This window comes from Dendrobates tinctorius, unplaced genomic scaffold (assembly GCF_039654945.1).
Source record: "Dendrobates tinctorius isolate UK_male_01 unplaced genomic scaffold, ASM3965494v1 ptg000022l, whole genome shotgun sequence".
Taxonomy (NCBI): domain Eukaryota; kingdom Metazoa; phylum Chordata; class Amphibia; order Anura; family Dendrobatidae; genus Dendrobates; species Dendrobates tinctorius.
The window spans coordinates 10,669,862-10,814,040 of record NW_027361690.1 but is presented as its reverse complement, the minus strand read 5'-3'; the positions used below and the strand labels follow the sequence as shown (position 1 = coordinate 10,814,040).

Sequence of the window (144,179 nt, the reverse complement as noted above, 5' to 3'; positions counted from 1 at the left end):
GTATCACTTTTGGGGAGCTTACAATATATAGACCCCTAAAATCCATTTAAATCCACACAAAAAAAACAAACAAAATGACCCTGACCTGCTCTGCTCTTATTCACATTGAGGTCGTTTGATACAAGTTAAGTCTCGATGGGTACACCTTGTCATGGTGGATTGGTTTTATAATCAAAATAGCATTAACTAAGTACACTATATTATTTACATGTAATATTACTATTTATTTATTTACTTGCTGTAGGGTATATGCTGATTCTTTCTTGGGGTTTGTCTGTCAAATAGCAAAAAAATTGAAAAGAGTTAGCGCACCCATATAATAAATCCAATGCACGGAGGCCAGCACTGCCGCAGGGGTGATTAACGAAGAATGAGGATTTCAGGGTCAGGATCTTCATTAAAATCTCAATTTATTAAGTAAGTATAAAAGCATGAATATGAAGAGGAAAGTTAGACATAAAACTGTCACAAATTCCAAAGGGAGGCCATGGGCAAACGGGTTTCAGACGGCAGTCCTTAATCATTGCATTGATGACATTGCACATCTGATCATTGCAGTGTGCCTCTCTGAAGCTGGGACGCATTGTTCACCCAGCTTCAGAGAATGAATGCATTGAGAGAAAGAATCTGCACGCATGCGCGACGTAAGTTTAGTGCTAGTGATGACACTGCTGCTTGTAAGGTATGTTATGGCGATAACATCTAAGTGGGCCGACTAGTCTGGGGACACTAATGGCCCATTAACTAGTCAAAGCCCTCATTTAGATATCATATCTGAACTTTAGAAATACTTTTCCTATAGGTCTGCTTATGGGTGTAATGTGATGCAGGGACTGTTAGGCAGGGTATTTACATATAAATAACCAAAAAGAAATAGACACCAGAGTAGTACTCAAAAAATCTATATAACTTTATTTCAAATTTTTAAACACAAAGATTAAAATCATAGAAATGAGAGCAATTAAATAAATGTAATTATAAAATGCTATACAAAGGGTGGCGACACCTAGGTACCACGTCAGAACAAGTTGGTGATATATAAAGGTCTATATATTGGCCTGGAGAAAGTCAGAAGGTAATGGCTCTATATGTATACTAGCTGAAGAGCCCGGCGCTGCCCGGGCATAGTACCTAACTGTGGATCCCACTCTCTTCCTTAATAGCCCCACTCTCCACCCGCCATCACGCTCTCTCCTTCCACAGCCCTGTTCTCCACCCGCCATCACGCTCTCTCCTTCCACAGCCCCGCCCTCCACCCGCCATCACACTCTCTCCTTCCACAGCCCCGCTCTCCACCCGCCGTCCTGTTCTATCCCGCTCTCTTCCTTCACAGTCCCGCCCTCCAACTCTCTCCTTCCACAGCCCCGCTCTCTTGCTCCACAGCCCTGCTCTCCCGCTCTCTCCCTACACAGCCCCGCTCTCTCCCTCCAGAGCCCCGCTGTCTTTCTCCACAGCCCTGCAGTCTTCCTCCACAACCCTGCTCTCCTGCTCTCTCCCTCCACAGCCCTGCTCTCTTCCTTCACAGCCCCACTCTCCTGCTCTCTCCCTCCACAGCCCCACTCTCTTCCTTCACAGCCCTGCTCTCCCACTCTCTACCTCCACAACCCCGCTGTCTTCCACCACAGCCCTGCTCTCCCGCTCTCTCCCTCCACAGCCCCACTGTCTTCCTCCACAGCATCAGCCCCACTCTCAATGCACCACGTGCAATGACGCTGGGACCAGGAGAGAGCTGCGCAGATTGTTCGGCCGGAGTGGGCAGAGCTAGAGCGGAGCTGCAGCGAGTGTGATTGGGCAGCCTGCGGGGGGCGTAGCCTAGCACTGTAGTAGGCCGCAGTAGAAGCCGGGGACTAAATTTAGGCCAGGAAGCTGCAGGGGAGAGGGGGGATAGTGCGGTTGGTGACAGAGAGCGCCGACTGAGCCGGGACAGGGCTGGGAGGCCCCTGTCCTCAAGACTGTCTTCCTCCACAGCCCCGCTCTCCATGCACTGCCCTGCTGTAGCTGTATCCGTCCTCAGCCTAGCTCTCCATCCGCGTCCCACTCTGCTGCTTCGTGATTGGTTGGTGATACACACATACATACATTCATTTTTATATATATAGATAATCTTATGATAAAACAGCAGAAATTGTGCTATAATTATGAATGATTCTAAAAAGTGTTACATAAAGTGCATATTGCAATGGCAAGAGTAGGGAATCCTATAACACGTTAATCAGGGATAGAGATGAGCGAGCCTTTTTTCGGGTCGAGTCGTGATTCATGAAACCCGACTTTCGCAAAAGTCGGGTCGAACGAAATCGGCCAACTATAGGGAAAAGTCGGAGGCCTACTGAAACACAAAACCCAATGCAAGTCAACAGGGAAGCAAAGTCGGCAGGGAGTGGAAGACAGTAAACACACCTACAGTGCCCATTTCAATGCCAAAAACATCAATTCTTATAACTGAAGCTTGTCAACCTTAATTTGCTTCCTAATAATAGTTACGCATTGAAAACTGGGGGTTATTTGGCTAAAGTTGTGGGGGGGTTGGGCTGGCTCCAGGTTTTCGTGTGCCCTGGGCCAAAGAGTGTCAGTACGCCCCTTTAACACATACCACAACTCATGATGCTCTGATACGCCACAGAAATATAGGTATAGTACAATGACACATACTTCACTGCTTACATGACATGACTGATCTATTTTAAATTGTACAATAGCTCAAAAACAGGACAGTATATTACTCCATACAGTGTTATGGCCACCACATTGTGCGCCATACAGAATAATGAGCCCCATATATTTCTCCATACCAAATAATTAGTCACATATAATGTTCCATACAGTATCTGATGAGCTCCACATAATGCTCCATATATAATGGGCCCCATTTGTAATGTCCCAGTGTATAATTTGCCCCTTAGATGCTGCTCCAGTGTCTGATCTGCCCCATTGACATTGCTCCAGTACATGATGGGCCTCATGGATTCATGGATGATGCTCCAGTGTATGATGGGCTCCAATAATGCTCCATATAATGGGCCCCATTTGTAATGCTCCAGTGTATAATGTGCCCCATTTACATTGCTCCAGTACATGATGGGCTTCATGGATGATGCTCCAGTGTATGTTGGGCTCCAGTAATGCTCCATATATAATAGGCCCCATTTGTAATGCTCCACTGTATAATGGGCCCCTTAGATGCTGCTTCAGTGCCTGATCTGGCCTATTTACATTGCTACAATCCCTAAAAATTAACTTTTAATTAAATCACTAAAAAGCATAATACAGTAAAATTACCTCAATACATAGGGAGGTAGATAAATAGATAGAGGGTCAGGTAACCAAATGGTTCAATAATTCACAGACATTAAGGGCCAAAAACTACTTCGCCCTAGTATGCCCTACCAAGACCCTTCCTGACCGCAGAGGTTGGCACCCTAATTGTTGACGATGTGGCGCCCCCGCTCAACGTCGGCGTCCCTAGTAACGCCCTAGACCTCCCTACATATACAAAAATAGGGGACACAAAAAATACCCACACTCACACCCACAATACCGAGAATAGTGGAGAGACAATAATTGTCTCGTGCTAAAAAAAAGTGCTAGGTGCTGTAAACTTATCTCGTAGTATAGGACTGTAAACTTATCTCGTAATACAGGACTGTAAACTTATCTCGTAGTCTAAAAATTCTTAATAATTCACAGAATGGGTATCAGCAGAAAAAATAGAACTTATCTCGTAGTCAAAAAAATATACTACCCTGCTGAAATAAATCAAACCCATAATAGAAAATCTTAGAAAAAAATGTATACAATAAAAGTACACATATTTGTTCAAAATTGAAAACCAGCAAAAAACACTGTAAACACTGCACACTTAAATAATGAAAAAATAGTATCTGTTAGACAGCTGTTGCACATGCACATAAATTTAATCAGCCCAATATGTCCTGAGGCTCAGTCAACCTCAAAAGATGCACACAATGTCAAAATGAGCAACAGTATTGATATAAGGCGGTACTTCATGAGGTTTAAAGTTGAATCACCTCCATACGTCTAAATTCCTCATAGGGCACAATAAAATATAACACCGTGCAGTAACCCTTCATATATGCAAGCAAAATAGATGAACTATATCAGACATCCTCCCCATGGCAGTGTGGGGGACAATGAGAATTCATATAAAACATCGCATTGCACTCTTCAGCTTTTCACATTTCTTATATAGTGCAAGGAAATCTCAGTCTTGCAGGGTTAATACTGCTCTTTAAAGAAAAAAAAAAAAAAAAACCCTGCAAGCTTCACACTGCATGGTCACTTTGGCCAGGGAGATTGAGCCCCTAGTAACTGACCCCTGATGAACCCTCATGAATATTGAGGGGGAAACGCGGCGGGTTTCTGCCTACATCTATGGCTAAGTATATAAGTATATGCTGCACATTTTCTTTATGACAGACTTCATGTGGCATTGTTTTGTTTTTTTCTTTAAAGAGCAGTATTAACCCTGACTGACTGACTGTTGATGCGGTCACGGGGGGGGGGTGGCCCGGAGGACTGTAGCTGCAGACGAAGACGCCCTGGGGCTATCATACGGACGGTGTGCTCAGACTGGTGCAGCGCTGTGGTGGTTGGGCCTAGGCCAGCCACAGTGGAAGAGCCACAGAGGACACCATGGTTATAGTTACAAAGGAAGTGAAGGTACCGGGGCCTGTGTACAGAGAAATGTGAAACGGCTGTGGTGAATTGCTGTTGTCGACAGAAGGATGGGCATTAAAAACGGACCTTTTCAATACCAACTCTGTTTCAGTCTCGTGTTTGTTTGCAGCAAGAAGAGGGTCCCCCTCCACAGTTGGTTATCCTACAGATGATACCTTAATACAAATTTTTGAAACAAGGTACTGTATCAGCACATACCAGGTGTGTCCAGTCTAGGGTTAAATTTCCATCTATACTTCAGGAGTCAGACACAGACACTCACAGGCTCACTATGTATTACACCAGAATTAAAAAAGTAGAAAAAGGGAAAGGTATTCATAGCGTACACCAGTATACAGTGTTGTGGTACTTTTAAATCTTCGTATATATTTTAATCTCAGTAAGCCAGTCAAGACTCTCCGCTACTGGAAACTACATGGATACAAGTATAGATGCAAAGTCGAGTGTTAGCAGAAATTTTGGAATTACTCATCGCGGGAAAACCTCCCGGTAGATGTTGCAGAGGCGATGCAGACCCTCAATTACTTTGTTTGTGGAGAAAGCGAAAAAGGTTCTTTGTGAAGAAAGGATTGCTTTATCGCAGTAGCGTGGATCACATCACCGTTACTCGTCTCCATCAAATTGTGATCACAGGGAGAGATGTACCCATGGTCCTCACTGCCTATCATGAGGTGTCTGGTCATTTTGGAGTGCAAAAGACAGAAGCCACAGGCCGTAGGTGATTCTATTGGATTGGCATGAGAGGAGACATTGAAAAATGGTGGCAGGAATGTCACACGTCTGTGACTATCACAACCGTGAAGGGTGATCATAAACCACCACTGCATCCGATTGTAAGTTGACGTCCATTTCAAATGGTAGCCATTGATCATCTGAAGGTAGAGGCCAGCAGGACAGGCAATAGCTACATCTTAACTATCATTGATCAATACACCAAATTTCTAGTGGCCGTCCCTGTGAAGGATTTAACTGCCCAGACTACACAGCGGTGGAGCAGGGAGAGGTAAGTATTTCAACTTGCAAGCGCTGTGGCCATGACCAAGCAGGGGGGGTACAATCGTGGTCAACGGTACTGGCAGAGGGCGCCTCACAGTACGCTGGTGTGTCTAACGGCGAGTGGGCCCTCCCACCATCTGAGACACTGTATTGTACTATGAGGGACCCTGTGCCATGGCCGTTGGCCATCAGTGGGCCAATCCACCTGTTCAGAGCAACGGCACTTGCCCGGAGGTGCCAGGTCTTGACCCCAGCCGTTGGGGGAGGGGTGCCCAGCCCAGTTAGGGAGGTTTAAAAATTGGCATATGTAGATGTGTTGGCTGGACATTCAGCTGCTGCAAAGGGCGTAATTGGGTAAGTCCGAAGAAGAGGAGGAAAAAATCGAGGCACTTTTCTGGTAACCTATGTGTCATCAGGGGAAGGTGGGACAAAATCCTTTGAAACCCATGCATGGTTCTTTTAAGGAAGGTTAGATCATCAACATTTTGGGTCGACAGACGGGTCCTTTTTTCTGACAGGATTGATCCAGCAGCACTGAAGACTCTTTCAGATAACACACACCAGCAGCAGGGCAAGCGAGCTCCTGTAAGGCATATTGTGCCAATTCAGGCCAGGCGTCCAGTTTAGAGGCCCAATAGTCAAAAGGGAATGACCTGTGAGGGAGAACATCGATATGGGAGGAAAAGTAGTTTGTAACCATAGTTGACAACTGCTGCCTCCTGTCACTTTTAATCGATACAGTATTAGCAGTCGTGTGACCCCTGTCTCCAACGCCACTTCTGCTGTGTGCACCATGAACAACTCTTCCATTGTGCCCACTACGGCTCATGGGAGAACCAGCACCGCTGCTGTGTGCTGGGAATGCCTCAAACAAACGGTTTACCAGAGTTGCTTGTTTGTTTGCCAATATTATGTCTAGGTTCTCCTGTGGCATGATGTTGTGAAATTTGCCTTTGTAGCGTGGATCGAGGATGCTGGCCAGCCAGTAGTCATCATCCCTCATCATTTTGGCAATGCGGGGGTCCCTTTTTAGGATCCGCAAAGCATAATCGCACATGTGGGCCAATGTTCCAGGTGTCAATGATGCACTGCCCGTGGTGGGTGGAGGAGCAGTTTCTGGCAAATCCACATCCCTACAGTCACGCACAAACACTGTCCCTGACCTTGGAATGCCGACATTTTCTCTTGCCCCCTGAGAAACATCCTCCTGCCCAAAATAATCATCCCCCTCATCCTCATCCTCCTCCTCTTCCTCTTCTTCCTCCACCTCATCCAGTACAGTTCCCTGACCAGACAATGGCTGACTGTCATCAAGGCTTCCCTCCTCCTCCTCCGCTGCAGATGCCTGATCCTTAATGTGTGTCAAACTTTGCATGAGCAGATGCTTAAATGGGATGCTCATGCTTATGATGGCGTCGTCTGTCCGGCTCGGGGGAGGAAGCGAGGTGTGAAACGCGCGTTGGGGTGTTCCTGTGTGACGTGGTAACAGTCTCTTAATATGGGTGAGGAAACTCCTGTGGTTCACTTATGTATATGACCGCCATTGTTAATGCTGCTTGTAGGATTATATTGGGACTGTCCCTCTTTACATAATGAATCGCTACTTGCATTTTTACTGCTACTTATGTTTACCTAAATGCTTTAGAGATGATATTTATTGGCGATTACAATGTGGCCATTGTTATAGGTATGGGAGTTTCTAGCACCCAGGCATTTACCTATGTTTCCTTGTCATAGCTACGGTTGCATCACTAACTGTCTTTTATATGTGTAATTTTTGTAATTACGTGTTTTGTCTTTTAAGAAATTTGTTTGTACTTAATAAATTAAAATCTTCTATATAGGTGACAAAACGTTGTATATTCTTTTCTTAAAACAATTCCTTTCTTCGGGGAAAAAAAACTCTCATCTTTTCCTGATGTTTAGCTATTAGTCATCATCAGTGACTCGGCACACATCAGTGCAAGTGCTCCACACTCCATAGCCAGCGTCTATAGCGGCGTTCATGGTAGCGACGCCGCGTGCTCAGTGGGCCTAGAGGGACTCTAACCCGTGCCCTTGGGGTAGAGTTCTGTGGCCGTTCGCTGTGCGCTCTTTGGCGGGGCTCTGTAAGCTAAACAGGCTCCGGCATCCACGTTCAGTGGTTGTGTGGCTCTGTGAATTAACAGAGTTCGCTCCTGCGCACACTGGGTGACATAACCCACGTGTGACTGCTTTCACGCCGCTCTATTCTTCTGCCATTGTCTAGTAGCAGTGTACCACCTCTGCACGCTGGACCCCAGGCTGCGAACGCACCTAATACTACTTTATAATTTTGTGCGTTCCGCCAGCCCTAACACAGGTTCCCTTTAACTTTTTAGTACAGCATGACTAACTGGGCTAAGAATAGAAAAATTTAAAGTATGAAAATTGCTAATTTTTCTACATTTTTGCCAACATTTCCATGCTTTCAGAAATAAACACAAAACATATTGACCTAATCTCAGAATCACTGGAATATTTTGAAGCGTTCCAGAGTTATTACCACATAGTGATATTGTGCAGATTTCAAATATTGGGCTTGGCCATTAAGGTAAAATAAGAGGTTAAATATCAGCTTAAATTATAATTGACTGCAATGATATTAAATATTTTTTAATAAATATAATTTTTAAATGTCAATTTGATAGCACCACTAAAAATGAGTGAAAATTCAGAAAACGCAATAGCGAATTTCCCATATTCTCAGTTCGTTTTCTCCTATTTGAGGTCTATAAAGAACCATTCGTAGAACCATCTTGACTTAAGAACTTTCTCTGTGTTTGATCTGACCCTCGAGAAGTAGAATACAATAGACCTTGTTGCTAGGTGAATGATGACCTGGATTTTAGGAGGCTTGTAATTCAGGAATTATAGAGAGAGCATGGACAACGCTTTTGTTCGTGTCTGCTGCTGTTTCTCATCTATAAAAGCTGTTGGATGTAGCAGCTGATTGCTGTCTTGAAATTAGAAGCTAAGCTAATAGAACAGAACTTAGAAGCGTGATAGGCAGATAGCTAAAAATATAACTAATATCCAGTTGTCAATCTCAAACTGCAAATTATTTCAATTATGTCAAAGACGCCTAGAATAAAAAGGGGTGTCTATTTTCATAAATTACTGTCTCAGAGGCTGGATCAGCTTGATAATAGCAAATCAAGCAGTACTTACCTACTTAAGACCCTGCAGCTCCTCTGCTTCATCCATGCTAGTCTTCGCCAGTCTGTGGACAGTGAGCCAGCAGTGATGTCATGTCTACAGCATGTGACTGGGCTCAGTGGTCATGTGTTATAAATGGGATGTCACCTTTGCTACCATGTCATCAAAGACCAACATAAAGGGCGATGCTGAAGCTGAAGGGGCTTCAGTAAGTAAAAACTGATTGTTTGTTATTTTAGAGAAGATCTGGCTTTGAAATGCCCAGGAATAGTTTCAGGGGTGTGCAACCCATACGGTCACATGGGCTGCCATGCCGGTCACTACTGATTGGAACAGTAGCCATGATGGCCTCTGCACCCAGGGCTTGCACATAGCTTCTACATTTGCTTTAAAACTTATGCTAAAAGACAGCAGCATAAAATACTAAAGCTAAATTTCTCCATGGTTTACTAAACAGTGTCTTTGGCCACTTCGCGGTAATGTCTTTTGGAAACTGTGTGACACATCTTAGGGTAGAGCCTCCAAAAACAGAGCCTCAAAAAAAAGTACTGCACCAAGCACTAACCAAACCAAAGCTCACTCTGAACAATTTTATTATGTAAATGGTACTTTCATTCTTGAGAAACGTAACTTCAAATGATTTTAATTATTACATTCTTTTAAGTTAAAGAGCTATTCCCATCTCCAATATCCTATTCCAATATGTAGTAGGTGTAATAATAATAATATTAGCAAATACCTCCTATTTGAAAGCTAATATAGTTCTTTTGATAATCTAAGCCGCTTACCCTATGAGCAGTGCATTGCAGTAGCTTAGGTATCATGGTTACGACCATAGTGACAGCTAGTGGTCTTAACTATGGATATGTAAGGTCCTACAATGCCCTGCGCATGAGGAAAGAGACATAGAGAATCAGAAGAACCATACTGTATTTCTAATTGGAGGCATTTGCTAATAATATTATTATTATTATTACACCTACTACATATTGGGATAGAATCTTGGAGATGAAAATACCTCTGAAATATAATATCTAAAACTAGTACTAGGCTATTAGGAGTATTATTGTAATGTATGGTAAAAAATTGAATATTACATAAATATAGGTAGAGAGAGGTAGGGAGCTGCAGACGCTATCCAACTGAATCGAAATGAGGTAGAGTCCAATAGAAAAAAATGGGTGGTTGCTCGTTCCGCTGGTGAGGACTAGTGATGAGCGAGTATACCCGTTGCTCGGGTGGTCTCCAAGTATTTTGGCGTGCTCGGAGATTTAGTTTTCATCGTCTCAGCTGCATGATTTGCGACTGCTAGACAGGTTGAATACATGTGGGGAATGCCTGTTTGTTAGGGAATTACCACACGTATTCAGCCTGTCTACAAGTCGCAAATCAGGAGGCTGAGGAAAACTAAATCTCCAAGCATGCCAAAATACTAGGAGGTCACCCGAGCAACGAAGCTACTCGACCATCACTAGTGAGCACAGCGATAGCAAAAAAACCCACGAGGAATGGATCCCGGCACACCAACACCATGTAAAATGTACAAAAACCATTTACATGGTGTTGGTGTGCCGGGATCCATTCCTCGTGTTTTTTTTATTACAGAAACATACTCTACCCTGAAAAAAATCTGGAAGATTTTTTTGAAAACCTTTATATTTCCAAATGCAGTTAATCCATTGCTCTAATTTTACTGCCTAATGATATTGGAAAATTCAGTTTACATAAAATCTTATTGAGAAGACTTAGAAATATCCCACAGAGAGAAATCATCTCCTCTCCTATCATCTGGAAGTTCAAGTGGCTGCCGTGCGTCTGTTTTTCGGGTTGTTTGTGCCGCTCTGTTTTTCACTAGAGCACAACGTGTTCCCTTGGCTGCCAGAATCACATGTGCCACAGACAAAGGAAGACAGCAAGATCATAATGAAAAGCAACGGTACAATGAAACATTGCAGCCATCGGACGAGCTTTTATTGACATAGATCAGACCGAGCTGCTCCTGTAGAGAAACCAGAACAAATTTCCATCCATTTTAATAGTATAAAAAAGCAGACAATGTAATGACTCATCACGAAGGGGAATGCTATTAAAATAAATGTGGGTTGTTTTTTTATGATGCTCTACTGCAAAATATAAATAAAAAATGATAAATATGTCTTCTTAGATATAGAGATTATTATCTGTATCATATGAAGTATTTTATTTCTCTAAAAATAGGCTAAATTGGAGCAAGTATAATCAATACAAAGAAAACATGAACAAAATGATAATCCAAATAGTTTTGTTTGGAAAAAGAAAAAAGTTATAGTAATATTAGACTTTATAGAAATACTGTATTAAAAATAAATGCATTAAAATAATTGAATTAATGTATTACTCTTCATATGTATATTTTAATTTAAGAAAATATTGTACACTGGGGGTGTCTGCTGTGATTTCTTTTCCTCTATTAACATATAAAAATAGCATTTGAAAAATAAAAAAATAGATATATATGTTTCCCCCATGTAGTTTACCATAGAACAAGAGATCAAAATATTTCCCTTGCTGTAAAGAAAATACATAAATGTGGGTGCTACTTCTATTGCAGGTGTCAAACCAATGGCAACCAGACATATTGAATAATATCGGTGTAATTCAATACTATTATACACTACAATACTATCAATACTAATATTATACTATAACGTGCATAATGTACATAAGAAGCACAAACAGCACAGCATTGATGTCCCAAAATACACCTTGGGTTTCTGCTGTATGTATAATAAGTGACTATAAGTTAGTAAGGGGATTGGTACCACAGCTTGCTGCTCCAAATTTGTTTTGAGGATTGTAAAAGACGGCCTGTTATTGTTAGTTTACAATCTAGAAACTGGGTCAGTTGTGCGGCTGGGGAGAACCCTAAGGCAGAGTGGGCTTTAGCCATAATCCAATAATTGTTCATTCCTATTAGACATCTGTCAAGTGCAATCTTTTAATGTGTCCATATAGAAACATTCATTGGCAGCGTCACATAAAGCCAAACTCCACATAGGGACATGTAATAACAAATTACAATGCTGCTGAAATATATCGTGATTATTACGTTTATTGGTTTCATTAACTATAGCATCTCCCACAGCGACGAACAGAAGAGCAAGTAGGATAGGACAGTTAAACAACACGTATAGGATAGCTACTGGATTGACCATAGACACATAGCTGATGGACATGTGCTCTTTACAGTAGCATTAGATATACTGTATATTTTGCATCTAATTTTTATAAAAATTTTTTATAAATATGTGGTGATTTTAATTACAGCAGGTTCCTACCGACCCATAAATGCAGGCTTTACTGAGAGAGGTGTCCACATTGACCCAGGAATTCAGACATCAGCCTAAAAGAGGTATTCACATGGACAGGGATCCATCAATTTTTTTGAGACCACCTTGACGTTGGTTGATGGGCAGGCATAACTTGGCCAAATTGTGTGCAAAGCATCTATTTTTTTTTTCTAGTATTCAGAAGCCGTATTGCTATTCATATTTCATATATTTCACATTGACATGCTTTAACACGATAGAGTGCAACTTTTTTGTATATTGTATATGGAGGTAGCTGCTCCTAAGTTAGCACCTATTCACACTAGCTTGGATGTGCCAGTCAGTTTTTTGTTATTTCTATGTTAGCTCTCTGACTGAGCACTCTGCCCTTCACCATGTGGTGATTTTAATTACAGGAGGTTCCTACCTACCCATAAATGCAGGCATTGCTGAGAGAGGTATCCACATTCACCCTGGAAATCAGACATCAGCCTAAAAGAGGTATTCACATGGATACGGACCCGTCAGTTTTTTTGAGACCACCTTGATGTGGGTTGATGGGCAGGCATAACTTGGTCAATTTGTGTGCAAAGTGTCTCATTTTTTTCTAGTATTCAGAAGCCGTACAAATATTCAGATTTCATATATTTCACATTGCAGATGATACAAAACTATGTAAAGCAGTCAATACAAGAGAAGATAGTATTCTGCTACAGATGGATCTGGAGTAAGTTGGAAACTTGGGCCAAAAGGTGGCAGATGCAGTTTAACAATGATAAAGGTGTAGTACCCGCAGGTACGCAGGATGCAGTGTCGAGTCACGAGACAACTACGGTGCTTTTTAAGAATACGTTTATGGGACTTGAGGGGTCTTTCCTCAGTCACGGCCTGATCACCGAAACAGGGGTAACACAGGTTGCCCACGCAGGAGCTCTAAACCAGCAAACACAGTAACGCAGCACACGACTACTCCCGGCAACGGCCGGTCACTATGGGGCCGCGGTTTGGCCGGCTACGGGTCCTTAAGTCTAGAGTCTACTTAGCCGTCCAGATGTCCCTTGCCGTTTGGGCTGGTGATCTTTCGGCAAAATAGTTGCTGGGCCCAGTTGCTGAGGTGTTGACACAGTCTTCGCGCTCTCTGGCGCACTGAGGACACTGGAGCCCCACAGGCCCCGGCGGAGTCCTTGGACGGGTGGGCCGTAGCACCAGGACCTGGGCAGGCGGCAGCGATGTATAGTGGCGAGTGACAGGCCACCTGCGCAGCTAACGGCTGTGACGGGGAGTCCGCGATCAAGAGAGGCCCGGCTCCTGCTGCGGACCGGGGCGGGACAGTTGTGGCCACCGACAGCGCGGTGCTGGCCGTGGCCAATGGTGAAAGCAGGGCGGCCGCGGATGGCAGGGAGCAGGCTGCGGTCACGAGCTCAGGGGAGGCGGTAGACCGCAGCCACGGGCAGAGGGGAGGCGACAGCGGCCGCAAGCTGTGCTGGGCCTGCAGTGGCCACAGTCTGGAGAGGGGCAACAAGTCTCGGACGGCTCCCTGGATTCCGTCCCTCTGGAGTCCTCAGTCGGCGGCCTCCCTGGCGTAGTGCTCTGGCTGGCTGTCGCTCCCACACTCTCCTGCTGTGTCTCCTCCTGTCTGCTGACTCATTGTCTACTTAGCCGTCCAGATGTCCCTCGCCGTTTGGGCTGGTGATCTTTCGGCAAAATAGTTGCTGGGCCCAGTTGCTGAGGTGTTGATGCAATCATAGAATCATAGAATCATAGAATCATAGAATCGTAGAGTTGGAAGGGACCTCCTGGGCCATCTGGTCCAACCCCCTGCTCAAAGCAGGATTCGCTAAATCATCCCAGTTAGATGTCTGTCCAGCCTCTGTTTGAAGACTTCCATTGAAGGAGAACTCACCACTTCTCGTGGCAGCCTGTTCCACTCATTGATCACTCTAACTGTCAAAAAGTTTTTTCTAATATCTAATCTGTGTCTCCTCCCATTCAGCTTCATCCCATTGCTTCTAGTCTTTCCTTGTGCAAATGAGAATAAAGTTGATCCTTCTACAATGTGACAGCCCTTTAGATATTTGTAGACAGCTATTAAGTCTCCTCTCAGTCTTCTCTTTTGCAAACTAAACATTCCCAAATCCTGCAACCTTTCCTCATAAGACAGGGTTTGCAGACCGGTCACCATTCTGGTCGCTCTTTTCTGAACTTGCTCCAGTTTGTTGATGTCTTTTTTAAAATGTGGTGCCCAAAATTGGACACAATATTCCAGATGAGGTCTGACCAAAGAGGAGTAGAGGGAAATAATTACTTCACGTGATCTAGACTGTATGCTTCTGTTAATACATCCTAGAATTGCATTTGCCTTTTTTGCTGCTGCATCACACTGTTGACTCATATTCAGTCTCTGATCTATTAGTATACCCAAGTCTTTTTCACATGTGCTGTCACTTAGCCCTATTCCTCCCATTCTATATATGCTTTTTTCATTTTTATTGCCCAGATGTAGTACTTTGCATTTCTCCCTGTTAAAAACCATTCTGTTAGTTGCTGCCCACTTCTCCAGTTTATTTAAATCTTTTTGAATCCTCTCTCTCTCTTCTCTAGTATTAGCTATCCCTCCTAGCTTTGTGTCATCAGCAAATTTAATCAGTTTACCCTCAATTCCTTCATCTAAATCGTTGATAAAGATGTTGAACAATACAGGGCCCAGGACAGAGCCCTGTGGTACCCCACTTGAGACATTCTTCCAACTGGATGTGCAGCCATTTACGACCACTCTTTGGGTCCGATCACTAAGCCAGTTATGAATCCACCTAACAGTTGCCTTGTCCATTCCATACTTAGTCATTTTTTCAATAAGGATTGTATGAGAGACTTTGTCAAATGCTTTGCTGAAGTCAAGATATACTATATCTACAGCATTTCCTTGATCCACCCAATCAGTAATACCATCATAGAAGGAAATTAAATTAGTCTGACATGACTTATTAGTTACAAACCCATGCTGACTCTGTTTAATCACTTCATTCTTATCCAGGTCTTGACATACATGTTGTTTAATAATTTGTTCAAAGATCTTTCCTGGTATAGAAGTCAGACTCACCGGCCTATAGTTGCCTGGGTCCACCTTCTTCCCCTTTTTGAAGATAGGAACAACATTTGCTCTTCTCCAGTCTTCTGGCACTTCTCCTGTTCTCCAAGAATTTTCAAAGATTATGGAGAGGGGTTCAAAAATTTCTTCTGCTATCTCCTTCAGTACTCTGGGGTGTAATTCATCTGGACCTGGAGACTTGGCCAATCTTCGCGCTCTCCAGCACGCTGAGGACACTGGCGCCCCACAGGCCCTGGTGTAGTCCTTGGATGGGTGGGCCACAGCGCCCGGACCTGGGCAGGCGGCAGCAATGTATAGTGGCGAGTGACAGGCCACCTGTGCAGCTAACGGCTGCGACGGGGAGTCCGCGATCAAGAGAGGCCCGGCTCCTGCTGCGGACCAGGGTGGGACAGTCGTGGCCGCCGACAGCGCAGTGCTGGCCGCGGCCACTGGTAAAAGCAGGGTGGCCATGGATGGCAGGGAACAGGCTGCGGTCATGAGCTCAGGGGAGGCAGCCGCGGGTGGCCGCGGGTAGGCCGCAGCCGCGAGCAGAGGGGAGGCGACAGCGGTCGCGAGCTGTGCTGGGCCTGCAGTGGCCGCGGTCTGGAGAAGGGCAACAAGTCTCAGACGGCTCCCTGGATTCCGTCCCTCTGGAGTCCTCAGTCGGCGGCCTCCCTGGCGCTGGTGAGTCGCTCTGGCTGGCAGTCGCTCCCACGCTCTTCTGCTGTGTCTCCTCCGGTGTGTTGAATCATCGTCTGGGGAATTCCCCGCCTCCTTTATACCGGTCCCTCCCCCAGCCCACCTGTCAGTCACAACGGTCCGTCCTCGAATCCTGTCCCCCGGGAACAGTTTCATGACGGCTCCTCCTGTTCCGGCCCGGACACTCGACGGGGGCTGTTCCTCCCACACTTCCCCGCCCTGTATGCTCACCAGTTCTCGGGTGAGGGTCTCTGTAGACTTGTGTTAGTTCCATGGGATGACAGTCCTTGGCGCCATACGAACTGTCCTGTTCGTAATGTTCAGGGGGTTTGCCAGCTGTTGACCGCTCGGAGCGTCGAAGCTCCGGTGTAGTGGAGTCTTCTGGGGTGGTGGAGGGTGGTCGAATCGTTGGTTCTGGTGGGACGTCCGGGTCTGTTGTAGTGCCACTACTGGGACGCCCCGTAGATGTGAGAGGGAAGTCCTCTTCGTCATCCAGGTCCCAGACCGTGGGCTGAGGGTCGGGGACCTGGAGGGTCGGTTCGGGCTGCGGGGGATCAGCAGACGTACAAGGTCGTAACATGTTACGGTGCACTACCCGTGTGAGAGGCGTGTTATCTCCTTCAGACTGTATTTCGTATACAGGCCCATCGGGGCTTACCCGATGCAACACTCGGTACGTGTTTGCCTCCCACCGTGGCTCTAACTTGTTTTGGGGACGTTGATCAAGTACGAGTACCCGATCCCCAGCCTGAAAGTCAATAGGTGGGGGTAGTGTTCCCCCCTGGTGTTCTAGTTCTTGGAGTTTCGTATGTACGATCTGGTGGAGGGTCTGCAGCCAATGCTGATGATTTCGGACCCATGAGGATACCCAGGACCAGGGTTGTGGCTCTTCCGGGTTTAATTCCACCTCCGTAATTCCTTTGCCTTCTTGCCCGAACAGCAATGAATAGAGGGTGTAACCCATGACTCGATGCACTCGGTTGTTATACACCCACATCAGCTCGGGGACATATTCAGGCCAGCGGGCCTTGCGGTCGCTCTCCAGGGTGCGCAGCATTTGGATCAATGTACGATTGAATCGCTCGCAGGCTCCGTTTCCCTGCGGGTGGTATGGCGTAGTCCGCGATTTATCGATTCTGTACGGATGGTGAAGCTCTTCCATGACTTTTCCTAGGAAGCACACTCATTGATCTGAATGTATTCATTGTGGACAGCCGTACACTTGAATAAAGTTCTTACAAATCGCGTAAGCAGCCGACTCCGCTGTTTGGTCTCGGGTGGGGGTGACTACGGCGAACTTGGTGAAATGGTCCACCATCACGAGACAATGTTCATACCCCTGATAGGCAGGACCGATGGTCAGGTAATCCACCGTAAGAAGCTCCAGGGGGGCCACTGTTACAATAGTCTGTACCGGGGCTCGTTGCGCAGAAGGTTTAGCAAGCGCGCACGAGCGGCAGTTCCGACAAACTTCTTCTACAGCAGTGTGCAAGCGTGGGTGGTTCACTATCTGCTGTAACCACTGTAACATCTTTTGAGCACCAAAATGAGCCCCTTTTTCATGGGCTTCCCGGGCCAGTTGGTTGAGATGGTCTCCGGGCACGATCACCTGCCATATCGTAGCTGACGTGACTCGTGACATGGCCTTTCGAGTCCCTTTTTGATGACCAGTTTTTCCCATTGGCGCAGCATCTTTAACATATCTTGGGTCAAAGTCTGCCTCTGTGAGCCTGTGGGCAATTTACCGGTGGCCACTAGAGTTGAGCGATACCGTCCGATACTTCAAAGTATCGGATCGGAATGGATCGGCCGATCTTAAAAAAAAGTATCGGTATCGCCGATTCCGATACCGGAAGTCCCATTCAAGTCTATGGGACTTCCGGTATCGGAATAAGAAAAATCCTGTTTTTCCCTTGTACAGCCTCTCTGGGGTCTGTACGGGCCTTTCGGGGGGCTGTGCCGGCCTGCCAGGGGGTCTGTGCAGGCTCCGGTGGTCTGTGCCGGCCTGCCGGGGGGCTGTGCCGGCCTGCCGGGGGGGCTGTGCAGGCTACGGGGGGCTGTGCCGGCCTGCCGGGGGGCTGTGCAGGCTCCGGGGGGCTGTGCCGGTCTGCCGGGGGGCTGTGCAGGCTTCGGGGGTCTGTGCAGGCATCGTCCGATGGGACTACAAGTCCCATCGGGCGATGCCTGCTACCATGACAGTGATTGACACATTAGCCAATGATGGGACAGTAGTAGTCCCATCATCCGGCTAATGTGTTGAATGTAAAAAAAAAAAAAAAAAAAAAAAATTTACATGCTACATACATGCTACATACATACAACATGCATACTACATACTACATACATGCTACATTCATACTACATATATACTACATGCAACATACATACTACATATATACTACATGCATGCAACATGCATACTACATATATACTACATGCAACATACATACTACATATATGGAATTTCCCACACAGCAATGGCATAAAGTGAGACTAGGGACTTTTTTTTTTTTTAAGTGGCGGAGGAATACAGTGCGGAAGGATACCTACCTTCCGTCATTGGATTCCTGCAGCCCGTAGAGAACGGCAGCAACAGCTGATGCTGCAGTTCTCTACCCAAGATCGTCGTGGGACACACTCATGGACTGCTTCGGATCGTGGGTGAGTATTTTTGTGGTTTGTTATGTTAATATTTATTCCGTAAAAGACAATGGCTTCGGGGAACAATGTGACAAGTATTGGTAAGTATGTTACTCTATGTTATATGTACTGTATGTCTATGTATGTATTGTATGAATGTATTGTATGTAGTATGTATGTAGTATATATGTGGTATGTATGTAGCATGTAGTATGTATGTAGTATGTATGTAGCATGCAGTATGTATGTAGCATGCATGTAGTATATATGTAGTATGTATGTGGTATGTATGTGGTATGTATGTGGTATGTATGTAGTGTGTATGTAGTATGTATGTGGTATGCATGTAGTATGTATGTAGCATGTAGTATGTATGTAGCATGCATGTAGTATGTATGCAGTATTTTTTTTTTTTTTTTTTAACATTTAACACATTAGCCGGATGATGGGACTACTACTGTCCCATCATTGGCTAATGTGTCAATCACTGTCATGGTAGCAGGCATCGCCAGATGGGACTTGTAGTCCCATCGGACGATGCTTGCACAGACCCCCGGACATCAGCACAGACCCCCACAGGGTGCACAGACCACCGGCAGGCCGGCACAGCCCCCCGGCAGGCCGGTACAGACCCCCACAGGGTGCACAGACCACCGGCAGGCCGGCACAGCCCCCCGGCAGGCCGGTACAGACCCCGGGCAGTCCACACAGCCCCCCGGCAGGCCGGCAGAGACCCCCGGAAGGCCCGAAATGACGGCGCATCATGATGCGCACACACCGCGCATCATGATGACGTCAGGCTGTCAATCAACTTTGAACTTCCGATTCCGATGCCGACTTCCGATATTGAAAAAATATCGGAAGTCGGTATCGGAATTCCGATACAGCAAGTATCGGCCGATACCCGATACTTGCGGTATCGGAATGCTCAACACTAGTGGCCACCCATCTGCGCAGGAGTCCAATTTCTGCATCTTCTTGTTGCTGCTGGATCCAGTGGTCGGAGGGCTGCCTCAGCATCCCCCCTAGGGGTCCTGGACTAGGTACTTCCTGCATGCTGACTGCAAGCTCGGCGGTGGCGAGGGCGAACGGCATCTCATCTGCTTCTAATTCATCGTCTCGGTTTATCCCTGGGGTGGTGTGTCGGATTCTGGAGAGCGCGTCAGCGTGCACGTTTTCAGCTCCCCATTTATAGATGATCTTATAATTGAATTTGGCCATCCGAGCTACCACCGCTGCTCAAGGGCCCCCAGTTTGGCATTTTCCAAATGGGCTAACGGATTGTTATCGGTCCGCACTACTACTTTGGAGCCCACCAGATACTCTGCGAATCGCTCCGTCATTGCCCACACTACTGCGAGGAGCTCGAGCTTAAAGGAGCTGTAATTGTCCGGGTTGCGTTCTGAGTCGTGCTGCGACTGGCTACCATAGGCGATCAATTTCTCCTGACCATCCTGCTCCTGTGACAACACAGCTCCTAGTCCCTGGAGGCTCCCGTCGGTATGCAGGATGAACGGTTGTAAAAAATCCGCATATGCCAAAACCGGGGTGTCTGAGAGAGCAGCTTTGAGGTCTTGAAATGCATCCTCCTGCGGTTGCTGCCACTGGATCATCCGTCCATTCGCCCTGGCGGGAGCCCCCTTCAGCAGGTCTTGCAGGGCTCGAGCTCTGTGTGCAAAATTCTTCACGACCCGACGGTAGTAGCCAGCCAACCCCAGGAAGGCCCGCACGCCCTTCACCGTCTCGGGGGTAGGCCACCCCTGGATGGCAGCGACCTTTTCTAGGGAAGGTCGAACGCCCTCTGCCAAGACTGTTATGCCCCAGGTACTCGATCTGGGTGCGGAATAGATGGCATTTCTGGGGCTTCACCTTCAACCCGTACTTCTGCAGCCGGCCGAGCACCTGCCCCAACCGCCTCAGGTGGTCCTCGAAGGTGGCGGAATAGATTTTAATATCGTCTAGGTATATCAACGTGGCTTCGAAGTTGAGGTCTCCCAGACACCGCTCCATCAACCGCTGAAAAGTTCCGGGAGCGTTGGCCAGCCCAAACGGCATCCAATTGAACTCGAACAGTCCCATGGGAAGGATGAATGCCATCTTGGCTCTGTCCTCCTCCGACATCGGTACCTGCCAGTACCCAGGAAAAGTACGTTGCGCTCCTCAGGGCAGACAGAGACTCTTCTATACGGGCCAGCGGAGACGAATCCTTGATGGTGCAGGTGTTCAACTTCCGATAATCCATGCAAAAACGTAGAGTGCCATCTTTCTTCTGAACCAGGACAATAGGGGCCGCCCAAGGGCTTTGACTTTCTCGTATGACCCCCTTTCAGAGCATTTGGGCTAACAGAATTTTTACTTCCTGATATAGCTGCGGTGGCATTTGTCGATATCGCTCCCGGATGGGGGCGGCTCCCGCTGTGGGGATTCCATGGGTGATGGCCGTGGTACATCCAAAGTCGTCCTCGTGGCTGGCGAAAACACTGTAAAATTGTCCAAGAAGTGTCTCCACTTGGAGAAGCTGGGCCGGCGCTAAACCAGAGAGTTCAGCCCGCATTTTCTCCAAGATGACTCAACCCTTTTCTTGGGCCGCAGGTGCGGCGGCCTGTTGGGTTCGCACAGTGACTGCCCAGGGATCTTCGGGTTGCACCCGCAACTGGACTGCGGGGTCCAGCAACATCTCCTCCAATGGCCGGACTAACTTGGCCGCTTCGGCCCGGGGCTTCAGGGCGATGTTTTGATCTTCCAGGTTGACGCACCGTACCAAGACGGTCCCTCCCCGCACAGTGGCCAGGGAGCGGGCCACCAGGATGCCAGGGTGCAGGCGTTCCGAGTAACTAGGTTCCACCTGCACCTCCACGCCCTCCAATGGTATTGGGGCGCGGATTGGCAGAGCCACCACCGTCTGCCCCGGAGGAAGCACAAGCGGGGGGCCCGCCGGCGCGATGACCTTGCCCAGCGCCTCACCCTCTTGACACTCCTGGAGTACTCGCGCCTCCCGCACCAACCGCTGGAAGACCTGCCCCTGGGCCGTGCGAGAACCCCACTGACTCAGGGTCTCCTGTGTGGAATCGTTAAGGAGTAGATTGCCGAACTCCCGCAGTATATTCATGCCCAAGATGACCGGGTGGCGGTCGTTAGTCTCTCCTTGGGTCAGGACCACTCCCCCGGTGGCCGAGGGCTTTTCCACACAATGTCATCTGAAGCCACACCACTCTGACGACAGGTACCGGCAGTTGGTTTGCGGCCACTAGTCGTATTATGGGCCCCCACTGGGGCCTTGCCGCCTCCAGGAAATGTTGCTGGAAGTATGTTGCTGGCATTGTCATCACCTGCAACCCTGTATCTATGAGGCACCGTACTGCATAACCCTCGACTTCAGCCCATACTATTGGGCACTCAGTGACCAGTTCTTTGGGACTTCCACCACCCCTCGTTGTGGCTTCCGGCTCCGAGCGGCATCCCCCATGCCCGGAGCCCTCTAGTGCCTCATGCCCGGAGCCGCGGACACTCCCGGGCGAAGTGGCCCAGTTCTCCACACTCATAACACCGGGGCGGCGAGGCTCGGCCACCCCGGGCATTGCGAGGCCCCCAGGGCCTGGAACTGTAGCTAGGCCGGCCAGGCGCGGGCTCCGTTCTCTTCTTTACTTCGGCCAGCTCGCCCCAGATACTTTTCAGTTCTTGTCTCATCTCCGCAATCCATTGAGGTTCTTCGACGACACTTATGGAAGATTCCATGCTCCGGGCCTTCACCACAGGAGCCATCATCCCCTGCTCCTGCTTTCGCACCCGGGCCTGACTCCCCACTTCGGAGAAGGCTAAATGTGGGTTCATTCGGATCTGCTCCCGCAATGCCAGTTTGATTAACGGGTCCCATAGTCCAGTCAAGAGCAGGTCAGGCAGAGTAATGTCAACCCCCATTCCGTCCTTCCTCTCTATGGCGGTGTGTAACTCCTGGAGGGCATTCATATACTGGGTGATGGTCTCCCCCTCCCCCTGCATCCGACTAAACAACCAGGTTCTTAGCTCCCCCATGTCTGTTGGATCCCCGTGGGTCTCTTCCAGGATCTGCAAGACCCTGGCGAAGGTGTTATGGCACCCCAGGGGTCTCAACATTACCGACTTCCGAGCTTCTCCATCTAGCGCCATAAGGGCTACCTCGGCCTCTAAATCGGGGGTCATGGGGTGCATACGGAAAAGGCCCCACATCCGTTCTGTCCAGCTCCACAACAGCGTATCGGAGCCATAGAACCAGGGCAAGTTACTTAGCATAGCCCCTAGGGAGATGCTGGAGCCGGGACCCCGGTCATCAGCAGTGCCCGCAATCCCACTCTGATCAGGCGCACCGTCATCTGCGCTCGGAGACTGCATCCTGCCGACTACACCAAAATGTAGTACCCGCAGGTAAGCAGGATACAGTGTCGAGACAACTACGGTGCTTTTTAAGAATATGTTTATGGGACTTGAGGGGACTTTCCTCAGTCACGGCCTGATCACCGAAACAGGGGTAACACAGGTTGCCCACGTAGGGGCTCTAAACAAGCAAACACAGTAATGCAGCACACGACTACTCCCGGCAATGGCCGGTCACTATAGGGCCGCGGTTTGGCCGGCTACGGGTCCTTAAGTCTAGAATCTACTTAGCCGTCCAGATGTCCCTCGCCATTTGGGCTGGTGGTCTTTCAGCGAAATAGTTGCTGGGCCCAGTTGCTGAGGTGTTGACGCAATCTTCGCGCTCTCCGGCACGCTGAGGACACTGGCGCCCCACAGGCCCCGGTGTAGTCCTTGGACGGGTGGGCCACAGCGCCCGGACCTGGGCAGGCAGCAGCGATGTATAGTGGCGAGTGACAGGCCACCTGTGCAGCTAACGGCTGTGACGGGGAGTCCGCAATCAAGAGAGGCCCGGCTCCTGCTGCGGACCGGGGCGGGACAGTCGTGGCCGCCGACAGCGCAGTGCTGGCCGTGGCCACTGGTAAAAGCAGGGCGGACATGGATGGCAGGGAACAGGCTGCGGTCACGAGCTCAGGGGAGGCAGCCGCGGGTGGCCGCGGGTAGGCCGCAGCCGCGGGCAGAGGGGAGGCGACAGCGGCCGCGAGCTGTGCTGGGCCTGCAGTGGCCGCGGTCTGGAGAAGGGCAACAAGTCTCAGATGGCTCCCTGGATTCCGTCCCTCTGGAGTCCTCAGTCGGTGGCCTCCCTGGCGCTGGTGAGTCGCTCTGGCTGGCAGTCACTCCCACGCTCTTCTGCTGTGTCTCCTCCGGTGTGTTGACTCATGGTCTGGAGAATTCCCCGCCTCCTTTATACCAGTCCCTCCCCCAGCCCACCTGTCAGTCACAACGGTCCGTCCTCGAATCCTGTCCCCCGGGAACAGTTTCCCCCGGAACCCAGATGACGGCTCCTCCTGGACACTCGACGGGGGCCGTTCCTCCCACAAATGTAAGGTTGTACACGTGGGAAGAAGGAATCAATATCACTATTACAAACTGAATGGGATACCACTGGGTAAATCTGACATGGAGAAGGACTTGGGGATCCTAGTTAATGTTAAACTTACCAACCAGTGCTAGGCAGCGGCTGCCAAAACAAACAGGATCATGGGGTGCTTTAAAAGAGGTCTGGATACACATGATGAGAGCATTATACTGCCTCTGTACAAATCCCTGGTTAGACCGCACATGGAGTACTGTGTACAGTTTTGGGCACTGGTGCTCAGGAAGGATATAATGGAACTAGAGCGAGTGCAAAGGAGGGCAACAAAATTAAGAAAGGGGATGGGGGAACTACAATACCCAGAGAGATTAGCAAAACTAGGATTATTTAGTCTAGAAAAAAGACGACTGAGGGGCGATCTAATAACCATGTATAAGTATATAAGGGGACAATACAAATATCTCTCCAAGGATCTGATTGTACCAAGGAAGGTGACGGTCACAAGGGGGCATTCTCTGCGTCTCGAGGAGAGAAGGTTTTTCCACCAACATAGAAGAGGATTCTTTACTGTTAGGGCAGTGAGAATCTGGAATTCCTTGCCTGAGAAGGTGGTGATGGTGAACTCAGTCGAGAGGTTCAAGAGAGACCTGGATGTCTTCCTGGAGCATAACAATATTGTATCTTCCAGTTATTAGGTTCTTTAGAAGGATGAAAATCTGGGGATTTATACTGATGGAATATAGGCTGAACTGCATGGACAATTGTCTTTTTTCAGCCATGCTAACTATGTTACTATGACATGCTTTATGACAGTTGAGGGCTGTAAATCAGCTAACAATATAATACATCGGGGGGAGCTGACTGACTTTAAAGAGCTTAAAAGGGGCCTCAATCAAAAAAAGCCCATAATGCAGCAAATTTTCACAATGCAAACACAGTTTGGTATTACCCTAACCACTTCCAATCTCAATCATTGGAATGTCAAAACAGTATAATATTGTGTTCTGTGATTGTTTAAAGGAGTAGTCACATTTCCAAGATCCTATCCCAATATGAAGTAGGTGCATTAATAATAATATGAGCAAATATCTCTAATTAGAAGTGTAGTATAGTTTTCCTAATTCACTATGTCTTCTTCCTCATGGGCAGGCATTGCAGGACCTTAGGTATCCATAGTTACGACCACTGATATAGTGCCCGTTAGTTAGCTAGTTGCTAGTGGTTGTAACCATGGATACTTAAGGTCTTGCAGTTCCTGAACATGAGGAAAGAGACATAGATACTGTACATAGAAACTATACTACATTTCTCACTGGGACATATTTGTTCATATTATTATTATTATTATTATACCTGCTACATACTGGGATAGGATCTTGGAGATGGGAATACCCCTTTAATCTTAGTAACAGCATATACACTGTTACATTGCACCAATTGTTCTGAGTGAGGCCAAAATAAAGTTTCATTAGTGATGTGAGTTTGTAAATATTCCATTGTATGACACAGTGATGACACAACACTACCACCCATATTTAAATGCCCAAACCATTACATTTTCATAAAGAATTACCTATAAAATTCATAGAAGTGCTTATAAAGTAGGAGTGGAACTAAGACAGCTGTGCCCAATGAAAGATGGAAAAATAGTGCCCATTTGAAGGGAACCTGTCACACTGAACTTGGTGTCTAAATTGCAGGCAACATGTTACAGAGCAGAAAGAGAAGAGTAAATTGATAACCAATTTTGTGGGAAAATTATTTATGTTTGTATTTTATTCCCTTAAACACCAGCTCTTTCTATGCTTCGGATTCCAGAAGGTGGTCCTACTTATAGGATGACATTCTGTCTAGTGTAATAGTACATGCAGACCAGACAATCACTAAGTCAATGTCACAAGATCGATGGGGGACACAGTGCTTGAAGAAAGCAAGCAATGTTGGTCCAGGAGGAAAGTAGGCTTTTTTCTTATTTCATTCAGCACACTGGAGTCATTTAATAGGGGTTGTCCAGTAATTGACAACCCTTTGTGACAAAGTCACTGGTAAAGTGCTGGAGGTGCTGCTATACACTGCTGCTATACACTACTGACAATCAGATCCTGTCTACCTGTCAATCTAACACCGGATGCCTTTCTTAAAAAATATGTTACATGTTATGGATACTAGATTCTTTGATATGATGTTGATCCAGCGACTAAGGGTACCGTTACACTTAGCGATGCACCAGCGATCCCGACAACGATATGGATCGCTGGTGCATCGCTAAGTGGTCGCTAGTGAGCTGCCACACAGGCAGATCTCACCAGCAACATAGCAGGGGTCGGGGATTGCTACTTTCCTGTCAGACATGGCGATCCTGATGTCCTCCCGCCCGCGTCCACGCGTCGCTCGTCGGCGCCACAGGAAGCCCAGCAGGAAGCGCCCGACGATAAATGGTCCAGGACCTTCTCGCGCGATCAGGGATAACCAACGGGGGAGCCGGTCGGAGGTAAGTATCACATGTAGCGATATCGCTAGCAATATCGCTGCTACGTCACAAAATCGGTGACGTTACAGCGATATTGCTAGCGATATCGCTATGTGTAACGGGCGCTTTAGTCTGAATACCGTATGTGGAGCTACTAGCATCTTTCCCATGGGGTTTTTGCCTTCCTCTAGATCAATATGTTAGGCTATTGGTTGAACTCGATGGTCTTAAGTCTACCTTCAACCTTAAAAACTGTGAAAGTAGGATAGCGTAACACACTTTGTTACATAAGTAGAGCAGTGTATTACTCATATGATCATGCTCACGTTCCCTTGGGGGACTAATAAGTATTGTAAAAAAAGGTTTTTTAAATAATTTAAAAAAGTAAAAAATTCACTTTCTAAAATTCCAGCTTTTCCAATAAAAAGTTGCTTAATTTGGAAAAACATATTACATTAAGAAAATCACATATTTGGAATCGCCATATCTATAATGATGCGTAATGTAACACTCTATAATGATTTATTCCACGTAGTAAATGTTGAAAAAAAATAGAAAAGTAATACCAGAATTGCTGTTTTTGCTATTCGCACCGCTCAAAAAATGGAATAAAAAGTAATAAAAAAGTTGTGTGGATTTAGAAATGGTACCAAAAAAGCAGTAACTTGTTTTGCAAAACACAAGCTCTCATAGAGCTCTGTAAACGAAAAAATGAAATGTCTCTCAAAATATGTCTGTCTCTCAGAATATGTTGCAATATATATATATTTTTTTTTTATTAAAAAGTGGTTTTGTGCAAAAGTAGCAAAAGAAAAGAACCCACAAATTAGATATCACGGTAATTGCATGACCCATACTATAAAACTATACCTTTATTTATTCTACATGATGTTCTCTGCGGCACCTGCTTCCCTCCCCATCTCCACACTCCCTCTGCCACAGAGTTGGTTTTAAGGAAGATTTCTTTTTCACTGGACACACTAATGCCTCTTTACCATGAGGAACTGGTTAGGTGAGTACCTCCAGAAGTGTATGGAGGTACTGGAGCCTGCAGTGTAGGGCTTTGGATGTCAGACCAAGTTAAAACAGGAGTTTCCCAATTAAATTATATGACAGTGCCGAAGTAATTCCTTTTTTGTGTCACATTCGAAAACTACATCTTGTCACACAAAAAAATAAGCTGCACGTGAATAGCTTAAAATTTAAAATATAAAAAAAACTGCTGATGAATTTCTTTTTTTTTATTTCCCATAAACAGGTAGTAAATGTTTGCTAATAAGTTAAACAGTTAGGGCCGAAAGTGTTGGCACCCTTGGAATTGTTCCAGAAAATGAAGTATTTCTCCAATAAAATTATTTCAAATACACGTTTTGCTATACCCATGTTTATTTAATTTATGTGTATTGTGGAAAAAAAATGATTTTTAATTTTTACGGCTCTGCGTTATAAACTTCTGTGAAGCACTTGGGGGTTCAAAGTCCTCACCACACATCTAGATAAGTTCCTTGGGTGGTTTAGATTCCAAAATGGGGTCACTTGTGGGGGGTTTCCACTATTTAGGAACATCAGGGGCTCTGCAAACGTAACATGACGCCCGCAGACCATTACATCATGTCGGCATTTCAAAATGTAACTACTTCCCTTCCGAGCCCTGACGTGTGCCCATACAGGGGTTCCCCCCACATATGGGGTACCAGCATACTCAGGACAAACTGGACAACAACTTTAGGGGTGCAATTTCTCCTGTTACTATTGTAGAAATAAAGATAGTGGGCTAAAAAATCATTTTTTGAGGAAAATTTTTTTTTTATTTTCACGGCTATGCGTTATAAACTTCTTTGAAGTATCTGGGGGTTCAAAGTGCTCACTATGCATCTAGATAAGTTCCTTAGGGGGTCTAGTTTCCAAAATGGGGTCATTTGTGCGGGAGCTCCAAAGTTTAGGCACACAGGGGCTCTCCAAACACGACATGGTGTCTGCTAACGATTGGAGCTAATTTTCCATTCAAAAAGTCAAATGGCGCTCCTTCCCTTCTGAGCCCTGCCGTGCACTCAAACAGTGGTTTATGACCATATATGGGGTACCAGCGTATTCAGGACAAACTGGAAAACAACTTTTGGGGTCCAATTTATCCTGTTACCCTGGGGAAAATAAAAAATAGCGAGCTAAAATACCATTTTTGAGGAAAAAAAAAGATTTTTTATTTTCATGGCTCTGCGTTTATAAACTTCTGTGAAGCACTTGGGGGTTAAAAGTGCTCACTACACATCTAGATAAGTTCCATAAGGGGTCTAGTTTCCAAAATGGGGTCATTTGTGGGGGGTTTCCACTGTTTAGGAACATCAGGGGCTCTGCAAATGTAACATGATGCCCACAGACCATTCCATCAAGTCGGCATTCCAAAATGGCGCTCCTTCCCTTCTGAGCTCTCCCATGCACCCAAACAGTGGTTACCCCCACATATGGGGTATCTGTGTACTCAAGACAAATTGCACAACAACTTTTGTGGTCCAATTTCTTCTGTTAGCCTTGTGAAAATAAAAAATAGCGGGCTAAAAAATCATTTTTGAGGAAAAAAAATGATTATTTATTTTCACTGCTCTGCGCTATAAATTTCTGTGAAGCACCTGGGGGTTCAAAGTGCGCACTACACATCTAGATAAGTTCCTTGGGTGGTCTAGTTTCAAAAATGGGGTCACTTGTGGGGGAGCTCCAATGTTTAGGCAAACAGGGACTCTCCAAACGCAACATGGCAACTGCTAAATATTCCAGCATATTTTCAATTCAAAACGTCAAATGGCGCTCCTTCCCTTCTGAGCCCTGCCGTGCACCCAAACAGTGGTTTATGACCACATCTGAGGTATCGTTGTACTCAGGAGAAATTGCCCAACAAATTTTAGGATCTATTTTATCCTGTTACCCATGTGAAAATGAAAAAATTGATGCTAAAATAAAATTTTTGTTGGAAAAATTAAAATGTCCATTTTTTACTTCCACGTTGCTTTAGTTCCTGAGAAGCACCTGAAGGGTTAATAAACTTCTTGAATGTGGTTTTGAGTACCTTGAGGGGTGCAGTTTTTAGAACGGTGTCACTTTTGGGTATTTTCTGCCATATAGACCCCTCAAAATGACTTCTAATGTGAGGTGGTCCCTAAAAAAAATGGTTTTGTAAATTTTGTTGTAAAAGTGAGAATTCGCTGGCCAATTTTAACCCTTATAACTTCCTAACAAAAAAATTTTGTTTCCAAAATTGTGCTGATGTAAAGTAGACATGTGGGAAATGTTATTTATTAACTATTTTGTGTGACATAACTCTCTGGTTTAACAGAATAACAATTCAAAATTTGAAAATTGTGACATTTTCAAAATTTTCACCAAATTTCCATTTTTTTCCACAAATAAACGCAAAAATTATCGACCTAAATTTGCCACTAACATGAAGCCCAATATGTCACGAAACAACAATCTCAAAATCGCTAGGATCCGTTGAAGCGTTCCTGAGTTATTACCTCATAAAGGGACACTGGTCAGAATTGCAAAAAATGGCCAAGTCATTAAGGTCAAAAAAGGCTGGGTCATGAAGAGGTTAAACCAGAGAGTTATGTCACACAAAATAGTTAATAAATAGCGATGGGTGAACCCAGTAAAGTTCGGGGGTCCATACTGAATACCTAATGTTCGGGCATGGACCCTAAACATGGACTTATTCAGGAAATTTATTATTATTATTATTTATTTATTTATATATATATATATATATATATATATATATAGCAACATTGATTCCATGGTGCTGTACATGAGAAGGGGTTACATACAAACTACAGATATTGCTTACAGTTAACAACCTAACAATAACAGACTGATACAGAGGGGAGAGGACCCAGCCCTTGTGGGCTTACATTCTACAGGATGGTGGAGAAGGAGACAGTAGGTTGGGGGGGTTGCAGCAGCTCCTGTGTTGGTGAGGTGGTAACTCTGGTAGTGGTGAGGAGGCAGGGGGTCATTGCAGGCTGTAAGCTTTCTTGAAGAGGTGGGTTTTCAGGTTCGGTCTAAAGGATCCGAATGTGGTTGATAGTCGAATGTGTTGGGGCACAGAATTCCAGAGGATGGGGGGACGTTCGGGAGAAGTCTTGAGGCGGAAAGGCGAGGAGCAAATAAGCATGGAGGAGAGAAGGAAGTCTTGGGAGGACTGTAGATTACGTGAGGGAAGATATTGGGAGATTAGTTCAGAGATATATGGAGGAGACAGGTTATGGATGGCTTTGTAGGTCAGTATTAGTAATGTGAACTGGATACGCTGAGGGAATGGGAGCCAGTGAAGAGATTTGCAGAGAGAAGTGGAGGAGTAGTGAGGAGAGAGATGAATTAGTCGGGCAGCAGAGTTAAAGATGGATCGGAGAGGTGCGAGGGTGTTAGCAGGGAGGCCACAGAAAAGGATGTTGCACTAGTCGAGGCGGGCGATGAGGGCATGAGAAAGCCTTTTAGTAGATTGAGGGTTCTGGAAATATTTTTGAGCTGGAGACGACAAGAGGTGGAAAGAGCTTGGATGTGCGGTTTGAAGGACAGCGCGGAGTCAAGGGTTACTCCGAGACTTCTGGTACAGGGGAAAGCATGATGTCATTAATTGCAATAAATAGATCAGGTAAGGAAGATCTGTGAGATGGAAGAAAGATGATGAGTTCAGATTTGTTCACATTGAGTTTGAGGAAGCGAGAGGTGAAGAATGAGGATATGGCTGATAAACACTCCGGGATTCTGGACAGCAGAGAGGTGACGTCTGGGCCAGAGAGGTAGATCTGAGTGTCATGGAAATCTGTGTTACTGTTCAGGTTCGGCACCCTGAACATCGGGTGTTTCCAGTGCTGCCATCAGCATGACAGTGCAAGAAGCACTGATGGCTCTGATTGATGTTAAGGTTACCGCCAGTCAGAGAGCTGCAGTTCCCACGCTGTCAGATGACAAACATGAGCCAGCAGCTGTGACCAGTGGTAAAAAGTTTACCTCCGGAAACAGACGTCGGTGAATGGGAGTACTACTCCCATCAGCCTACTCCTGCTGCCGCTAATAACAGCGAAAGCAGGTTGCGGCTGATGGGAGTAGTGATCAGCCGGCGCCTGCGCTATAAATAAATGTGAAAGAAAAATGCTGTGAGTTCCCCTCTATTTTTTATCAACCAGCATGACAAAACTGACAGCTGTGGGCTGCAACCCTCAGCTGTCAGCTTTATCATGGCTGGTTATCAACAATATAGAGGTCCCCATGCCGTTTTATAAATGATTTAAATAAATAATTTTTAAAAATGGCATGGGGTCCCCCCATTTTTGACAACCAGCCAAGCTAAGGCAGAGAGCGAGGGTCTGGTATTCTCACCCTGATAATAGGCCATTGATAGTAGCCTCCCAGTTTAAAAAAAGCAACCCGCAGCCTCCCCAGAAAAGGCGCATTTATTAGATGTGCTAATTCTGGCAATTTGCCTGGCTCTTCCTACTTGCCCTGTAGTGGTGGAAAATAGGTTCATATTTTTGGGGTTGGTGTCATCTGAGGAAGGAATCTGAGATTCTGAAACGCGTAGGAATAGCATTCAAGCCCTTTCAGCGCTCCGTGGCGCTCCTCCAGCCTGTCACGTGATCTTTCACGTGACTGTGACGTCACGCAAGGTCCTGCAGCGTCTCTGCACCTTGCAGGCTTCCTGAATGCGGCATCTGTAATCTACACAGGCGACCGCCACAGATCCACAGATAGACGTTAGTCACCGGCCAGAACCATGTCTTCTATTAGAATCCTGTTTACTCTGGACTAAAGAACACAGGAACTATTTCATTGTGGAACGTGTATTAGAAGGTCCTTTATATTCCTTGTCTCCTTATCATCTCTCCTGGGACCTCAGTGCCATTGTATCAATAAAACTGCCTTATCAATTTTACCACATGCAGAATGGAGAACAAAAAATAAAAAAACAATTCCTGAATTGCTGGATTTTGTTCATTCTGCTTCCACAAAAATTGGAATAGAAAGCGATCAAAAAATGTCATGTGCCCGAAAATGGTACCAATAAAAACGTAAACTCGTCCCACAAAAAACAAGACCTCACATGAGTCTGTGGGCCAAAATATGGAAAAATTTTAGCTCTCAAAATGTGGTGATGCAAAAACTATGTTTTCAATAAAAAGCGTCTTTTAGCATGTGAAAGCTGCCAAACATAAAAACCCGCTATAAAAAACCCTATGAATAATAAATCAAACTCCCCTTTATCACCCCCTTAGTTAGGGAAAAATAATAAAATTAAAAAAATGTATTTATTTCCATTTTCCTGTTAGGGTTAGGGCTAAAGTTAGGGTTAAGTTTGGGGTTGGGGCTAAAGTTAGGGCTAGGGTTGGGGCTCAAGTTAGGGATAGAGTTGGGGATAAAGTTAGGATTAGGGTTAGGTTTGTGGTTAGGGTTAGGTTTGTGGTTAGGATTATGGTTAGGGTTGGGATAAGGGTTATGGGTGTGTTGGGGTTAGGGTTGGAGTTAGAATTGGGGGGTTTCCACTGTTTAGGCACATCAGGGGCTTCCCAAATGTGACATGGCATCCGATCTCAATTCTGGCCAATTCTGCGTTGAAAAAGTCAAACGGCGCTCCTTCCCTTCCGAGCTCTGCCATGCGTCCAAATAGTGGTTTACCCCCACATATGGGGTATCAGCATACTCAGGACAAATTGCACAATAAGTTTTGGGGTCCTGCTACCCTTGGGAAAGTAAAAATTGGGGGTAAAAATTTCATTTTTGTGAAAAAAATATGATTTTTTAATTTTACGGCTCTACGTTATAAACTTCTGTGAAGCACTTGGGGTTCAAAATTCTCATCACACATCTAGATAAGTTCCTTGGGGGGTCTAGTTTCCAAAATGGGGTCACTTATTGGGGGTTTCCACTATTTAGGCACATCAGGGGCTCTGCAAATGCAACATGATGCCCGCAGACCATTCCATCAAAGTCTGCATTCCAAAACGGCGCTCCTTCCCTTCCAAGTTCTGCCATGCACCCAAACAGTGGTACCACCACACATATGGGGTATCAGCGTACTCAGGACAAATTGCACAACAACTTTTGGAGTCCTATTTCTCCTATTACCCTTGGGAAAATAAAAAATTGGCGGCAAAAAGATCATTTTTTATTTTCACGACTCTATGATATAAACTTCTGTGAAGCACTTGGGGGTTCAAAGTGCTCACCACACAACTAGATAAGTTCCTTGGGGGTCTATTTTCCAAAATGGTGTCACTTGAGGGGGTTTTCACTGTTTAGGCACATCAGGGGCTCTCCAAACGCGACATGGTGTCCGCTCTCGATGCCATCCAATTTTTACGTTCAAAACCTCAAACGGACCTCCTTCCCTTCCGAGCCCTGCCGTGCGCCTAAAGAGTGGTCTTCCTCCAGACATGGGGTATTGAAGTACTCAGGAGAAACTGCACAACAAATATTGTTGCTTATTTCATTTTTTCCTGATACCCTTGACAAAATAAAAAAAATTGTGTCCGAAGTAAAATTTTTGTGAAAAAAAGTTAAAAGTTCATTTTTTTCTTCCACATTGCTTCAATTCTTGTGAAGCACCTGAAGGGTTAATAAACTTCTTGAATGTGGCTTTGAGCACCTTGAGGTGTGCAGTTCTTAGAATGGTGTCACTTTTGGGTATTTTCTGTCATATTGACTCCTCAAAGTGACTTCAAATGTGAGGTGGTCCCTAAAAAAATGATTTTGTAAATTTCGCTGAAACAATGAGAAATCGCTGGTCAAATTTTAACCCTTATAGCTTCCTAACAAAAAAATGTTGTTTCCAAACTTGTTCTGATGTAAAGTAGACATATGGGAAATGTTATTTATTAACTATTTTGTGTGACATATCTCTCTGATTTTATGGCATAAAAATTAAAAGTTTGAAAATTGCAAAATATTAGAAATTTTCACCATATTTCCGTTTTTTCATAAATAAACGCAAGTCATAGTGAAGAAATTTTACCACTAACATGAAGTACAATGTGTCACGAAAAACATTCTCAGAATCAGTGGGATCCGTTGAAGTGTTTCAGAGTTATAACAGCATAAAGTGACAGTGGTCTGATTTCAAAATTAAGGCCTGGTCATTAACCTACAAAGTGGCTTGGTCCTTAAGGGGTTAAAAACTTATACCCCAGACAAAATAAACAAACATGTTTAGTATATGAGTCGAACAAGCTTAGTTTATATTGTATTTGTAAGTGCTGAACAGTGACAGATTTATTCTTCTTTGAGTGTAATGACTAGCACTGCTCTTAAAGAGGAGCTTTTCCATTTTCTTGCCTTATACAAAGATTAGATCTTCACCTCAGGGCTGAAGTTTGTGCCTAATAGGCTTATTGTTGATATTTCTATACAATGTCAGTGTCCTTGTCAAGTTTTCTAACATCTTCTGGTAATTGACTGCTCCTCTTTACAAAAGAAGCTTAGACTATGACTGCTGTTTCCAAGACACCCTTCATTCCGTTATAGGGCCCCTCCTTGACTCTCTCGGACACACGCCTCTGTCATCACTTCCACATCATTAATTTGGATCTGAAAGTATAATCTTTGTTAAACAGCCCACGGCAAGTCAAGACATTTAAATAGACTCCAGCCCATAAAAAGCACTTTGTTATCCAAGAGAAGACATTTTTCTTCTGGATATTCTTAAGAAGAGGACACTGAGCAGAGTGTGCTTGCTTTAAAACGACCATTGGCATGGGGAGAGAAAGGGTTGTGAGTTTGGTGGCTTGTTCTGAAAGAGGAAGCTATAGCGTGGTCCTCAGAGGTGTGATAGCTCTCCTGGCCATTGTCACACTGCTCAATGTAGGTGGAACCTTATTTATCCTACTGCAATGGAGAGATCTTGCGTCTAGGGTTAAGGATCTGGAATCCTTTCAAAGACCTTCCCAGGAGGACATGTTGACAGCTCACCTGAACCAGTTAGTATCAGAAATAAAGGATAAAGATTTAGAAGAAACAAGAACGCAGATGTCCAGAAACAAAAGGAGCCATCGCCACAGGCAGCAAGAATCCTACATCCGAGCTGAGAATGAAGACATGCTTATGATGATGACGTATTCAATGGTCCCGGTAATCTGGAAATATATGTATATCACCATGTAATCAAACTGATTTATTATTAGGCTAGATTCACAGAGTCCATCGATTGTGCCAGAGAAAAATAGTGTGGTGCATTTCTTGCCTGGACTCTATGATGGAGCCCAGAAAACTCCTTTATAGCCTAAGGGATACTAATTATGCCTGATATATAATAGATCCGACATAGTTATTTTCACATTTTCTCTAATGGGACAGAAAGCAGGAAATGTTTAATAGCACAGATGATCTTCTGTTGGTCTTTAAGCATTACTTACATGTCACTAGTTTATATATTAGCATTTTATAGTTATTATTCTTTATACAGAGAGAAAAACTATTCTGAAAATGTTTACACCTGTTGCATTCTGAAGCTTCGAAATACTGATGCAAAAACTAACCAAACTACTGACATGTGAATAAAGCCTAAAATACATAACTCTTCCTGTCATGCATTGAATGTGAACTTCCAGTGTTTGTCCACAATTCAAAACATTTACAAATTGCAGAATAGCAGAAAATGCCCCTAACTTTTCATCACAGATGTATTCTTAGCTTTATCTCCGATCACGCAAGTTTGTTTCATTGATCTACATAGTATAATACTATAAGGCTAGGGTCGCAACTGTTTTTCTCTCATCTGTGAAAATCGATCTGATTAATGCTAATCACACTCTGATCAGACTCTGATCGGGGTTTGATATGAGATTGATCAGAGTGTGATTTGATTTTCTCAGATGTGGAAAATAAAAAAAAAATAGAAAAATAAGTTTTACATCCAGCCAATCCATAAAAATTGGACTGTACTCGGATGTTATCCAAGTGTGGTTCGATTTTTTTTCACGAACCCATGGACTTGAATGGTCAAGTGCATTCCATTTGTCGGAGGCAAATCCCACATGCTGTGATTTTTTTTCCTTGGACCTCTCGGTCTAAGAAAAAAAAGGACATGTTCACGACCTTATTGAAAAACATGGATACGAGTAGTAGCCATCCAACTGATGGATAGCACAATTTTTAAGGTAGTATGCACCAGCCCTAACAGTCATTAATGATGTACGATACATAAGATATTATACTAATCATCATATAAGACATGTAAAATGTTATAATGAATGATCATAAATAATGAAAATGAGGTTTAAAGGATTATAATTTACACTGAAACATGGCATTCACTCTTCATTAATACAATTAGGTGCACTGTTACAACCCAGGTGATCCAAGGTAATGACCATTTCAGGCCGTGATTATGTTGTCTAGTGACTTTATAGAAATTCTACTCCAGTTTCTGTGTATACAGGAAAGGTTACTACTAGTTCTACATTTGGGTATTATTGCTGTTTTTTTTCTCTACAAGGCTCTGTTAACATCTGCATCGAAGCCTTCCTCATATTCCTGGAAAATATAGGCAGTGAATAGGGTTTTTAATTCCTCTATCATTATGTCATATTATTGCAGCTTGAGGAACTATGGGATACACTCATTGGACAGGCTAGGCTAGTATTTCTAGTCATTAGGCTATTGGCTGCAATGAAAAGTTATACATAGGTCCTGATTCATTAGGATTTGTGTTTTGTATGATGGGAGTGCTAGAGTAAGATGTGCCAAATTCATGAAGAGACATCCACGTATTTAATGAACTTCAGTCATCACTAGTGTTGAGCAATACCATCCGATATTGAAAAATATCGGATCGGATTGGATCGGCCGATATCCAAAAAGTATCGGGTATCGCCGATTCCGATCCCAGAAGTCCCATTCAAGTCAATGGGACCGAAATATCGGAATTAAAAAAACCCCTTTCTTTCCTTGTAGGTTAATTCTACATGAAGAAAAACAACTAAGAATACTGTAGAATGTATTGGGGGAGGTGGAGGAGACATTAAAGGCATAGAGGTTTAGCCCAATCAAATGGAATAGCAGGAATATTTTTTTTTTTTTAAGACGTTCGTAGTTACAAAGATATTGACTATGTTAACCTCTTTTATATTTTGTCAGATATGTATGTTTCACTACTTCCATGCTCTTCACCTTCTTTTTTACTTCTCCCACACTTTCTCCTTCATGATCCTCAGCAGCAGCAGCAGCATCTTTTTCATCAACTTCTTCTTCACCTTATTCATCTTCTTCTTCTTCACCTTCTTCCTATTATTCTTTTTTTTACATTCTTCATATTCTTCTTATTCAACTATTATTCTTCTTCATATTCTACTTCTTCATCTTCTTCCTATTCTTCTTCTTCATCATATTCTTATTTGTGACAGTCATTCCTGTAGTTGTTATCTATAAAAGTTTGAAGATTACACCTTCCGATCTGCCTGTCACAAAAGATTTACAACAGGATTTGTCTGCGTTCAGTTTGGCCTGCAGCATTTTCCAGGGGCACCACAAGGAGGAACGGACTCACCCCCATACACTGCTTAGTCTTCTTCTGCTTATAATTTAGATAACATCATTTGCTCTAATTTTTAGTCTTATGCTTAATGTTCTTCTGCTTTTGGTTTTTCTGCTTCTTGGTCTTCTGTCTCTTGTTGTTCTGCATCTTGGTGGTTGTCTTCATGTTCTTTGTCCTCTTGGTCATCTTCTTCAGGGTCATCTTTTTGGTCTTCTTCGGTGTTGTCTTCAGAGTCGTCATCTTCAGGGTCGTCGTCAGGGAGATCTAGAGTGAGATCCAAAAACCATTTCCACAAGCTCGAACTTGGAAAAGTAGCAGAAGGTACAAGAAGGCTGAAGAACTGCTGAGAACCAGCTGATGGTACTGGAACCCGGAAGGTTAGCAGAAGGAACAAGAGCAAATGGAACTAGTGAGGACCAGCTGACGGTGCTGGAACCCGGAGGGGCAGCCGAAGGAACAAGAGACAATGGCACAACCGTGGACCAGCTGACGGTGCTGGAACATGGTTACTAAGCAGGAGGTACCTGTGCTAGAAAGCACTACCAAGGACCAGCAGACGTTGCTGGAACTCGGATACCGAGAAGGAGGCACCTCGGCCAAAGGCACTGCCGAGAACCAGCTGACAGTGCTGGAACCCAGATGGGTAGCAGAAGCTACAAGAGTCAATGGAACTGCCGAGAACCAGCTGACGGTGCTGGAACCCGGAGGGGCAGCAGAATGAACAAGAGCCAATGGCACAACCGTGGACCAGCTGACGGTGCTGGAACATGGTTACTAAGCAGGAGGTACCTGTGCTCCAAAGCACTACCAAGGACCAGCAGACGTTGGTGGAACTCGGATACCGACAAGGAGGAACCTAGGCCAAAGACACTGCTGAGAACCAGCTGACGGTGTTGGAACCCGGATGGGTATCAGAAGCTACAATACTCAATGGAACTACCGAGAACCAGCTGACGGTGCTGGAACCCAGAGTGGCAGCAGAAGGAACAAGAGCCAATGGGACAACCATGGAACAGCTGACGGTGCTGGAACATGGTTACTAAGCAGGAGGTACCTGTGCTAAAAAGCACTACCAAGGACCAGCAGACGTTGCTTGAACTCGGATACCGACAAGGAGGCACCTCAGCCAAAGGCACTGCCGAGAACCAGCTGACGGTGCTGTAACCTGGATGGGTAGCAGAAGGTACCCATAAAAAACAAAATTGCAAGGCGGCGAGCCGGCCGCAGTTACCGAAACCCACAGTCTTACAGGGGGTGCTTGTCCTATTGGCACTATGGAACCAGCCTTTTTTACCAGAACCCGCAGCCCACATAGGAAGCACTGAAACTGCAGGCACCATAGACTTGGCTAACCCGACCGCAACACGACAGGACAACGTATCAGTGGCAAAGTGACGTTGACACTACCCGGAAACAGCAGGCGTGCTGTAACCAGGCTGGGCAGGAGGGAGTACCCGTGCCAAAGACACTGCCGAGAACCAGCTGACGGTGCTGGAACCCGGAGGGGCAGCAAAAGGAACAAGAGCCAATGGCACAACCGTGGACCAGCTGACGGTGCTGGAACACGGTTTCTAAGCAGGAGTTACCTGTGCTAAAAAGCACTACCAAAGACCAGCAGACGTTGCTGGAACTCGGATACCAAGAAGGAGTGTGATGTTGGAGGCAGCAGTAGACTTTGCCATCCGCACAGCAGGGGAACAGCTGGCGTTACTGAACCCCACAGAAACAGGAGCGAGTGTTTCCATCTGTGCGGACGGCACTTCCAAGCTACAATTGGCTGTGTTGAAGCCCAGGATCAATGCTCCGAGCAGGCTGAGGCCTACTTGGAGCAAGTGGAAAATAACATGTAGTGTGATGTTGGAGGCAGCAGGAGACTTTGCCATCTGCACAGCAGGGGAACAGCTGGCAATACTGAACCCCACAGACACAGTAGCGAGTGTGTTTTTCTCTGTGAAGACGGCACTTCTGAACACCAACTGGCGTTGTTGGAGCCCTGGATGAGGCATGGAGCAGGCTGAGGCCTGATGGTGTTGGCACGTGGAGGCAGCACTAGACTTTGACATCTACACAGCAGGGGAACAGCTGGCATTACTGAACCCCACTAACACAGGAGCTAGTTAGTGTGTGTTTCTCTGTGAAGACGGCACTTCTGAACACCAACTGGTGTTGTTGGAGCCCAGGATGAGGCATGGAGCAGGCTGAGGCCTGATGGTGTTGGCATGTGGAGGCAGCAGGAGACTTTGCCATCTACACAGCAGGGGAACAGCTGGCATTACGGAACCCCACAGACACAGTAGCGAGTGTTTTTCTCTGTGAAGACGGCACTTCTGAACACCAACTGGCGTTGTTGGAGCCCAGGATGAGGCATGGAGCAGGCTGAGGCCTGATGGTGTTGGCATGTGGAGGCAGCAGGAGACTTTGCCGTCTACACAGCAGGGGAACAGCTGGCATTACTGAACGCCACAGACACAGTAGCGAGTGTGTTTTTCTCTGTTAAGACGGCACTTCTGAACACCAACTGGCGTTGTTGGAGCCCAGGATGAGGGATGGAGCAGGCTGAGGCCTGATGGTGTTGGCATGTGGAGGCAGCAGGAGACTTTGCCGTCTACACAGCAGGGGAACAGCTGGCAATACTGAACCCCACTTACACAGGAGCTAGTGTGTGTTTCTCTGCGAAGACGGCACTTCTGAACACCAACTTGACGTTGTTGGAGCCCAGGATGAGGCATGGAGCAGGCTGAGGCCAACTTGCAGCATGTTTTATAGAGGTAGTAGACTACTACTGATTGTAACCGTGCTTCACTTAGGCCTCTGGCTCCACTGTCTCTAGTATTTCCCCTGGCCTCCAACCCCGCCAGTGACAGCTCTGAAGTGGCGTCAGCACAATCCACACTTGTTCCTGTGTTACTTGGGCTCAGTCCCGTCAGTTGATCCCCTGATGTGTGTCCGGCAAGGTCTCCTGCTCTGTCCTCATTCACACTACTAGTAATGGGAATGTGGACAGAGCAGGAGACCTTGCTGGACACACATCAGGGGATCAACTGACGTGACTGAGGCCAAGTAACACTGGAACAAGTGTGGATTATGCAGACGCCACTTAAGAGCTGTCACTGCCGGGGTTGGAGGCCAGGGGAAATACTAGAGACAGTGGAGCCAGAGGCCTAAGTGGAGCAGGGTAAAAAATCAGTAGTAGTTTGAATGTGGATGGAGCAGGAGACTTTGCCGTCCACACAGCAGGGGAGCAGCTGGCGTTACTGAACCCCACTAACACAGGAGCTAGTGTTTTTCTCTGTGCAGACGACACATCTCAGCGACAACTGGCTGTGTTGAAGCCCAGGGATTATAGTTCAGGTGGTAGAAACATGAACACAACAGGAGACCTGGATACAGTTGCCAACCAATTATTTAGTTGGGAAGAGGACTGGCAAATTCTGGGGAGATCCAGGCCTTGTTCATTTTCAGAAAAGTAAGTCGGTCGACATTATCGGAAGAAAGTCGCGTGCGACGGTCTGTTAGTACACCACCTGCGGCACTAAAGACGCGTTCCGATAATACACTGGCAGCAGGGCAAGCCAGCACCTCCAATGCATACTGGCTAAGCTCTGGCCATGTATCCAGCTTAGAGACCCAAAACTTGAAGGGGGAAGAGCCATCTAGGAGTATAGTCACAGGGCAAGACATGTAGTCTGTCACCATCTGACAGAAACGTTGCCTCCTGCTGACTGGAGCCGTCAGTGATGGTGTAGACAATTGTGGCAGACACACAAAACTTTGCCACATTTGGGCCATAGTGGTCTTGCCTTGTGCAGAGGCGCTGCCTCTGCTCCCTCTTTGTGCTGAGTTTCCTCCACTGGCTCGACGCACAGAGGTGCTTTGTAAAGCACTAGCACCACTGCTGTCAGGTGGAATGGAAAACATGATGGACTGCACCAGTGTGTCTTGGTACTCCCGCAGTTTACGCTCCCGCTTCAACGTTGGTATGAGGGTTTGCAAGTTGTCCCGGTAGCGAGGATCTAGGAGGGTGTACACCAAATAATCAGCCGTGTAGAGAATGTAGGCGATGCGGCGGTCGTTTCTCAGGCACTGCAGCATGAAGTCAACCATGTGCTGCAGACTCCCAACTGCCAAAGAACCGCTGTCCCCTGCTTGAGGCGTGATCTCTGCCTGCTCTGCATCACCCCACCCTCGCTGTACATACTGACTAGAGCTTTGTGTACCTCCCTCCTGTGGAGAGATGTCTTCCTCCTCCATCGACTCCTCCTCATCCTCCTCACAAAGTGTCCCCTGCCTAGGCCTTTGTGAGGAAGCATGTAGCGCAGACTGTCCAGAAGCAGATGGCATTTGGGACTCCTCATCCTCCACCTCTTTCAAAACCTCATCCCTTAGTGCTTGCAGTGTTTTTTGAAGCAGGCAGATAAGGGGGACAGTCATGCTGACTACTGCATCATCTGCACTCGCCATCCACGTGGAATCATCGAAGGCACGCAAAACGAGGCAGATGTCCTTCATAGAGGCCCACTCAGTGGTGCTGAAGTGTGACCGGTGCACATTGCGACTCATTTGCGCCTGATGCAGCTGGTACTCCATGACTGCTGCCTGCTGCTCACACTGCTGCTCACACAACCGCTCCAACATTTGTAACGTTGAATTCCACCTGGTGGGTAGGTCACATATGATGCGATTTTCCGGAAGGCGTAATCGGCGCTGCAGAGCAGCAAGGAGCGAACTTGCCGTGCTGGAACGACGCAAGTGAGCGCACTCTATGCGGACCTTGTGCAGCAGTGCATCAAGATCCAGATAATCCCTCAGAAAGCTCTGCACGACCAAGTTGAGCACATGTGCCAGGCATGGGATGTGAGTGAGGTTGCCTAGGCCAAGAGCTGCCACCAGATTTCGGCCATTGTCACACACTACCAAGCCCGGCTGGAGATTCGCTGGCACAAACCACACGCCGCTCTCCTGCTTGATGGCATTCCAGAGCTCCTGCGCTGTGTGGCTTCGATTCCCCAAAGAAATTAATTTCAGTACGGCCTGTTGATGTTTGACCACGGCTGTGCTCATATCGGTCGTAACAGGCTCCTGCTGCGCTGTTTCAGAGGAACTTGAGTAGGAGGAGGAGTCAATATGTACAGACTGGATTCCTGCAATCCGTGGAGTTGGCAGAACACGTAGAGCGCCACTCTCCAGATCTGTACTCGGCTCCACAACATTGACCCAATGGACAGTGAGGGAAAGGTATCGTCCCTGTCCATGGTTACTGGTCCACACATCAGTGGTCAGGTGGACCTTGCTACTGACGGCGTTTATTAGCGCATGTTTTATGTTTGCCTCCACATGTTTCTGCAGGGCAGGGACAGCTCGCCTGCTGAAATAAAAGCGGCTGGGCATGGTGTATTGTGGGACTGCCAATGCCATGAAGTCCTGGAAGGTGTCAGTCTCCACCAGCCTGAATGACAGCATTTCAAGAGCCAGTAGTTTGGCAATGCCAGCATTCAGAGCCTGCGCTCGGGGATGGTTTGCCGAGTATGGCCGCCTTTTCTCCCATGCCTGTGCTACCGATGGCTGCCGAGTGGCCTGGGAGTGTGAGGATGACTTGGAAAGTGGTGCTGTGGGTGGAATGTCACAGGGTCTCCGGACAACAGTGCCAGAGGTTCTTCCTTGGCGATCCTGTGAGGAAGCCGAACCAGCTGTGTGTGAGCTGGAGGAAGAGGCCCCAACACGAGCTGAAGAGGTGGTAGGTGGTGCTGTACGTTGGCCTATGTCTTCAGTGTGTCTGTGTAACTCCACCTCGTGCTTGGTCCGCACATGTTTCCACATATTAGTGGTATTGAGGTTGCTGACATTTTTCCCTCTTTTGACTCTCTGATGGCACAGCTTGCATTTTACAAAGCAAATGTCATCTGCAACTGTGTCAAAAAAGGACCACGCACTGCAAGTCTTGGGAGCGCCCGTTTTGCCTTTTGAAAGTGGAATGCTCCTAACGGGTGCCGAAGAGGAGGCTACAGGCTACCAAGTCTGTCCCCTCCCTCTCCCTCCGGTTTTGGCCTTTCGGGGAATCTCTTCCTCAGAGCTGCTCCCACCACCATTCTGTTCCTCACGCCATGATGGGTCAAGGACCTCATCATCTACACTCCCCTCTTCAAACACCTGCTTCTCCTGGGTTGCCTCGCCAGCACCGTACGCACCAGAAAGTGGCACCTGAGTCTCGTCATCATCTGATGCGTACTGAGGTGTGCTGACCAAAGGCACTGGCCCACCCGCCTCTTCAGATTCAGAGGGACAAAGAAGTTGCGCATCACTGCATACTCCCTCTTCTTCACATTCTGGAAGGCTGCTTGGCTGGCCCCCTCTTTCCAAACCAACAGATTCCGAGAACAGAAGTAGAGACTGTGATAGCTCCTGTCCAAGGCTCACTGACTGCCTGGGCTCTTTGGCAGGTGGTGAAGAGACAGATGGTTGCTCTTCGGTGCTCTGGCCATGAGAGGATGTGGAAGTAATTGAAGTCGATGCGTTAGCTGCCATCCATCTGACAACGGCTTCAATTTGTTCCTCCCGCAGCAGTGGGGTACGGTGAGGTCCTACAAAGCTGCGCATAAAGGACTGTTGCCTGCTAAAACTGGGGGATGCTGACTCAGTGGTGCCAACAGCAGGCACAGAATCCCCACGTCCTCTCCCTGCAGAATCCCCACGTCCTCTCCCTGCTGAAACTCCATGCCCACGGCCACGTGCCTTACTCCCTGCCTTCTTCATCTTGCTAGACTGAGAAAGATAGGCAGAAAAGTACAAAGGGAGGCCTTAGTGTGCTTATTCCTGAACAGCTGGTTACAGGTATAAGAAACACTAATTTTATGAAGTGTGTGTGTCGACTACACTTTAATGGGAGCTAATGTGGCCTACACAACTTTCAAATGTAGTGTTTGGTGAACTTTGTTGCTTTTTTGGGGGGAAAAAAACTAAAAGGATGTGACCAAAGATTTGAAAGTCAGAGTATCACCAACTTTCTGGAGCTATTACAATGCAGGAAGGTAACCTACAATGCAAAAGATGAGGCTCCAAAAAAATTGGGTAATACTAATCTGGCTGCAGCTGAAGGGCACAAGCCAGAAAAAAGGCTCCTCTATCTACTCCTATATAGTGTTTGCAACCAACCAATGTAGATGGATATGGATGGATGCACACTAATAGGAGAAGAAAAAATGAGCTGCAATTAAAGAAAAATGTGTGAGGCAGTGACGCACGCTGAGCGGCCTACAACCAGACGTAGCTGCAGGACACACTACTCAGCGTGAGCTGCACTCACACACAGTCAGAGACCTCTCAGATAGCCGTGAACAGTGCAGCTAGGTGGGCACTAGTACTGACAGGCTGCAGAAAGGCTCCGCTGTGTACTCCTAGAGTGTTTGCAACCACCGTATATGGATACGGATGGATGCACACTAATAGGAGAAAAAATGAGCTGCAATAAAAGAAAAATGTGTGAGGCAGTGACACGCTGAGCGGCCTACAACCAGACGTAGCTGCAGGACATACTACTCAGCGTGAGCTGCACTCACACAGTCAGAGACCTCTCAGACAGCCGTGAACATTGCAGCTAAGTGGGCACTAGCACTGAAAGGCTGCAGAAAGGCTACACTGTCTACTACTAGTGTTTGCAACCAACGTATATGGATACGGATGGAAGCACACTAGATAGAATTTTTTAAAAATAAGCAGCTCAAAAAGAAAAATATGTATGAGGCAGCAGTGAGGCACGCTGGGCGGCCTACAACCAGACGTGGCTGAAGAACCCACTCCACAGCGTGAGCTGCACTCACACAGCCCTTGCAGACAGCTGTGAACACTGCTGCTAGGGAAAAGAAAGCTACAGTGGTGGTTTATGTAGCCTGGGTAAAGCACAATATTGTTTTGAGAATCGCTATTTCTAACTGTCCCTCACAGTCTTCAACAGCAGCCTGTCCTTAACTGAATTCACAGCAGAGTGACCAGAAATGGCGGCGGCGGTGGCTTTTATAGTGCATCATGACACGATTTCAGCAGCCAATCACAACCATGCCAATAGTTAACATGCCTACATGCCTAACAGGATGTGCCCACACTTCTGAGGATTCCCATTGGCTGAATCAAAGCGAGCGGGCTGATAGCATTATGGGAACTTCCGATTCCGGTATCTGATATGAAAAAAGTATCGGAAGTCAGTATCGGAATTCCGATACAGCTAATATCGGCCGATACCCGATACTTGCGGTATCGGAAAGCTCAACACTACTCGTGACGAGTGAATACTGCAGCCTGAAGTTTGAACTATATGTTTGTAGAGAGCTGTCAATCATCTGCAGCAACTCTGGGAATATTCGGCCAAGGAAATTACTGGGCTAGTCTGATCTCCAGATATAGTCCCCTGATGTCTATAGTATATGTTCTATGTTCTTGAAGCACTTCAGAGAAAATTATACCTGACTGCAATCATGCTGCCCTACTCTGATTCATGCAGCTTGTAGTTCAGGCAGCATGATACAAGAGACTGGTTCCCAATAAATATTGTGCACAGTGCACACCTGGCCTCGGGCTTTAAATACTACCCATCCATGCAATACTGCTCCCTTACAGGCTGGGGAAACATGAGCGTTGATTCTTCCATGTGAGAGAATCGGGCTGATTATGCTAATGACACTCTGCTCAAACTCTGACAGTTTACTGTGTGTCAATTCTTTCCCATGAGAGAATTGTATCACAGGGGTGAAGAAGACGGAGAACTTAATATCTTCATCTTCTCCATTGTCTGTGTTGGCGTAAGTTGGACTGCACTCGGATATCATACAAGCACAGTCTGATGGTTTCCTTGCACCCATAAACTTGAATGTGTGCAGATGGTCCAATTGTCCAATTTACAAAGCCACTCGCAGTATGCTGCATTTTTTTCTCTTTCAGAATCGGCAGGAAAAAGAAAATATCACATAAGCAGTGTCCCGTAGTATAGCATTTTGTCGAGTGCTATCATAATAAATAACATACTGTAATAAAACATTGGATAGGACTCAGCCGAGTTATATGCTCCTGTGAGTGAGTCCACAAAGTTAATTCTGTAACAAAATTAATTTAAAATATGTTAACTTGTTGCAATATCAAAATAATTTTGTTGAACAGGGCTTGCATCCCACCTCCCTCTCTCAATTCTAACAAAAGGCAGTTATGGTCTAGAGAAGAACTGTACTAACTTATAATATTCAGTGGTATTAAAAAGTATTCGCCGCTTCCTGATTTCTTTTGTATGTTTGTCACACTTAAATGTTTCAGATCACCAAACAAATATAAAAATATTATACAAAGATAACACAAGTAATACATAATGCAGTTTTTAAATAAAGGTCTTTATTATTAAGATAAAATGAAATCCAAACCTACAGGGCCCTGTGTGAAAAAGTGATTGCCCCCTAAACCTAATAACTGGTTGGGCCACCCTTAGCAGCAACAATTGCAATCAAGTGTTTGCAATAACTGGCAATGAGTGTTTTACAAAGCTCTGGGGGAATTTTTGCAGAGTTGTTGTAATTAAGCCACATTTGTGGGTTTCCGAGCCTGAACTGCATTTTTAAGGTGATGGTACAGCATCTCAATCGGATTAAGGTCAGGACTTTGACTAGGCAACTCCAAAGTCTTAATTTAGTTTTTCTTAAGCCTTTCAGAAGAGGAGCTCCTGGTGTGTTTTGGATCATTGGTAAAACCAAGTGCGCTTCAGCTTGAAGTCACGAACATTCTCCATCAGGATTTTTTGGTAGACAGCAGAATACATGGTTCTTTTTACGGCAGCAAGTCTTCCAGATCCTCAAGCAGCAACACAGCCCCAGAACATCACACTACCAAAAACTGAACTTGGAAATTATAGGCCAGTAAGCTTAACCTCAACTGTGGGTAAAATCCTGGAGGGTTTTCTAAGAGATACTATACTGGAGTATCTGAAAAAGAATAACCTTATGACACAATATCAACATGGGTTTACAAGGGACCGTTCCTGTCAGACTAATCTGATAAGCTTTTATGAAGAGGTAAGTTCTGGACTGGACCAAGGGAATGCAGTGGACGTGGTGTACATGGACTTTTCAAAAGCTTTTGGTACGGTGCCACACAAAAGGTTGATACATAAAATGAGAACAATGGGGATAGGGGAAAATATGTGTAAGTGGGTTAAGAGCTGGCTCATGGATTGGAAACAAAGGGTGGTTATTAATGGCGCATACTCGGACTGGGTCACTGTTAGCAGTGGGGTACCACAGGGGTCAGTATTGGGCCCGCTTCTTTTTAACATATTTATTAATGACCTTGTAGGGGGCATAGAGAGTAGAATTTCAATATTTGCAGATGACACTAAACTCTGCAGGGTAATCAATACATAGGAGGACAATTTAATATTACAGGAGGATTTATATAAACTAGAAGCTTGGACTGATAAATGGCAAATGAGCTTTAATGGGGATAAATGTAAGGTTATGCACTTGGATAGAACAAACAAGATGTATAATTATGTGCTTAATTGTAAAACACTGGGCAAAACCGTCACTGAAAAATACTTGGGTGCATGGGTGGACGACAAACTCACATTTAGTGGCCAGTGTCAGGCTGCTGCTGCAAAGGCAAATAAAATAATGGGATGCATTAAAAGAGGCATAGATGCTCATGAGGAGAACATCATTTTACCTCTATATAAGTCACTAGTGCGACCACACTTGGAATACTGTGTACAGTTCTGGTCTCTGGTGTATAAGAAAGACATAGCTGAACTGGAGCGGGTGCAGAGAAGAGCGACCAAGGGTATGAGGGAACTGGGGGGTCTGCAATACCAAGACAGGTTATTACACTTGGGGTTATTTAGTTTGGAAAATCGAAGGCTTAGGGTGATCTTATTACAATGTATAAATATATGCGGGGACAGTACAAAGACCTTTCTAATGATCTTTTTACACTTAGACCTGTGACGGGGACAAGGGGGCATCCTCTATGTCTGGAGGAAAGAAGGTTTAAGCATACTCACAGACGCGGATTCTTTACTGTAAGAGCAGTGAGACTATGGAACTCTCTGCCATATGATGTTGTAATGAGTGAATCCCTACTAAAATTTAAGAAGGGACTGGATGCCTTTCTTGAAAAGTATAATATTACAGGGTATATACACTAGTTTCCTTAATATTGCGTTGATCCAGGAAGCTAGTCTGATTGCCGTATGTGCAGTCGGGAAGGAATTTTTTTCCCCAATGTGAAGCTTACTGTTTGCCACATGGTTTTTTTTTGCCTTCCTCTGGATCAACATGTTAGGGCAGGTTAGGATAGGATATAGGTTGAACTACATGGACTTAAAGTCTTCCTTCAACCTTAATAATGCATCTGCACTAATCCATGATGCAGCGGACCCAAGTAAAAATGGCAGCTGCACATGTGCATAAATACCGAATGAAACAGCCAGCCTACAATGAGGGATTGGCCGTGTGGTACACCAGTGCAGAAAAAATAATCCGCATGTGGCAGTGTTCACACAGGGAATGCTGCATCCTGGATTAGTGCAGATGCATTTGGACCTGTCTGGTTTGTGACCAATTTTTTGGAGGATTTTTTCCTCTTTCTGAGGTGTTCATGTTAGAGTAGGGACTGACAAGTGTAAGGAACTTTGATGCAGTTTGTCAGCTTCCGTATTAAGGCCTTAATATCAACTAATACCTTACATATATTGCTATGTTTGTTGTGCACTTTTTATATCTTTTCAGGGTGCAGTTGGGCCCAAATGGTTCTGCAAACCTGTGGCCTCTGTTCACACGGGATGCATTCTAGTTGGCACTGGGCAGCCCCCCTATATGGTGTTACTAAGAGGTTGTGAGCCAGAAGCCCTGCATTCCCTGTGTAAACACTGCCACATGCGGATTATTTTTTCTGCACTGGTGTACCACACGGCCAATCCCTGATTGTAGGCTGGCTGTTTCATTCGGTATTTATGCACCTGTGCAGCTGCCATTTTTACTTGGGTCCGCTGCATCCTGGATTAGTGCAGATGCATTTGGGCCTGTCTGGTTTGTAACCAATTTTTTGGAGGATTTTTTCCTCTTTCTGAGGTGTTCATTCAACCTTAATAACTATGTTACTATGTTACCACAAGAATATTTTACTGCTGGCATGAGGTTCCTTTTCTGAAATGCTGTGGTACTTCTACCCCAGATGTAATGGAACATATGGCTTCCAAAAATTTGAACTTTTGTCTTGTCAGTCCACAGAGTATTCTGCCAAAAGTCTTGGGTATCAACAAGATATTTTCTGGCAAAAATGAAAAGAACCTTTATGTTCTTATTGCTCAGCAGTAGTTTTTGATTCGGAACTTCCTTGCAGGCCATTTTTGCCCAGTCTCTTTCTTATGGTGGAGTCATGGACACTGACCTTAACTGAGGCAAGTGAGGCCTGTAGTTCTTTGGATGTTGTTGTGGGGTCTTTTGTGACCTCTTGGATGAGTTGTCGTTGCGCTCTTGGGGTAACTAAGGTCGGCCAGCAACTCCTTGAAAGATTCATCACTGTTCCATGTTTTCGCTATCTGTGGATAATGGCTAGAGTCCAAAAGCTATATACATGGTTTTATAACTTTTTCCTAACTGATAGATCTCAATTACTTTGTTTCTCATTTGTTCCAGAATTTCTTTAGAATGTGGCATAATGTCTAGCATTTGAGGATCTTCTGATCTAATTAACTTTGTCAGACAGGTCCTATTTAAGTGATTTCTTGATTGGGAACAGATGTGAAAGTAATCAGGCCTGGGTGTGGCTAGGGAATTTGCACTCAACCTCCCAAATATGTGATACCCCACAGTTCATTTATGTTTTAAAGGAGGAGGGGGAATCACTTTTTCCTACAGGACCCTGTAGGTTTGGATTTCTTTTTTCCTTGATAAGGACCTTTACTCAAAAACTGCATTTTGTATTTACTTGTGTTATCTTTCTATCAAATTTAAATTTGCTTGGTGATCTGAAACATTTAAGTGTGACAAACATGCAAAAGAATAGGAAATCAGGAAGGAGGTTTATATTTCATCATACCACCTATTAAACCTATATTGGCCTGAGCTGAGCATAAAACTGAAGGCACACTATGAGAACTAGCTATGGGGGCATCATAACACCAACTGTGTCTGAGAGCTTTACACAGTTCACTGAGTTCTGTTAATTGTAGCCAAATGTACAGTGCTTATTGTAAGTAACAATTGAAACACTTTAAATTTGAAGTTGAGTTCTCCCTTCTGCAATCTTCTTGCGTGCTTATCTGTGCTTTGTCTACACTTCTCCCTGGACTCGATGTAGTTGCATGCTATTCATAAAATGCATTTTCATTATAGGTTCGTGTCATGCTTGATTTGTGCAACAGTACAAGAGGAATCTGTTTAACAGGTATGTCCATACTTGTGCCCATATGCGATAGGAATTGAGTTAATCAATATGAATGGGGAGGTTTGTCAGTTCATTCACATAACAAAAAGTCTAAGTGCAGAGCTCAATGCGTTAAAAATTATAGTAATCTTTATTAGAGAATACCTTAAAGTATATAATCAAACAAAAAAAGCTTACACAAAGGTGGTAAAAAAAATCATGAATAAAGAGGGAAAACCACGCTGCTTTGCCTGGGAATAAATAATATACAATAATAATAGAAACCACACTTTTGTGCTAATAAAGTAGGGTATCACATATAAAATGATAAAGACTCTCAACAAAAGAATCGAGAGAGAAGCATGTTCTTTACTCCCAGACAAGGTAGCGTTGTTTCTGGATTTTCTTCTTTCTTCTGTATTTTCTAACTAGCTTTATGTAGCAATTTTAATATGATTATGCACTTTAGGCATTCCCTCTTTTTTGCTTTATATATTGTTAATGCTACCTAGGGACTCATAAATATCACTTTTCATTTCCTTTTACATATTCATACACTAGATCAGAGCTAACCTGGTAAATTGTCAGCTATTCTCATACAGAAGACAGAACAATATTGTCCATGTTACACTTCAAAAATAATGCAGATTATGTGACTAATTTTTCTGTTTGTTGGGGGATGGTGCACCTCTAAAGATTGATAGTCAGTGGCATGGTTGTGTCGATGTAACAAACAGAACTTTTTATCCAGTGGTGTGGCTACCTTCAGAGCAGCGCTTGCATACGCTATAACAACGAAATTGCAAGCGCACTCTCTTTGCTCAGGAAACTTGGCACATTTAATAGACTGCAACAGTGGCCGATAACCTAGAAAAAAATCTTTTTAATAAGAGGTAAATTACAAACTTATTTATTTTTAATAGCAGTTTGCAATTTTATCAATCAATTAGCGATGATGATGAGAAAACCTTGTTTAGTCCCCGTGAACCTGACAAGTGTTACAAGATGCTTAGACATATTATAGAAATTTGTTTACAGGCTTCTCACTAGAAGCAATAAAGGTAGCTTTTAGATGATTTATGGTGGAGCCTGCACTTTGGACATTTCAGAGAATAAATGCTTTAAAACTGTGACCATTGCAAGGTGACTAGAATTAGACATAGGTCTTTTTGCTGTTGGACTGGCCCAGCAGAGCACCAGAGGATACTCCGGTGGCCCCTCTCATTTTGAACGTTTAGAGCAGAGACACTTTGGCTGAAGTCTGGAGCATCAGTATAAGGTAGGACTGACATCTACTTTGAGTTCTGCAGTACTACCTATCTTCCTTGTTGTAAAGACAGATAGTGGAAGAGGATCTGCAGGCTGCAGCTACATTGAGTGAAGCCTTTTTTCCAGCACTCAACAAGGCTTTTTGTTGGTAAAGTGCGTATATTTATTGTGTATTTGTATTTATTGTGTACAATGTGTGAGAGTACTTATATTTAATGTGTGTTACCTGTCAGTGTGAGTGAGGGGGATATGGGTTATGGGTGAATAACAAATCCTCTTTCATCACAACCGCATCATCCTTTACTGAATGAGGGCCCCCACACTAACACTGACAGTTATATACGCATTATACGGAAGTATAAATACTCCATAACATATGTACACACTCACACTCAGACCTACGGGCTTTCAATCAGTTATGGTAGAGATGGAGAGTTAGACAAAGTTCTCTTTCTATATTAGTGAGGCCATAACTGGCTAAGGGTCCACTCCTATTTCCCATCTCCGTCAATAAGGGCTCTTTTTCCCATCAGGAAAACCAAAGTGGAGAAAGATTCCCCTTTAAAAATAACTTATAGGGTGCCGTACTATCTATCATCCCGAGACTCTTCCCTGTGTGTTATTTTTTAGTGCAAAATCCACGCGCTATTTTTCGTTTGTTTATTGTAACTCAGTGGATAATTTCTCTGGGATTACCCGTATCAGACCCTCTACAAACTCTTTTTTACATATTTTGGGTGGTGACCATAGCGGCCATTTTGAAGTTGGCCATTTTAGATTGAGCTTTATTTTTTTCAATGGGAAGAGGGACATGTGACACATCAAACTTATTGAGAATTTCACAAGAAAAACAATGGTGTGCTTGGTTTTAACACAACTTTATTCGTTCTTGAGCTATTTACACATTTATGACCACTTATAAAATGTGTTCAAAGTGCTGCCCATTGTGTTGAATTGTCAATGCAACCCTCTTCTCCCACTTTTGACACACTGATAGCAACACCGCAGAAGAAATGCTAGTCTAAGGGGGTCAGATTCCTTTTAGGAATTCTCAGACCTGGTGGTGCAACATCTTGCTGGAAAAACTCAGGGAACCTGCCATCTTCAGTGCATAAAGAGGGCAACACATCATCATCTAGCAATTTCAGATATCCAGTAGCATCGAGATTTCCATTGATGAAGAATGGCCCCACTATCTTTGTACCCCATATACCACACCATACCATCAATTATGGGTGTCAGGTCTGAGCATTCCTACATGAACAACTTCCTGGAAATTGGATTGGTCATCATGGGCCAGTTGAATGGCCGCAAAGGTCTCCCAATCTGACCCCCTTAGACTTTTATCTTTGGGGTCATCTGAAGGCAATTGTCTATGCAGTAAAGATACGGGATGTGCAGCATCTAAAGCAATGGATACTGGAAGCATGTGCTAGCATTTCTTCTGCGGTGTTGCTATCAGTGTGTCAAGAGTGGGTGAAGAGGGTTGCATTGACAATCCAATACTTTGAACACATTTTATAAGTGGTCATAAGCTTGTAAATAACTTGTGAAAGAATAACGTTACGTTAAAACCAAGCACACCATTGTTTTTCTTGTGAAATTCTCAATAAGTTTGATGTGTCACATGACCCTCTTCCCATTGAAAAAAATAAAGTTGGATCCAAAATGGCCACCACGGTCACCACCCATCTTGAAAAGTTTTCCCCCTCCCATATACTAATGTGCCACAAACAGGAAGTTGATATCACTAATCATTCCCATTTTATCCATATAAATGGCCCATCCTGTAGTCTAAGCAATTAAACAATCACATGTTCATGTTCCCAAAGGGAACTAAAAAATGAAGAAAAATAAAGAAAATGTTTAAAAAATTTCCAATAAATAAAAAAATAAACATTCAACTCACCGTTCACCACCCCTTTCCTCCAATAAAAATGTATAAAAATAAACATATTTACCAAGTCAATAAAGTCCATTCTATGAAAATATAACATTATTGAAACCTTGCTTTGATAGCACTTTTACTTTTTAGCAGGTTTCCAATTTGGTCTACATAGCATTTGGTCCATGGGATCCATATCTTTAATAAAATGGTCACAGAGTAACAGTGTCAGGAATGCTTTTTTAAGTAAAGAATTTTTATTATTTAAACACTTTATTACAGCATTAGTAATGAATCTTACAGACAACTTTCCACTACTGTTGCTGGAACTTGGTATCAGTCAGTGTTGTTTGTCGCCCAAGGGCTGCCCATCCCCCATACACTATTATTTAACTACTCAACACAAGGGTATTTAGAAGAGCGAGATCGCTGATTTTGTGACGCCACAGGGATCTCGCCACCGAGATCGCTGTGTGTGACGGGGATCAGCGAACAGCCCCCCCGCCGGGTATCGCTCATCGTGCAGCATCGTCCTGGGCCATTTTTTCATCGTTGCTCTCCTGCTGGCCAGCGCGCATCGCTGCGTGTGGCAGTGTGAGCCAACGATCAGCGAGGCTCCCAGCGCTCTAAGCAGGCGCTGGGAGCTGGTCTCTAAGGTATATATTGGGTTACTTAGCGGCGCACGTCACTTAGTTACCCGATGTGTACCTTAGAAACCTGCGTGCTGGCAGCTCCCGGCGCGAGCATGCAGGTTTCTAAATTACACATCGGGTAACGAAGTGACGTGCGCCGCTTAGTAACCCGCGTCCTTGCTGGTGCTGATCGCTGGTGAAGCTGCCTGTTTGGCAGCACACTAGCGATCATGTAGCGATGCAGCAGCGATCCTGACAAGGTCATATCGTTGTCGGGATCGCTGGTGCATCTTTATGTGTGACGGGGCCTTTACACTCAGAATTGGACCATTCAATGTGACAGGCTACCTCTTTTTAAGGTGTTAATGGATCAATATCCACAAACTATCCCATTTTGATAGTATCAGTCTGTTGCTATCATTTTTACCTTGGAAGGAACTTATGTTTTTTTTCGTTTTCTATCTCTTCATTCATGGAAAATCGAGCCTTCTTTAGAAGCAGGTAAGTTCTGCCTTCTTGATCCTCTGGTTACGTTTTCATGCAAACCCAGGATAAAATATTTACATGTGAAACAACTTAATATATTTAGTTATTCTTTTTTTGTGAGTCTGCACATTTTCATAACAAGCCAATACAAGACCAACTCCAGCAGACTGATCTTATCGGGATGAGAAGATCCTAAGATACTGGTTACTTTCTAAACTAAAAATAATAGCCTGTAGCTTTCCCAGGCACAGACTATTACACTGGGTGGTCTGTTTAAGGGGGTAACCAACTCTTTCCGAAATCTTCTGGTGCATTAGGCGGTCAATTAATAGTGAGGCGTGCCAATTTTGGGGCAAAAAAAACAATGCAGACTGGCGCTAAGCCCCGGCAATGATAATTTAAAGTGAACCTGTCATCAAGATTTATCTAAGTAAATTACAGGCATTATCAGGTCACTGCAGTTACATTGACACTGTTACACTTACACAATGGATGGGGACCTGCCCTTTTTTGGGTTGGGCATTTTGTCTGTATAGCTTTCCATGGGCAGGAGTCTGAACAGCTGGATCTGGGTCCTGCTCTGCCTCCATCCATATTGAGTGCTCCTGACACATATTGAGGTCAAATACAAGAGTTAAAGTCTGTTCCTTTTGGATACACCTTGATACTCTTTTGTGATCAAAATATTGTCAATTATTCCTAATTATTTATATACTTAGTGCAGTGTATTTGCTCATTTTATTTTTATATTGTTTGTTAAATAGCCACATTGTAAGCGTGCATCTTTACATTGCACTTATACCAACATGTGTTACAGCTCATTTCCTTGATTTTAAATACTGTATGGATGGTATAGTCTCATAGTGCTACAATATTGTGTGTGTGGTATGGTCTCAGAGTGCTACAATATTGTGTGTATAGTATAGTCTAGTGTCACTGTGCCTCAAACCAGACTACCCTGGAAGGGGCATGACAAAGACAGCTGCATTGGTTTTCACTGGAGCCTCTGATGGTGAGGTCAGGCTTGTGCGGAAGGCAGCTGCCACTCCAGGGTGGTGTCTGGCTGTGGCTGCTGATCCCACTTGGGGAGACGGTGGCACGGCTGAGACGCAGAGCACGCAGGCATGGCTGAGACACAGGGCAGGCAGGTGTGGTGTATGAATGAACAGGTAGAGACCTGTTCACACACCAGGTGCAGGTACTGGTACAGGCAGGAAGGAATGATGTATGAAGGAACAGAGGTAGGACAGGGTTCAGACAAGGCAACAGTGCGAGACAAGGTACAGGACCAAGAACACAGGGACCAGAGTATACACAGGTACAAATCAAGGCTAGGAGCAATAGCACAGAGACCAGGATATACTGCCTCCTGGAGGGTGGCAAGACAGGTACAAGACAAAGCTAGAACAAAGACACAGAGACCAGGATTGTAGACACGTACAAAGCAAAGCTAGGAGTAAAGCCTCCAGAGAAGGAGAAACACAGAGCAAGACCTGGCAGCTCAATAGCAAGACACCAACTGAGTTAACACATTGCGTAGGCAGGGTCCACTGGGTGGAGCTGCCCTAAATACTAGAGGCCTCTTGGTAATTGGTCAAGGACACATTAGACAGGTGCACCCTGACTCCATAAGAAGCAGAGTTCTGATGCTGCCCCCCTATGCACACAGCCAGGAAGCATGCAGAGAGGATACAGGAGACAAGAGGCACAGAAGCTGGCAGCAGACAGAAGTCACAGCATGTAATGATGCCAGGACGGTTGTTACAATAGTGCTAAAATACTAAAATACTATGTGTATGGAATAGTCTCAAATAGTCTCATAGTGCTGCAACAGTGTATGTATAGTCTAGTGTGATAGTGCTACAAAACTGTGTACGGTATAGTCTCAGTGCTTCAATATCATGTGTATGGTATGGTTTCATAGTGATACAATACTGTGTGTATATTCTATTGTTACAGTGCTACAATAGTATGTATGGTATAGTCTCATAATGCTACAATGCTATGTCTATAGTCTATTCTCATAGTGCTACAGTATTGTGTATATGGTATAGTCTCATAGTGCTACAGTACTGTGTGTATAGAAAACACCTGATACACAGAGTTCAAGTCCGCAATTTTGTATGAAAAAATATAAATAGATTTTGTTAATTACAAAACAATTCAGTATATATAGTAAACTGATCAAAATCTTACAGAGGGTCTTTACATTAGAGACAGAAGGATTTACACACAAGGTACAGTGTATCCAGATATGACAGTAAGAGGTGGGGGAGCAAAGAACAACCAATTGTCGTCATGTATAGTGAAATGCCTTGGTACCAAATCACACATGCTATTTACATAGCCTCAGTATTTAGGACCTAATAGTCCTTATATGTGCTAAAGTGCATAGTTGAAATACCGGCATACAGACAGTCATAAACCAAATAAAGGATTGCTCATACCCATAGTGCCTCAATCAGGAACACCCAGTACCGCAGCCCCAATGCGCGTTTCGCGTTGGCTTCTTCGGGGGGCCATGTATATTAGTGTGTCTACCCTGATCTTATATAGACCAGGGCACATGTGATCACAGGTGCCGTGGATAGCGGCACGCGTCCTCCGTCCCCCATGCCGGAAGTACACGTCATCTCCAGCAGTCAGAGATGATGCGGGTCATGCGGAATTCCCCGATGACGTCAGTGACCCGCATGCATCATAATAAGAAGCCAGAAGTGACAATGAGACAATGAGAGACGCGCGCACCCACCACATCATGCTGTCACAGGCTCCGGTCCACATGTTCCATCTTAAGTGTGGGCAAAAATAAGGGCAATTATAGCGCAATATACTCCCTGAATGTCCGTAAATCTGAGACAACCCAAAAATAGAATTTAATAAGAAATATGAGAGTACTCTAAAGAAATCATTTTGAAAGTGCAATGTGCATATAAAGTGACAGTGCTCGATCTATAAGTACATATAGAGACAATATATATAAAAAAGCACTTAATACATAGATATATATATGGACCACATATAATTATATATAAGACATAGAAAAAATACATTAGTTATTATAAGTTGATTCTTGAAGTGAAGGTGCTTGTTGAATAAAAAAGAGAAGAAGCTTGGGTGTTCCAGACATCCTTATCAACTAGGGGTATATCCATGCTAAATATTGGAATAGACATTGGAGACTATATAATATACTGAAATAAAAACAAACAAAAATACATATTAAGACACAAAAACACACAAACAAATAAAATATAAAAACCATCGAAAATTCCTATATGGAACTGAACTTAAAGTGGCCGCGCTTAAAGCACAGTGTAATAAAACTGCATCCAAGCTCGAAATGGAGGTAGAACTTTAAAATGTGGAATGCAAATGCATACAGCCAAAAAAACAGATGATGTTACTCACTGTTATGAAGACTGGCTGTTGATGAACATAATGCTCTTGAAGTCACAAGTGGATAAAAAGAAGGGCCACTAAGCATAGAAGACTGAAGCAAATCCAGGGAGCGTCCTCCCGTTTGCAAAAGAAACAGCTCCCTGCAAGGGAACGCGTCCCCCAGAGCGGCAGGCAGCCACGGCCGATGGCGCCGCCGAACAGTGGCATGGTGAACGAGGGGCGTGACTGGCGGGGGTGCCAGTCATCTGCCCATCCACACTCAACCATTAAGGCAATTCCAGGTGGCCATCAGACGAACTATTCGAGAGACAGGCATCTGATCTTGGACAAAGGTTTAGAGAGAGGGGTTATGGGAGAGAACTATAATACAGGGTTATTTCAGAGCAAAAAAATCCAAGAGGAATGATCTGCTGCTTCCTGGAAAAAAAACATTGAAGGATGTGGGTATTAGATTCATTTCCACCTTCAACCATCAATGGAATACTATGCATCTTATACTCAAAAGACATTGGCCGGTGCTCATGACAGATGCCATTCTTTCAAAAAATCTTTCAAAAATGACACTGATGACTGCACGTAGGAGTAACAACTTGAGGGATATCCTATGTAAAAGCCAGTATGTGGCAAAAACTAAAACCATCTTTAATGCAGGTCAACAAAGAGCGGGTTTCTTCCCATGTGGGGGATGTTTGGCAAGTAAGAATCATGTCAGGGCATCTTCTTTTAAGTCATCAGATGGCACAAAGGAATACCGGATCAGAGATCACATCACGTGCAAGACGTCCAATGTAGTATACTGTGCCCAATGTACCTGTGGTCTTATCTAGTAGGATTAACCACACGGAAACTGCGTGTTAGAACACGCGAGCATATAAGGGACATAGTGGCTGCAAGTGATGTGGTTGATCTGAGTGTTCTAAAAACAATCCCACGCCATTTTAGACAGAAACACAAGTCTAATCCCAATGATCTTAAGGTGTGGGGCATTGATTGTGTCCATCTTGGTACAAGAGGGGGTGACTATAAACGGGTCCCTGCACAGCGGGAATGCAGATGGATATCTGTTCTGGACACTATGGTCCCAGCTGGACTGAACGAACAATTACGTTTTGTTCCTTTTTTATAAATATACTAGCTGAAGAGCCCGGCGCTGCCCGGGCATAGTAACTAACTGTGGTTAGTTATAGAAAATTGTAATTATCCTCCATCCCATAGTCCCGTGTCCATATACCCATCATACATATCCACGATCCCATAGGCCCGTGCCCATATACCCATCATACATATCCTCCATCCCATAGTCGAGTGCCCATATACCCATCACACATCCTCCATCCCATAGTCCCATGCCCGTATACCCATCATACATATTCTCCATCACATAGTCCCATGCCCATATACCCATCATACATATTCTCCATCCCATAGTCGAGTGCCTATATACCCATCATACATATTCGCCATCCCATAGTCGAGTGCCCATATACCCATAACATCCTTCATCTCATAGTCCCATGCCCATATACCCATCATACATATCCTCCATCCCATAGCCCCGTGCCCATATACCCATCATACATATCCACGATCCCATAGGCCTGTGCCCATATACCCATCATACATATTCTCCATCCCATAGTCCCGTGCCCATATACATATCCGCCATCCCATAGTCCCGTGCCTATATACCCATCAAACATATCCTCCATCCCATAGTCCAGTGCCCATATACCCATCACACATCCTCCATCCCACAGTCTTGTGCCCATATACATATCCGCCATCCATAGTCCCGTGCCCATATACCCATCATACATCCCATAGTCCAGTGCCCATATACCAATCATACATATTCGCCATCTCATAGTCCCGTGCCCATATACCCATCATACATATCCTCCATCCCATAGTCGAGTGCCCATATACCCATCACACATCCTCCATCCCATAGTCCCATGCCCATATACCCATTATATATATTCTCCATCCCATAGTTCCATGCCCATATACCCATCATACATATTCTCCTTCCCATAGTCCCATGCCCATATACCCATCATACATATCCTCCATCCCATAGTCGAGTGCCCATATACCCATCACACATCCTCCATCCCATAGTCCCATGCCCATATACTCATCATACATATTCTCCATCCCACAGTCCCATGCCCATATACCCATCATACATATCCTCCATCCCATAGTCCCGTGCCCATATACCCATCATACATATCCGCCATCCCATAGTCTCGTGCCCATATACCCATCATACATATCCTCCATCCCATAGTCCAGTGCCCATATACCCATCACACATCCTCCATCCCATAGTCCCATGCCCATATACCCATCATACATATCCTCCATCCCATAGTCCCGTGCCCATATACCCATCATACATATCCGCCATCCCATAGTCTCGTGCCCATATACCCGTCATACATATCCTCCATCCCATAATCCAGTGCCCATATACCCATCACACATCCTCCATCCCATAGTCAACCATTATGACATTATAATGAGCGGTGGCAGGGCTTGCAACCTATGATGACATCAGCGTCGTCATGGCAACCATTGTGACATCATAATGAGGGGCGGGGCTTGATACGCACACACTGTTTCCCCAGTATGCAAATAGAGGCATTATGACATCATAATGAGGGGCCGGGCTTGACGCGCACACACTTTTCCCCAGTATGTAGATAGGGGCAAAATTGTTTGGTGAATTGGAACGCGCGGGTTAAAATTTCAGCTCACAACATAGATTAGGACGCTCTCGGGGTCCAGATGTGTGACTGTGCCAAATTTTGTGGCTGTAGCTGCGACGATGCGGATGCTTATCCCGGACATACATGTGTTCTAACACGCAGTTTGCCCACACTTAAGATGCAACATGTGGACCGGAGCCTGTGACAGCATGATGTGGTGGGTGCACGTTTCTCTCATTGTCTCATTGCCGACACGTCACTTCTGGCTTCTTATTATGATGCATGCAGGTCACTGACGTCATCGGGGAATTCCCCATGACCCGCATCGTCTCTGACTGCTGGGGATGACGTGTATTTCCGGCATGGGGGACGGAGGACGCGTGCCGCTATCCACGGCACCTGTGATCACATGCGCCCTGGTCTATATAAGATCAGGGTAGACACACAAATATACACAGCCCCCCGAAGAAGCCAACGCGAAACGCGCGTTGGGGCTGCAGTACTCGGTGTTCCTGATTGAGGCACTATGGGTATAAGCAATCCTTTATTTGGTTTATGACTGTCTGTTTGCCAGTATTTGGACTATGCACTTTAGCACATAAAAGGACTATTAGGTCCTAAATACTGAGGCTATGTAAATATCATGTGTGATTTGGTACCAAGGCATTTCACTATACATGACAATTGGTTGTTCTTTGCTCCCCCACCTCTTACTATCATATTTGGATTCACTGTACCTTGTGTGTAAATCCTTCTGTCTCTAATGTAAAGACCCTCTGTCAGATTTTGATCAGTTTACTATACACTCACTGGCCACTTTATTAGGTACACCTGTCCAACTGTGTGTTAAGACTTAATTTCTAATCAGCCAATCACATGGCGGCAACTCAGTGCATTTAGGCATGTAGACATGGTCAAGACAATCTCCTGCAGTTCAAACCGAGCATCAGTATGGGGAAGAAAGGTGATTTGAGTGCCTTTGAACGTGGCATGATTGTTGGTGCCAGAAGGGCTGGTCTGAGAATTTCAGAAACTGCTGATCTACTGGGATTTTCATGCACAACCATCTCTAGGGTTTACAGAGAATGGTCCGAAAAAGAAAAAAAATCCAGTGAGCGGCAGTTCTGTGGCCGGAAATGCCATGTTGATGCCAGAGGTCAGAGGAGAATGGGCAGACTGGTTCGAGCTGATAGAAAGGCAACAGTGACTCAAATTGCCACCCGTTACAACCAAGGTAGGCAGAAGAGCATCTCTGAACGCACAGTGCGTCGAACTTTGAGGCAGATGGGCTACAGCAGCAGAAGACCACACTGGGTACCACTCCTCTCAGCTAAGAACAGGAAACTGAGGCTACAATTTGCACAAGCTCATCGAAATTGGACAGTAGAAGATTGGAAAAACGTTGCCTGGTCTGATGAGTCTCGATTTCTGCTGCGACATTCGGATGGTAGCGTCAGAATTTGGCGTAAACAACATGAAAGCATGGATCCATCCTGCCTTGTATCAACGGTTCAGGCTGGTGGTGGTGGTGTCATGGTGTGGGGAATTTTTTCTGGGCACTCTTTGGGCCCCTTGGTACCAATTGAGCATCGTTGCAACGCCACAGCCTACCTGAGTATTGTTGCTGACCATGTCCATCCCTTTATGACCACAATGTACCCAACATCTGATGGCTACTTTCAGCAGGATAATGCGCCATGTCATAAAGCTCGAATCATCTCAGATTGGTTTCTTGAACATGACAATGAGTTCACTGTACTCAAATGGCCTCCTCAGTCACCAGATCTCAATCCAATAGAGCATCTTTGGGATGTGGTGGAACGGGAGATTCGCATCAGGGATGTGCAGCCGACAAATCTGCGCCAACTGTGTGATGCCATCATGTCAATATGGTCCAAAATCTCTGAGGAATGCTTCCAGCACCTTGTTGAATCTCTGCCACGAAGAATTGAGGCAGTTCTGAAGGCAAAAGGGGGTCCAACCCCTTACTAGCATGGTGTACCTAATAAAGTGGCCAGTGAGTGTATATACTGAATTGTTTTGTAATTAATAAAATCTATTTATATTTTTTCATACAAAATTGCGGACTTGAACTCTGTGTATCAGGTGTTTTCTAGGTTATATAAGAGTGTCCAATGGGGGTTGTACTGGTCCCAGTTGAGACTGTGGACCTCACCCTTTCAATCATATTGGTACATAAATTTTGTTCTGACTTTATTGTTATTCAGTACTGTGTGTATAGTCTAGTCTCATAGAGCAACAATACTATGTGTATAATCTAGCCTTATAGTGCTATAATACTATGTGTATAGTCTAGTCTCATAGTTAGTGTTGAGCGATACCGTCCGATACTTAAAAGTATCGTATCGGATGGTATCGGCCGATCTAAAAAAAATATCGGGTATCGCCGATTCCGATACCAGAAGCCCCATTCAAGTCTATGGGACTTCCGGTATCGGAATAAGAAAAACCCTATTTTTGCCTTGTACAGCCTCTCTGGGGTCTGTACGGGCATTTCAGGGGGCTGTGCCGGCCTGCCGGGGGGGCTGTGCCGGCCTGCCGGGAGGGCTGTGCCGGCCTGCCGGTGGTCTGTGCAGGCTCCGGGGGTCTGTGCCGGCCTGCCGGGGAGCTGTGCAGGCTCCGGTGGTCTGTGCCGGCCTGCCGGGGGGCTGTGCCGGCCTGCCGGTGGGCTGTGCAGGCTCCGGGGGTCTGTGCAGGCATCGTCCGATGGGACTACAAGTCCCATCGGGCGATGCCTGCTACCATGACAGTGATTGACACATTAGCCAATGATGGGACAGTAGTAGTCCCATCATCCGGCTAATGTGTTGAATGTAAAAAAAAAAAAAAAAAAAAAATGTACATGCTACATACATGCTACATACATACAACATGCATACTACATATATACTACATGTAACATACATACTACATGCAACATGAATTTCCCACGCAGCAATGGCATAAAGTGAGACTAGGGACTTTTTTGTTTTTAAAGTGGTGGAGGAATACAGTGCGGAAGGATACCTACCTTCCGTCATTGTATTCCTGGAGCTGGTAGAGAATGGTAGCATCAGCTGATGCTGCTGTTCTCCACGCAAGATGGACGTGGGACCCTCGTGGACTTCTGCGGATCGGGGTAAGTATATTGGTGTTTTTTTATTTTGATATTTATTCCTCAAGAGGACAATGGCTTCGGGGATCAAAGTGACAAGTGACGGTGAGTATGTACTCTATGTTACTCTATGTTATATCTGTATGTCTATATGTATGTATTGTATGTAGTATATATGTATGTTGCATGCATGTAGTATATATGCAGTATATATGTTGTATGTATGTTGCATGCATGTAGTATATATGTATTATGTATGTAGTATGTATGTAGCATGTATGTAGTATGTATGTTGCATGTATGTAGCATGTAGTATATATGTAGTATGTATGTTACATGTAGTATATATAGTATATATGTAGTATGCATGTAGTATATATGTTGTATGTATGTTGCATGCATGTAGTATATATGTATTATGTATGTAGTATGTAGCATGTATGTAGTATGTAGTATATATGTAGTATGTATGTTACATGTAGTATATATAGTATATATGTAGTATATGTAGTATGCATGTTGCATGCATGTAGTATATATGTTGTATGTATGTTACATGCATGTAGTATATATGTATTATGTATGTAGTTTGTATGTAGCATGTATGTAGTATGTAGCATGTATGTAGCATGCATGTAGTATGTAGCATGTATGTAGTATGCATGTTGCATGTAGTATGTATGTTACATGTAGTATATATGTAGTATGCATGTTGTATGTATGTAGCATGTATGTAGCATGTATGTAGCATGTAATTTTTTTTTTTTTTTACATTCAACACATTAGCCGGATGATGGGACTACTACTGTCCCATCATTGGCTAATGTGTCAATCACTGTCATGGTAGCAGGCATCGCCCGATGGGACTTGTAGTCCCATCGGACGATGCCTGCACAGACCCCCGGAGCCTGCACAGACCACCGGCAGGCCGGCACAGCCCCCCGGAGCCTGCACAGACCACCGGCAGGCCGGCACAGCCCCCCGGCAGGCCGGCACAGACCACCGGAGCCTGCACAGACCACCGGCAGGCCGGCACAGCCCCCCGGCAGGCCGGCACAGCCCCCCGGAGCCTGCACAGCCACCCCGGCAGGCCGGCACAGCCCCCCCGGCAGGCCGGCACAGCCCCCCCGGCAGGCCGGCACAGCTCCCCGGAGCCTGCACAGACCCCCGGACAGTCGGCACAGCCCCCCCGAAGGCCCGAACTGACGGCGCATCATGATGCGCACAGACAGCGCATCATGATGACGTCATTTCGGCAGCCAATCAGAGCCACAAAAGTGGCTCATTGCATTTTGGACTTCCGATTCCGGTATCCGATACGAAAAAAGTATCGGTACTCGGTATCGGAATTCCGATACGGCAAATATCGGCCGATACCCGATACTTGCGGTATCGGAAAGCTCAACACTACTCATAGTGTTACAATACTGTATGGTATGGTCTCATAGTGCTACAATACTTTATGGTCTTATAGTGCTACAATAGTGTATATAGTCTAGTCTCATAGTGCTACAATACTTTATGGTCTCACAGTGCTACAATATTGTCTGTAATTGTGTGCAGCTTTTGATAAATTCATGAGACATCATGAAAAAAGCCACAAAAGTAGCAGCCAAAAACTCTGTGGTTTTGCACAGATGGAGTTAATTTTTTTTCTTCCCATATCTATTATACTATCAGTTGGGCATAAATCTACATTGTTTAACCCTATTATGTCTTAAAGGCATCACAACTACAGGAGTTTTTTGATATTTAAAAAACTAGGTAAGAGCAGGAGGTGTGATAACATAATAAAATATATTTTATTTACCTAGTCAAACGCCAACATGTCAGAGCTACTGCTCCAGTTGTCTCTGCTAACATTACAGCAGTTAATCATGCGACCACACTGCTGAAGCCAATTGGTTGCCACAGTCATGTGTCACCTGACTGATGATTTTATGACTGTAGGACTGGTGAGGACACCCAAAACAGCAGCCCTACAATATTTATATCATTATTTTAACATATTTCCTGTCCTGTCCCTCACCTAAGCTTAGAAAAAAAATCCCAGACAACCGATTTAACTTATGAAAATTGTTTTTCATTATTTGTCCTTTTCATTTTATTTTCCTTGCTTATTAGGAAGGTACACAGTGATACCTAATCTATTCTCTGCATGGGCTGCCTGTAAATTCCAGCTGTAGAGCATATTTTAACAATATCATTTAAAGTGTTCGCAATTTTAATAATTATACTCATTTTATTTGCAGGTCCGCCTGGGCCTCCAGGTAAGTAATATTCCATCTTCATAATTACCTTTATAATTATCTTATTTTGTAATGTTTAAATGAATGAATGAATGAATAAAATAAATATATAATCGTGGCAATCCCACCTGGCATGTGGCCCATACCACATATATATGGGTAGTGTAACTGTTATGAGCACGTTGAGCAGCTAATAAATTTGCCTATAGCTTTATTATTTTTGAAGATTAAACATAAATTGCTTATTTTTTTGCTTAACTGTAATGTCATTAAGGCCGGGGTCACACTGGCGAGGAATACGGACGAGTGAGAGGCGTTAAAAGCACGCATTACACACGAACAAATTATTCTCTATGGGTTTGCTCCCAACAGCCGTATATTTCTCATCTGTATTCTCCGGTCCGTGCCAATCGCAGCATGCTGCGATTGTCAGCGTACTACGCCCATAGTATGCCAATGCAAGTCTATGGGTGCGCTAAAAATACGCATTACACACGGACCACATATGTGACTTGCGAGAAACACGCACCCGGTGTCTTTTAGAAAAGCCGGCAATTCAGTGCGCTATACAGTAAACTCACACTGACAGGTTTAATAAAGAAACGAAAGAATAGATATGTACACATAGAATACATATATCTATACATACATGTCATTGTGTCAAACATATATATATATATATATTTATATTTCACAGAGTTCTTCATAGCAGAATAGCCGCTAATTAAATTGCCGGCTTCTATCAAATCATTCCCCAACCCGACATGAAATGACACATGGTTTACATTCAGTAAAGCATTTCATTTCATGTTTTTTAAAATGTCCCTGACTAATATTAGATGAGGGTTTGTGTGCAAAATTTGGGAGTTGTAGTTGTTATTTTAAGGGGTTAATTCTTTGTTAAAAAATGCGTGGGCTTCCCATTGCCCTATAGTGGTGGCGGGTGGGTTAATCTAACAAAGGGTTAATGTCACCATTCGATTGTAAGGTGACATTAACCCTTTGTTAGATTAACCCATTCGCCACTGCTACAGGGCCATGGGAAGCCCACGCATTTTTTAACAACGAATTAACCCCTTAAAATAACAACTACAACTCCCAAATTTTGCACACAAACCCTCATCTAATTATTAATCAGGGACATATTAAAAAACATGAAATGAAATGCTTTACTGAATGTAAACCATGTGTCATTTCATGTCGGGTTGGGGAATGATTTGATAGAAGCTGGCAATTTAATTAGCGGCTATTCTGCTATGAAGAACTCTGTGAAATATAAATATATATGCAGTATATATTTGTTTGTCTCAATGACTTGTGTGTATATATATATATATATATATATGCATTCTATGTGTCTATATCTATTATTTCGTTTCTGTGAGGAACCCTGTCATAGGGCTCCATTATATGTCCATTTTGCAAGGCGGCGAGAAAATCTCGCCATACGGATTGCATACGGATGCCATACGGATTACATGCGGATGCAGACATGCGCAAAATACGCAACCACACCTTGCTTACGGATGACATACGGAGCACTATTTAGGGGTCATTCATCCGTATTACACTTGTAAACTACGGACCGTATTTTGCGTCGGTTAGTGTGACCCCGGCCTAAAAGTTTCTATATAGTGTAAGTAATGGAAAACACCATAATAAAGTCAAAATCAGCCAGTACAATGTGTAGTTATGGTTATTAGCAGGTGATCAAATATAGTAGATACATTGGCCCTAATTCATCAAAGCAATTTAGCCGGAAGTCTTGGATAAATTGCTTTGAAAAGTCAGTAAATTTTGTCGCAACTCAGAGTTGCACAAAAATGTTGGAACTTTTTGCAGTTTCCCAGTTCTGCAAGAATTGGCATGGCCGGGGTGGGTGAAGCATGATGCCACAACTCGTTTCATTCATGATAAGCTGTGGCATTCCTTACACCAGAAATCTTTCTCCAATTCACGAAGAGGCATGCAGACAAAACCAACTCCACTAACTCCTCTACGTCCCGTCACGAAGACCATCAAGAAAGTAGCCAGTCTTGATGAATGAGGGTCATTGACTATAATCTGGCAGCCAAAGAAAGCATCACAACATAACATATCTAAAATAGAATGGAAATATCACACATTCCAAGCTTCTATAAAATAACATTAAAGTCAGCAGGAAATCCAGTGGTGCTCAGCAAGAGTAAGTCAATATGTCCACATGAAGAGAAATATATGCGGCACTCACCACATCCTGAAAGTCCTTTAACTTCCTCACAACATTAGGATTTTCCGTTTTTGCATTTTCATTTTTTGCTGTCCTTCTCAGAGCCATAGCTTTTTTATTTTTCTTCAATATGGCCATGTGAGGGCTTGTTTTTTTGGAGAATGAGTTGTATTTTTGAATGACACCATTGACTTACCATATAGTGTACTGGAAAATGGTAAAAAAAATTCCAAGTGCAGTTAAATTGCCATTTTTTGCTGTCCTTCTCAGAGCCATAGCTTTTTTATTTTTCCAAGTGCAGTTAAATTGCAAAAAAAAATGGCAATTTCACAACTGTTTTTATTTTACCATATTCACTAACTGCTAAAACTGACCTGCCATTATGATTCTCCAGGTCATTACGAGTTCACAGACACCAAACATGTATATGTTCTTTTTTATTTACGTGATGAAAAAAATTCCAAAATTTATAAAAAAAAACAGAAACAAATGACATCATTTTCTGAGATCCGTGGCATCTTTTTCAGGATCTGGAGTTGGGTGAGGCCTTATTTTTTTGTGTGACAAGCTAATGTTTTTATTAATACCATTTTGAGCTACATATGATGTTTTGATCACCTGTTATTGCAATTTTGCGGTGACCAAAAAAATGTAAAATGGGCATTTAGATTTTTTTTTTCAACACACTGTTTACCTATTGGATTAATTATTTTTATATTTTGATATATCTGGCGTTTCTGAATGCAGCAATACCAAATATATGTATTTTTTTAATTTTTATTGTTTTATTTTGAATGGGGCAAAAGGGGGGTGATTTGAACTTTTATATTTTTTACATTTTTTAAATATTTTTAAAAGCAATTTTTTTTACTACTTTTTACTTGCTCCGATAGTCTCCTAGAAGACTTAAAGCTGCAATCTTCTGATCAATTGTGCTATACATAGCAAAAATCATCATCTGCTGTCATGTGCTGGAAAAGATGCTGGCTCAGCACTAGAGCCTGCATCAAGGGGAATACATGACCTATGATGTACCAATACATTATATGTCATGAAGGGGTTAATAAAAACACCAGGACATCCATGCGGTGTACAAGAGGTGTACAGGAGAGAGGCGCTACCCCAGCTCTTTTATGGGTCCAAAGCAAACCTGTAGAAGCACTATGTCAGTGCAAAACGGCCATCATCCACCTCTCTCTCTCGCACCCCACTGTACAAAGCATAGATGTCTTGTTGTCTGTATGGAAAGACTTTAAGGCTTCTTTTACATTTACCATTTTTTTTTGCGGGCCGTATTGCAGTGATATTTGCGGTCTGCCGCAAAAATGGGCCGCAAAAAACCTTCTCGGAAGCTACCGTTGTTTTTGCGGTACCATTGAAATGTATTGTGGCTGTGTCTGTGATCCGTGAAAAATATTGAGTAAACTCGATATAGTTTTTCACAGCCGTATATATGGCTCTCACGGTCATATAGCACATGGCGCTCCGATGAATTTTTGTGGGCCGTTTTTGCAGCCCCATAGAATTCTATTAGGGCCACAAAAATGGCTCACAAAAACACGGCAAGTGTAAAAGAACCCTTAAATTGCAGAATGTGATGATTGCTGATTTTCTTTCTCTTCATGTGGACAAAAAACAGGACTAAATACAAAGGGGAGAGGATGTGGTGATACAGAAAGGAAAAGCAAGAAAAGATGAGCCTTAAATTTTGATGAGACCAAGAATTAGAGTTGGTGCATGATCTAGTATGTATCTGTCACGTCACTGTCAGACTCGGGGCCTGCTGTTCTGCCCTCAGCCACAAGGAGGCGACGGACTGTCACGCCGCCCTCGGGCTCAGGGCCTGCTGTCCAGGCCTCGGCTACCAGGAGGCGCCGGACTGACATGTCGTCGTCGAACTCGGGGCCTGCTGTTCTGCCCTCAGCCACTAGGAGGCGCCGTGGCTCGCGCCCGAGTGATGGCGGCAACAGTGAAAGGGCTTCTGCGCATGCGTCTAGTGGACGTAGACTCCGCTCCTCTGTCAGACATGAAGGGGTTGGTGCATCGTCATCAGGTCTGGTCCTGGGGGCGGTCCTGATGACATCATCAGCCCGGGAGCCTGTGAGGGATGACCTGATCCCTCAAATACCTTGGGATTGGGCTTGCAAGCCGCCGGATATATTCTTGGTTCCCCTGCGTGTTACTGTGTGAATTGCTATAGTTGACAGACTCTGACCTTGGCCTGGACTTCTGACTCTGCTTCTGCCTAACGATTCTGTACCTCTGCTGCCCTCCTGGTTTATGACTCTGACCTTGGCCTGGACTTCTGACTCTGCTTCTGCCTAACGATTCTGTACCTCAGCTGCCCTCCTGGTTTATGACTCTGACCTTGGCCTGAATCTGACTCTGCTACTGTCTACTGTTTTTGTATCTTGGTGCCCGACTGGTTTAGACCTGGATACCACTACGTTTTTGTCCTGTTTTGGAACACCTTTCTGGCGACCGTCCTGCTCGGGCTACTGCTCCTATTCAGACAGCGCCTCCTGGGCTCTGCTATAAATCCAGATCCCTGTATAGGGGTAAAGGGTATCAGTGTTTCTCGGGGTGTTGGCTGGCTGCAGCCCAGACCGCAGACGGACGTCACAGTATCTAACAGAGACCAAATGCAGTTAAAGAGATCCAGTTTTATTATTAATTAGCTCAGTGAAATATTCAATACATCCTTGACTTGTGTATAAGGGCTCATGCCCATTTGCGAGAAAAATATTTCCGGACTAAAAAAACGGACAAGTGCTATACGAGTATAATGCGATTTCCATGTGATTTTTCCACGGAACATCCATATGACATGTGTATGCAATCCGTATGCAATGTGATTTTAACATGAGCTTTTACGTACAGCAGTTCTCTCTATATTAAGTCTCATGTTAAAATAGCATTGTAAAAATAAACTGTGCACATCTTTTTAAAAGAAAATCTTCAAAGAATATATATATACAGTGCCTACAAGTAGTATTCAACCCCCTGCAGATTTAGCAGGTTTACACATTCGGAATTAACTTGGCATTGTGACATTTGGACTGTAGATCGGCCTGGAAGTGTGAAATGCACTTCAGCAAAAAAGAATGTTATTTCTTTGTTTAATTTTTTTTTAAATTGTGAAAAGTTTATTCAGAGGGTCATTTATTATTCAACCCCTCAAACCACCAGAATTCTGTTTGGTTCTCCTAAAGTATTAAGAAGTATTTCAGGCACAAAGAACAATGAGCTTCACATGTTTGGATTAATTATCTCTTTTTCCAGCCTTTTCTGACTATTTAAGACCCTCCCCAAACTTGTGAACAGCACTCATACATGGTCAACATGGGAAAGACAAAGGAGCATTCCAAGGCCATCAGAGACAAGATCGTGGAGGGTCACAAGGCTGGCAAGGGGTACAAAACCCTTTCCAAGGAGTTGGGCCTACCTGTCTCCACTGTTGGGAGCATCATCCGGAAGTGGAAGGCTTATGGAACTACTGTTAGCCTTCCACGGCCTGGACAGCCTTTGAAAGTTTCCTCCCGTGCCGAGGCCAGGCTTGTCCGAAGAGTCAAGGCTAACCCAAGGACAACAAGGAAGGAGCTCCGGGAAGATCTCATGGCAGTGGGGACATTGGTTTCAGTCAATACCATAAGTAACGTACTCCACCGCAATGGTCTCCGTTCCAGACGAGCCCGTAAGGTACCTTTACTTTCAAAGCGTCATGTCAAGGCTCGTCTACAGTTTGCTCATGATCACTTGGAGGACTCTGAGACAGACTGGTTCAAGGTTCTCTGGTCTGATGAGACCAAGATCGAGATCTTTGGTGCCAACCACACACATGACGTTTGGAGACTGGATGGCACTGCATACGACCCCAAGAATACCATCCCTACAGTCAAGCATGGTGGTGGCAGCATCATGCTGTGGGGCTGTTTCTCAGCCAAGGGGCCTGGCCATCTGGTCCGTATCCATGGGAAGATGGATAGCACGGCCTACCTGGAGATTTTGGCCAAGAACCTCCGCTCCTCCATCAAGGATCTTAAGATGGGTCATTTCATCTTTCAACAAGACAACGACCCAAAGCACACAGCCAAGAAAACCAAGGCCTGGTTCAAGAGGCAAAAAATCAAGGTGTTGGAGTGGCCTAGTCAGTCTCCTGACCTTAACCCAATTGAAAACTTGTGGAAGGAGCTCAAGATTAAAGTCCACATGAGACACCCAAAGAACCTAGATAACTTGGAGAAGATCTGCATGGAGGAGTGGGCCAAGATAACTCCAGAGACCTGTGCCGGCCTGATCAGGTCTTATAAAAGACGATTATTAGCTGTAATTGCAAACAAGGGTTATTCCACAAAATATTAAACCTGGGGGTTGAATAATAATTGACCCACACTTGTATGTTTAAAATTTATTAAAATTTAACTGAGCAACATAACTTTTTGGTTTGTAAGATTTATGCATCTGTTAATAAATCCTGCTCTTGTGTGAAGTTTGAAGGCTCTAACTTATTTGCATCTTATCAAACCTGCTAAATCTGCAGGGGGTTGAATACTACTTGTAGGCACTGTATATATGTGCATACATATAGATTTATAGATAGAAATAGTGAAAGCCGGCAGATGCTGCGTACAGTAAATAATAGAATACGTAGACAAGATATATACACATAGTATAGGTGTCTATATATACGTATATATATATATATATATATGTCATACACACACATATATATTTGAGAGATAGATAGCAGAATAGCCGTTAATTCATTTGTCAGCTTCTGTAAAATAATTTCAGAAGCCGGCAGGATAGGAGACATGGTTTACGTATAGTAAACCATTGCATATCAGGGAGATTTATATATGTCAGTGACTACTAATTCTATTAGAGTGTTTGTGTAAGATTTTGGATCTGTAGGTGTTAACTGAAAGAATATAATCACGGAATAAAATTGCATGGGCTCCAGCGCAATTTTCTCCATCAGAGAGGGAAAGCCAGTGACTGAGGGCAGATATTAATAGCCTAAAAAGGGACCATTGTTTTTGGCCCCCACCTTGCTAAAACATCTGCCCTCTGTGACGACTCCTGGAGTGGACCCTCTGGGTCGTGACACCAACCCTCCCAGGGCGAGCTGACCTAGTGAAGACCACCCCCTATACAGGGAGTGTCAGGGGCAAGCCCCAGGGGGTGAGGCACCACGACTGCTGGCACCAGGCGGCCGGCTCACAGGAGACACGAGTGGGTGAGAGTGTCTGTAGGAACGTGTAAAGTGTGGACACGGGAACACGTGGTATACAGAGACTTCGTTCGTCCGGGTGTGAGTGAAGCAGGAAGCGTGCAAGGAGCACGTCAGAGCACAGAATCAGGCAGCAGGTGTGCCAGGAGGTGTAACAGAGTAAGAGACTGAGTACAGGATCAGAGTGTGTGCCCGGAGGCACAACTGAGTATAAGACAGAGCACGGAATCAGAGTGTGTGCCAGGAGGCACGACTGAGTATAAGACAGAGTACAGGGTAAGAGCGTGTGCCAGGAGGCACAACCGAGTATGAGACAGAGTACAGTGTCAGAGCATGTGCCAGGAGGCACAACCGAGTACGAGACAGAACACAGGGTCAGAGCGTGTGCCAGGAGGCACAACCAAGTACAAAGCAGAGTTCTGATTCAGAGCGTGTGCCAAGAGGCACAACAGAGTGCAAGGCAGAGGGCCTGAGTACAGCGCACAGCCAGGCAGGGACACGGCAGACCAAGCCAGGAGCACAACAATAATCAGGCACCTCCCCTAGGGGGAGGTCGTCTGATATAGCACATGACTACTACTGGTTCCGGGTCAGGACCTAGCCAGAAAGCACATGACCACTACAGGTTCCGGGTCAGGTCCTCCATTACCATAGAGAGGACCGAGCCCTATACAGCACTGACAGGAGCGCGCAAGCGCAAACGTGACATGTAGGAGGAGGCCCGGGGACGGGAGCTGCGCGTGCGCACCCTACGGGACCCCCGGAGTGACCGCAGCTCCGGAAGAGATGACGTCGGGACCGAGGTCCCGCCCCCAGGTGAGCACGGCGTGACAGTACCCCCCCCTTTACGCCCCCTCTTTCTAAAACTGGAGAGGAACTTAGACAAAATCTGGGGTGCGTGGATATTCTCCCTGGGTTCCCATGACCTCTCCTCGGGACCAAAACCCTTCCAATCGACCAGGAACATGGTTCTCCCTCTTACCTTCTTCATGGCCAAAATGTCATTCACCTCAAACTCATCCCCCAAGCCAACAGGCTGGGGTGTGTGGCCTGGAGAAGGATGAAATCGGTTAAGAACCACAGGTTTTAGGAGAGACACATGGAAGGAATTGGGAATACGGAGTGAAGGAGGCAGCTTCAATTTGTAAGCAACATCATTAATCCGCCTGAGGACCTCAAAAGGACCAATGTAACGGGGACCCAGTTTGTAAGATGGTACCTTAAGGCGGACGTATTTGGTGGAGAGCCACACCTTGTCACCAGGGAGAAATGGAGGAACGTCCAGGCGCCTCTTGTCAGCGTGTAATTTCATTCTGTCCCGTGCTTTCTCGAGAGCGGTTTTGGTCTCCTGCCATACCCTGGAGAACTCCACAGACTGAGAATCGGCAGCAGGTACCCCCGAGACAGGAAGTACCGGTAGAGGCACATTGAGATGCTGTCCAAAGACGATGAAGAAAGGAGACTTGGTAGACGATTCACTGGAGTGATTATTGTAGGCGAACTCAGCCCAAGGAAGTAGACCGACCCAGTCATTCTGATGAGCATTAGAAAAATGCCGGAGATAGGATGTAAGGATCTGGTTGGTACGTTCCACCTGCCCATTGGTTTGGGGGTGATAGGCGGAAGAGAAATCCAATGACACTTTCATGAGTCCGCATAGAGCTCTCCAGAACCGGGAGGTGAATTGGACCCCTCTATCCGACACGATGTGCTGGGGGAAGCCGTGAATCCTGAAGATATGGGAAATGAAGATCTTCGCCAAGTCAGGAGCAGAGGGTAGTCCGGGAAGAGGAATGAAGTGAGCCATCTTTGAAAATCGGTCTACAACCACCAAGACCACAGTACAACCGGAAGAACAAGGCAGATCAGTAATGAAATCCATGGCTATGTGCTGCCATGGAGCCGATGGAATGGGAAGCGGGAACAGAAGACCGGAGGGTGGTTGTCTGGGTATCTTGTTCTGGGCACAGGACGGGCAAGATGCTACAAAGTCTTTAACATCCTGGGAGAGTGAAGGCCACCAATAATGGCGAGAGATTAAGTCCAAAGTCTTTTTGACACCAACGTGGCCGGCAATCTTGGACGAATGTCCCCAATTTAGCACTCGTTTTCGGTTATTCTCAGCCACAAAGGTTCTTCCCGGAGGTAACGTGGTTAACTTGACAGGAGCCACAGTAATTACTTTGGATAAATCAATGATATGAGAGGGTTCTTCCTCTGCATCAGACGACAGGAATGATCTTGACAACGCATCCGCTCTAACGTTCTTATCGCCGGGCCGAAAATGTAGCTCAAAGTCAAAGCGGGCGAAGAATAGGGACCACCTGGCTTGCCGAGGATTGAGCCTCTGTGCGGACTGGATGTACGCCAGGTTCTTATGGTCTGTGAAGATCTTGAATGGATGTATGGCACCCTCCAGTAAGTACCTCCACTCCTCCAAGGCCAACTTAATAGCCAATAGCTCTTTAGAAAAGAAGCCACAGGTGACAAAACGTCCAGAAGAGGATTTCTGCAGAAGGACTGCGCCAGCCCCAGTAGAGGATGCGTCCACCTCGAGAGTGAAAGGTCTACTAACCTCAGGTCGGTGAAGCGCCGGAGCAGCGGCGAAGGCTTGTTTCAACGACTGGAAGGCCTCTTCAGCCTCAGAGGGCCAAGCCTTTGGGTTAGCTCCCTTGCAGATAAGGGACGAGATGGGGCGAACCAACGAGGAAAAATGAGGAACGAACTGTCGGTAGTAGTTCGCAAAACCAAGGAAGCGTTGGATTGCCTTCACCCCATGGGGCTGTGGCCAATCGAGGACGGCGGACACTTTTGCCGGGACGTTTGCTCGAAGGCACATTTCTCGAGCTTGGCATAAAGGCGGTTCTCCCTCAGGCGCTGGAGGACTTGACGCACGTTCTTTCTGTGGGCGGAGAGGTCTGGAGAAAAAACGAGGATGTCATCCAGATAGACTACCACGCAGGAGTACAGCATATCCCGGAAGACGTCATTCACGAACTCCTGGAAAACCGCTGGGGCATTGCAGAGGCCGAAGGGCATGACCAAGTACTCGTAGTGACCGTCTCTGGTGTTAAAGGCGGTCTTCCACTCATCCCCGGAACGAATGCAGATCAAGTTGTAGGCCCCACGAAGATCCAGTTTGGTGAAAATTCGAGCTCCTCTAAGTCGGTCAAAGAGCTCCGGGATCAATGGCAATGGGTACTTGTTCTTGACCGTGATATTGTTCAGGCCTCGGTAGTCTATGCAAGGACGGAGGGAGCCGTCCTTCTTTTTTACAAAGAAAAATCCCGCTCCCGCGGGCGAGGAGGACTTACGGATGAAACCTCTAGCAAGGTTCTCCTGGATATAGTCAGACATAGCTTGGGTCTCAGCAGGGGATAGCGGGTATATCCTACCCCTGGGTGGCGTAGAACCAGGAATGAGGTCAATCGGACAGTCATATGGCCGATGGGGGGGGCAGAGTCTCGGCCTCCTTCTTGTCAAAAACATCTGCAAAGGACCAGTAAGCCGACGGCAGACCTGTAGGTGCCGGGGATGGACCGGCAGAGTTCATCAGACGGACGGGCAACAGGCACTTCTCCTGACAGAACGGTCCCCACCGGAGTATCTCGCCCGACCGCCAGTCCAGGGTTGGCTCATGAGTCCGTAGCCAAGGGAGGCCTAGAAGAAGTGCATGAGACATGGTGGACAAGACGAGGAAGGAGATCTTCTCCAGGTGCAGGGCTCCGATCTGCAGCTCGATCTCTTCGGTGGCCTGGGTAACGGACTCCAGCACGGACGTACCATTGACCGAAACAATCGACCGAGGAGTCTCCAGGGATCTGACAGGAATCCGGTATTTTTTAACCGCCTCGAGTGTGATAAAATTCCCCTCCGCGCCAGAATCCAGGAAAGCCTCCTCAGAATAACGCTTGGCACCGAGATTCAATAATACGGACACGAGCAGAGGAGGAGAGGAATCACGTACACCTAGGGAGGCCTCTCCTATCAACCATAGGCGGAGAAGTTTCCCGGCTTCTTGGAGCAGGAACGGAGGAGGGGAGAGGAGCTCCTCTCTCTGGCTAATTCACGGGCACGTTCCTGAAACCGCAGGTCGATGCGTGTCGCCAGTGAGATCAGATCCTCTAAAGAGGTGGGAGTATCCCGACCTGCCAGTACGTCTTTGATCCGACTGGACAGGCCACGCCAAAAGATCCCTACGAGAGCCTCGTTGTTCCAACCGAGTTCGGAGGCCAAGGTACGAAAACGGATGGCATACTGTCCTACCGGTAGCGTACCCTGATGGAGGTTAAAGAGGGACTCGGTGATAGAGGCCAGCCGACCCGGCTCGTCGAACACCTTGCGGAAGGTGTCCAAAAAGGTGGAAAGCCGAGAGACGAGTGGGTCATTGCGCTCCCAGAGGGGGTTCACCCATGCTAATGCCTCCCCCTCTAAGTGTGAAACAATAAAGGCAATTTGGGCGCGCTCAGTGGGATAGTGCTGCGGCAAAAGCTCAAAATGTAACCGGCATTGGTTCAGAAATCCTCGACAAAACTTAGGGTCCCCGCTATATCGGGGTGGCTTGCCGAGGCGCGGTATCGGGTGCGGGGCCGAGGACTGGGCAGAAACGGATTGTATGGCCGACAAACGAGACTCCATGGATTTCAAAAAGACCATAATCCTGGTCTGACTCTCCCGTAGGAACACCAGTTCCTTTTGGATGGAGGTGGTGGCACCAGCGGGGTCCATGGCCTGATTATACTGTGACGACTCCTGGAGTGGACCCTCTGGGTCGTGACACCAACCCTCCCAGGGCGAGCTGACCTAGTGAAGACCACCCCCTATACAGGGAGTGTCAGGGGCAAGCCCCAGGGGGTGAGGCACCACGACTGCTGGCACCAGGCGGCCGGCTCACAGGAGACACGAGTGGGTGAGAGTGTCTGTAGGAACGTGTAAAGTGTGGACACGGGAACACGTGGTATACAGAGACTTCGTTCGTCCGGGTGTGAGTGAAGCAGGAAGCGTGCAAGGAGCACGTCAGAGCACAGAATCAGGCAGCAGGTGTGCCAGGAGGTGTAACAGAGTAAGAGACTGAGTACAGGATCAGAGTGTGTGCCCGGAGGCACAACTGAGTATAAGACAGAGCACGGAATCAGAGTGTGTGCCAGGAGGCACGACTGAGTATAAGACAGAGTACAGGGTAAGAGCGTGTGCCAGGAGGCACAACCGAGTATGAGACAGAGTACAGTGTCAGAGCATGTGCCAGGAGGCACAACCGAGTACGAGACAGAACACAGGGTCAGAGCGTGTGCCAGGAGGCACAACCAAGTACAAAGCAGAGTTCTGATTCAGAGCGTGTGCCAAGAGGCACAACAGAGTGCAAGGCAGAGGGCCTGAGTACAGCGCACAGCCAGGCAGGGACACGGCAGACCAAGCCAGGAGCACAACAATAATCAGGCACCTCCCCTAGGGGGAGGTCGTCTGATATAGCACATGACTACTACTGGTTCCGGGTCAGGACCTAGCCAGAAAGCACATGACCACTACAGGTTCCGGGTCAGGTCCTCCATTACCATGGAGAGGACCGAGCCCTATACAGCACTGACAGGAGCGCGCAAGCGCAAACGTGACATGTAGGAGGAGGCCCGGGGACGGGAGCTGCGCGTGCGCACCCTACGGGACCCCCGGAGTGACCGCAGCTCCGGAAGAGATGACGTCGGGACCGAGGTCCCGCCCCCAGGTGAGCACGGCGTGACACCCTCAGCCACCATTCTGGCACTTAGCCTTTCTCTTCCCATTGCCCTGTAACTATGGCATATGGGGTAATAAGGGGTTAATGTCACCTTGCTATTGTAATATAATATTAAGCCTCATTAATAATGGAGAAGTGTCAATAAGACACCTATCCATTATTAATCTTACAGAATGAAAGAATTAATAAAACACACACATTAATAATAAAGTCTTTTAATTAAATAATTAAACACACATGTTTCCCATCTTTATTAAACTCCCAATCTAAGCGAAGCCATCATTCTCCTGTAAAAAATAAAACACAAACAATATCCCATACCTGTCCACCGTACAGTCAAGTCCCATGCTGCAATCCATCACGAGGAGTTAAATAGTTTACAACCGGGAGTGGTGCTAATGCAACCTGCCCGGCTGTAAACCAATGAGGAATGAATGAAAACCTGCCTGCGCAGCCTCCCCACCTGACCGGACATGGACTCTGTAGCGTGGGAAAGTTTCTGAACATTTTCCCAATCTGCCGAGTTCACCTCAGGTCAAGCGGGGCCTCTGGGCAGCCTCAGTGACATCAGCTTTAGTCACTGAGGATGCCCAGAGGCCCCACCTGACCTGAGGTGAACTCAGCAGCATGGGATAATGTTGAGAAATTTTCCCATGCTACAGAGTTCATGTCCGGTCAGGCAAGGAGGCTGCGCAGACAGGTTTTCATTCATTCCTCATTGGTTTACAGCCGGGGCGGTAGCATTAGCACAGCTCTCTGTTGTAAATTTTAACCCGTTGAGATGGATTGTGGCATGGGGCATGACTGTACGGCGGATAGGTATGGAATATTGTTGCTTTTTTATTTTTGATTTTTTACAGGAAAATGAGGGATTCTCTTGAATTGGGAGTTTAATAAAGATGGCAAACCTGTGTGTTTAATGATTTCATTAAAATACTTTATTCTTAATATCTGTGTGTTTTATTAACCCTTTCATACTATAAGATTAATAATGGATAGGTGTCTTATTGACACCTCTCCATTAGTAAGCGGGCTTAATGTCACCTTACAATAGCAAAGTGACATTAACCCCTTATTACCCCATATGCCACGGCTACACTGCAGTGGGATGAGAGTGGCTAAGTGCCAGAATTGGTGCATCTTACAGATGCACCTTTTCTGGGGTGGCTGGGGGCATATGTTTTTAGCCAGGGGGGGCAATAACCATGGTCCCTTCCTAGGCTGTTAATATGTGCCCTCAGTCACTGGCTTTCCCTCTCTGGCGCAGAAATCCTGCACAATTTTTTCCCATGAATAGATTCTTTTATTAAATACATACAGATCCCAAATTTTACACACATATACTACTTAGGGCTCATACTCACTTGCAAGAGACTGGCACGATTCTCATGCGAGTCTTTCACATGAATACCTGGCACTGGCACCGGCACTTGGACTGGAGTGTGCGGATGCATAGAAATACATGTAGCAGCATGCTCTGGTCCGAGTGCCAGCGGCAGTGCCAGGCTTTCATGCGAGAGACTCGCACGAGAATCGTACGAGTCTCTCACAAGTGAGTATGACCCCTAACACTATTAGTCACTGACATATATAAATCTAACTGTTCTGCAATGGTTTACTGTATGTAAACCATGTCTCCTATCCTGTCAGCTTCTGCAATGATTTTACAAAAGCTGACAAATGAATTACCAGCTATTCTACTATGTATCTCTCTATGAAATATAAAGATACATATATATGTGTCTCACTGACATAGAATAGGTATATACTGTATATACATATATATATATACCTATTCTATGTGTATTCATGTATTCTATCTTTTCTATTATAACATGTCAGTGTGATTTTACTGTATAGCCACATATGAATTGACAGCTTTTCAAAGGACACTGGTGCGTAAAAATCGGATAGCACTCACATGGTGCAAATGCTGTCCGATTTTTTCCTTACACCCATTGACTTGCAATGATGAGTTTTGTTCGAGATACGCAGATTTTTTTCTGAGTCCAATTTCGCGTGGCAAAAAACTCGCAAATGAGATGTCACCTATTGAATAACATTGGTCCGAGTGCAATCAGATTTTTTAATGGATTGCACTCATCTGTATTTCTCGCAAGTGAGTGTAAGCCCTAAAGGTCACTTACATATGGGGGAAAGGTTGCTTCCAAAGTCTGTCAATGAGACAGTGAATTTGCTGCTGTTAAAATGTAGAGGAACAATCTGGTGGTTATTTCTCACGGGAAATGGAGAGACGTTTAGTAAGGCTGGAGTCACACACCACGTATAAAAATACGGTCTGTTTTTCATGGACCAGAATCGCACAAATGTTTCATGAACAGTGATCCATATGTCATGCGATTGTCATGCGATGATGTGATTTTCTCGCATCTAAGCATCCATGTGATATATGTATGGCATCCATATGACGAGATTTTCTCGCCAGCTTGCAAAATGGACATACAGTATAATGGAGCCCAATGACAGGTTAAAGCACAAGCAAAAGAATAGATATATACACATAGAATACATTATACAGTATATATATATAAACATATCATTGAGACACACATATATATAATATATATATACACAGTACAGACAAGAAGTTTGGACACACCTTCTCATTCAAAGAGTTTCCTTTATTTTCATGACTATGAAAATTGTAGATTAACTCTGAAGGCATCAAAACTATGAATTAACACATGTGGAATTATATAATTAACAAAAAAGTGTGAAACAACTGAAAATATGTCTTATATTCTAGGTTCTTCAAAGTAGCTACCTTTTGCTTTGATTACTGCTTTGCACACTCTTGGCATTCTCTTGATGAGCTTCAAGAGGTAGTCATCGGAAATGGTCTTCCAACAGTCTTGAAGGAGTTCCCAGAGATGCTTAGCACTTGTTGGCCCTTTTGCCTTCACTCTGCGGTCCAGCTCACCCCAAACCATCTCGATTGGGGTCAGGTCTAGTGACTGTGGAGGCCAGGTCATCTGGCGTAGCACCCCATTACTCTCCTTCTTGGTCAAATAGCCCTCACACAGCCTGGAGGTGTGTTTGGGGTCATTGTCCTGTTGAAAAATAAATGATGGTCCAACTAAATGCAAACCGGATGGAATAGCATGCCGCTGCAAGATACTGTGGTAGCCATGCTGGTTCAGTATGCCTTCAATTTTGAATAAATTCCCAACAGTGTCACCAGCAAAGCACCCCCACACCATCACACCTCCTCCTCCATGCTTCACGGTGGGAACCAGGCATGTAGAGTCCATCCGTTAACCTTTTCTGCATTGCACAAAGACACGGTGGTTGGAACCAAAGATCTCAAATTTGGACTCATCAGACCAAAGCACAGAGTTCCACTGGTCTAATGTCCATTCCTTGTGTTCTTTAGCCCAAACAAGTCTCTTCTGCTTGTTGCCTGTCCTTAGCAGTGGTTTCCTAGCAGCTAATTTACCATGAAGGCCTGCTGCACAAAGTCTCCTCTTAACAGTTGTTGTAGAGATGTGTCTGCTGCTAGAACTCTGTGTGGCATTGACCTGGTCTCTAATCTGAGCTGCTGCTAACCTGCGATTTCTCAGGCTGGTGACTCGGATGAACTTATCCTCCACAGCAGAGGTGACTCTTGGTCTTCCTTTCCTGGGGCGGTCCTCATGTGAGCCAGTTTCTTTGTAGCGCTTGATGGTTTTTGCCACTGCACTTGGGGACACTTTCAAAGTTTTCCCAATTTTTCAGATTGACTGACCTTCATTTCTTAAAGCAATGATGGCCACTCATTTTTCTTTACTTAGCTGCTTTTTTCTTGCCATAATACAAAATTCTAATAGTCCTACTGAATAGACTATCAGCTGTGTATCCACCAGACTTCTGCACAACACAACTGATGGTCCCAACCCCATTTATAAGGCAAGAAATCCCAATTATTAAAACCTGACAGGGCAAACCTGTGAAGTGAAAACCATTTCCAATGACTATCTCTTGAAGCTCATCAAGAGAATGCCAAGAGTGTGCAAAACAGTAATCAAAGCAAAAGGTGGCTACTTTGAAGAACCTAGAATATAAGACATACAGTATTTTCAGTTGTTTCACACTTTTTTGTTAATTATATAATACCACATGTTAATTCATGGTTTTGATGCCTTCAGAGTGAATCTACAATTTTCATAGTCATGAAAATAAAGAAAACTCATTGAATGAAAAGGTGTGTCCAAACTTTTGGTCTGTACTGTATGTATATATATACACTCACTGGCCACTTTATTAGGTACACCATGCTAGTAACGGGTTGGACCCCCTTTTGCCTTCAGAACTGCCTCAATTCTTCGTGGCAGAGATTCAACAAGGTGCTGGAAGCATTCCTCAGAGATTTTGGACCATATTGACATGATGGCATCACACAGTTGGCGCAGATTTGTCGGCTGCACATCCCTGATGCGAATCTCCCGTTCCACCACATCCCAAAGATGCTCTATTGGATTGAGATCTGGTGACTGAGGAGGCCATTTGAGTACAGTGAACTCATTGTCATGTTCAAGAAACCAATCTGAGATGATTCGAGCTTTATGACATGGCGCATTATCCTGCTGAAAGTAGCCATCAGATGTTGGGTACATTGTGGTCATAAAGGGATGGACATGGTCAGCAACAATACTCAGGTAGGCTGTGGCGTTGCAACGATGCTCAATTGGTACCAAGGGGCCCAAAGAGTGCCAAGAAAAAATTCCCCACACCATGACACCACCACCACCAGCCTGAACCGTTGATACAAGGCAGGATGGATCCATGCTTTCATGTTGTTTACGCCAAATTCTGACGCTACCATCCGAATGTCGCAGCAGAAATCGAGACTCATCAGACCAGGCAACGTTTTTCCAATCTTCTACTGTCCAATTTCGATGAGCTTGTGCAAATTGTAGCCTCAGTTTCCTGTTCTTAGCTGAGAGGAGTGGTACCCGGTGTGGTCTTCTGCTGCTGTAGCCCATCTGCCTCAAAGTTCGACGCACTGTGCGTTCAGAGATGCTCTTCTGCCTACCTTGGTTGTAACGGGTGGCAATTTGAGTCACTGTTGCCTTTCTATCAGCTCGAACCAGTCTGCCCATTCTCCTCTGACCTCTGGCATCAACAAGGCATTTCCGGCCACAGAACTGCCGCTCACTGGATTTTTTTTCTTTTTCGGACCATTCTCTGTAAACCCTAGAGATGGTTGTGCGTGAAAATCCCAGTAGATCAGCAGTTTCTGAAATACTCAGACCAGCCCTTCTGGCACCAACAATCATGCCACGTTCAAAGGCACTCAAATCACCTTTCTTCCCCATACTGATGCTCGGTTTGAACTGCAGGAGATTGTCTTGACCATGTCTACATGCCTAAATGCACTGAGTTGCCGCCATGTGATTGGCTGATTAGAAATTAAGTCTTAACACACAGTTGGACAGGTGTACCTAATAAAGTGGCCAGTGAGTGTATATATTTCATAGAGTTCTACATAGCATAATAGCTGCTAAATCACTTGCCAGCTTCTATAAAATCAATACAAAACCCGACATGAAATGACACAGGGTTTACATACAGTAAATCATTCCATTTAGTTTTTTATATGTCTTTGACTAATAATTAGATTAGGGTATGTGTGTAAAATTTTGGACATGTAGGTGTTAAATTAACGGGTAAATTCGTTGAAAAAATTTGCATAGGCTCCCGTGGTAATTTCTCCACCAGAGAGAGAAAGCCAGTGAGTGAGGGCAGATATCAATAACCTAGAGAGGGACCATTGTTTTGTCCCCCTTGGCTAAAAAAATCTGCCCCCAGCCACCCCAGAAAAGGCGCATCTATAAGATGCACCTTTTCTGGCACTTATCCTCTATTCCTATGGCCTTTAGCGGTGGCTTATGGGTTAATAATCATGGGTTAATGTCACCTTGCTATTGAAAGGTGACATTAAGCCAGGTTAATAATGGAGAGCTGTCAATAAGACACCTATCCATTATTAACCCTAGAATAGTAAAGGGTTAAAAAAAGACACACATTAATTAAAAATTCTTTTAATGAAATAAATACACAAAGTTTTTGATCAAATTTATTATTCTGATAATCCAAAAAAAGCCCTTGTTCTGTAAAAAAAATAAAATAAAAAAGCAACAATATACATACCTCTCTGCCGTTCAGTCAGGTCCCCCATTGCAATCCATCACAAGGGGTTAACTAGTTTACAACGGTACTAATGCTACCAGCCCCGCTCAAAACCACTGCCGAATTAATGAATTCATCTCTGCGCAGGCGCCCTAAATGACTGGGGATGAACTAATAAGCATGGGAAAGTTTCTGAACGTTTTCTCATGCTGTCAGTTCACCTCCGGTCAGCTGGGGACTCCGCGCAGCCTCAGTGACGTCAACGGTCAAAGATCATAAGGTCATAGGATGCGCCTTTTCTGGGGTGGCTGGGGGGCAGATTTTTTTTAGCCGGGGGGCAAAAACAATGGTCCATCTCTAGGCTATTAATATCTGCCCTCACTCACTGGCTGTTACGGCGGCGGAACACACTTAAAAAAATATAAATAAGCGTGTTCGCCGCCCGGGGTCCACCGTGCGGCAGATGGAAAGACCGCTGCTAACAGAGGCAGAGCACTACGGCGGTAGTGTGCACTAGGTATAACTGCACCCAATATGCAAAGAGGCAAGCTCTGTTCACACACAGAGCTGCACGCACAGAGTAAACAATATCGCTGAGTCTGTTCTATGTCACAGACTGACAGCAACACAGATACGGTATTTAAGGTCACAGGAGTAGCCTTAAACCACAGGACTACTCCGTCTAGACCTACCGTAACAAAAGATGCGGAACGTCGCAACTGCGAACGTCTGACAGACTGCAACCGCAGCGCGGTGTGCACGGAGCCACAGAGGAGACACTGCAAACTTGCTGTCGCGATGCAGGATGCTAGCTGCTGGAAAAGTGGAAAAGTATAGCTGAGCACGCTGACGCTAGCGCTGCTACTGGCGGCTGCCCAATCACTCACACAAGCGTAATTTCAGAGGAAAGGCGTTTCATAATAAGTCAGTCACCAGTCCAAGCATCCATCACCATACATACTGCAGCAGTATGAGAAATACTAGTGCATGGCATAGCGACCATGCGCACTTTTTATAGCATACGGGACCTGCCAGAAATCTCCAGAGCCCTGAGCATAACCAATCAAATCAGGAGCAGGACCTGAGCACCTGACTCCTGAACTCCAATGAGAGCTAGTCCCGTGAGCATGCTCAGAAGCTGGGACAAAGGACTTAGCCTCTGGCGACAAATGTGTGAATCTGGATTCCCGCATAGGCATTATAGAACCCAGATTCCTAACATTACCCCCCCTCCTAGGGCCCCCTCCTTCCTGAACCCTCCGGTCCACCAGCCTGTGCCCGACAGAGGTACAGGTCTCAGACTCGTCAAAAGGCGAGCCTGATGTCCCGGTAGGTGAAACTGAAAAGCAGGACACACGGACGGTATCAGGAGAGGCCAGATCGCCAGGTCTCAGGAGGGATACCCGGGAGACAATGGGAGTTTTAGGAGATGGCCGCCGTGTAACGACGGGTGTAGCCACACTCCGTTCGGGAAGACTATCCCGAGCACATAGGGTGCATGCCCGAATAAATTTCTTTACGTCCCGAGCCCTGTGCGGCCACCAATACGCACCGGCCAAAGACTTCGTGGTCTGCATATAGCCACGATGGCCATCCGCATTGGGCGCGTCTGCCAACGCGAGAACTTTAGGCCACTGGCAAGGAGGGACAAAGGTCTCGCTTACCGGCTCACAGTCAGAGCATTGCGGGAAACTGTCTTCCTGGGAAGCAGCTAGTAGATGGTGACAACTGCATACAGGCTCTTGAACCGGACATGTCTCAGACATGGCGCGAGACACCTCCATTGGCTCGGGTGGCGGAACCTCTGGTTCAGACACCTCCAGAGGCTCAAAAAATTTGGGAGCCAGAGTACCTCTCCGTTTGGAGTGTGCTCGCTCCAAACCACGCTCCGAAAAAAGGAGGTCAATCCGCGAGTATATTGATATTAACTCCTCGAGATTGGTAGGAATATCTCTCGTAGAGAGGGCATCCTTTACATGCTCCGCTAATCCCTTCCAGAACACAGGAATTAGAGCCTTGTCGGACTACTCCAACTCGGACGCCAGTGTCCGAAAACAGACGGCGTATTGACTGACCGAGAGTGATCCTTGGGACAAGGCGAGCAATTGCAGAGAGGCATCATGTGTAACCCGTGGACCCAGAAACACCTACCTGATAGCAGTTATCAAATTACCTGCGGTCCGGATATCCGGGTCACCACGCTCCCATAATGGCGTGGCCATTCCAGCGCCTTGCCCGACAGTAGGGATATAATAAAGGCCAACTTGGCCCGCTCTGTAGGGAATTGCGCAGCCAGCAGCTTCAGGTGAATCGAGCACTGGCTGATAAAACCTCTACACTGTACAGGAGGCGCCATCCCCAGAATATTTTTCGGGTAACGGGAGGCGGGTAACTGTCGGTGCAAGGGCGGACATGGACATACGCCCAACCGCGTCCGTAAGTGCTTGGACAGCAGCATCTGTGACCTGCGAAGCTGCGAGAGCTCTCTCAAGGGTAGCAAGACGAGCCTCGAGCTGACGCACAAGCTGTAACAGCTGCTGCTGATCTGCCATCTTTAGCCAGACCCTGGGGCTAGTATTGTTACGGCGGTGGAACACGCTTAAAAAAAATATAAATAAGCGTTGTTCGCCGCCTGGGGTCCACCATGCGGCAGATGGAAAGACCGCTGCTAACAAAGGCAGAGCACTACGGCGGTAGTGTGCACTGGGTATAACTGCACCCAATATGCAAAGAGGCAAGCTCTCTTCACACACAGAGCTGCACGCACAGAGTAAACAATATCACTGAGTCTGTTCTATGTCACAGACTGACAGCAACACAGATACGGTATTTAAGGTCACAGGAGTAGCCTTAAACCGCAGGACTACTCCGTCTAGACCTACCTTAACAAAAGATGCGGAACGTCGCAACTGCGAACATCCGACAGACTGCAACAGCAGCGCGGTGTGCACGGAGCCACAGAGGAGACACCGCAAACTCGCTGTCGCGATGCAGGACGCTAGCTGCTGGAAAAGTATAGCTGGAGCGCTCTGACGCTAGCGCTGCTACTGGCGGCTGCTCAATCACTCACACAAACGTAACATCAGAAGAAAGGCGTTTCATAATAAGTCAGTCACCAGTCCAAGCATCCATCACCATACATACAGCAGCAGTATGAGAAATACTAGCGCATGGCATAGCGGCCATGCGCACTTTTTATAGCATACGGGACCTGCCAGAAATCTCCAGAGCCCTGAGCATAACCAATCAAATCAGGAGCAGGACCTGAGCACCTGACTCCTGAACTCCAATGAGAGCTAGTCCCATGAGCATGCTCATAAGCTTGGACAAAGGACTTAGCCTCTGGAGACAAATGTGTGAATCTGGATTCCTGCATAGGCATTATAGAACCCAGATTCCTAACACTGGCTTTCCCTCTCTGGTGGAGAAATTACCGCGGGGGCCCACGCAATTTTTTTTCAACAAATGAACCCCTTAATTGAACACCTACATGTCAAAAATTTTACACAGATACCCTAATCTAATTATTAGTCAAAGACATATAAAAAGATAAATGAAATGAAATGGTTTACTGTATGTAAACCATGTGTCATTTCATTTCAGGCTTTGTAATAATTTTACAGAAGCCGGCAATTGATTTAGCGGCTATTATGCTATGTAGAACTCTATGAAATAAATATATATATATATATATATATATATATATAATATATGTGTCTCAATTACATGTGTGTGTATATATATATATATATATATATATATATATATATATATATAATATATATATATCTCTATCTATTATATAAAGCTCAAGTGTGTGTGTATGTCCGGGATAGGCATCCGCACCGTCGCAGCTACAGCCACAAAATTTGGCACAGTCACACATCTGGACCCCGAGAGTGTCCTAAGCTATGTTGTGAGGCGAAATTTTAACCCTGCGCGTTCCAAGTCACCAATTTTACCCCTATCTACATACTGGAGAAAAAGTGTGTGCGTATCAAGCCCCGCCCCTCATTATGATGTCACAATGGTTGCCATGGTGACGCTGATGTCATCATAGGTTGTAAGCCCCACCGCTCATTATGATGTCATAATGGTTGACTATGGGATGGAGGATGTGTGATGGGTATATGGGCACTGGACTATGGGATGGAGGATATGTATGACGGGTATATGAGCACGGGACTATGGGATGGCGGATATGTATGACGGGTATATGGGCACGGGCCTATGGGATCATGGATATGTATGATGGGTATTTGGGCACGGGCCTATGGGATCATGGATATGTATGATGGGTATTTGGGCACGGGACTATGGGATGGAGGATAATTATAATTTGCTATACTAACCACAGTTAGTTACTATGCCCGGGCAGCGCCTGGCTCTTCAGCTAGTATATATATATATATATATATATATATATATATATATATACACTGTATATATGTATTCTTTGTGTGTATATCTATTCTTTCTATTCTTTATTAAACATGTCAGTGTGATTTTACTGTATCGCAAAATGAATTGCTGGCTTTTGTTAAAGGACACCGGAGCGTATTTCTCACAAGTCGCACTTGTGTTCCGTGTGTAATACGTTTTTTTCTCCCGCCCATAGACTTGCATTGGCGAGTCTCGGCCAAGAATCGCAGCATGCTGCGATTTTCTCAGCCCGTTTAAAATGGGCGAGAAAAAAATCAGATGATGGGTGCTGCCCCATAGATTAACATTGGTTTGAGTGCTGTGCAATTTTTTTAACGCATAGCACTCGTCCGTTTTTCTCGCTAGTGTGACACCAGCCTAAGTAAGATAATGGGTCCAAAAGGAGGTCAGTTTCAAAAACCCTCTAAGGCCTCATTCACACATCAGTATTTTTGATCAGTATTTGTATGCCAAAACAGGAGTGTCTCCAAAACAAAGAACAGGCGTCAGTCTTTCAATGATATTTTTCCTTAGTAAGTTCCATTCCTGGGTTTGGCATACAGACACTGATGCAAAATACTGACCAAATACTGATGTGTGAATGAGCCTTAAGACAGCTGTTTAACCTTAACCCTGAAAGGTTTGATGAAAAGGCAGTCTCAAAAATATGGTAAATAGTACCTTGGGAAACCCCACATCGACAAAAGATAGGGGATATAGTTGGATCGGATGATTCAGTCTATGTATCTCTTCTAGGACATGGCACCATTGGATTAACAGTTTATGTTGATTTTCTCTATATGTTACACACATGGAAGTCTTGGTTGTCCTGTTCCATATAAGCAGCCGTGTGCGATCTAATATGTTTTTAACTTAAATATCAGCAGGCAATAGTAGTATTTTTAACTTAATGCATTAAAAATGCCAGAAAAGCATTGTGATGCAGGAAACTGAAACATATCTCCGCACAAGCAATTAATGGAAACCTGCTGGGTGTTTCCTGCTGGCCAAAACCAAGGGCTGCTTGAACCGCAGCCTGGATGCAGAACTGCAGCCAAGTATATTATTCTCTGAAATGCTCCAGTGTTTTCAGAGAGATTATAGTTTGAAGATCTTAACAGCTGATTGACAGATATTTGCTCATGTACATGCGAGGGAGAAACCTGTCAATCAGATGCAGTCACTTTGTTAAGAGACAGCCAGGGGTGGAGCCGGACTAGTCTGATCTCCAGCTATAGTCCCCTGCTCTGATCTTTAAAGTATATTCTTTCTAATGCAGGATCATTTCAGAGAAGAATATACCTTGCTGCAATCATACCACCGGCTGTGATTTGTGCTGCCCACAGTTTGGACAGCATGAACTGGATGACAGGTTTCCTTTAAACATGTCAAGTTAGAAGAACAAGAGATATTTGAATTTGTAAAGGTGCAGTCGTCTGTATCAAGATATCTTGCTGCATCTGATATGGGGGTCACATTCGAAAATGTTACATAGTTATTCAGGTACACTGTTCCAAAAGGCCAGAAGCAGATTCTAAGGTCCAACAGATACACCGATAATGAACCCATTTTGTTGGCAACCATTTTTAACTCCTTCAAGACCCTGCCCTTTTTCATTTTTGCATTTCTATTTGCTCCCCTTCTTCCCAGAGCCATAACTTTTTTATTTTTCCATCAATATGGCCTTGTGAGAGCCTGATTTTTGCGGAACACGTTGTACTTTGAACGTCACCATTGGTCTTACCATATCGTACTCAAAAATGAGAAAAAATACCAATTGCAAATAACGTCCAATTCCACAACGGTTTTATGTTTTTTTTTTTTACCATGTTCACTAAGTGCTAAAACTGACCTGCCATTATGATTCTCCTGGTCATTTCAAGCTCATAGACACCAAACATGTATAGGTTCTTTTTTATTTAATGGTGAAAAAAATTCAGAGTTTGTTAAAAAAAAAAATTCCTCCAATTTCCGACAGTAGTGTCGCCATTTTTCGTGATCTCAGGTTGGGTGAGGGCTTATTTTTTGCATGCTGAGCTGATGTTTTTATTGATACCATTTTGGTGCCGACACAATCTTTTGATTGCCTGTTATTGGATTTTCAATGCAATGTTGTGGCGACAAAAAAAACTAATTCTGGAGTTTGGAATTTTTTTCAATCTACGCCATTTAGCGATCAGGTTATTCCTTTTTTATTGATAGATCGGGCGATTCTGAATGTGGCGATACCAAATATATGTATGTTTGATTTTTTTTATTGTTTTATTTTGAATGGGTTTGACAGCGGCATTTAACTAGTTAATAGCCGCGGGTGGATTGCGATTCCACCCTCGGCTATTGCGGGCACATGTCAGCTGACATGTCCCAGGAAAGGGAGAGAAGCGACCTCCGCCGTACGGCGGAGATCATAAAGGGGTTAAATCAACATTGCATGGTTTTCTCAGAGATGTTAAGCATTTAGTTCACCTGCCATATTTATAAAATCCTTGTGCCACCGTTGTTGACACACGCTCCTTTGCCAGGAAAGCAGTTGGACCTTCAACACAGGAAAAAACTAATTCTGTAAGGATATCAATTTGATGTTAAGCATTATAGAACAAGTGTTGTATGATAGGCTTCTTTTTTTTTTTTACTGATCTGATTTGTTTGCGTAGGACCTCCTGGATTTGATGGAATGGATGGGATGCCAGGATTTAATGGTTCTGATGGGGTTCCTGGTATTCCAGGACAAAAAGGTGAACCAGGTGCTTCTGGAAAAAGAGGAAAAATTGGTAATGTGTTTCCTTTTCTCTGCTGTGTTTCAATACAGATGATTGTTGTAGCAGATGTTAACCATAATAGCTATGTATCTGTTGTATGCAATATTTAAATGTCAGCAGTTTTATGATATTTCAACTTAGAGCAGCAAGTAATGTAGGCCAAAAGAGCCTGATTCCATGGACGTGTCACTTATTAGGCTATGTACGGAAGTTTTAGTACAATGAGCTTTTTATCAGCAGCAGATTATCAATTTCGGGCTAACTGATCAGTATAACGCCGCCCCACTCCTGATTGTCAGCTTGCTGACAATTCACAGCACACACAGGAAGCTGCCAATCAGGGGTGTGGGCGGGGTTATACACAAGCTCCACATTCTGACCACTGCTACATCTACAGCAGAGAGAACATGGAATATATCAAATCTTCATTAATCAGTCCAGTAAGTGACATACTGCTGGAATCAGCCTCTCTATTCCTACATCATGCAGCTCCCATATTACATTTGCTGACAAATTACCTTTAAGGAGGACTTGTGTCCAAGTCAAAAGTATCTAGTTTTGCTATTAGTTTATTCTTAATGTTCCCCTGAGTATTGACTTTAAAAAAAAAATTCTCCATATCACTCCAGAGATATGGCTCATTATTTGGTGCTCCGTTGTATGGGTATTTTTTTCCAATGTAATAATTCAGAGCAGTCTAAGGACATGATCCTGAGAATCTCGGGAGCTGCTCCCTCTTAGAAAAAAAACATAACATTCAGCAGTAAATAAAAAGGCTCATATATCCTGAACCATATGGTGGATTTAAAAAATAAGAATTAGAATACTGAGGGGAGCAGCAGGAGTAAAATAAGAGCAAAATCTAGCCACTTTTCACTTGGTGGCAGGTTCCCTTTAAAGGGGATGTCCCCCAAAAAGACGCTAAAACATATTTCTTTTTTTATTTTATGTGCACAATTACGGGGTCGGACATCTTGGCTCTATTTTGTTTACACTAGTAAATTATGGTAACACAATTAACAATAAAAATAATGATAAATTTGCAAATTTATTTGATTGGAATTGAATTCTCCTCGAAGTTTGCAAAAATAATTATTTTCCATAATACAGATTTATTTTTTTTATATGCTTTTCTCAAATTCATGCAAATGGCAAATAACTCCTGTCTGCAAGGAGACAAGAGTTTACTGAACCACAAAGGGCCAGGCAAATGGTTAAAAAAAGAATAATGCTATGTTTGAGTCCCTGAATTTGCAAGTCTCATGGCTGTTTGACAGGCAGGAAGATTGTCTAACAAACAGACAATCCATGCATGTGTTGCGGCTGTCGAACAGCCATGAGACTTGCAGATGCGGGGACTCAAACACAGTTTTAGCGCACTCGAGCATGCCCAGATAAGGCTAGTTTCACACTAGCGTTTATGAGCGCAGCGACGGCCTGCGCACGGCCGCCGCTAAGCCCCGCCCCCTGCTGCGCCTCCGCCGGTAGCTCCGCCTACCGGCGCATGACGCTGCATGCGCCCTGCGTCCCCTATCTTTATCACTGGAGGCGCAGGCCGTGCGCAGTATGCGTTTGTCGGCGCATGCGCCTTTTTGACTGTGCGCCGGCGCAACCAAACTGCAGCAGGTTGCGTTTGGCGCAGGTCGGCGCACCGTCAAGGCCGTCGCTGCGCTCAAAAATGCTAGTGTGAAACTAGCCTAACACCTTATCCGAGCACGCTCGCTCATCACTAGTGTGCAGCCTCACTCAATACACTTTTATTGATCAAAGCCGCACACGTCTTTATGGCATGGGACCGCATGTATGCAAATTGCAGATAACACATAGAGTGATTGCAGGTTTGAGCCCTAAGAATGGACAACCCCTTGAATGGTGCAAGTTGTAAGCGGGTATATGGGTGAGCTCACTCCACATTCAGCAGAACATAAGTGGGCATTACAGCCAGGACTTTCCTCTAAGGCCGGGATCACACATGCGAGAAACCCAGCCGAGTCTCGCATGTTAATACCTGGCACTGCCCCCGGCACTCAGGAGTGGAGCGTGCGGCTCCATGTATTGCTATGCGGCCGCACGCGCCACTCCTGAGTGCCGGCGGTAGTGCATTGTATTAACATGCGAGACTCGGCTGGGTTTCTCGCATGTGTGATTCCGGCCTAACAATCACCAGTGAAGCGCAGCTCCGCCTGCGGTTGACAACCTGCTAAATGCCTCTGTCAGACTCCGAGATTGACATTTAACATGTGCCGGTATTGGGATGCAACATTCCATATTCTCATCGTGGGTTGCTATGACAGCCAGGGGTCTGCTGAAGACTCCTGCGCCTGTCATTACTGTACTCCTTTCAAACCCTGCTCGCCTTCAAAAGAATTGTGATTTCTGCTAAGTACAGCAATGCTATGGCATTGCTGTATATAGCACAAGTGATCAGACAATTGCAGATGCAATTATAATAGGAACAATGAAAGTAAAAATAATAATGTTTTAAAAAAATGAAAAAACATAAAAGTTTAAATTACCCCCTTGCTCATGGCCGAAGCTTGCACCAAACAGGGGGAGGGATCTATTGGCGGACACTTCACATCATTGGGTGTTAAGGGGTTAAGTTGCTTACAAAACAGATTTTGCTTAGTTTTTGCAGCATTTTTTACTACATTTTTGTCAGGGTACATTTATCTCTTGTGCATGCTGATAAAGTTTAGTGCATAAATAATCTGATTCAACTTCATCAGGTTTTGGCATAAAAATGCAGCAAAACCTAATATCTGATACAAAAAATATTCCTTTAAATAACAATCAAGTACATTTATAAGTCCAATAACTCAATCATAATCATAAGCAAACACAACCATGTTATACCCAATTCCATGAGGAAGGAAAACACGGTTCAAAAGAAGTATTCTTGGAAAAGTACATAGAGTTTTATTCAAATACAAACACATAAAATTTGGAGCACTCAGTACCAAATAGGCAACATGTGTGGAGGATTTAATCACAGGCAAAAGCTATTCCATACCATATTATATAAGAACCAGCCATATTAACATGATAAAAAGGCAGTCTGCATCACAAAGTGGCTTTGCCAAAATTAGCCTTTATAGAATTATAGACTGCCTAGAACTCATTTGTAAAGTGCAATAAGTGCATTATAAAAATAATTAATAATTGCACATCACAATCTGCATTACTGAATAACTACTCAAATCTCATTAAATAAGTGCCATAAGTGCTTTGGACCTAAGTAATTATTATTAACTAAAAAAAGGTGCTAGTGACCAAAATTCATTGATTTTTGTAAGGAGTGAAAAAACCCCTATAAATCACATCCTATGCTATAGGTATGTGTCAGACAGCTGACCATGAGCTTACTGAAACAAAAATACAAGTCATGCAGACAGCTATGTAGTTACTAGTATGGAAGTGCGCTGTGTCCCCGTGCCTGGCGCCCCTACGCACGTTTCGATATGACTTCGTCAGGAGGCGTGGTTTAGCCTAGCCCCAGATACAGTTTATATACCCAGTCATAGCAAATTAGAAACCCCGAATGTAAATGCCAGACAATGTAGCAGCGCATGCGCTAACGCGGCTCTCTTCCTGAAATAGGACACTTCCTCCTGTGTTTTCAGAATGCACGCTAGCCAACGTTGATGAAGTTTAGTGCATAAATAATCTGATTCAACTTCATCAGGTTTTGGCATAAAAATGAAGCAAAACCTAATATCTGCGTTTTTTGCAGCGTTTTTCACCCATTTAAAGCAATGGGTAGTGCAAAAAACGCTGCAAAAAACGCAGATATTAATGCTGAAAGAAGTGACGTGCTGCGTTATGCAACAAAATGCAAAGCATAAAATACTGATGACAGAAAAAAAACCAAGCTGTGTGTATGAGATTTCTGAAATCTCCTAAACTTTGCTGGTACTGAGAAAACACAGCTGAAAATTTGCATCAAAAAACATAAAAAATGCTGCAAAAACGCAACATGTGAACAGAGCCTAAATAGGGCTTTTACAGAAACCACTGTTAAAGAATACCTCAATATTACTTACCTGCTTTGTATACAGGACATTATTAAAACCAATGTTTACATGAAAGGGTAATAGATCAGATGCAGAATTCTCTCTATCGGGCAGACAGCCATTTCTTCTGTAGACTACGGTAAATAAGAAGTGTTCAACTGTAAAAAGGACTCCATTTTGTGGTCTTTGGCAGACACGTATTCTTTTCTAACTTCAGGCTAATCAATTTTACCATGTCCCAGTATCCATGGGAGCTCATGTACATAACAAGGTAAACTGTCACATAATATGTCATTTGTTTTTTCATTCAGCAAAAGGCAAATTCTATGTAACCTGCACAAATTAAAAATTAACGTCAAGGACATTGAGTGCTTCAATTTCTATGGCATCAGCAATCTGTTACACAACAATAAGCTGCAGGTTTTCTGCGAACTAGATGCTGTTACATTACATGGAGAGTTTTTTTTTTTTTTATTATTTAGGTGAACCAGGAATGAAAGGTGAACAAGGTGAAAAAGGAGAGAAAGGAGATTCCGGTGAAATTGGTTCCTCTGGAAAAGAAGGCATGCCAGGACAAAGGGGTGAAAAGGGGGAGAAGGGGGACCAAGGTGACACTTCTAATGACGTCATTATTGAAGGTAGATAGGCATTGGAAAAAAAATGCAGTTTCTTGAATATTGAATACCCCGTAAAATACCTCCGCCCCCATACATATGTAATACAGTATGTTCATCTTTATGTATTCACACGTGTGTTTACTTTTCATGGACTCAAGGTGCAAAACTCCAAAGGGTGGAAATTTACAAAGTCTGCCATTCTGATCACATGTAAACAATTCTGCAGGTATGAAAGGAGAAATGGGACCTCCAGGCCCACCAGGCCCACCTGGTCCTATGGGTCCTCCAGGCAGGAAGAAAGTCAAAGCTCAGCCAGTCGTACCGGAGTTCAGTACTAAGTGCACAGGTAAGTTATTACTAGGTTATCACGGATGTTTCCTTAATATTCTGAATATACTTTTTTGCCACTTTGTCCCCTAAACAGGTCAATCAGGATAATTTAACTGAGAGCTAAATGTTTTATGCAGTTGTACTCAATAACCTTTTTCCTCCCTTCATGCTTGATTTCATTAATCAAGTAATTTACATATCTTCCTTAAAATTAAGAACGCTTATTGTTATAGTTCCTGAATGGGGGCAAACGGTGATAAATACCTATGTATTTGAGCGTCTTACATCATACGTGCTTATTAATTAATGGTTCAACAATATGCTCTACCAGTGTCTCTCTACTAAATATATAAGGATTCTTCCCTTATAGACATATGAGAAGGTAATTACAGCCATGGCATCTGCTGGGGGGCAGAGAATGATAGATCCTACTCATGTGCAATAACATTGTACCTTTTGGTAGGGAACAAGTTGGTGGTTTTCCACCATTTAGCACCACTATGTGCTATATGACCAGTTTACATTAAACCTGTTTACACCAAACAGCACTTCTGTTCTTAGTTCTTCAGTGTTATCTATCTATCTATCTATCTATCTATCTATATTACTCCCAGGGAGCCACTAAAACATAAATGTACACTATATTATATGGCGTTGGGGTCCTAGGTTCAAACCTCACCAATGAAGCATCTGGAAGTCATTTGTATGTTCTCCCCGTGTTTGCGTGGGTTTCCTCTGGGTTCCCCGGTTTCCTTCCACACTCCAAAGACATACTGATAGGGAATCTAGATTGTGAGCCCCAATGGGGACAGTGATGATAATGTCTGTAAAGTGCTGCAGAATATGGTGGCGCTATAAAAGCAAGCCAAATAATAATTATGTTTCTCTGCAGTTGTGGTTTTCTCATAAATGTTTACTCAGATGGTTGGAATCAGTACAGTATTACTGCACATGGACGCACGGAGTTAACATAACTACTACAAAGTGTCAAATTATTTTGAAAACTTATCATTTACTTACCAGAACCCAAATACGCACTGATGACTTAACATGTGCTGCTGTCATGGGCCTTGACACTTTTACTGCGACAGATAACGTCTTGAGAGAGCGTTTTTGGATTCCTTCCAATGTTAATGTGTACGTTAGAAATCAAGACGATAGTGCTCATGTATCCGTCAGCTAGATATAATCATGTGCTACCAGTAGACATCTGCAAACATATACAAAATATTAGGACTTATACAAAAAGAGAGAGACCCACACGTGTGTGTGTGTCTCCATGTGGCCCCATGCACTGCCATTGTCAAGTTACAGTCTACTGAAGCCTGAATACAAAGTGATACAGGTATTATTACAGGTGTAATTCCACCATGGAAGAATGCCACCTACCATTACATGGTAACGAGTTGAGTCATTGTCTACCATATCGGTTTTAGTCTACTTATACCGATAGCGATCGCAGTATATAATATAAATAGTACGGCAAATATTAATCCTTCATCTGACGGAATGTTGTCCATAATATAAGTGGTGGTTACGTTATGACCCTAGAAATCCATATAGGAAGAATTCTCTGAAAATAGGGGATTGTTACGTAAATTAGTGTGTAGTAGAGTATTATCTCATCCAACTCACAGACAAGTACGGTAACTGCTTTAAGAGAACTCTGATTTTCTGATAAATTATAAGCTTTTTTTCCTAATAAATATATAAACTAGCTGAATCTTGTAATATGTACTAACCCAATTTCATGTTGAATTGTAAGGTGAGACTTGTGCCGTTCCCAATGATGACACCATGGCTGGTAAATCCGGTGAAAAGACCAATGGCATTCCTCCAAAGAAAGACGGTAAATAAGTGTCTTATGTTATTTAAAGGGAACCTGTCAGCAGGATTGTGCTCAGTAACCTACAGACAGTGTCAGGTCGGTGTAATTATACTGAATAAAATGATACTTGGTTGATGAAATCCATCTTGTGGTTGTTGTGTAATCTTTATTTTCAGTTTTGAGTTACTGATCTGCTCGTGCCCCAGGGCGGCCTGTGGGGGGTCTTCATGTGGTGCTCTGATTAGGTATACATAATGCAGACTGCTGACAGGTCACTGATCCCTCACTGACCTGCCCCCTAGTTTACATAATGAATATAATATGTATGAAAAAAAAAATTCACATTCTGCAGGTGGCACCTGCGCTGTAGCACGATTGCATCTATAGTATGCATTAAATTATTTTATTTAGTGAATATACATTTATTCTAAAAAAAAAAATCTCTCTCAAAATTGCTTTATAGGCGATCTAACACATCGCTGATAGATTGTACTGCGCAGGCGCCGCTGGTGCCATCTTGGTGGAGATAACTTTTTCTCTAGCAAGATGGCGCCATTGGCACCTGCCCAGTAGCATCTATCGGATCACCGATAGATGTCACTGCATTTTGAGAGAGAATTTTTTTTCTGAATAAATTTATATCAGCAAATAACATAATTAAATGCATATTATACATGCAATCATGTTGCAGCGCTACTGCCGCCGCCTGCCTGCTCAATGTGATTTTTTTTCAATACATATTATATTCAGTATGTAAAATAGGGGGCAGGTCACTAAGGGATCAGCGACCTGTCATAAGCCATACAGATGCATATATAATCAGAGCACCACATGAAGACCCCACATAAGCCGCCACGGAGCATGAGCATATCATTAACTGAAAACTACAAATACATATTAAACAACAACCACAAGACGGATTTCATCACCAAGTGTCATTGTAATCAGTATAACGGCGCTGACCTGACACTGTCTGTAGGTCACTGTGCACAATCCTGCTGACAGGTTCCCTTTAATACTTTTAATGCCCCGCTGATATCTAATAACATGTGTTTGTTGACCAGACTGCACCATAAAGGCGATAGAGGATCCAATTCACATTGCCAAAGTAAAAGAGACATTTGGAGCTTGGATGATGGATTTCTCAAACCAAACCAGTGATGAAAGAATTTGGATTGTGGCACATTTCTCAGGTGCAATAAAACAAGACATGGAGAGAATTAAAAAATCTAAGAACGTGTTCAGCACTGCGGTGAAGTTTGTTACATTCTTTTTTCACTTAGTAATTTAATTTACCTTGCTTGTGAACTACATTTGACATATTCACCTGAAAAGCACTTAACACATATGATGAATGATTTTAGAATCCTCCATTTACCCGGCATATGCCAAAATGTATTACAGTGTGGAAAGAGCCTTTCTGTACAATGGTTCGGTCATAAGATGCTCCGGTTGTCAGAGGATGCTAAGACGACCCCAGAATTGAAAAAGTGGGCATCCTTATCATGCGGCAGCTGGGTTATGTGACCTACATGTGTTGGCTTATTTTATTTATTTCTTTTTACAGGATTAATAGTAAAGCAATATGAAAATATAACTACTCTGCAGAGTGATGACTACAAGTCTACAAAACTGCGCTGGTTCTACCATGGATGCGGGCATCTAGTGTATGACAATTCACTGTATTACCACAAGGGAGGATCTAATAAAATTGTAAGGTAAAGTTTTCTTTCATCCACAATTACAACAATGTTCTTCACTTCACAATCAGTCATCATGCCGTACCCTACTGACCTATTCAGTTTGGGAGACAGCGTTAAAGGGTTTGTCCAGTCTTCTGATGAAAGTCTGCAGGCACGCTCTGTGACTGCAGACTTCTGAATACTTACAGTGTGTGTGCGGCACACTTTCATGATGAACGGGTATTCATGATTCATGTGAGCTTCAATTCTATTACCCTCCGATCCTCTTAATCCCAACCTCATCCTTTATAATAAAGGACCCACTAAACACTCCACACTTAGATTGGATTAATTGGCCACTGCAGTCTTTTATTAACATTTAATACAATACATTTTAAACAAACAACCTCCTAGAAGGGGTGGTCCTCGAAGCCCCAAAAACTATAAGCTACAGGTTTAATAATCCCACCTTGGCCCCAGGTCGAGTCTTACCTCTAGCAGCTATGTGCCATCTCAGAGGCACCTATCAACCAACCTGGCCAATATCCAGCACCATTAACCCCCCATGCTCTACTGCCATGACATACATATTTTCTATGTTATTAATAAAGAAAAAAACCCATTCATTGTAAATCGCATTAATCCCAGCACTCCACAGAACTTGAGATAAATACCTCAAACACTCCCATGAAACCTCAGTGTGACGTCACAGGTGACTGGATACTCCGCCTCCAGCAGGGTGAATTTCTATGACACCCACAACCCTGGATACACTGCCTCCAGCAGGGCGAATTTAAACAATGAAACGTGCAGCCGGATACACCGCCTCCAGCAGGCGAATTTCAATAGTTATATGTGTATCTGGATACACCGCCTCCAGCAGGGCGAATTTACAGAGATAAGGGAAACACCAGGGAAACTGATACAATGGAGGGCCCTGCAATAGGGAACGGGGACGTGGAGACCTCCTGCACTCCCCTGAGTTAGTGTCTCTACACTCCTAACGGTCCCTAGGCAGATACCGCACCTGGCGATGAGCAGGATACCTAAAAACCCTAGCTCGCCCTGCACCTATCCCTTTCTAATTAATTGGACGGTGCAGAAATTAATCCCACCACCGCACTAAAACACACATAAGGAAAGTAACAAACAGGGAAAAACCACTTAGCTTAGCTCTGTTGCTATTGCTCCCAGCAACAGAGTCCAGCACCTGAGTGCAGCTTTCCTCCAGAATAGCTGCTACTTCACCAAAGCTTTGTCAGAGCTGCAAGGAACTCCTCACTGTTGTTCCTTCACCACCAGGACTCTGACTGAGCTGCAAGGAACTCTTGTAATGGTCAACGTGTGACTGGACACAGCGCCTCCAGCAGGGCAAATTTATGACACACGTGACCCTGGATACAGTGCCTCCAGCGGGGCGAATTTAAATAATACCGGGACGTGCAGCCGGATACACCGCCTCCACCTGGCGAATTTAAAAAGTACACGTAAAACTGGATACCCCGCCTCCAGCTGGCGAATTTAAATAATAAGGGGAAATACAGGAACAATTACAGTGGTGGGCCCTGTAATAGGAAAAAGGGACGTGGAGACCTCCTAAGCTCCCCTGAGGAAGCGTCCCTGCACTCCTGACGTTCCCTATACAGGCTCCGCACCTGTCGCCGCACGCGAACCTTATGCCCTGACTCGCCCTGAACCTAGTCCCTCGCTAGGGCATTGGCCGGTGCGGAAACTAATCCCACCACTGCACTAGATCACACATAAGGAAAGTCACAAACAGGGGAAATAGAAAACTTAGCTCTCTCTGTGCAAATGCTCCAGCACCGAGTCCAGCAACCGACTGCAGCCTTCCTCCTGAATAGCTGCCACCAAGTTCAGTATGCGCTGCAAAGAACTCCCTTCAGTGACTCCTTCCACTCCAGGACTCAGATTGAGCTGAGCAATCTCTCCAGCTCCTTCCACCACCAAGGTTGGTTGCAAATGAACAACTATCACCAACAATGATTGAATACCCTGAGACTCATTTATAGAGCCTCACACCTGATTTATAATTACAAATTAATCCTACCACTAAGGTGCGATACCACTCCCCACCACCGGGCAACTTAGAATGAAAGACACCACGTGTGATAATTCCAATGGCCACCAGGGGCAATCACGTCACACTTTGTACTTGACAAAGTAAAAAAAATTCACTTTGTCAACTTTAAAACTGTCAGATCATGACAGTACCCCCTCCTTAATGAGGGGCCTCTGGACCCTCAAGACCACCCCTCATTAGGGAAACCACTACAGCGGGGACGCCCAGACCCTGAGTTCACCCCACCATCACCTGAATTCAAATGTATGACAAACACACAGCTGGTATTGGCAATAAAGTTTATTTTGGAGGCATCACTCATCTCCACAGCGCCAACCTGGGGAACGAGTTTATGTATGAGTATCTTTGTTATGAGCTGATCAGGCTCCACTACACATTTCCACAAGATGTTTTTTGGTGGCCACCCATACATGCTCGTTCACACACAGGTCCGGACCTGAACGTTTATTGCACACATTCGTTTTGTCATAAAATTGGTGAACTCATTCTGGACCTGATAACAAAGGTGTCCCCCTGTGTCACCACACTCACACCCCCGCACTACACCATAGGGTACACCACACTCCAACCCTTTCCACCATGAGGTCTGCCTCTCACAAGGTTTGCTAGCGGCGAGGGCTGAAACTTGCCCCTACTCTCCCGCCGCACAATCGCTGCTCTCACTGGAGAGGAAGGGGTCCCCTGTAGAGAGACGGCAGAGACAGTAGTCCCAAGGCAGCAGCCCTCACACGACTGCCCCCAGCTGACAACTTCCCTTCCTCGCCAATCTATCACCGGGTTGTGTTTTTTCAGCCAGGGGAAGCCTAAAACGATAGGTACTGGCATTCCCCCAAGACGTAGCATGACAAGGACTCCTCATGATGTCCTATACGCAGATGGATGTTTTCTACGACTTGGGTAAGGCTCCCCTGGCTCAGTGGAACAGAATTAATGGCCTGGACGCTTATAGGTTGGGCTAGCGTCCTGCACTTCAGGCCATGAGTCTGGACAAAACGAGCATCCACCAGACTGACTCCTGCTCCGCTGTCCACAAGCACCGGTACCACCTCCGGTACCCCGCCAGCCACCACTTCTGCTGACATAATACCTTGGGAGGGCAAAATGGAGGAAATGTACACTCCCTGGTTGCCTTCCTCCAAACGACCAGGGGTCTGCGGCTTCTGAGATGACACAGATATTTTGGCACGTAATGGGCACACCTTAAGGAAATGACCAGTCTGCCCACAGAAAAAACATGCCGACACCACTCCCTGAACCGTAGGCAGGCCGGAACACAACCTGACACCTCCTACTTGCATAGGTTCATCCGGAGACTTGGCACGCCCTGGGCAGGCTCCCATGAAATGGCCCGGCTTCCCACAGGAAAAGCATACCCCCCACCACGGCGAACCCCAGGCAACTCCCTATTTGTACCAACAACACCGGGCTGCCTGGGTTCCACCAACCGTACCGGGGGGTCCTCCCCCCCGGAGAGGACTACAGGGGGCACATTTTGTGTATGTCTTTCCCTAAGGCGTCTATCCACCCAGATGGCGAGGGACATGGAGGCCTCCAGCGACCTGGGGGCGGCGTACTGCACCAGAGTGTCCTGCAATTTTGGAGACAGACCCTGCACAAATTGACTCCTAAGTGCACGGTCATTCCACTGAGTGTTAGTGGCCCATCTCCTAAACTCGGAGCAGTACTCCTCAGCAACCCGGGCTCCCTGTTTACACCTACGGAGTCGGGATTCCGCCAGAGAGACGCCATCAGGATCCCCATACAGAAGCGCCAAAGCCGCAAAAAACTCGTCCACGGACTCTAAAGATGGTGAATCGTCCGGCAGGGAGAAGGCCCAGGATTGGGGATCCCCCTTCAAAAGGGACATAATGATTCCCACCCGTTGCTCTTCGTTCCCTGAAGAACGAGGACGCAGCCTGAAATATAATTTACAGGCTTGCTGAAATACCAAGAATTGATCTCTCCCTCCAGAAAACCGGTCAGGGAGAGATATCTTGGGTTCTGGCTGAGCCTGTGCCTGAATCAAACCTCCAAAGCCCACCAACAGCTGCAGTTGCTGCACCATCTCACCGCGCAGCCCCCTGATCTCTTCAGTAAAGGTCTGCAGTACTTGGGTAAAGGTTTGCATTAGGTCCATGGCTCAGCAGAAAAAATTTTTATTGGTTGGTGATAATTAGTGTTGAGCATTCCGATACCGCAAGTATCGGGTATCGGCCGATACTTGCTGTATCGGAATTCCGATACCGACTTCCGATATTTTTTCAATATCGGAATTCGGCATCGGAATCGGAAGTTCAAAGTTGATTGACAGCCTGACGTCATCATGATGCGCGGTGTGTGCGCATCATGATGCGCCGTCATTTCGGGCCTTCCGGGGGTCTCTGCCGGCCTGCCGGGGGGCTGTGCCGGCCTGCCGGGGGGCTGTGTGGACTGCCCGGGGTCTGTACCGGCCTGCCGGGGGGCTGTGCCGGCCTGCCGGTGGTCTGTGCACCCTGTGGGGGTCTGTACCGGCCTGCCGGGGGGGGGCTGTGCCGGCCTGCCGGTGGTCTGTGCACCCTGTGGGGGTCTGTACTGGCCTGCCGGGGGGCTGTGCCGGCCTGCCGGTGGTCTGTGCACCCTGTGGGAGTCTGTACCGGCCTGCCGGGGGGCTGTGCCGGCCTGCCGGGGGGCTGTGCCGGCCTGCCGGGGGGCTGTGCTGATGTCCGGGGGTCTGTGCAAGCATCGTCCGATGGGACTACAAGTCCCATCGGGCGATGCCTGCTACCATGACAGTGATTGACACATTAGCCAATGATGGGACAGTAGTAGTCCCATCATACGGCCTATGTGTTAAATGTTAAAAAAAAAAAAAAAAAAAAAAAAATACTACATACATACTACATGCATGCTACATACATACTACATGCTACATACATACTACATATATACTACATACATACTACATACATGCTACATACATACTACATGCATGCTACATACATACTACATGCATGCTACATACATGCTACATACATACTACATGCTACATACATACTACATATATACTACATACATACTACATATATACTACATACATACTACATACATGCTACATACATACTGCATGCTACATACATACTACATACATACTACATACATACTACATGCATGCTACATACATACTACATGCATGCTACATACATACTACATGCATGCTACATGCATGCTACATACATACTACATGCTACATGCATACCACATACATACTACATACATACTACATACTACATATATACTACATGCATGCTACATACATACTACATGCTACATACATACCACATACATACTACATACATGCTACATACATACTACATACATACTACATGCATGCTACATGCATACTACATGCCACATACATACTACATACATACTACATACATACTACATGCTACATACATACTACATATATACTACATGCATGCTACATACATACTACATGCTACATACATACCACATACATACTACATACATGCTACATACATACTACATATATACTACATGCATGCTACATACATACTACATATATACTACATGCATGCTACATACATACTACATGCTACATGCATGCTACATACATACTACATACATACTACATACATGCTACATGCTACATACATACTACATATATACTACATGCATGCTACATACATACTACATATATACTACATGCATGCTACATACATACTACATGCTACATACATACTACATATATACTACATGCATGCTACATACATACTACATGCTACATGCATGCTACATACATACTACATACATACTACATACATGCAACATGCTACATACATACTACATATATACTACATGCATGCTACATACATACTACATATATACTACATGCATGCTACATACATACTACATATATACTACATGCATGCTACATACATACTGCATGCTACATGCATGCTACATACATACTACATACATACTACATGCTACATACATACCACATATATACTACATACATACAATACATTCATACAATACATACATAGACATGCAGTACATATAACATAGAGTAACATACTTACCAATACTTGTCACATTGTTCCCCGAAGCCATTGTCTTTTCCGGAATAAATATTAACATAACAAACCACAAAAATACTCACCCACGATCCGAAGCAGTCCACGAGTGTGTCCCACGACGATCTTGGGTAGAGAACGGCAGCATCAGATGATGCTGCCGTTCTCTACGGGCTGCAGGAATCCAATGACGGAAGGTAGGTATCCTTCCGCACTGTATTCCTCCGCCACTTAAAAAAAAAAAGTCCCTAGTCTCACTTTATGCCATTGCTGCGTGGGAAATTCCCACACAGCAATGGCATAAAGTGAGACTAGGGACTTTTTTTTTTTTTAAGTGGCGGAGGAATACAGTGCGGAAGGATACCTACCTTCCGTCATTGGATTCCTGCAGCCCGTAGAGAACGGCAGCAACAGCTGATGCTGCCGTTCTCTACCCAAGATCGTCGTGGGACACACTCGTGGACTGCTTCGGATCGTGGGTGAGTATTTTTGTGGTTTGTTATGTTAATATTTATTCCGGAAAAGACAATGGCTTCGGGGAACAATGTGACAAGTATTGGTAAGTATGTTACTCTATGTTATATGTACTGTATGTCTATGTATGTATTGTATGAATGTATTGTATGTATGTAGTATATATGTGGTATGTATGTAGCATGTAGTATGTATGTAGTATGTATGTAGCATGCATGTAGCATGCAGTATGTATGTAGTATGTATGTGGTATGTATGTAGCATGTATGTAGCATGCATGTAGCATGTAGTATATATGTAGTATGTATGTGGTATGTATGTAGCATGTAGTATGTATGTAGCATGCATGTAGTATGTATGTAGCATGCATGTAGTATATATGTAGTATGTATGTAGCATGTAGTATGTAGCATGCATGTAGTATATATGTAGTATGTATGTAGCATGTAGTATGTATGTAGCATGCATGTAGTATATATGTAGTATGTATGTAGCATGTAGTATGTATGTAGCATGCATGTAGTATGTATGTAGCATGCATGTAGTATGTATATGGTATGTATGTAGCATGTAGTATGTATGTAGCATGCATGTAGTATATATGTGTTATGTATGTGGTATGTATGTAGCATGCATGTAGTATGTATGTAGTATGTATGTAGTATATATGTAGTATGTATGTAGCATGTAGTATGTATGTAGCATGCATGTAGTATATATGTGGTATGTATGTAGCATGTAGTATGTATGTAGCATGCATGTAGTATATATGTGGTATGTATGTAGCATGTAGTATGTATGTAGCATGCATGTAGTATATATGTAGTATGTAGCATGTAGTATGTATGTAGCATGCATGTAGTATATATGTAGTATGTAGCATGTAGTATGTATGTAGCATGCATGTAGTATATATGTAGTATGTATGTGGCATGTAGTATGTATGTAGCATGCATGTAGTATATATGTGGTATGTATGTAGCATGTAGTATGTATGTAGCATGCATGTAGTATATATGTAGTATGTAGCATGTAGTATGTATGTAGCATGCATGTAGTATATATGTAGTATGTAGCATGTAGTATGTATGTAGCATGCATGTAGTATATATGTAGTATGTATGTTGCATGTAGTATTTATGTAGTATGAATGTAGCATGTATGTAGTATGCATGTTGTATGTATGTAGCATGTAATTTTTTTTTTTTTTTTTACATTTAACACATTAGCCGGATGATGGGACTACTACTGTCCCATCATTGGCTAATGTGTCAATCACTGTCATGGTAGCAGGCATCGCCCGATGGGACTTGTAGTCCCATCGGACGATGCCTGCACAGACCCCCGGAGCCTGCACAGACCACCGGCAGGCCGGCACAGACCACCGGCAGGCCGGCACAGACCACCGGCAGGCCGGCACAGCCCCCCGGAGCCTGCACAGCCCCCCGGCAGGCCGGCACAGCCCCCCGGAGCCTGCACAGACCACCGGCAGGCCGGCACAGACCACCGGAGCCTGCACAGACCCCCTGGCAGGCCGGCACAGCCCCCCGAAAGGCCCGTACAGACCCCAGAGAGGCTGTACAAGGGCAGGAAAGGGTTTTTCTTATTCCGATACCGGAAGTCCCATAGACTTGAATGGGACTTCCGGTATCGGAATCGGCGATACCGATACTTTTTTTAAAGATCGGCCGATACCATCCGATACGATACTTTGAAGTATCGGACGGTATCGCTCAACTCTAGTGATAATGTAATGGTCAACGTGTGACTGGACACAGCGCCTCCAGCAGGGTGAATTTATGACACACGTGACCCTGGATACAGCGCCTCCAGCGGGGCGAATTTAAATAATAAGGGGAAATACAGGAACAATTACAGTGGTGGGCCCTGTAATAAGAAAAAGGGACGTGGAGACCTCCTAAGCTCCCCTGAGGAAGTGTCCCTGCACTCCTGACGTTCCCTATACAGGCTCCGCACCTGTCGCCGCACGCGAACCTTATGCCCTGAGTCGCCCTGAACCTAGTCCCTCGCTAGGGCATTGGCCGGTGCGGAAACTAATCCCACCACTGCACTAGATCACACATAAGGAAAGTCACAAACAGGGGAAATAGAAAACTTAGCTCTCTCTGTGCAAATGCTCCAGCACCGAGTCCAGCAACCGACTGCAGCCTTCCTCCTGAATAGCTGCCACCAAGTTCAGTAAGCGCTGCAAAGAACTCCCTTCAGTGACTCCTTCCACTCCAGGACTCAGATTGAGCTGAGCAATCTCTCCAGCTCCTTCCACCACCAAGGTTGGTTGCAAATGAACAACTATCACCAACAATGATTGAATACCCTGAGACTCATTTATAGAGCCTCACACCTGATTTATAATTACAAATTAAACCTACCACTAAGGTGCGATACCACTCCCCACCACCGGGCAACTTAGAATGAAAGACACCACGTGTGATAATTCCAATGGCCACCGGGGGCAATCACGTCACACTTTGTACTTGACAAAGTAAAAAAAATTCACTTTGTCAACTTTAAAACTGTCAGATCATGACAACTCTTCTCTAGCTCCTTCCTCCACCAAGGATGGTTGGAAATGACCGATATCACCAACAGTGAGTGAGACCACTTGACTCTCCTTTATGGACAAGAGCCAGAGCAATCACAACTGCTAGTGATTCCCGTGTAATAATACTAGCCACCACCGGGGGCAAAACTAGAACTAAAAACACCACTGTGTAATGACCCTAATGGCCACCGGGGGCAAAACTAACTTTAAGCAAACAGCTTAAAGAAAAAAAAAAGGTTACATGTGCTTTTATCTGTCACAATCCAGGATGGATCGTGACACTCAAGACCAAATAAGGGAGGGTGAGTGGGAGCTTCTTACCACTGTAAAGGGGTACCTAAAATTACTACCCCTATTAAGATGGCTGACACTTTTTTACTGTTACCCCTTAACCCCACCTCTGACCCCTCCTCCCCTAAGACCTAACTCCAGCTCCACCTCTATGTTCTATATTCTACCTCAATCCTGTCATGTTGGCCTCCCTCAAGGCCAGGGGCCCAGTACGGCCTTCCTGGATCCTCAAGCATTGCTGGTCAGAGCGGTTGGTCACGTGACTGTGCATAAAACCTTTGCCTACTTCCGGTCACATTCTCACTAGATGTGCTGAGAATGTCTAATTGGCACGTGACCATATGTGTACAAATTACATACTTCTGGTCACATGATCGTCAGCTCTTACCAGCAACACCTGAGAATCATGATAGCATGTGAAGCACCCAATGTAAAGATTCAGAAGTCTGTAGTCACTTAGAGTGCCTGCAGACTTTCATGGGAAGTCTAGACAACCTCCTTAAGTGATATTCGTAATAAATATTACTATTGTGCTACAAAAATATATTAGATAATTGCCAATGGGGTATCATAGAAAGTGGAGGGCACATTATAAAGCGTTTTGAACAGCAGTTTTTGGTGGGACCATTGACCTACCAGCATATGTTTTTGGATTGTAAGTCAAACATGGGGAGAAAATACAAGTTATCTGTGGTCAGACCAACAATAAATCCTGAATAATATTAACTTGGGAAATAGACATGACTATTTTTTTGTTTTTCATCTTTCAGGTATGAACTTGACACTGAAGCCTTCCAGACTCTCGGCATTGACAATGCAGCTTATCACAATCGTAGCTATCTCTTCTCAAATTCTAAATCTTACTTTAAAGTGGCAGCTGATGAGAAAGATCTCTGGATCATCTACTCCTCTGACACAGATAAAAGTATCATGGTTGCTCACCTGGATGACAAAACCTTCTCCGTCACTCAGCACATTAACACAACATACCCAAAGTCCAAAGCGGGCAATGCCTTTATTGCATGTGGAATTCTTTATGTTACAGACACCAAAGATTTGAGGGTGACCTTTGCATTTGATCTCCTGAAACAGAGGCAGGTTGATGCTAGTTTTGACCTTAGGTCATCAACATCAGTTCTTTCTATGCTGTCCTACAACCCTAAGGATCAGCAATTATACGCATGGGAAGATGGATCTCTGATGTTATATCCAGTGCGCTTTGTATCCAGCACTTAGTTAAGGGATACTGCAACCAGGGTACCTGCAAAATGTACTAAATGGGTTCATATTTCATGTATAAATGGACATCTTATGAGCCTTTAGCTCTGGTTTATCATTCTGGAATCATCATTTTACGTTTTTAAATAAATATTTTAATAAAAAGATACAATTGATAAGAGATGCTGTTTACTTGTTTCTGCCCTGTTGCAAGTATTTGCGTTGGCACGCAATATCTTTATAGAGAGAATTAAGTATACAGTCATTTTGCTGTCAGTATCAATCAATGAAGCAATAGATTATGTTACTTAGAGCATGGAGAAAGTAGGTAAACAGAATTGTAATGGTAGTTAAAGGGATATTATCCAGTCCTCCAAAACTTCTGTACATAGATTCTGCAGGAAAAGGGTCAAACTTTCCAATTTACCTTTTCACTGCAATCCAATTCCTTTATATATACAATGGAACACATTTACTAGCACAGGTTTACTGATTATTGATAAGCCAACATGCAATTGTATGGTAGCATAAGTCATATGTCCGAATACAGCATTCAACAATTGCCAAATGCAGCACAAATACTGAACAGTGCCAGGTTTCTCTCTCTAACTATTTTACAAGAATGCTCTCATTGGGAAAAAAAGATGATCTTGTAGTTATAATACCTTTTAATGGCTAACAAAATAAAATAAATGATGTTGCAAACCAAGGCTACCAGCCCGCCACCATTGATGATCCGATCATTCGAGCCGCAAGGATTCCTAGAAGTCCTCTGGTGGTGACCTACAACCCAGAGCTTGAGGTACTGAGAAAAACTGCTAAAAAACCATCAACACATCTTACACAAGGATGACCGGCTAAAGACAATATTCAAAGACCCTCCCTTGCTGTGCTACAGGCAACCTTCAAATTTAAGAAACATCATGATCTGAAGTTCAATGCCCTCGGATACACAAAGAGCAACCTATCCTTGCAATGTAAAGAGCTGTAAAACCTGCACTCATGTAGATAGAATACAGATTCCCAACACACAGCAGGACTATAAGATTCCTAGGACATCTACATGTTCCACTTCCAATGTGGTGTACTTAACTCTGTGCTATATGGGAGTCTCTGTGTCGAAGAAACAGGACAGAAACTGGAGCAAGGATGAGGTCTCATCGTTACACGATTACAGATAAAAAAACATGTACCGGTGGCCAAACATTTCTGTGGTCCAGGACACAACATAAACAATATGAAAGTTGTATAGTAAATTGCAACTTTAAATCACAAAAACATTGTGCAGGGTTTGGGAATACAAACTTATTAAAGTCTTTGAGTCTATCCACACAGGACTAAATCTGTCAGGAGGAATTATGACTACAGAATCTGAGGACTCTACTCCAGAGATACTGTAGTGAGGGCACCTGGTCTCTGATCTTACTTGCATATTGGGACTATAAAACTTTCACACCACTAATCTAGTCCAATTAAGCATTCATTCTCTGAGCTCAGTTTCTGTTTATTTAAATGTCCATTTATTATGCCATGCCTCTGTGTTTTTTGTTGTGCATATATTTTTGTTTCTTCAGATACTTTGTTATGCCATGAGGAAGAAGTCCCGAAAGCTTGCTTTGTAACATCATTTATTTTATTTTTGTTAACCACTAAAAGGTATCATAACTGCAAGATTATCTTGCTTTTACCCCTGAGGGTATTCTTTTTTCCACTGGCTAACATGATACCAAACCCTTTTTTCTTTTATCTATTTTACAAGATACTCTCCTTTCCCAAAAGCTTGACAGTTGTCGGCAAGTTAGCAGTGCGTTCTTTACGTTCTTGGGGTCGGCGGAATTCCAGAGGTAAAAAAAATAGGAAACCCCCTTTAATACTATTTTTTAAAGTAATTATGGCAGGAATCTGCCATAATAAATGATTGCCAATGTTCACAGACAGATAGCGATGAATGGTGCATTAGAAACGCATATCACTATAGTGCAACCTCGTAGATCTCTGACTGAATTTTAAATTACACATTTCTGTTAACCCACAACTCCAGCAGTTTTTTTTTTCATTTTACTATTGGAGTCTAATCTAAGCTCCCTGCCCCCAGTATTATACTTACTTGGCGCCATCTTCATCTTTTAAATGCCTCATCTCCAGGCATCATAAATGCCAGGTGGTAAAAGCTCACCTAGTATGAGGGGAGGAAATGTATGCTGATGGTGGTGCATGTTGTTAGATTTGGTATTTCCTACCCTGGGCAAATGATCAAATTATCTCCTTGAAATCAAATATCAGAAAAGAGTGGCAAAAACACAACATTTTTCTGAAAATTTCTGCAGGCTCACACCGAAGTATATTTATGGATCTACCTCATTTAGCTTTTATGGGGGCTTTACACATAGCGATATCGCTAGCAATATCGCTAAAGCGTCACCGATTTTTTGACGCAGCAGCGATATTGCTAGCGATATCACTATGTGTGACACTTACCTCCGACTGGCTCCCCCGCTGGCTATTGCTGATCGCGCGAGATCGTCCACGTCCATTTCTCGTCGGCCGCTCCTGCTAGGCTTCCTGCTGGCGCCGACGAACGACGCATGGACACGGGCGGGAGGACGTCATCATCGCCGCGTCTGAAAGGTAAGTAACGACCGCTGCTGCGTCGCTACGTCGCTGTGAGATCTGCCTGTGTGGCAGCTCACTAGCGACCATTTAGCGATGCACCAGCGATCCAGACCGGGTCGTATTGTTGTCGGGATCGCTGGTGCATCGCTAAATGTAAAGGGGGCTTTAGATTTGTGCATTTATTTTATAAGAAAATCTTTTATAACACAAATGATAATGCTGATGACCTACAGAAGATAACAGACTTTGAGGAAAAATGTATCTAAACTTTTTGAAAGCAAATCTGAGTGGTTTCCCATATCAACAAATCGGATCGCTGTTATCATTTTTAATGGGTTATTCTATCTTTGCTTTGCACAGGTTTGGATATGTTTCCCAATGTACTACAAATGATGAAAATACAAAGATATGGTAATTTTATAGTATTGTAGTTTATTATAATCTCCCTCTAAATTCATCATAAGGTAATTAATAGAAAAACGCTTTCTCTGAATTTTAAGTAAATACATTCTGTATAGCACTCACAATGTGAAATATTGTATCTGAGGCTGGTTTCACACGTCAGTGTCTCCAGCATGTGTAGTAAGTTTTCTCACGTACCGGAGACTCTGACACACGTAGACCCATTCAAATGAATGGGTCTATGCAGATGTTAGCGTGTTTTAACGGACCATGTCTGTTTTAACACGGACAAACAGCCCGCAACACGTGCTGCACACGGAGAACTGTTCACATAGTCCTCCGTGCTCACGGACGGCCGCCGGGAAGAAGCGCTACAGTAAGCGCTGTTCCCGACGTCTGGTGCTGACCGCGACTGTAATTCTGCTCTCCTGCTCTGCCGGCAGGAGAGCAGAATGAATGAAAACCCGACGTGGGGTTCCCTCATTTTAATGACCAACCAGATGAAGCTTACAGCTGGGGGCTGCAACTCTCAGCTGTCAGCTTCAGCCAGGTTGATTGTGAAGAATAGAGGGGTCCTCACGCTGTTTTTTTAAAATTATTTAAATAAATAATTTAAAAAAATGGTGTGAGATCCCCCTATTTTTGACAACCAACCTGACTAAAGCCGACAGCTGAGGGCTGCTATTGTCAGGCTGGTAAGCGGCCATTGATTTTGCCCCCAGCCTAAAAACAGCAGCCCCCACCTGCCCAGAAAGGGCGCATCTATTAGATGCGCCTAATCTGGAGCTTTGCCCGGTTCTTCCCACTTGTCCACTTGAAATTTACTTTATTCCTCCTGGGAGCTGCCAGCTTTTAGTCATAAAGGCATGGAGCTTTTATGTTACTGATCCATGCACAATGAGCAACAGCTGTCATCACACCTCTGTGCATAGGGAGCTGTCAATTAAAGTGCAGGTGTTTGCTTACAGCCGTTACTCACTATGTATTGCCCAGTGCACATAGCCACTCCATGCACGCCTCTATGACTGAAAGCTGGCGGCTTCTAGGAGGAAAAGCGTTCATTTTCTCCAGGTAGCCACGCTTTCAATAAGCAGGCCAGACAGCATTGTAAAGCAATTAGCGTGCTGATTAAAGGGGTTTTCCAACAAACAAGGTACATTTTAATTAATAGATCTTGAAATAATAATAAGTTCCGCAATTGGATGTGTTTCAAAAAAATGTTTCAGTGCAGGAACATCATCTGATCATACCACATCTCCTGGGCAGGGTAGAAAGCAAAAGATTATACAGACGTTATGATATAGGATCGCAGATGATTCTTTTTGTGAGGCAAAACACTTCACTGCCTGTTTTTAAGAAATCCTGTTTTTACCTCAAGTTAAGAATCAGCTATGATCCCATGCTGTCCTGCCTGTATATGCTTTTGCTTCCTCCCCTGCCCAGGAGCTGTGGTATGATCAGACCATGTTCCTGCACTGTCAAACACGGCCATTACACAGTACACAGCAGGGGCACATTTATCAGATTATCTCAGCACGGGAACATTTTATTTAACACATCCAACTGTGGAAATTATTATATTATTATTATATTGATTAAAATAAACTTTGTTTGTGGGAAACCCCTTTAACCTTATATCTTAGGTTAATAGCATTAGAAACATGACAGGTTTCTGCTAAGCACGTGTTATCATATCGTACAGGTTTAAGTACCTTAAGGCAATATAATTATACTAATTATGCTAAATAAGTTCTAAAACTTAATAAGATTAACAATAACAATCCTTAAGTAATGGAGTAATGGAGACTTTGTTCTGACTTGCACTGTATGCTGTAATTTGTGTAAATGCTTTATATTTTGTTGGTAGCCTGTGGATACATTTTCATTTTAAATGACATTTATAATACAAAATTATAAAAAAAAATCCCATATTGACTCAATTTAATTATGATCAATCAACATTTCATGCCAAATACATAGGATGACTATTTAAATGTTTAGAATCGTGGAAGTTCAGAATTGCATAACCTACGTTATAGTAGTTGTTCAGTGGCTTGTAGTTGTGGGTGTAGGTCTAGAGTTTGCTGGAGAAACCAGTCATGATAATCTTTTGCGTTATGTACTGTATACATATAAAATATCACATTGATGATTTTTTTAATCTAAAATCACTATTTTCGTAATTAAAAAGATGTATGGAGCACTGATGGGACCTTGCGCAGTCAGTGTCAGGCTGGGGAACATTGGACTTACCAGAGAACTTGACTCTGAAGGCCGGCATTTCATATATCCAAAATCAATGCATTCTCATTAAAGGTTTTTTTTTAGACCAGGGCTAATTATCATTATGCACTGTATACACAATGTTAGGATTTGGCTCTGCTTGCCTATTGGAACGATCATCACCTGATCGCTCATATACAATTAACTAATCTTCCTGCTTCTCTAAATGCTAATGTTAAAGCATTGAGAGAAGTAGGGAGGGGTTAGTTGCTATAGGATTTCAAGTATGATAGTAGCAAAAGAACGATCACAATGACGACTGATCAAACTGGCAAGCAGAGCAGAATTATTATAATTAGAATTATTATTGTTAGAATCCTAACAATATATACAATGTATTTTACACTGTATGAATCAGTGTCTGAAGAAGATTAGCTCTAGCCTGGAAAACCTTCCTGACCAGGCCAAATTTAACAATTATGACCAGTGTCACTTTATGTGGTAATAACTCTGGAATGCTTCAAAGTATCCCAGTAATTTTGAGTTTGTGTTTTTGTGACACATTGTAATTCATAACAGTGGTAAATTTAGGCCAATATTTTTTGCATTTATTTGTGAAAATGTTGAAATTTTGGCCAAAAAAATGGCAATTTTAAAATTTGTAATTTTTATGCCCTTAAACCAGATTGATATATCACTAAAAATAGTTAATAAATAATATTTAGTAGAGTTGAGCGACTTTTGTTTTTTTATGGTCGAGTTTCGTTTCGTGAAACCCGACTTTTCCAAAAGTCGGGTGGAGCAAGATCGGCCGATTATAGGGAAAAGTCGGGGTCGTCCCAAAACACGAAACCCAATGTAAGTCAATGGGGAATAAAAGTCGGCAGTGAGAGGAGGACAGGAAACACACCTACAGTGCCCATTTGAATGCCAAAAGCATCAATTCTTATTACTTAAGCTTGTCAACCTTAATTTACTTCATAATACTAGTTACGCACTGAAAAATGGGGGTTATTTGGCTAAAGTTGTGGGGGGGTAGGGCTGGCTCAAGATTTTCATGTGCCCTGGGCGAAAGAGCGCCCCTTTAACACATACCACAACTCATGATGCTCCGATACGGCAGAGAAATAGCGGTATAGTACAATGAAAAATACTTCACTTTTTACATCTCATGACGAGGCCCATCTATTTCTCCATACAGAATCATTGGTCCCATATAATGTTTGAAACAGTATATGATGCGCTCCACATAATGCTACAGTATATGTTGGTCCCCATGGATGAAGCTCCACTGTCTTATGGGCCCAAATAATGCTCCAAACATAATGGGCCCCATTTCTAATGCTCTAGTGTATAATGGGCCCTGTAAATGCTGCTCCAGTGTCTGATGTCCACCTTTGGAATGTTCCAGTGTATGGTGGGCCCCATCTATCATTCTCCAGAGTATAGTGCTCCCCAAAAATTGCTGTCCCAACATTGAAAACAATCAAATAAGTCTCCTCGCTAGGGAATCCCTGTACTAGTCTGGACTCCTCGTCGTCCCCATCTTCCATCTCACTGCACAGTATTTCAACCTTGCAAGTGCTGTGATCCTGAGCAAGCAGGGGGGGGCCCACTCGTTGGCGACGGCACTGGCACAGGGCCCCTGATAGTACGGTGGTGTGTCTGATGGCGGGTGGGCCGAACCTGCACTTTCATCTGCAGCTTCCTCTTTGTCACCGTGTAAGATGGAACTGTATATGGGAAGGGTAACCTGAGTTTCATCAGGGTCAGATTCAGGCCGTGTAGCGTGCGAGGGGAATGTAGTGGTCTGGGTCAATGTACCAGCAGATTCATTGAGCAGTGGCTGGGCATCAGTGCACTTGTGTCGCCCCCAGGAGTACGGTCGCCACAGTGGCATTACCTTCCTCCTAGGGAGTGTGATGTCATGCTTGGGAGCAACGAAGGATCTCTCTAGTAGGTTAACTGATTGGGCGGCGTTATTCCCACGAGTCATGACCCTCCAAACAGCGTTCATGAAGGCAAAGTGTTTGTTTTACGTGGGCAGTATGGTTGCAAAGCTGAACCTTAAAGGAATGTCCAGAAGGGCACCACCAGGAGTGGAGCCTACGGCATAATTTGACTCAACACGGGCAACCTCAACCATGCCAGCTACAGAACAGATGCACACATTGCAAGCTTAATTCCGTTAATGAACGAGACTCCGTCATGCCCCGCGGTCCGAGTCTGGCTTACTAGAGGGACACGTGAGGCTCTGGCACATGAGATTGGCCAATAACTGGTGTGTCATGCCCTTACATGTCCGTGGCTGCATGTGCGCTACACTGAAAAGGCCAGCATTTGTCGCTTACAGGTGCAGATAACCCGCTGAACAACGTTAGTGATGGGGATCACTGATTACAATTATTACTCGCGAACGATGATTTCCCAGTAAGTGCAGGTCAACCGCAGTTCCGGAATTAGGCCTAGCCGTCATTCCTGAAAAAAATGAAAAACTTACGTGTGCAAACCACAGGTGCTGTAGCTTGCTTAACAGCTCGCCAGCCGTTCTCACGCCCAGTATGGGTTACACGTGATTGCACAAAGGTGAGAAAGGGTACCGTATCCCCGGATAACATGTATGGATAGCGTACACATTCAAAATATATGTCTATACATCAGGAGGCAGGCTCAGACGGTGTCAGGCACAGTATGGCTTGCAAGTGATTGCACAAAGGTGAGAAAGGGTACCGTATCCCCGGATAACATGTATGGATAGCGTACACATTCAAAATATATGTCTATACATCAGGAGGCAGGCTCAGACGGTGTTAGGCCCAGTATGGATTGCACGTGATTGCACAAAGGTGAGAAAGGGTACCGTATCCCCGGATAACATGTATGGATAGCGTACACATTCAAAAGATATGTCTATACATCAGGAGGCAGGCTCAGACGGTGTAAGGCCCAGTATGGCTTGCAAGTGATTGCACAAAGGTGAGAAAGGGTACCGTATCCCCAGATAACATGTATGGATAGCGTACACATTCAAAAGATATGTCTATACATCAGGAGGCAGGCTCAGACGGTGTAAGGCCCAGTATGGCTTGCAAGTGATTGCACAAAGGTGAGAAAGGGTACCGTATCCCCGGATAACATGTATGGATAGCGTACACATTCAAAAGATATGTCTATACATCAGGAGGCAGGCTCAGACGGTGTTAGGCCCAGTATGGCTTGCACGTGATTGCACAAAGGTGAGAAAGGGTACCGTATCCCCGGATAACATGTATGGATAGCGTACACATTCAAAATATATGTCTATACATCAGGAGGCAGGCTCAGACGGTGTTAGGCCCAGTATGGCTTGCACGTGATTGCATAAAGGTGAGAAAGGGTACCGTATCCCCGGATAACATGTATGGATAGCGTACACATTCAAAAGATATGTCTATACATCAGGAGGCAGGCTCAGACGGTGTTAGGCCCAGTATGGCTTGCACGTGATTGCACAAAGGTGAGAAAGGGTACCATATCCCCGGATAACATGTATGGATAGCGTACACATTCAAAAGATATGTCTATACATCAGGAGGCAGGCTCAGACGGTGTTAGGCCCAGTATGGATTGCACGTGATTGCACAAAGGTGAGAAAGGGTACCGTATCCCCGGATAACATGTATGGATAGCGTACACATTCAAAATATATGTCTATACATCAGGAGGCAGGCTCAGATGGTGTTAGGCCCAGTATGGATTGCACGTGATTGCACAAAGGTGAGAAAGGGTACCGTATCCCCGGATAACATGTATGGATAGCGTACACATTCAAAAGATATGTCTATACATCAGGAGGCAGGCTCAGATGGTGTTAGGCACAGTATGGCTTGAAAGTGATTGCACAAAGGTGAGAAAGGGTACCGTATCCCCGGATAACATGTATGGATAGCGTACACATTCAAAAGATATGTCTATACATCAGGAGGCAGGCTCAGACGGTGTCAGGCACAGTATGGATTTGACGGCCCAGACTACACAGTGGAGGAGCAGGGAGAGGTAAAGATTGCAAATGCTGGGGCCCTGCCCAAGCAAGGGGGGCCCACTCGTGGGCGTCGGTACTGGCACTGGGCCCCTCATAGTACGGCGGTGTGTCTGACGGCGGGTGTGCACCACCACCGTCAGAGACACTTGATTGCACTATGAGGGACCCTGTGCCAGTGCCCGCGCCCAAGAGTCGGCCTACCCACCTGTCCAGGGCAACGGCACTCGCACGGTGTCGTGCGCTAGGTGGTGACCCCGGCCATGGGGGGGGGAGGCTGCACAGTTAGGGAGTTTTAGAAAGTGGCATATGTTGATGTTGGACATTCAGCTGATGCAAAAGGCAAAATAGGTCAAGTCCCAGGAAGAGGTGGACCAAAGCAAGCCATTTTTCTGTCACCCTATGTGTCATCAGGGGAAGGTGGGACAAAATCCTTGGAAACCCATGCATGGTTCATTTTAATGAAGGTTAGATCATCCACATTTTGGGTTGACAGACGGGTCCTTTTTTCTGTCAGGATTGATCCAGCTGCACTGAAGACTCTTTCCGATAGCACACTTGCAGCTGGGTAAGCGAGCTCCTGTAAGGCATATTGTGCCAATTCAGGCCAGGTGTCTAGTTTAGCAGCCCAATAGTCAAAGGGGAATGACCTGTGTGGGAGAACATCGATATGGGAGGAAAAGTAGTTTGTAACCATAGTTGACAACTGCTGTCTCCTGTCACTTTCCATCGATGCTGTATTACCAGTTGTGTGAGCGGTACTTGAAAAATCAGTCCACAACATTGTCATGAAACCCCTGTCTCCAACGCCACTTCTGCTGTGTGCACCATGAACACCTCTGCCAAGCTGCCCCAGGCCCGTACGGCTTGTGTGAGAACCATCACCGCTGCTGTGTGCTGGGAATGCCTCAAGCAACCGATTTACCAGAGTTGCTTGTTTATTAGCCAATATTAGGTCAAGGTTCTCCTGTGGCATGATGTTTTGTAATTTGCCTTTATAGCGTGGATCCAGGATGCTGGCCAACCAGTAGTCGTCATCGTTCATCATTTTGGCAATGCGGGGGTCCCTTTTTAGGATCCGCAAGGCATAATCTGACATGTGGGCCAATGTTCCCGGTGTCAATGATGCACTGCGAGTGCTGGTTGGAGGAGCACTTTCTGGCAAATCCACATCCCTCCAGTCACGCATAAACCCTGTACCAGACCTTGCCACGCCAACATTTTCACTTGCCCCACAAGATGCATCCTCCTCCCCTAAGTAATCATCCCCATCATCATCCTCCTCCTCCTCTTCTTCCTCCAACTCGTCCAGGAGAGGTCCCTGAGCAGACAATGGCTGAATGTCATCAAGGATTCCCTCCACCTCTTCCTCCTCGTCAACATTGGCTGCAGACGCCTGCTCCTTAAGGTGCGTCAAAGTTTGCATGAGCAGACGCATAAGTGGGATGCTCATGCTTAGGATGGCGTCGTCTGCGCTTACCAGCCGTGTGCATTCCTCAAAACACTGAAGGACTTTACAGAGGTCTTTCAGCTTAGACCACTGCACACCTGTCAACTCCATGTCTGCTCTCAAAGTGCCTGGCCGTGTATCCTCCCACGAATGCATTATGGCCTGCCTCTGCTCGCACAGCCGCTCCACCATGTGCAGGGTGGAGTTCCACCTTGTTGCAATGTCGATAATGAGGCGGTGGTTGGGAAGGTGGAGCAATCGCTGCAGCTTCTGCATACGAACGGAGTGTACTGGCGACCGGCGGATGTGCGCGCGCAGTCTTCGCACCTTATGGAGCAGGGCTGTTAACTCCGGATAATTTTTGAGGAAGCACTGCACCACCAGGTTCAAAGTGTGAGCCAAGCAAGGTATGTGGCTGAGTTTTGAAACGGCTATGGCTGACACAAAATTATGGCCGTTATCACTAACTACCTTGCCTGCCTCAAGATGTACACTGCCCAGCCATGACTCAGTTTGTCGCTTCAAGTACTCGGCCAGCACCTCGGCGGTGTGTCTGTCGCCCAAACACATCATCTGCAACACAGCCTGCTGACGCTTTCCACTAGCTGCTCGATAGGGGGACACCTCGTGTGCAACAGTGGCAGCTGCAGATGGAGTGCTCGTACGACTGCGCTCTGTGGACGAGCTTTCGCTTCTGGAGGAGGAGGAGGAGGTGGGTGGAACGCCTACAGCCAACTGTTTCCTATACCGTGGGCTAGGCAGCACTGTCCCACCACTGTCGCCTGTGGACCCTGCATCCACCACATTAACCCAGTGCGCAGTGATGGACACGTAACGGCCCTGGCCATGCCGACTGGACCATGCATCAGTTGTGAGGTGCACCTTTCCACTCACTGACTGCTTGAGTGCATAGACAATGCGGTCTTTCACATGATGGTGGAGGGCTGGGATGGCTTTGCGAGAGAAGAAGTGGCGACTGGGTAGGTCATAGCGTGGTACTGCATAGGCCATGAGTTCGCGGAAAGCTGCGCTTTCCACCAACCGATAGGGCATCATCTCAAACGAGATTAGTTTGGCAATGTGGGCGTTCAAACCCAGTGTACGCGGATGAGAGACTGAGTACTTTCTTGACCTACTCATAGTGTCTGGGAGGGTGAGCTGGACTTGAGAGCTGCATATGGTAGAAGTAGCGGTGGACAGGGCGGACTGAGAGAGGGTTGATGATGGTGATGGAGTTGGTGTTCTTTCTGATGGCCTAGATTCAGTATTTCGTTGATATAACAGTGGGATTCCCTGACTGCTGTGGCCTTGCAACGACACCTCAACATTTGCTGCTGTGCTAACCGGTGGGCTTACAGTGGGGGAAACAATGTAGCGTTGCTGACTACCTTCTTTGTGATCAGTTGCACATGTGGCACTTGAGGTTTGGTGTTGTGTCCACGCTTGCAAATGCATGCTGGTTAAATGTCTAAGCATGCAACTGGTATTCAAATTTTTCAGATTTTTCCCTCGGTTAAAGGTCTTTGCGCACTTCTTACAGATAACCTTGGCCTGATCATAAGGATTTTGTTCAAAAAAGTGCCACACTGCACTCTTCCTACTTTGGCAGACATTTTGCGGCCTAGCACGCTGTGATGTTTTGACCCTCTGGACAAGCTGTCCAGCAACTCTTTTGATTTTTGGAACCTGTCTTTGGAGTGCTCTGGGCCTGCCAGATAACAGCTGTTGCGATGTTGATGTCTGCTGTGGATGCTCCTCATCTGAGCTATTGGAAGCAGCACCCTCTTCCCCCAATGGATGCCAATCTGGGTCAACAACTGGGTCATCCATCACCTCCTCTTCAATGTCATGTGCACCTTCCTCTGTGTCACCGTGTATGGTGGTATAGTGTGCGGGAAGGGGCACCTGAGTCTCATCAGGGTCAGAATCTGGCTCTGTACACTGCGAGGACAATGTAGTGCTCTGAGTGAATGTACCAGCAGAATCATCTATCAGCGGCTGTGCATCAGTGCACTCCATGTCAGATTCATCTTGGCCTGGGTAATTCACCATTTCACTTGATAATCCAGGCATGGTATATGAAAACAGCTCCATGGAGTAATCAGTAGTATGGCCTGTGTCATCCTTCAATCTTGGTTGTGGTGAAGGACACAAGGAAAGGTGTGGTTCATGAACATGAGCCTCCAATGACGACTCAGTGCTTTTACTTTTTACAACTTCAGAAGAGGAGGCGATAGAGCTGGAGGCTGAGTCAGCAATGTAAGACAAAACTTTTTCCTGATGCTCTGGCGTTAAAAGCGGTTTGCCAACTCCTAGAAAACTAAGCCTTCGAAGCCTTATGGAGCCAGACGATGACGCAGGCTCAACACCTCCTGCATTCGGTCCTATTTGGCTTTTGCCACTACCATCAGATCCACCACCAACACCATCATTACCAGCTGCCAACCCCTGCCCAATTCCACGGCCTCTTCCACCAGCCTTCCTCATTTTTGGTAGAAATGTAGACAAAATCCAACAAACTATATAGTAATGTAAAACAAGGTACAAGGTGTCTATAGGACAGGGGAGATTTAGATTTTCTGCACACACTAGTGGACACTGGACACTTTTGGATTGTGTGAGGCCCACTGAATATCAGAGCGCTATGTCACAGGCTCGATGGCACAGGTGTGAAAAAAGTGACTACAGGATAAGGGAGATTTTGAATTTCTGTGAGATTTTGAATTTCTGCAGACACTTGTGGACACTGGACACTTGGATTGTGTGAGGCCCACTGAATATCACAGCGCTATGTCACAGGCTCGATGGCACAGGTGTGAAAAAAGTGACTACAGGATAAGGGAGATTTTGAATTTCTGGGAGATTTTGAATTTCTGCAGACACTTGTGGACACTGGACACTTGGATTGTGTGAGGCCCACTGAATATCACAGCGCTATGTCACAGGCTCGATGGCACAGGTGTGAAAAAAGTGACTACAGGATAAGGGAGATTTAGATTTTCTGCAGACACTTGTGGACACTGGACACTTGGATTGTGTGAGGCCCACTGAATATCACAGCGCTATTGTTATGATTCCACCACACGGCAGGGGAAGAAGGTGCCACTGAGCTCCACCCACCACTGACCCTACCTACTTGCCGGTCCCACCCTAACCGGTGGGCGACAACTGGACGGCGGTCCCTACCTCGGCGTAATTGCAGGGAGCTACAGTGAGGGTAAACCGAGGGTGGAATGAGTGCAGGACAACCTAAGGGAGACAAGCAGCAGCAAGGAGGACTCCTAGAGTGAAACTAAAGAGTGAATGAACCTGAAGGGTAAAACCACGAAACCCCAAACTAACACAAAAATACTAAGATTTCAGCAAAGACAAAAGCGGAAAGCTGGAGTCCCAGAGGTACTCAACGAAAGAGAGACCGGGAGGCTGTCAGAGGTTGCACCGGACAGCGCTGTAGGGAAGACAGGAATCCGTACCACAGAAGAATCACCGGCAAGGAGTGAGAGCCCTGTGGAGTGCTAAATAGGAAAAAGGCGGGACATAAGCACAGGAAACAGTGAAGCAGCCAATCACCAGAACGGAGGAAGAACAATGAACGAAAAAGAACTAGTTGATCAGAAACTGTATATTAAGACTGGTTGTGTGGCACAGCCAGTAAGGCAGCGAGACTTGCTGTGGAACACAGACTAGACCCCGGTACGAATCCTGACATTACCCCCTCCTTTATGAGGGGCCCCTGGACCCTCACACAGGGAAGGTTTCTCAGGAAAATTGATATGGAACCTCTTACATAACCTGGGAGCATGAAAATCAGAATGAGACACCCACGACCTCTCCTCAGGGCCATACCCCTTCCAGTCCACCAGGTACTGCAGGACCCCACGAACTTTCCTGGCATCCAAGATCTTTTTTACCTCAAACTCGGGGTGACCAAGTACAACAACAGGAGCAGGAGGTGTGTCAGCCGGACAAACTGGAGGTACATAAGGTTTTAGGAGAGAGACATGGAATACCTTATGCACTCTCATCGCCTAGGGGAGATCCAATTTGACAGAAACAGAGTTGATTATCTGAGATATTTTAAAAGGACCAATGTACCGGGGAGCCAGTTTACCAGAGGGGACTCTTAGTTTCAGATTTTTAGTAGAAAGCCACACTTTCTGCCCAACTTCAAAGGAAGGACTTCTCCTACTTTTCATATTAGCAAAGTGGCATTGTGACTCATGAGCCTTTTTGATGTTGCTTTGGACTTGCTCCCAAACTGACCGCAGATCAGAGGAAACAATCTCTACCTCAGGATTGTCCGAGGGGTCCTCAGAGAAAGAGCTGGATTTAGGGTGAAATCCCATGTTGCAGAAGAAGGGAGATATCCCTGTGGAAGAGTTCACCCTATTATTTATGGCAAACTCTGCCAGGGCAATAAAAGATGCCCAGGTCTCTTGCTTATCAGCCACATAGCAACGTAAGAATTGTTCAAGGGCTTGATTGGCCCGTTCTGTCTGCCCATTGGTCTCCGGGTGAAAGGCCGATGAGAAAGCAAGGGAAACGCCAATTTTACTACAGAAAGCTCTCCAGAATTTGGAGATACTTTGGAGACAAATTGGGTACCCCTATCTGACACAATATTAGAAGGAATTCCATGCAGCCGCACCACATGATTTAGAAACAAGGGGACCAATTGCTTGGCGGATGGCAATTTGGGTAAAGGAATAAAGTGCGCCATCTTAACTAAAGTGATCCACCACAACCCACAAGGTAGTCATTCCCAGGGAGGAAGGTAAATCAGTAACAAAGTCCATGGAAAGATGGGTCCATGGCTTGGAGGGAACAGGTAGAGGACATAGTTCACCCAAAGGCCGTGAGCGGTTAACCTTAGACCGGGCACAAATGTCACACGCCTTGACATAGGCAGTGGCATCCCGGCGTAAAGTCGGCCACCAAAAATTTCTGGAGATTGACTCCATAGTACCAGAGATACCAGGGTGACCTGAAAGAGGAGAGTTGTGGTGTTCATTCAGCAGTCTCAAACGCAAATGACAGGGAACGAACCATTTATTATCAGGAGAGCCGGACGGAGACAAATGTTGAAATTGCTTAACTTCAGCAACAAATCAGAGGAATTAGCAGCCAAAAATACTTTATCAGGTAAAATGGGAACAGGTGGGATGTTTGACGGTTGTTCAGGCAAGAAGCTTCTAGATAGCGCGTCTGCTCTGGCGTTTTTGCAGCCGGGTCTGAAAGAAATCACAAAATTAAAACGTGAAAAGAACAACGCCCACCTTGCCTGTCTTGGATTAAGCCGTTTGGCCGTTTTGAGATATTCAAGATTTTTATGGTCAGTGAGGACAGTAACAGGATGTTTGGCCCCCTCCAGGAAATGTTGCCATTCCTCAAAGGCCAATTTTATAGCGAGCAGTTCCCTATTCCCAATATAATAATTTTTTTCAGCTGGGGAAAACTTCTTTGAGAAGAACGCACAGGGTTTTAAATGAGTCAAAGACGAAGTCCCCTGTGAAAGTACTGCCCCCACCCCTGCCTCTGAGGCGTCAACCTCAACAACAAAGGGTCTCTCCTGATCGGGCTGGGTAAGAACAGGAGCAGTGGCAAAGCTCTCCTTAAGAAACGTGAAGGCGTCCACTGCATCTTTACTCCAGTTTACCAAGTCGGAACCTTTCACAGTAAGATCTGTGAGAGGTTTCATCACAATGGAGAAGTTTTTTATAAACTTGCGGTAAAAATTGGCAAACCCCAGAAATCTTTGAAGAGCTTTCAAAGATGCAGGACGAGCCCAATTAAGAACCGCTTTTACCTTCTCTGGCTCCATTGTGATGGCCTGGGGTGTCAAAATATGACCCTAAAAAGATAGACTTTGGACCCCGAAAATACACTTTTCTTGCTTGGCGAAAAGTTGGTTATTGCGGAGTACCTGGAGAACATCCCTTACATGATTTAAATGTGAGTCCCAGTCAGGAGAGAACACTAAAATATCATCCAGATAGACAATTACATAGCGGCCAATAGCATGTTGGAAAATATCATTGGTGAAATTTTGAAAAATCGCCGGAGCATTGCACAGCTCAAAGGGCATAACTAGACACTCGAAGTGGCCCTCGGTGGTATTGAAGGCGGTCTTCCACTCGTCGCCAGCCTTTACACGAATGAGATTATACGCCCCTCTGAGGTCCAACTTCGAGAACCATCGAGCCCCCTGAACCTGGTTAAACAGGTCCGGAATCAACGGTAGTGGATATTGGTTACGGACAGTTATTTCATTAAGACCTCGGTTTGTCTACACACGGCCTAAGTCCTCCATCCTTTTTACTGACAAAAAAGAAACCTGCGGCCAGGGGTGAGGTGGACGGACGGATATGCCCCTTTCTTAGAGCCTCTTGTACATATTCACGTAAAGCTTCTCTTTCAGGAGGTGATAAATTATATAGGCGTCCCTTAGGGAATTTACAATTGGGAACCAAATTGATAGTACAGTCATAGGAGGGATGAGGTGGCAACCGCTCAGACTCCTTCATAGAAAAGACATCTGCGAATTGGCCCAAAAGATTCTGAAGAGAAGCTTGTACGGAGACGATACCACAAACGTGTGTTAACAAGCATTTCTGTGAACAATCTGCACCCCACTTCTCCAATTCACCAGAAACCCAGTTAATGTTGGGGTTATGGAGCTGGAGCCATGGAAGCCCCAGTATGACACTAGTTGGGAGGTCATGCATAACCAAAAATGACAGCTGTTCCACATGCAGTACACCAACCTGAAATGATAGCAATGGAGTACAGAGACTAATCTCCCCATTTGCTAGTGGGGTGTTATCAATACCAACTAATTTAGTGGGGTGAGCGAGTGGAATTAAAGAAATACCCAATGAGACAGCAAACTCATAACACATAAAATTAGCAGTAGCCCCTGAATCAATCATGGCAACTCCTTCTCCCTTAGAGGAGGAGAAAGCAATAGAAATTGGCACTAAGAGTCTCTTAGAACTTAAAGGAATTACCTGTCCACCCACAGGCCTAGGTGGTGTATTCCGAGAAGATTCCTGTGGAGTGCCAGGGCGCCGCGGGCAATCCTTTATCCAGTGCCGATGATCTCCGCAGTAAAAACAGGTTCCAAGTGCGTGGCGTGGACGGCAAGGACTTGGATCTGTGGTAGCTTGCATGGCTCCCAATTCCATAGGTTCGGCAGCTGGCAGATTCGGAACAGCCGGAGTGACCCTAGAGAAAACGGAAACTTGCGCTGCTGCCTGCTCCGATCTCCTCGCCCTTAACCTGCGATCTATTCTGACCATTAAAGCCATCAGCTCCTCCAGAGACTGGGGCAGAGTGTAGTGTACCAATTCATCCTTTAGGGCTGGTGAAAGGCCCCGCTGAAATTGATTCCGAAGGGCGGGATCATTCCAACGGGTAGCTAAGCTCCATCTACAAAACTGGGTGCAATAAACCTCTACCTCCTGATCACCCTGGGTCAGGGAGGTAAGGTTTGCCTCGGCCAGAGCGACTTGGTCAGGCTCATCATAAATATTCCCTAAGGCTTGAAAGAAGTTGTCTACTGAATCACGGAGATTTGAATCTGGCGGCAGAGAGAAGGCCCACTCTTGGGGTCCCTCCCGTAAGCGAGAGATTATGATACGGACTCTTTGAGCTGGGGGGCCAGAAGAAATAGGTCGTAATTGAAAATATAATTTACAATTTTCTCTAAAAGAAGCAAATTGGCTTCTATCTCCGAAAAATGGCTCGGGTAAGTTAACTCTAGGCTCAGAATTAGTTGTCCCTGCAACGGCAGCTGCTTGAATTTGCTCCTAACGCTGGACCTGCGCAGCAAGATCTTGCACCAGCTGAGTAAGACCCTGCATTTGATTGACTAAAGAGGTCATAGCGTCCATAGGGAAGGCCGGTGATCCTGTTATGATTCCACCACACGGCAGGGGAAGAAGGTGCCACTGAGCTCCACCCACCACTGACCCTACCTACTTGCCGGTCCCACCCTAACCGGTGGGCGACAACTGGGTGGCGGTCCCTACCTCGGCGTAAGTGCAGGGAGCTACAGTGAGGGTAAACCGAGGGTGGAATGAGTGCAGGACAACCTAAGGGAGAAAAGCAGCAGCAAGGAGGACTCCTAGAGTGAAACTAAAGAGTGAATGAACCTGAAGGGTAAAACCACGAAACCCCAAACTAACACAAAAATACTAAGATTTCAGCAAAGACAAAAGCGGAAAGCTGGAGTCCCAGAGGTACTCAACGAAAGAGAGACCGGGAGGCTGTCAGAGGTTGCACCGGACAGCGCTGTAGGGAAGACAGGAATCCGTACCACAGAAGAATCACCGGCAAGGAGTGAGAGCCCTGTGGAGTGCTGAATAGGAAAAAGGCGGGACATAAGCACATGAAACAGTGAAGCAGCCAATCACCAGAACGGAGGAAGAACGATGAACGAAAAAGAACTAGTTGATCAGAAACTGTATATTAAGACTGGTTGTGTGGCACAGCCAGTAAGGCAGCGAGACTTGCTGTTGAACACAGACTAGACCCCGGTACGAATCCTGACAGCTATGTCACAGGCTCGATGGCACAGGTGTGAAAAAAGTGACTACAGGATAAGGGAGATTTTGAATTTCTGTGAGATTTTGAATTTCTGCAGACACTTGTGGACACTGGACACTTGGATTGTGTGAGGCCCACTGAATATCACAGCGCTATGTCACAGGCTCGATGCAGCAGGTGTGAAAAAAGTGACTACAGGATAAGGGAGATTTTGAATTTCTGCAGACACTTGTGGACACTGGACACTTGGATTGTGTGAGGCCCACTGAATATCACAGCGCTATGTCACAGGCTCGATGCAGCAGGTGTGAAAAAAGTGACTACAGGATAAGGGAGATTTTGAATTTCTGCAGACACTTGTGGACAATGGACAATTGGATTGTGTGAGGCCCACTGAATATCACAGTGCTATGTCACAGGCTCGATGGCACAGGTGTGAAAAAAGTGACTACAGGATAAGGGAGATTTTGAATTTCTGTGAGATTTTGAATTTCTGCAGACACTTGTGGACACTGGACACTTGGATTGTGTGAGGCCCACTGAATATCACAGCGCTATGTCACAGGCTCGATGCAGCAGGTGTGAAAAAAGTGACTACAGGATAAGGGAGATTTTGAATTTCTGCAGACACTTGTGGACAATGGACAATTGGATTGTGTGAGGCCCACTGAATATCACAGTGCTATGTCACAGGCTCGATGGCACAGGTGTGAAAAAAGTGACTACAGGATAAGGGAGATTTTGAATTTCTGTGAGATTTTGAATTTCTGCAGACACTTGTGGACACTGGACACTTGGATTGTGTGAGGCCCACTGAATATCACAGCGCTATGTCACAGGCTCGATGGCATAGGTGTGAAAAAAGTGACTACAGGATAAGGGAGATTTTGAATTTCTGCAGACACTTGTGGACACTGGACACTTGGATTGTGTGAGGCCCACTGAATATCACAGTGCTATGTCACAGGCTCGATGGCACAGGTGTGAAAAAAGTGACTACAGGATAAGGGAGATTTTGAATTTCTGTGAGATTTTGAATTTCTGCAGACACTTGTGGACACTGGACACTTGGATTGTGTGAGGCCCACTGAATATCACAGCGCTATGTCACAGGCTCGATGGCACTGGTGTGAAAAAAGTGACTACAGGATAAGGGAGATTTTGAATTTCTGCAGACACTTGTGGACACTGGACACTTGGATTGTGTGAGGCCCACTGAATATCACAGCGCTATGTCACAGGCTCAATGGCACAGGTGTGAAAAAAGTGAATAGAGGATAAGGGAGATTTAGATTTTCTGCAGACACTTGTGGACACTGGACACTTGGATTGTGTGAGGCCCACTGAATATCACAGCGCTATGTCACAGGCTCGATGCAGCAGGTGTGAAAAAAGTGACTACAGGATAAGGGAGATTTTGAATTTCTGCAGACACTTGTGGACACTGGACACTTGGATTGTGTGAGGCCCACTGAATATCACAGCGCTATGTCACAGGCTCGATGCAGCAGGTGTGAAAAAAGTGACTACAGGATAAGGGAGATTTTGAATTTCTGCAGACACTTGTGGACACTGGACACTTGGAATGTGTGAGGCCCACTGAATATCACAGTGCTATGCCACAGGCTCGATGGCACAGGTGTGAAAAAAGTGACTACAGGATAAGGGAGATTTTGAATTTCTGTGAGATTTTGAATTTCTGCAGACACTTGTGGACACTGGACACTTGGATTGTGTGAGGCCCACTGAATATCACAGCGCTGTCACAGGCTCGATGGCACAGGTGTGAAAAAAGTGAATTGTAGAATTGGGCAGAATAGGAATCTCCCTAGAGTGTAGGTCTGTATGAATGGAACAAGTCCTCCACAGTGACACACAGATAGCTTCACTGTGGCTGTGATAACAGCCGTTACACGGTACTGTGTGAGGAGCGTACACCGCTGTATGGTGTGAATAAATGCACGCTCAGTACCTTAGCAGGACAAAAAAAAAATTGGGATTGCTTTTAAAAAAGCAGTTTGCAGAGCAGTGGGGAAACAGCAATGCAGCTGTCAGGAAGCCTTAGAAGGCAGCCTAACAACCAACACCGCTGATCCACCACAATAAAGCCTCCCCTTGCACTGCACACACAGTGACTGGTGTGTTGCACAGGCAAAATCGCTAGCAGCAGAAGCAGTTTTTTTTTCTTCTTCCCTGCCTAACGCTCTCCCTACAGAATCAGCAACCTCTCCCAATGCTAAGATCGGCAGAAGTAAGATGGCGGTCGGCGTGCACGCCCTTTTATAACCCCTGTGACGCCCACCAAAGCAAGCCAATCACTTGCATGCCCTTCTGAAAGATGGTGGCGACCCCTGCCTATGTCATCACGTTGCCCACAGTGTCCGTGGATCCTGATTGGCTGAAAAAGAGCGCTAAACAAACTTTTGAAACGCGACTTTGGCGCGTAAGTCGCCGACCTCGAGGCCGACCTCATCCTAGGGTCGGGTTTCGTTTCATGAAACCCGACTTTGCCAAAAGTCGGCGACTTTTGAAATTGTTCGACCCGTTTCGCTCAACTCTAATATTTAGCACATGTCTACTTTTAAGCATCATTTTTGAAATTATTTTTTTCTTAGGAAATTAGAAGGGTTAAAAGTTGGTTCGCAATTTCTCAATTTTTCAACAAAATCAATTTTTGTAGGGACAGCATCACATTTGATGTGACTTTGAGGGGCCTATAAGACAGAAAATACCCAAAAGAGAAACAATTTAAAAAAAAAACTGAAGCCCTCAAAGTACTCAAAACCGCATTCAAGAAGCTTATTAACCCTTCAGGTACTTCACAGGAATTTGGGCAATGTGGAAGGATAATGTAAAAATTGTACTTTTCCCCACAAAAATGTTGATTTAGCCCCAAATTTTGCATTTTCACAAGACTAAGAGGAGAAAATAGACCATATAATTTTTATGCAATTTTTACTGAGTGCGCAGCTACAATATATGCGGTGGAAAGCTGTTTGGGGGCACAGCACAGCTCTGAAGTGAAGGAGCACCATATGACTAGGTTTGTAAAATTGTCTGGAATCGATAGCACACAACATGTCAGGGTTGCAGAGCCGCTTATGTGCATAAACAGTAGAAAACGCCCTCAAGTGACCCCATTTTGGAAACTATGACCCATCAAGGAACTTATTCAGAGGTGTGGTGAGCACCTTGAACCCACACATTCTGTGGCTTCACAGAATTTTATAACATTGAGCCATGTACATAAAAAAATACATATTTCATGCAAAAATGTTGGCTTTGCCACAAAGTTTTAATTTTCACAAGGGTAACAAGAGAAATTGCACAACAAGTTGCATGGTCCATTTTCTTCTGAGTACATTGATACCCCATATGTGGTATAAAACTACTGTTTGGGCACATGGCAGGGCTTGAAAAAGGAAGGAGCGCCAACTGCACTCTAGAGCTCAATTTTGGCAGGAATAGATTATGGATGCCATGTCACATTTGAATAGCCCCTGACATGCCAAAACACCATAAACATCCACAAGTGACCCCATTTTGGAATTCATCTAGGTGTGTAGTGAGCATTTTTAACCTTCAGGTGATTCACAGAATTGTATAATGTTAGGCTGAGTAAATGGAAAATAACCATTTTTTCCACTAAACGGTTGCTCTGGCTCCAAGTTTTTCATGTTCAAAAGGGATACTAGGAGAAAATGAACAGTACACTTTGTTACACAATTTCTCCTGAGTATGCCAATGTCCCATATGCGATCAAACACTACTTTTGAGGCACATTGCACAGCTCAGAAGTTGCCATATTGCTGGAATGGTTTCAGAGTGCCATGTCACAAGGGCAGAGCCCTTGAGGTGCCAGAACCGCAAAACCTCTTCATAAGTGACCCCATTTTACAAACTATACACCCCATTGAATTCATGTAGGGATGCAGTGAACATATTGGCACCTCCTCCCTCTCCTCTCATTTCTGCTGAAGACTTTGCCTCCTTCTTTAAGCAGAAGATCGATACGATCAAAGAAAGATTTGGCCCGCAGCCCCCAATGCCCATCTTGGCCACTCAGCCCTGTTCTTCCAAAGCCAGCTTCACCATTACAGAAGATCAGCTCTCCACCCTCCTGTCAAGATCACACCTCACCACTTGTGTGCTTGACCTGCTCCCGTCCCACCTCATCTCTAACTTTGCCACAGTTTTCATCCCAACTCCAACACACCTCTTCAACCTTCCACTTACAAATGGTGTCTTTCCCTCATCCTTCAAACATGCCTCAATCACACCCATCCTCAAAAAGCCCTCCCTCGACCCATCCTCTGTGTCTAACTATCGCCAGATATCTCTTCTCCCTTACACCTCAAAACTACTGGAACAGCATGTATATCTTGAACTGTCCTCCCACCTCTCCTCCTGTTCCCTCTTTGAGCGGTCACAATCTGGCTTCCGACCGCATCACTCCACTGAAACTGCCCTAACTAAAGTCACTAACGACCTACTAACCGCCAAGAGCAAGCGACACTACTCTGTCCTCCTTCTCCTGGACCTGTCTTCTGCCTTCTCCTGCTACAGATTCTCTCATCTCTTGGCATCACAGACTTGGCCCTATCCTGGATCTCATCATACCTAACAGACCGAACATTTAGTGTCTTCCTCTCACACACCACCTCCTCACCTTGCCCCCTGTCTGTCGGTATTCCTCAAGGCTCAGTTCTAGGACCCCTACTCTTCTCCATCTACACCTTCAGCCTGGGACAGCTCATAGAATCCCACGGCTTACAGTATCACCTCTATGCCGATGACACGCAGATCTACCTATCTGGACCTGACCTCACCTCCCTACTGACCAAAATCCCACAATGTCTGTCTGCTATTTCAGCCTTCTTTTCTGCTCGCTTTCTCAAACTGAATATGGACAAAACAGAATTCATCATCTTTCCCTCATCTTATTCTACCCCTCCACCTGACCTATCCATCAATGTCAATGGCTGCTCGCTTTCCCCTGTCCCGCACGCTCGGTGTCTCCCCTCCAGCACTCTGGCACCACTCCAGTCCATCCTACACTCTGCTGCCTAACTAATCCACCTGTCTCCTCGCTATTCCTCAGGCTCCCTCCTATGTCAGGCCCTTCACTGGCTTCCTAATGTCCAGAGTCTCCAGTTCAAAACCCTAACCATGACATACAAAGCCATCCATAACCTGTCTCCTCCATACATCTGTGACATGGTCTCCCGGTACCTACCTTCGATCCTCTCAAGATCTCCTTCTCTACTCCCCCCTCATCTCTTCTTCCCACAACCGCATAAAAGACTTCTCCCGTGTTTTCCCCATACTCTGGAACTCTCTGCTGCAACACATCAGACTCTCACCAACAACGGAAGCATTCAAGAAGAACCTGAAGACCCAACTGTTCCGACAAGCCTACAGCCTGCAATGATCCTCGGTCTACTGAACCACCGCACAACCAGCTCTACCCTCTCCTAGTGTATCCTCACCCATCCCTGTAGACTGTGAGCCCTCGCGGGCAGGGTTCTCTCTCCTTCTGTATTTGTGTGTCCCTTGTCTTGCACATGTTTATTGTGCTTGTCTATATTTCCCCTTTTCACATGTAAAGTGCCAAGGAATAAATGGCGCTATATAAATGTTTAATAATAATAATAATATATGTGCCTCATAGAATTTTATAGCATTGGGAGATGAAATAGGAATAATGACAATTTTACCACAAAAATTTTGTTTTAGCCCCAAATCTTACATTTTCACAAGAAGAAATAGGTAAAAATGCAACCAAACTTTGTCACACAATATCAGTCCAACATGGAAATACCTCATATGTGTCTGTACAGTACTGCTTAGCCATATGGCATGAATCGGAATAGACGGAGTGCTATTTGACTCTTGGAGAACAAATTATTGTAGAATAGTTTGCGGACTCCATTTACAAAGCCCTTAAGTGCCAGAAGAGGCAGAATCACCTTTCTAGTAACCGCATTTCTAGGAATTTTTCTACAGGTGTAGTGACGATTTTGACTCCATGGGTGTTTTCCAGTAACAAGCAACAGTGGATGTTGCTGACTGAAAATTGCAAATCTGCTTTGTAGTGCCCATACATTATTCCCAGCTCATGCTTGTGGAGACATGCACCCATAAATTAAGCGAGCTCTCATCGCTATAGAAATGCCAAACACGTGGATGCTAAATGTGGTCTAGACACACTGTGGGGCTCAGAAGAGCATTTAGATGCACAGAATTTTCTGGAGTCTTTTGGGGGGACAAGGAGCCAATGTGCTTTTCCAGAGCATTTGTACTACCAGTAACATGGAAACCTCCTTTATTTTCATTGACAGATAATGGACCTGAGTGGGGACATGCTTGTTTTGTGGATTGAGATGAATCTTTTATTTGGAATATTTTATATAACACTTTGGATCATATTTATCCTGTGTTCTATGCTGAGCACTTATATTGGGATTTCCATGTAAATCTTCGAATGACGTGATTCTGATGAAATCTTGAGAGATCCATTCAGTATAATAAGTTGTTCTCGTTGGCCAACTTTTTGGCTCCAGTGATGAGTCCCATCCCGACTGTCCCATTCACACAAAAAAGCATGGGTACTTTTAGGCGCCGGGATTCTCCTGCTGTGTGGGATAGATCCCAAGCATTGTCTGGTACGGTGGTTTCCCATTCTGGTCCGGCCGGGGGGGTTGCTGCTCAGTACAGGCGTCAGTCCCAGCCTCTTGCTCAGGCTCGTGGTATATGTTTGGTTACTGCTGATCCTCCAGCCAAGTCTATGGTAACTAACGATATTCAGGTGCAGTCTTGAGCTCTGGAGTCTAGAGATCACCTTACTGAGCATGTCCGTGATATGGCGTCTTCTTATTGGTGGTTGGACGTTAGCTGCTCTGCTGATGTGGCAGCTCCGGATTGGCCCACGGGCGATGTCACGGCTGGCTGGGGGTGAGTGCTTGGGGTAGAGCTTTGGTTTTAAAAGGTTTTCAGCGGCACACGAAGACGCATTAGTATAATTTATGTTCGGTGTGTGGGTGGATACTCTGCCACTCTCTGCAAGTTTTGTGTGTCGGTATTTGCTCAAGGATTGTACACATCGGCAGGCTGGTAGCACACCTACGCATTTTTTGTGCCCATGGCACTCTGCCTGAATCTCTAGCCTGCTACATACTTTGGGTGCCGTTTAGGCATGGGTTCAGCAGTGTCAAGACTGGGGTGACTAGCCGCTTGGCTTAGCATCTGTTTCCGCCTTGTGTGTTGTTAGCACAGTTCAGTTACAGAGAAAGATCAACCCTTACGCTATACTTCTCAGTGAAGGTGCCAAGGTATCGGACCTAGTGACATTAGAGTTCTTTCTATTGGCTCAGCATCTGCTTCATTCATGTGTGCGGATAGCACAGTTTAGTTGCAGAACAAGCCTAATTCACGTGCTAACGTCCCTGTGATGTGAACAGGGTTTAGCACTTAGCACACTTAGTGCAGTACCTCTCAGTGAAGTAACTGAGTTGGTACTCTGCGTACCATTTAGACTGTGGCGTTAACACAGTGTGCTTAAGGCAATGCTCGCTGTTTATTCTGTCATTACTCACTAGCAGCAGGTTACATCTCTTCAGGGTGGACCCTGGGTTGTGATTCCATTTTATTTTTATTTTATTTAGTGCAATCCGCCAACCCTAACAGGTACTTTGTGTAGCCTTCTTGCAGCCCAAGAAGCAAAGATAGAAATTTCAGATCATCACATATTGATCATGCTTGATCGTCATAGATAAGTTTCTTGAGAATAATGTCTTAATTCTCATAGCTTTCCTTCAAGTGCAAAGAAAGTAATACAGGCACTGAAGCACACTTGCTGTCATTGTGCAGTAACACAGCTTTTAGACCTTTTTGGGATGAATCAATAGAGTCTCAACTCGTTCACATTGTTCAATATGCTAGAGCACTGTCTTGAGAAAAGTAAGGAAGGAATTCATTTTCTCTGCATTCGTGCCATGAAAAACAGGTACCAGGAGCTAGCAGGTTCTTTTCCTTTAGTCTAAAGCAGAGGTCTCAAACTCGGCAGAGTAAATGGGCCGCACATAAAAAATTTTTTACGCTGGCAGGCCGCATTCCTTTCAAACTTAATACAGTCACAATTGATAGCGGTATCTAAGGGGTTAAACAGCCGCAATCGGTGCTAATACCGATTGTGGCCGTTTAAACAGGTTGTCAGCTGTGATGTACAGCTGAAGCCCCCATTACACATAACGATGTCCCAGCGATCCCACGAACGATCCGACATAATGGGATCGCTGGGGCATTGTTTGGCTGATCGCTGGTGAGCTGTCACAAGACAGCCCCAGCGATCAGGACCAGCGACGCTGGTTTCTAATGTAAACATCGGGTATCCAGGAGCCGTGCGACTCCTGGATACCCAATGTTTACATTAGAAACCAGCATTAAGCGTCGCTGATCGCTGGTCTCTCGCTACCACACGCAGCAATGTGTGCTGGGCAGCAGGAGACCAGCGATTGAAAATGGCCCAGGCCGATGCTGCACGATCAGCGATAACCGGCAGGGGGGCCGGTCGCTGATCCCCGTCACACACAGCTGTGGCGTCACAAAATCAGCGATCTCGCTAGCGAGATCACTGTATGTGAAGGGGCCTTAACCTCAGCGGATGATAGTATCAGCTCTGCATGTGAGCCGGCGCTATCATCTCGCTGTACACGCACAGTCACAGTCACCTGCAAAATCCAGCAATGGGAGGAAAGTCACGCCTCCGCTCTCTGTGCGCTGGCGTGATACCATCACGCAGGGCCACAGCCACTATGGAGCGGCGCATTCCTCTTTTCTAGCGTGAGCAGTGGCGTAGCTACAAAGTTATGGGCCCTGGTGCCATGCCAAAATACACGCACATCTCCACTCAGCACACCTCGTACACACATATCTCCGCTCCGTACACTTCGTACACATGCGGCTCCGCTCCGTACACTTCATACACATGCGGCTCCGCTCCGTACACCTCGCACACATGCGGCTCTGCACACCTCGCACACATGCGGCTCCGCTCCGTACACTTCATACACATACAGCTCCTCTCCGTACACCTCGGTCCTGGTACACACACGGCTCCGCTCCATACACCTCGTACACACTCGGCTCCACTCCATACACCTCGGTCCTCGTACACACACGCTCTGCTCCATACACTTCGTACACACTCGGCTCTGCTATATCCACCCTGTAAAACCCTCCTGACTCCACACAGAAACTTATCGGCATCCAGCGCCATGACAACCAGCACAGACATTAGCGTCCTGCATACACTGAAGCCCCTGATCATGTGACCTCTGACTCCTTCCCTCCTGTGACCTCATCACAGGTCCTGTGCACACAGAAGACAGCCATTGTGTGCTCATGTGAGCTCTGACTCCTCCCCTCCTGTGACCTCATCATAGGTCCTGTGCACACAGCCATCGCAAGTTCCTAATGCGTGCCACTGCCTTCCCCCTTCTACTTACCTCAGGGAGTGCGACGTGGTCCACCTCGGGCCGCAGATGACTGCTTCAGGGGCCGCATGTGGCCCGCGGGCCGCGTGTTTGAGACCTCTGGTCTAGAGCCTAAAAGTTCTGAAGAATGTTTAGGAAGGTCCAAGTCCCCATTAATTTGAGTTGTGAAAAAGCTGTGGCTTGTTGGGATTAACGTGACAGTCTTAGTCAGAATCTTGCTCTTCGTGTTCTGAATCTTCTGAAATCAGTTGTATCTTCAAGTTTCTCTGGAAGTAAAAGGACAGGTGTTCCTGGGCCGTGAGTCTATAATTTCCTTCTTATTTTTAAGGTTGAATCCCTCTGCGTTGCACATACAAAAGTAGCAGTCATGACTATAATTTGAGAATGAAATATGAAATACCAGTCTTAAATCGCAAATTGCCTCTTCAGAGAGAAAGAGGACTTGAACTCTATAGCACCACCTGTTGGTAGTAACAATCCTACAAGTCACAATCAACCCTTTAACGAGTCTTGTAATATGACTTAGGATAAAAGCCAAATCAGAATCTCAATTTGCTGACACGGTGTTTTGGGCTATTGGCCCTCATCAGAGCAAAGTATGAGAACTGATTTGGCTAGGTGAGAGGCTCTGGACTGAGGTCTAAGGGGTAAGGTTTCTCCTTGTGGAGATTGACATACCATCTCTGGCTTGTCAAGGTACGGAGGCTTATTCGCCGTGCAATGCTCCTATGGAAAATTTAATATGCAAATTGCCTCTTCAGAGAGAAAGAGGACTTGAACTCTATAGCACCACGTGTTGGTAGTAGCGATCCTACAAGTCACAATCAACCCTTTAATGAGTCTTGTAATATAACTTAGGATAAAAGCTAAATCAGAATCTCAATTTGCATACACGGTGTTTCGGGCTATTGGCCCTCGTCAGTGCAAAGTATGAGAACTGATTTGGCTAGGTGAGAGGCTCTGGACTGAGGTCTAAGGGGTAAGGTTTCTTCTTGTGGAGAGTGACATACCATCTCTGTTTGATTGTGACTTGTAATATCACTACTTCCAACAGGTGGTGCTATAGAGTTCAAGTCCTCTTTCTCTCGGAAGAGGCAATTTGCATATTAAATTTCCCAGAGGAGCATTGCACGGCGAAGAAGAAACCTTACCCCTCATCCCTCAGTCTTAAATCATCACGGTGCCCATAAGAATAATGATTTCAATACTTAGTTCACTAAAAAGGAGGACCCGAGTCATCATATATTATGAAATACAATTTTATTTGTGCAAAAAGAGATTTTTTATACATATAGAACACAAAAAATGATTAAAATGTTTTTTGTATATATGGGTACACAGAATTAATGATCCAAAAAGGTGACAATAAAACAGTGGCCGGAGACTAAGGCCAGGACAACTAAATGAAAAACAGGTTTCTTACAATCTTAACCTGATTTGTATAAATTGCCACATGATAAGATAATAGGTCAAATCAAGCAGTCTCCCAAAACAAGCTGAGAGAGACTGAATGAGTTGATCCAGATCCATCCATGCTGCTGTAAGGCCTATATAGTCCGGTAATGGTATTGTTCCAGTAATTGTTATGCAGTGAAGCTGAGGTAAAGATACCAAGGGGTTAATTACCCATTATGTGGTGACTCCTGCACGGCCTGCGGCCCATACCCCGACGTGCGTTTCGTGAGCATTGATGTCGCTTCTTCAGATATATAAATATCTTGTCCTGGAAGAAGATTTCTGTGAATAATGGTGTAAAGAGTAAAGATTGCATATTTTCAATTAAATATTAAAAGCTGTTTCAATTTACTCCGATTGGATCAGACAGTGAACTATTTATTAATAACACTGTGCAACAAATTTCAGGGAAGTTCTTGTTTCCTGAGAAAAATGTTATTTTATCTTATAGATTTTGATAAGCTGAACATGTATATGTGCTCCAAAAGTCTGTATCATGTAAAGTTTTTAATCCCTTCATCACCGGAGCTTTTTTCAAATTTTTCGTTTTCGTTTTTCGCTCCCCTTCTTTCCAGAGCCATAACTTTTTAATTTTTCCGTCAATATGGCCGTATGAGGGCTTAATTTTTGCGGGATGAGTTGTACTTTTGAACGACACCATTGGTTTTACCATGTGGTGTACTAAAAATTGGAAAAAAAATTCCAAGTGAGGTGAAATTTCAAAAAAGTGCAATCCCACACTTGTTTTTTGTTAGGGTCACTAAATGCTAAAACTCACCTGCCATTATGACTCTCCATGTCATTACGAGTTCATAGACAACACACATGTCTAGTTTCTCTTTTATCTACGTGGTGAAAAAAATTCCAAAGTTTGCTAATAAAAATTATGCAATTTTCCGAGACCCGTAACGTCTCCATTTTTCGTGATCTCTGGTTGGTTGTGGGCTTATTATTTGCGTGCCGAGCTGATGTTTTTAATGATACCACTTTTGTGCAGATATGTTCTTTTGATTGCCCGCTATTGCATTTTAATGCAATGTCGCAGCAACCAGAAAACATAATTCAGGTGTTTTTGATTTTATTTATCGCTTCGCCGTTTAGCGATCAGGTTAATTCTTTTTTTTATTGGTAGATC

General features: G+C 45.0%; 1 protein-coding gene across 1 annotated transcript; it reads left to right on the top strand.

Moving 5' to 3' along the window:
- Positions 1–35,090: 35,090 nt before the first annotated feature.
- GLDN (gliomedin) lies at positions 35,091–113,025 on the top strand. The gene is made up of 10 exons (XM_073568441.1): positions 35,091–35,615; positions 51,381–51,432; positions 67,167–67,184; positions 93,542–93,658; positions 98,142–98,297; positions 98,503–98,622; positions 100,372–100,455; positions 101,499–101,627; positions 102,002–102,152; positions 112,395–113,025. Exons 1-10 carry the CDS (start codon positions 35,241–35,243, stop codon positions 112,858–112,860), a joined length of 1,668 nt encoding a protein of 555 aa, XP_073424542.1. The 5' UTR covers positions 35,091–35,240; the 3' UTR covers positions 112,861–113,025.
- The last annotated feature ends 31,154 nt before the right edge of the window (positions 113,026–144,179 follow it).

Excerpts from the sequence above, each read along its gene's own strand:
- GLDN (XM_073568441.1), top strand. The coding sequence starts at position 35,241 with ATGGGGAGAGAAAGGGTTGTGAGTTTGGTGGCTTGTTCTGAAAGAGGA. Across the intron at positions 93,659-98,141 it reads TGGAAAAAGAGGAAAAATTG|GTGAACCAGGAATGAAAGGT; the intron begins GTAATGTGTTTC and ends TTTATTATTTAG. Across the intron at positions 100,456-101,498 it reads CATTCCTCCAAAGAAAGACG|ACTGCACCATAAAGGCGATA; the intron begins GTAAATAAGTGT and ends TTTGTTGACCAG.